Genomic DNA, 112190 nt, shown 5'->3' with positions numbered 1-112190 from the left:
TAGGAAAGACTGAAGGCGGGAGAAGAAGGGGATGACAGGATGAGATTGTTGGATAGCATCAGCAACTCAATGGACATGAGTTTGGGTAAACTCCGGGAGTTGGTGATGGATAGGGAGGCCTGGCGTGCTGCAGTCCATGGGGTTGCAAAGAGTTGGACACCACTGAGCGACTGAACTGCACTAAACTGGACAGCAAGGAGATCCAACCAGCCAATCCTCAAGGAAATTAACCCTGAATATTAATTGGAAGGACTGATGCTGAAGCTGATATTCTAATACTTTGGCCACCTGATGCAAAGAGCTGATTCATCTGAAAAGACCCTGATACTGGGAAAGATTGAGGGCAAGAGGAGAAGGGGGCGACAGAGGATGAGATGGTTGAATGCCACCACGACTCAATGGACGTGAGTTTGCGCAAACTCCAGGAGATGGTGAAGGACAGGAAAGCCTGGTGTGTTGCAGTCCATGGGGTGGCAAAGAGTTGGACATAACTTAGTGGCTGAACAACAACAGACTTTCTGATATTCCCCAAACATGTTCAGAGATTCCTTACCTTCTTGCCTTCCTTGGGCTATTTGTTCAGTCTGGTGTGCTGGCCCATCTCTGCCCATTCAAATCCTACCCTTCCCTTAGGGTGTATGGGTCCCTTCAACTTCCAGAGGTCCTGACCTCTTTTGGCCTTGGGGCAGTGGTCAGTACACACCTGGCACTAAAGAGACTTGGTCTCACTCATGGCCCCACCCGTGTGAGACAAGCAAGGAAATTAAGATGCAGCCTGGGTGAGATTCCCCAGAGTAACTCCTTATGGGGGAAGGGATTCAGTAAACCCTAACTGAAAGAAGCTAATTTTAAGATCTTTCAATAAGTGGGCACTGAAGTGGACTGACTTGTTGATTATAAGGGTTGATTTTTAAGTAAGACTGGGCGCTGTCCTCTACTTCCTCCCCTGTGCCAGGCAAATAAGACCATTTATATTTGATAACATTATTTTCAAATTTCTATGGAACAAATACAAAGGTTGACCAAATATTAGGCCCTAAAGTAAACCACAATTCCAGAAAGTAGAAACTATCCAGTTAAATTTTCTGAACACAATGTAATAAAACAAAAATTTAACAAAAGATTAACTGATAATTTTTGAAATGAAAAAAGTCCCTCCTAGAGGACTGAAAGGCAAAGTCAAAAGAAGTGTTCAGAGATGAATGGCAATTAAGAATGCTTGGTTAAGAGCCTGGGGCATGGCCTTGAAGTCACGTGGCCCATGTCCGTGTTCCAGCTCTGCTGCCCACTGACTGGGATTCTCATCCAGGTGCTTGAAATAACAGTAATACCTAATTCAGAGTTTTTTTTTTTTTTTTTTTAATTAAATAAGATGATAACTAAAGCATCCTTTAAACATCACTTATTTGTGTGTGGGTAATATTTCACAGTCACAATTTAGATATGTAAAACGGTCACTGTATAGATCTAGTCGAAATTCCGCTGATGGTAGAAAACTTAAACTTGCAAATTGACGGAAACTGTCACATCTACTTTAGTCTCTTGGGGATAAATATTCAAGCAATCCAGAATCTTCCCTGGTCCCTCGCTATGCCTCTGGGTCAACTCTTCTAGACTCAGATTCTTGGGCAGCAGCACCTGTTTGGCTGAACCGGGGTCACATGACTTCCCACGAGCTTTCAGAAAGAGAACAGAGGAATGTCTGCCCCGCTTCAGCTTCCATAGTTAGATACAGGATCTTGTACTCTCAAATAGAGACCTCGCCACATGCTGAGCAGCCAGAACCCAGCAGATGTCTACCTTATCTTCCCTTCAACAAAAGGAAATTTTGTTTCTGTCCTAAATGTTTCCCCAGAATGTGCTGCACTCCATGATTCAGTCCTTCTTAGTGTCTAAAGTCTTATATTATTATAAATTCTTCCCTAAACTATGGTTTAAGATACATATAACGCTTTAAGCCCTTCAGCCTTTGGGTCTTGATCTGCAGTTCTGGGGAATAAAAAATTCATTGTAATAGTTTGATGGGTAGAGATCATGGCAGCTAGAAAAGTGGAGGAAAGTAAAACCTTGGCAGAAAGTCTCATTTTATTGAGTTGTGCTCTCTTTATTACTGTTGGTAGAAAATATACGGGGGGGACTTTCCTGTTGGCCCAGGGGTCAAGACTTTGCCTTCCAATGCAAGGGGTATGGGTTTGATCCCTGGTTGGGGAGCTAGGACCTCCCATGCCTTGGGGTCAAAAAAGAAAACCCCCAAAACATAGGACAGAAGCAATATTGTAACAAATTCAATATAGATTTTAAAAATAGTTCACATCAAAAAAAATAAAAGATTAGAAAAAAGGAAATCTATGGGATTGAGAGTTGTTTAAAAAGAGAAAATAAATAATGCTGGGCCAAAGGAGTTAGACAAGTTATAAAAAATAAAGAATCATAAAAAAATATTGAATTCTAATTAATGAATAAATGCTGAAGTGTTTAGGGGTAAAAATATATTAATGTTTGTAACTTACTTTGAAATGCATAAAGTATAAGATGTATGGATAGAAGACGAGATGGATAAATAGTGATAAAGCAATTAGCAAAATGTTCATTATAGAATCTGGACAGTGGTATATGGATTTTCACTTTCACATTGTCTGCCAGTTTGAAATTTTCCATAATAAAGTGTTCAAATTAACTGAATAAAGAATTAATATAGATAAAACAGAAAAGTAGCAGAAGTGAAAAAATATATCCTAGAGCTGGAAGATATCAAATAGATAAATTTCTACAAAATCAAATCACTAAAAAAAAGTCTAAAAAGAGAAAATTCAAATGTACTACATTAATAAAAAAAGAGGAGGTAACCTCTTTTTAGAAAAATAGTATCTACTCTCCACTAGTAGATTTTCTGAATTGGGCAATTTTCTAGGGAAAAAAAAAAGTATTTAAGAAGAGAAAAAAATAAAAGTGAACCAATATGGTCATTAAAAAAATGAAAATATGACTGCTTACCCAAATAAGAGCTGGACCCAGATAAGCCCACAGGTAAATTCTATCAAAGCTTTGATAGACAGATGATTCTGGTACTATTTACATGTTCTAAAGCATAGAAAACCTTCCCCTCTCATTTAATGAAGCTAAAATGATCCTGATTCCACAACCTGAAAAATACAACAAATACAAAAAAACACTATGAATATAAATATCAATGTCCTAAATAAAATGTCAGCAAGCTGAACCTAGAAGCATATTATTAGAGTAAAATTTATTTCAAGGCTATTAAGAAATATATTCATAAGTCAAAGGAAAAATGTCATTTAAATGGATGCAGAAAATACCTTTGATACAATTCAATATCCACTAAGGAGTTTAAAAAAATCTGTTTTCCCTTAGCAGAATCAAGAGAAACCTCCAGAACAAATAGTAAAACATCATACTTAAAACATCATGCTTAACAGTGAAACAATGGGACACTGCCATTAAAATAAAGAACATAATAAGGTTTCTTGCTATCACCACTGTTATCCAACACTGTCTGAGGAGTTCTAGCCCATACTAGGGCAACAAAATGATGTAAGAGGTATAAATATTGGTAAAGGAAGAGTGAAGTTTTAATTATGGCTTCTTCCTAGAAAAACCTAAGAAAATTCATTAAATTAATATAAAAACCTTCAAATGATAGCCAGGTCCAAGAATAATATTTTTAAGAATCAACTTTTTCACATGGCATCAATACCTAGTTAGAATGTTGTTGTTGAGTCACTAAGTCATGTCCGATTCTTTGCAACCCCATAGACTGCAGCATACCAGGCTTCCCTGTCCTTTATCTCCCAGAGTTGCTCAAATTTATGTCCATTGAGTTGGTGATGTTATCTAACCATCTCATCCTCTGTCACCCTCTTCTCATTTTGCCTTCAATCTTTCCCAGCATCAGGGTCTTTTCCAATGAAATGGCTCTTCGCATCAGGTGGCCAAAGTATTGAAGCTTCAGCTTCAGCATCAGTCCTTCCAATGAATATTCAGGGTTGATTTCCTTTGGGATTGACTGGTTTGATCCCCTTGCAGTCCAAAGGACTCTCAAGAGTCTTCTCCAGCACAATTTGAAAGCGTCACTTCTATGGGGCTCAGCCTTCTTTATGGTCCAAATCTCACATCAGTAAATGACTACTAGAAAAATGATAGCTTTGACTAGATGGACCTTTGTTGGCCACGTGATGTCTCTGCTTTTTAATACGCTGTCTAGGGTTTTCCTTCCAAGGAGTAAGAGTCTCTTAATTTTATGGCTGCAGTCACCATTCGCAGTGATTTTGGAGCCCAAGAAGAAAGAAAATCTGTCACTGCTTCCACTTTTTCCGCATCTATTTGTCATGAAGTGATGGGACCAGATGCCATGATATTCATTATTTGAATGTTGAATTCAAAAAAGCCAACTTCTCTTTCACCCTTAAGAGGCTTTTTAGCTCCTCTTCACTTTCTGCCATTAGAGTGGTATTGTCTACACATCTGAAGTTGCTGATATTTTTCCTGGCAATCTTGATTCCAGCTTGTGAATTATCCAGTGCAGTATTTCACATGATGTACTTGGCATAGAAGTTAAATAAATAGGGTGATACATACAACCTTGTACTCCTTTCCCAATTCTGAACCAGTTGTTCCATGCACGGTTCTAATTGTTGCCTCTGATCCACATACAGGTTTCTCAGGAGACAGGCAAGGTGGTCTGGTAGTCTCATCTCTTTAAGAATTTTCCACAGTTTGCTGTGATCCACACAGTCAAAGGCTTTTGCGTAGTCAGTGAAGCAGCAGATGTTTTTCTGGAATTCTCATGCTTTCTCTGTGATCCAACAGATGTTGGCAATTTGATCTCTGGTTTCTCTGCCTTTTCTAAAACCAGCTTGTATATCTGGAAATTCTCTGTTCATGTACTGCTGAAGCCTAGCTTGAAGATTTTGAGCATAACCTTACTAGAATATATCATGGGCGAAACCTTGATTAACAGCAGTAATAGCAACTTACTTTTTTTAAGATTTTTTTTTTTTTGATGTGGACTAGTTTTTAAAGTCTTTATTGAATTTGTTACCATATTGCTTCTGTTATGTTTTGGTTTTTTGGCCTTGAGGTATGCGGGATCTTAGATTCCTGATCAGGAACTGAACCTGCACTCCCTGGGCTGGAAGGTGAAGTCTTAACCACTGGACTGTCGAGGAAGTCCTGACATCAACCCATTTTAAAAGTACCCAAGTATGGACTTGTTTCACTAGACACATGATCAAATTCATTTTATTACGAGGATTACGTCGCTTCCTTACATGTGACAGCCTTGTCTGCTTTAGGAAGAAAATGAATACGTTGAGGAGGGTGCTTGCTCTTGGGCAGCTCCATGCTGACAGGGAAGGCGAGCTGGATCCTGAGCCAGATGACCTTTCTGGGTCATTCTTGGGGAGTTGGGAAGAGACTCTGGGAAATGTGGCATGAAGAACGGCCACAAGAGGAGGGTGGAGAGGAACTGTGGAGGCTGCACTCAGAGGGACCCTTCCAAAAGTTTAAACCAAGAGGCCTTGCCATCTTGGGGTGTGCTGGAATGAGGGGGCAGATACTGTCACATCTCCCCTCCTCTTACAAGGTACTGCCCTGATCTGTTGTGCTGGTGTCTTCTTCTGCTCCACTTCCTTCCCTAAATCACTCTGTGCCCTGCGGGGAAGGTTGACTTGCATAGTTGCAACAGAATCCCTTGTCCTCTGGCTTCTGATGGGGTTCAGCAATGGGCGGACACCCGAGGGAGGGGGAGGAAATGCCTGCTCCATCCAGCAGTGCCCTTGGCTTCTGGAAATCACCTCACCACTTTGTGCCAAGAGGTGTTAACATACCTGTGTTAACAGCTCGTGCCCTGTACTCTTCCTCTGGTTTCTTACATACTGCTCACATCTTTATAAATAGTTCCTTTATGAAGCCTTCCTCAAATTATCCTGATTTGGGTGGGCCACCTGTTTTCCTGCTGGGTCTTGACCAACATGAATGCCTCCATGACTCCTCCCTAAAACTGTGGCTCATATCTCCAGTCAAGGTCAGCGGGAGATTGTCCAGGGAAGACAGCCCTCAGGAAGGGGACCCGGAGAGGTTCTGGCTGAGTGAGGCTTCCACCTGTGAACCATCAGGCAGGGAAGTGTCAATCAGGAGGCAACATCCTCAATATGAAACCAATGTTCTGAGTTAACCACCTGTGCCCCCAAGCACAAGGAGAAAGGACCCTGACCCAACTGGGTACAGAGATGGCGGTAGAAAGAGTCCACTCTCTCTAGTAGGGGCAGGGGGAAGACGGTGCACTGAGGGTAACTTTTTCCTGTGTATATTTCCAGGTTTGGGGGGAATACACAAAGTTATTTTTCACAATAAGAAAACAATAAATTTCATTTAGGAAAAATGAAAGAGTGGGTGGAGCTGGGGGCAGGGGTGTTAGGAAGCTTCCCCATGTGAAGGCTCCTGCCTTACCCTTGCCTTACCCTTACCAGCCTCACTTCCTGAGAACCTAACCTGACCTTGGACTCGGTATATGCCCTCTCTGTGCACCCTTTTGCTGTGGGCCAGTGAGAGAAGCAGGTGGAGGGCACTGTGCAGACTGTCACACAAAGGGCAGGAGGGCTGTGTCCATTACTTTTATAATCCCTGTTGCTCCTTGGACCTGTCAGACCCCACCCAGGTGCTTGCCTTGTCAGTCTGACACTGAACCTAGTTCACTTGGGCCACTCACAGTGTCCACCTTCACGGAGCGCTCCTGCATGGTTGGCTCCATCCCTCAGGAGCACAAATCCTGCCCAGCTGCCTTGTGCCAGGGAAAGCCCAGACCTGGCCTCTGGTTTGGCTCTGACCTGACTTGCCGTGTGACCCTGGGCTTATATTGCTTTCCGGGCCCACTGCCCTCTGTGTACAAAATGAAAGTCTGCTGGACTGGGGAAAGGAATTTCCCTAGGAATGATTCTGCAGCTTTCCCTTTCCCTCGCCTGGCAAAGCTCACAATGCAGCTGGGAGAAAGGGAGAGAGGACCAGGGCCTCTGGTCCCTTTGAGAAATACAGTGGGAATGTGTGGGTTTGACTCCCGCCAGCCAGGGTTAAAGGAAAACCATTCAATCAAATGAAAGAAAATGAAATGTCTTCTATGGATTTTGTGTGAAGGCCATCAGTGTTGCTGGCGGGTTTAACTTTCTTCCCAAGGTGCAGCTGAAACAGACCCAGGCTGAACCCTGAAGGAGGGGGCAAGTTCCAGGGAAAGCTGGCACCCAGCCTGGCTCAATTAATGTTTCCTCAGTAGAGTCCAGGATGTTCACAGGACAGAAGAAGGGAGCATGAGATAACGAGATCAGTGGGTGACCTTGAAGGTGTCTCCAGTCACTGAGGTTGGGTGGCCACGGTTCTATGCCTGGGAACTATCCCAGGCAGTATAGCTGGGAGGGCAAGGCCAACAGCTCTGGGTGCCATTCCAGCCTGGCAGCCTAGGCTCCAAACCTGACCTGCCTTATGCTTCCTCTCACCACCCCTTCCCACGTCATTAACTCCACTGTACTACCACTGGGACAGACCCAGTGCTAATGAAGCCCTGCACAGCTTTCTGTCTGCTCCTTATTAGATTTTCTCTCCCACTCCTCACACTTCCCATGGCACACTGCCTTGTACAATTAGGTGACCTACATCTGTTTTGTACAGGCTAACCACAGCTGAGGGCAACACCACTCACCTCTTGGTTGACAAACTTTCTTACTAGAAATGAATGTTCCAGAGTTTGTACTGAAGACACCCTAATGTCTGTGACTAATGCCACTAGACAAGCTCACAGACTCTGAGATGTGAGCCTTGCATATGTTTGTGGCAAAAAGACCATCCCTTCTAACCACCCTATTCTTGAGCAAACATCTAGTCTAGGCTGGAGGAGGTGAAGAGGCCTTTGCATTGGATATGGGATGGAAGTTTTAAAATAACCAGGTCAGAGGCCTGAGGAATGAAGCAGGGCTGTTTAAGTAACTGGAGGAAAGCACTAAAGTTATGAAATCAGACACTTGTTGTTATGGGGTTTCACTACCTTATTAGTGAACTAGCTGCAGTTCATGGGATCACGAGTCAGATACGACTTAGCAACTGAACAATCACCTAGTTAGAAACACCTATCACAGCTGGAGGTAGTTAAACAAAACTTTTCATATCTATACTCTAACAAGTTGAGACTACCCAAAACTGACTTTATCTTAGGGTAAATGCTCTTGGCGGCCTTGGCCAACTTACTCTTGCCCTCTTGCACCTCAGATTGGTTGGGGTAGCAGTGTGTTGCCTCTGACTAGCCAACCAGCTACGGCCATCCTGCTCCCCTTGGCCAACTGTCTAGTGTTGGCAAATACTACCCAGTCCTGGGCAAGGAGATACCCGGGACAACTGTTGAGGGATTCCTGAGAAACATTTTTTTATTCATAAGATACGATGGCAGCAAAGAAGGTACTCTAGTGCTCTTTCTTCCTACTCAGAATGCTGTGCTTGAAGCTGGGCTTGTCGCCACCACCAGGAGACTATGATGGAACTGTGATCTCTTTACCATGGACATCCAATGAGGATTTGGTCACATGAATGACACACATTTGCTGTCCCTGGTTTACAGTAAATGATGACTTATGAGAGACCAACAATTTAGTGTCACCCTGTGACAATCGAGCCTTAAGCCTGGATCCTCTGTCCTGGAGCCCTTGGGAAGACCCCTGACAGAGCTGGTTGTGGAGTGAGGATTCCAGGAGATAAGAAGAATCTTTCCCAAGTTCTCCTACTTCTTTTTGCCCTGATTAAAAATGTTTACATTCATCACAGTCTCTCCTCTTCATTGCCATTTTTGCTCTGAAGATGATTTACTTTATTACCAGTCACTTTGGATAACTCCCTTGTTTAATAGGTCTCTCATACAAAGCACCCTGTTGGCTGTCCCTGGGCTCTGGTGGCTGATGGTTTGACAGTTCCAGGTGGGCACCTGGCCTGAAGGTGAGGCACTGTTGTGTGCTCCCAGACTGACTAACGGCCAGTTAGAGAGACGTATACTCCCCAGAGGATATATCTAGCAGCCACCTTCTTCTAGGAACTGAGTCATTTCCTGTGAGAAATCCATTCTGTCTGGTTTAAGTGGGGCTGAAGCTCCCCTGACTTTCCTTCTCTGCCAGAGGTGGGCATATGACCCAGGCCAGGCCTATGACCCTCTTAGGGTCCACTCCTGCCCAATTACTTCCCGTAGGCCAGACAGGAGGTTATTTCCTATGTTTTCCTAGTGTCTTAGTTTCATTACCCATGACCTTATGGGAGCCTCTGAACCTTTCTCTGGAGTCCACTTTTCACGCAGTTATCTCATCTGCTAAGTTGCCTCCCGCAGAACCGCTTTCTCCGGACTTCCAGGTCCTCCCTGCCTCTAGCTCCTGGCAGAATTACAGAAGGGCAGGGCCCACATTTCTCTCTTTCGCCTGTGCCCCCTGTCTCCCGCAGAGCCTCTACTAGCCTAATACACTTGGACAGAGCTAACCAACAGGGGCTGTGTCCTGCTCTGAGGCCACTGACAGCTGGTCCCCAAGGCAGCCTGGCTGTGCTCACCACAGCCACTGGCTAGTGAGGAATGCCATCTCCTGAACTGACTGGACCTGGGCTTGTTTCGCCTGTGACTACCTATGGTCAGAGTTCTCAAGACTGTGATTCTGTCCTTGGGGCAGGACCAACCTTTAGATCTTTTCCTCCCTTGATATTGCCCCCTCCATCAAACCCAAGCACCTCTCTTATTTCTCATTTCCTTCCCAGACCAAAAACTTCTACTGCTTTTTTAATAAGAAATTTAGTCATTCCTGGCTATTGCCCTATCCTGATGAGAAAGGGCCTCTGCAGTAGACTGTATCATTGTTCAAAATACTCATGGTCTGCCCCAGCTTCTTCCCTTCTTCCCCGCAAGACACAGATACACACACATACACAAGAGGACGGTATGTTCCTCGCTACCTTTTGGAGTCAGGGGCGGCCATGTGACTTGCTTGGACGTTAGCCGTAGGCAGAAATGACAGCGTCATTTCTGAGCAGAGACCTAACCACCAGTTGTGGTTTCCTTCATCTGAGCAGAGACCTAACCACCAGTTGTGGTTTCCTTCATCTCCTTCTTCCCTTTGTGAGGACACTGCATGGGTCCTGGAGTGAGGACAACAATGAGAAGAAGCACAGCAGACGTGTGACGGGAGCAAGATGGAGGTTTGGGGCCTTAGCCTCTATCAGCCGACTGATAGAACCTCTCAGGCCCTGACCAGCTGGTCCTCTGTCTTCACAGTGCAAAGTTCTTTCTGTTCTAGGATATACCATAGGGCTGAAGTATCGGGATGAACCAGTGGGGAGAAGAACTGCCTAACCTACTCCTGGTCTTGGAGTGCCTGAAGCTCTCAGTCCTGAAGAAGCCGGGGTCTTTGTCCTTGACCCTTCTGCCGAGAACATGCCAGGGTCTGTTCTGACCAGCTCTGTCCCAGCTGCTCTGTTTTCCCATTTTTGAAGTAATCACACTCCCATAACTTCTTAGTCAGAGCAAAGGACATGGCTTGCTGAAGAGTGATCAGTGGTTTCATTCTAAACGTGCACTTTGCTTAGAAATACACATAATCATATAAAATTATTTTATTAAAATAGAAAAGCTTTCCAGTATATTGCATTGAAGAGATTTATAGCAATTGCAACAAACATGCTACATCAGCACTGAGAAATTCTGAAAGCTTTAAGTGCCCACTTTTAAACAACATTTTGGTATAATAAGCATAACCCTATATCTTTCAGAGGGTACATATATATAACACTGAGAAAAACACTTCATGTAAATTCTAAGTTTAGGTGCATATAAACAAGAAGTATTACACTGAATAGCTTATTTAAAACTGTGAAACACATTCAAAGTATTCAATTTCTTAGACAACATGCAAACATTTTAATACTTAGATTGACACTTTTAAATATATAAACCACACTTCTTTATAAATCTGTATCAAAAAAGAAAAACAGAACACTTACCTACATTGTGCATATCACAAAAAACAAATGTGTCTTCATGAACGGAAAGTACTGGGTTAACACACATGATTGTCATTTTACAAATATGGCTATTCACCTTCTTCATAATAAAATAGAAAAATCATGTATTATTTACATGAACTACTAATTATTTCACTTTTTGGCAATTACATAAGTAGCAGCAATTGGTTTAAAGGTTAATGTTTAAAAACTCAACATTTAACTTGGATGATACCAAAAGATATACATCTGTTAATATAAAAAATGCATAATACAAGATGCTTTGATGCAATATAACTTCTCCCTTTCACAGAAGTCACAGACACACTTTAAGAACCACTGAGACTATCACTTAGGTACAATATATCATGTGAGTGCCATTTACTTAGCCTGCTTTTGCTTACTTAACACATTAAATGGATTCTGAATTAGATTTCTATAAATTAAATTTGCCTGATGACTTATATGAATTCCAAAGACGCCTTATCTTTTTCTCATACTCTAATAACAGTGGCTCTTCACTGTGACTCCTCACTTCTAGACAGAGTAGGGAATTATCTGTAAACAAACACACACGCACTAGGGGCACCCTAATACTGAAAGAACTCTGAAATGAAGTTTCTGTGATACGAAGTCCATAGTTAAAGTGAGCTGTCTTTCTAAAAAGTGATCATCTCATTTATCAATGATATATAATTTGTTTTGGGTGGGGGACCCATCTAACGAGCAAAATGTAAATTGTAAGGCAGTCAGTGATCCACCAGAAGGAAACATCCTCTTTTCCTTAGTATTTGGAAGAATATATTGTAACACTTGTAGAAACAAGGAAAAACCCTTACTAATACTGGTAATTAAGAAAAATACTGTATGGTGAACAGGTTAGAGGTGACAAGTGCTTTGCCTTGGCCACTATTCAACTACAAACCAGCAGTCCTATATGTTTTTTCCAAAGTGAGAAAATTAGATCAAGGACTATTTTGCAGTTTTCATGGGCATCAGTTGTGTCTCCAGACCCTGTGGAAGGTGAGGCCCAGGCTGAGGAGGAAGAGGCAGGAGTGATGGGGAGGCCGGGCGCTGGGGGCGGCTGAGGGCATGCTGCTGGAGACCTGCACCTGGGAGATGACCAGGGCAGACAGAGGGACGTGGGCCGCCAGAGTGGGGCTGTCAGAGTTGATGAGAGACTCGATCTTCTCTGCTTCCTTATTGCAGGCCTCAATCTGGGAGAGGATAATCAGATCCTTTTAATATAAGTCACAGAACCCACGAAAAAGTCAAGTCACACAAATTCCACATATATCCCAACACACGGAATATGTCTTCTCTTTATCCTTCTTTTTAGCAAAGTGATATTCTAATAAAGTCTTAATTTATTACACAAATAATAACAGCATCAATGGAAATCAAATGAAAAGAAAAGCCATGACCCACACAGCCACTGCCCTTTCTTTCCCCACAATCCTGTTCACCCCTTCTTCACGTTTAGACATTATCTTTTCACGCTTAGACACAGTCACAGGGATTGGCCTCTCCACGGCCACCTACACATCAGGAGAAGAGGAGAGCGCTGAGACAGAATGAGCTTCCTCACTGTGGCAGCTTAGAAACCACTGTATTCACTTCCGTCACTGGGACCTCCCTATGCTGATGCTGAAATTTGTGCCTCCTGAGTGAGTTTCACCTCTAGATTATGAAGAAGAAAACTCGGGGCCCATCAGATCAGTTCTGGTGGGCTCCTCCTCCCCAGTAGGAGCACAGCCCTTGGGAGACAGGAGTCTGCCTGGCCTTGTCACTGAGTGGCTGGTGTCTGTCCCTGCCCTCCCTGGGCCTCAAGTGCCTCATCTGGAAGATGAGCAGACACCTTTCATGTCTGCACCTTCTGAGTCACAGCACCTGCACCTCACCCCCCCCCCCTCCCCCGCATTCTGTTGGAAGCCACTCCCCTGGAGCAGCTTGTCCTCAGAGCTGCCGTGCTTTCCTCCCTTCCGCCCACCCAATTCAGCGTGACAGGATGGCTGTACGACACGTGCTGACCTCACCTGTAAAGCCTTTGGATAATGGTCCACAGGAATGATAAGGATCACAATTTCTGACTCAATGCTGAAGTACCCAAACACATCACACTGTGGGACAGACACGTGCATGCGGACCTTCTGAAGTATTTCCAGAACTGTGATTGGCTTTTTGTTTGTAACCTAGAAAGAGAAAACAATTCTATTACCTGAAAAAAGAATTCCTTACTACTGCCTAAGCTGCCTTGTTACCTTGCCTAAAACAAGAAGGCTCTTTTAATCCTAAGTGTGGGGCAGGGCCTTGCTGGATGAATTCTAAATATCCACAGAACCCATTCCAGTAGGGTTTTTTCTGACTGCTGAGTTTTCTGGCTGACATAAACACTCTCACCAGGAGCACTTTTTAAGGGACAGTTCTGAGTTGGACACCATGGGGAAATAATTAAAGCCTTCCTGTAAAAATACAGTTGTTTTCATTGAAATGGGTGTAAATTTTTTAGGTGGTGGCAGGTGTTGGTTGCTACACTTCTGCAATCTCATCTTCACAAAAGTGAGCAGCAAAAGTAATGGTACAAAAAAGGAAAAGGGGTAAAACCATCACGGGAAGATGGTTGATTCTGGACATACCCCCAGAGGAATGGGGACCACCTGAGGGCGGGCAACCTTGAAACTATCTGGGAGTCTACCAGCTGCTGGCTGCCTGGCTCTGGCTCCAGCCCTCACTCTGCTCACTATGCTGGCAGGAGACCTTTTTTAAACGAGTGCAGGCTACCTGGTTGCAGAGCAAGGTCACTGCACAGCCAGGCTGTACAGGGAAGGAACACAGGACGGGGAGGCAGATGGCCTGAGCTCAAAGCCTCCTGGTTGGGAGCTACTGTACAGCCTTGGGCAAGACGTTCCCGTGCAAATTAGTTTCTTCATCTATGAAAGGGATGACACGTTCTGTCTGTATGATTACTGACAAGCTTATTAATAAGGTTTCAATAGTACATGGCACATAAAGCAACTTACCTTAGCAATAGTATCCAATTTTTCTTTGTCAAACAAAACTCTTAACATTCCAGCACATAATGGGCAACAAGCACCTGTATAACAGAAACCATTCTGTTTGTGTTCAGAATTAGAAATAAAGAAAATTCAAAACAGTTGGTGAAATTACCAGCCCTTCATTTTGTGCTGGGAAAGTTACCGAAGTCCTTCCTGATGACTGCACTTTCAGATATGTTCCCTGATCAACCTGGAGTCTAATGATCTACACATTTACCAAAATCCTTCCTCCATTCCTGCTTTCCTCCTGTACCACTTCTCAGGTGGGGCAGCTGTGGCTTCATATAGCACAGGGAGAGCTGGCCTTTCCAGAGACACGGGGCCTAGACCCTGCCCTACTCAGAACTGTGTCATCCCAGGCAAGTGTTTCCTGTCGGCAAAACACAGGAGCAAGTGTTTCAGAGATTCCATGGGTGTTTGATTCAAACTGAATTTTAAAAGTTATTTAAACTGTTAAAAAAACAATAATAACATGTCAAACCATGGTCTCCAGGAGGAAGGAGGCTATGTTAGCTCACTGCTGTGCCCCCAGCACCTAGACACTTGTCTAGGACATAGTAGATGCTCAAGAAACATTTGCTAAGTTCCTGGACAAAGGAATGAATTTGTTAGACTCCAGGTAATCTGTTCTGTGCAGACTTGGGATAAAGCCTCTTCTGCTACCTCTGCTTAACTGAAGAGTATGAAACTGAAAGGTAAGCTGTTTGAAAACTGTTACTGCTTATAATAGCCTGTTTGAAACAAGACTTCTTGATTATATGCAACTGAAACAATTAAATTAGACGCTAAGGCCAGTCTAAGGCAACAACTATCTTGTTTTTCTCAATTTAAAATGTTTGTGTACATCAAAAATACTTCAATTGTTCATTAATGTCCAATTCTTTATTCATTAACTTTATAACAGGCAAACATTATGCCTTTGAACTAATAACCATAATTCTAGCAGTTAAATATTGCTGTTTATCTATTGGTGCTTGAGGTAAGACTGAAATAAGTTTTCCATATTGTTTTAAAACCACTAGACTAGATGATGTCTAAGATAGATCCACTATTTTTTAAGGTCTGCCCAGAGAAATGCATCCAATCAGCATTAGGTAGAGTCAAGACTTTCTGAGAAGTTTAAACACACTTAAGTCAGCTTTATTTTTAGTGACTCACTCTCTGAAGACAGATAAGTAAATCCACCCAATCCTGCCCCTACCCCACCCCCAGCACTGCCAGCCTACCAGGTGGGATGATGGGTTTGCACTCAGTCACCGAGAGTGAAGGACACTTCACAGCAGCACACTCAGCCACAGAACTGTACTCGGAGAGGACTCCGACAGCCTGGCAGGGCCCATAGTAATCGATGGCCACCCGGTCCGAGTAGGCAGCACACACGCTGCTATAGGTCTCCCCGTTGTGCCCACAGACGAGCTCCGGGGCCCTGCAAAAAGGCTGAGGGCAAGAAAGCATACTTAGCTGTAAACTTCTATGGCACACTTTTCCTAACCAAGAATAGGTCTCCCTACTTTCAAGAAGGAGAAAAGACAGTATAAATTTTTGGACACTCTAAACAGGGCGTGGGGTTAGGTGCAACAGGACCATCCCAAGACTGACTGAAGAGACTACTTTTCTCAGCCTCTCAGGGACCTGGGTGATCATTCTCTGAGAACGGATATGAGATAAAAAGCCTTCCTTCCTCCCGACTTCCGTTATTCCAGAAGAGCCTGTTAGAAGAGAACAAGACCAATCTTGATGCAAATTCAGAGGCCTTATCATTTCACACTGGTTCATGGGGTTGCAGAGTCAGACACGACTTAGCAACTGAACAACAATAGGATAGAGAGGGAAGACAGGAGAGATGAGGAGAGCAGATGGACTCTGCATCCATGAAGAACATGTAAGAGAAAACCTGAAGCCAGGAAGAGGGACCAACAAGAGGGAATTCAGAGTAAAGGTATCAGTGCACTTAGAACACAAGCTCTGAGGGGAAACAAGCCCAGGGAGACGAGCTGAAGGGACTTTCCTTCAGTGAAAACCAGGAAATGAGAAGCCAGCATGTCAGGTGTCAGCCGGCTGTGGGCAGGGATTGCTGGTCCACGGCTGGGCTTCCTCCAGGCAGACGGCCCAGCACACAGATCACTGGTGTGTATGGAAGGTCTCAGTGGGGTTGTCCTCAAGGTTATTTTTTGACATGAATACCAATTTCACAACCCTCAAAGACTAAAGTAAACTGATGTAAGACATTAAGTTTTAAGATAAAATAAATTATATATATTAGGTGGGAAGGGGTGGGAGGTGAGAGGGAGGTTCAAGAGAGACAGGACATATGTATACCCATGGCTGATTCATGTTGATGTATGGCAGAAACCAATACAATAGTGTAAAGCAATTATCCTTCAATTAAAAATAAACACAGAAAAAATTATAGAAGACAAAGCCTAATTTTGTAAATTATACTAAGTAAATATAAAATTCTAAATAAATCTAAAAAATATGTCCAAAAAAAAAAAAGACACTAAGTTTTAGAGAAGTTTTCAGGACCTTGGGTGGAACTTCAGTGGAAAGAGTGGGGGAAAAGCTCTTTTCTTGGTTGTTTTCCCTCATATCCTTCCTGGGCTGTTTTCTTTCTTTCTTTTTTTTTTATTATTTTTGTTTGTGCGGTTTTCTAACGAAACAGTTCTGGGCCCACAGAACTAGGGGAAGTGAAGATGCTGCTGACTCATGCCAAGGGTGCAAGGCTTTAAATTCTTTTCTAGTGGTTGGTGTCAAGAAGCCTCTCTATTTGCTCTGTACACTAGAGGTGCCAAGGGTCATGAGCAAGGGGGCCCTCCAGTGTTAGGAGGAAAAGCCAGCCTCAGATGGTTCATTTTTGATAGAGGACTGAGTGCTTTAGATTTGATGGGATTCACAGAAGACCCTCAATGGGGGTCTCACTGCTGATTACACGTAAAAGATCATAAGCTGATTTCATGCTCAGTGTACTTGGGCTTGTCAGGCCAACAGTGGTACCTGGCACGGGCCTTTGTATAAGAGGCTTTTCCCTCTCTGGTACAAAGTGCAGAGATTGCTGTGCTCCATGTGGTTTGTATCACAAACAGGATCTCGGACCTGGTCACAGGTGAGCTGTCTTGGCAAACACTCATATTGGCTACATCCAAATTTATCAAATGTCGTCAGGCAGACTTGTGGTTTGGGTATGCATCTGAAAAACACAAATGCAGCACCATGAATCAATGTTGTAAGAGACTATAGTGGGGCTGGCAGGCAGTGGTGGGGCACAGGAGGCTGAAGAGAAAGTAAGAGCGCAATCAGAAACAGTCCCTGTGCCTGAGAGCTTATGGAGACTGGGGAGTCGAGCACGCATGTAACACAGGCCCTCAGGCAGAAAACCACATGCCAAATGCTCATGAGAATGAGTCATTCTGACTGGGGAGCCTGGAGAAAGCGCATGGAGGAGGTGGAGCCTGGAGGATGAAGGCCTGCCAGTCAGAGGGAGTAGCAGAGCAAGCGTGTGATGCCCCAGACCCTGTGGTGCTGGGGGAGAGGGCAGGGGGCCCTGAGGGCAGAAGCGAAGGGTGCTCAGGGTGGAAGAGCATGATACGAGACCACCAGACAGGTCAGGGTCCAATGCTGGAGGCGTTCTTATCAATAATAAATGAAGCATTTCTCAGGGACTTAATTATCAGCTTGGCTAATATGAGTCTATCTTAAGAGAAAACTTCACAGCATACGCTGAAAATTTCAGGCTTCTGTGTTTATAAGGCTGAGGACCTGATGCTGGCTGGTTGTGAATCACTGAGAGAATGCCACACCATGAAGCTGGGTTTTCCTAGTAATACCCGGATCTGGCTTCGTTCTCAATCTCTGAACTTCTTCAGAGGGGTTAGGGAGGATGGTTCTTTTCTTTTTTAGACTATTTTGCCTCTCTCATTTCTATAAAGGGTATTTATAATTTTCTATAAGAAGACAGGACCTAAGAAAATGTTTAACTTTTACTGGGTATTTAAAATAATAGGATACACAGATATTTACCTATAACATAAAAGGAGAAGAATATATTAGCTAACATCATATAATTTCAAAGGAAATTACTTCTTTTTACACAAAATTACCACCACCATCACTACTACTACCTATGGCTACCTTTTCTGATGAGATTTAAAATCAGGATGTATGTAAAGACAAATTAAGAAAACAATCCAATTTACAAGCATAAATAACTAAGGAAAACTATAAGACACTGATAAACTGAAGACAACACAAACAGGTGGAAGGATATACTATGCTCATGGATTAGCAGAACTATTGTTAAAAATGACAGTTACCCAAGGTAACTGTCCAATGCACTCCCTATCAAATACAAATAGCATTTTTCATAGAACTAGAACAAATAATTATAAAATTTGTATGGAAACACAAAAGTTCCTGAATAGCCAAAACAATCTTGAGAAAGAAGAACAGAGCCCTTCCTGATTTCAAACTATACTACATAGCTATAGCCATCAAACCATATGGTACTAGCACAAAAACAGACACATAGATCAATGAACAAAACAGAGAGTCCACAAATAAACCCACATTTATATGGGCAAATAATCTATGACAAAGGAGGCAAGAATATACAATGGGTAAGAGATAGTCTGTTCAATAAATCGTGTTGGGAAAACTGGACAACTACATGTAAAAGAACCAAACTGGACCACTTTCTCACACCATCAGTTCAGTTCAGTTCAGTTCAGTTCAGTCGCTCAGTCGTGTCCGACTCTTTGCAACCCCATGAATCGCAGCACACCAGGCCTCCCTGTCCTTCACCAACTCCCAGAGTTCACCCAAACTCATGTCCATTGAGTTGGTGACGCCATCCAACCATCTCATCCTCTGTCGTCCCCTTGTCCTCCTGCCCCCAATCCCTCCCAGCATCAGAGTCTTTTCCAATGAGTCAACTCTTCACGTGAGGTGGCCAAAGTACTGGAGTTTCACCTTTAGCATCATCTCATACCATACACAAATATAAATTCAAAATGGATCGATGACTTAAATGTAAAACCTGAAACCATAAAACTTCTAGAAGAAAACACAGGCAGTATGCTCCCTGACATTAGTCTTAGTAATATTTTTTAGGTATGTCTCCTCAAGCAAGGGAAACAAGAGCAAATATAAACAAACGTTGACTACATCAAACTAAAAAGCTTTTGCACAGCAGAGAAAACCATCAACAAAATGAAAAGGCTGCCTACTGAATGGGAGAATATATTTGCAAAAGATATATGTGATAAGGGGTTAATATCCTAAATATGCAAAGAACTCAAAATCAAAACAAACAAGCAAACAAATAAACAAAAAAAACCCTAACCCTTACAATCCAATCAAACAATGGGCAGAGGATGTGAAGAGACATTTTCCCAAAGAAGACATACAGGCTAAAAGGCACAAGAAAAGATGCTCAACATCCTCAGTAACCAGGGAAATGCAAATCAGAATCACAATGAGATATCACCTCATACCTGTCAGAATGACTATTATCTAAAAGACAACAAATAAGTCTTGATGAAGAGGTGGAGAAAAGGAAACCCTTCTGTGTGCATGTGATGTATGCCACCCATGTGAACACACAGGATGGAATATTACTCAGTTATAGAAAAGAATGAAACCTTGTTACAGCATGGATGGACCTAGAGAGCGCTATGCTAAAGTGAAATAAGACAGAAAGAGAAAGGCAGATTTCAGTTACGTGTGGACTGTAAAAAATGAAACAAATGAACGAATAGCAAAGGACTGCATCTATGTGTATCTGTATCTATGTGTAGGTACAGAGACAAACAGGTGATTGCCAGAGGGGAGGAGAGTGGGGAGAGGACAGAAATTGGTGTGGAAGACCAAGAGGTACAAAATTCCAGTTGCACAATAAATGAATCATAGATATGAAATGTACAGTATGGAGAAGAGTTGATAATTATGTAATATCTTTATATGGTGAAAGATAGTAACTAAACTTACTTCAAAATGTATAGAAATACTGAATCACTATGTTTACACCAGGAACTAACACAGAGTTGTAGGTCAATTATACTTTAAAACAGACAAACTCATAGGAAAAGATCAGATATGTGGTTGCCAGAGGCAAAAGGTGAGGGGAGGGAGACTTAGATGAAGGTAGTCAGAACCAGACATGGAACGACAGACTGGTTCCAAATTGGGAAAGGAGTATGTCAAGGCTGTATATTGTCACCCTGTGTATTTAACTTAAATGCAGAGTACATCATGTGAAATGCCGGACTGTATGAAGCACAATCTGGAATCAAGACTGTGGGGAGAAATACCAATAACCTCAGATATACAGATGAAATCACCCTTAGGGAAGAAAGTAAAGAAGAACTAAAGAGCCTCTTGATGAAAGTGAAAGAGGAGTGGAAAAAGTTGGCTTAAAACTCAAAAAACAAAGATCATGGCAACTGGCCCCATCACTTCATGGCAAATAGATGGGGAAACAACGGAAACAGTGACAGACTTTATTTTTTTGGCTCCAAAATCACTGCAGATGGTGACTGCAGCCATGAAATTAAAAGATGCTTGCTCCTTGGAAGAAAATCTATGACCAACCACAGTATATTAAGCAGAGATATTACTTTGCCAACAAAAATCCATCTAATCAAAGCTATGGTTTTTCTAGTAGTCATGTATGGATGTGGGATTTGGACCATAAAGAAAGCTAAGTGCTGAAGAATTGATGCTTTTGAACTGTGGTGTTGGAGGAGACTCTTGAGAGTCCCTTGGACTGCAAGGAGATCCAACCAGTCAATCCTAAAGGAAATCAGTCCTTAATATTCATTGAAATAACTGATGTGATGAAATGACTCATTGGAAAAGACCCTGATGCAGGGAAAGATTTAAGACAGGAGGAGAAGGGGACCACAGAGGATGAGATGGTTGTATGGCATCACCGACTCAATGGACATGAGTTTGAGCAAGCTCTGGGAGTTGGTGACGAACGGACAGGGAAGCCTGGCATGTTGGCAGTCCATGGGGTGGCAAAGAGTCGGACACGACTGAGTGACTGAACTGAATGGAACTGAGTCAAAAGATAACAAACTTCTAGTTATAACATAGTGATGTAATGTATAACATGATAAATATAATTAACACTGCTGAGAGTTATATATGGAAGTTATTGAGACTAAATCCCAAGAGCTCTTAGCGTCAAGAAGAAATTTTTTTTCAATTTCTTCAAGATGATAGATGTTCACTAAACTTACTATGGTAGTTATTTCATGATGCATGTAAATCAAATCATTGTGCTGTACACCTTAAACTTATACAGGGCCACATGTCAAGTCTATCTCAAAAAAACTAGAAGAAAGAAATTGGAATGCATTAAGTTACAATTTTATAGAAATTTAAGACATTTGAAGAGAAATGAAAAAGAAGACTATTTAGAACTTCACTATCTATTAACATGAAGGAATGAGGACAAAGAATATCACGAGAAATTTGGTAATTTTGGAAGAAAAAACATTACTAATTTGAATACACAGAAATAAGAGGATCAACAGGAAAGGCTGAGAATCAAGGAGAGGGCAACAAATTACAAAAAACACTATCAGGGCAGGGACTTGGTCTTGTTGACTACTGTGTCTTAGTGATTAGAAAGATCAGTACAACAGGAGATACTTGATGAATGAATACAGCTTCATTTATTTTCCAATTTCTATTTTTTAAACAACTATTTTTTGAACAGATAATATAAGCCCATGGAGAAAATGAAAAGACAAAATTGTATATAATGAAAAGTAAGTCTCCTGCCTATTCTTTGTATCCCAGCCACCTTCCCTGGAGGTAATCACTTATTACCAACTTCTTATTTATTCTTCCAGAGATATTTTATATAAGAACAAGCATTTTTACATGCTGATTCAAAGAGCATGTGCACTTAAAATTTTGATATGCTTGGCCAAACTGCCCTCCGTACAGGAGGTACCAATCTTTGCCCCAATCCTCTTCTGTATGGGAGTGCCTATTTCTCTGTATTTTGCTATCAAACTTTTTTATCTTTACCAATCTGGTAGATGGAAAATGGTACACAACTGTAGTTTTAATTTATATTTCTCTTAATATGAGAGAGGTTAAGCATTGTGGTAGATTGGCTAGAGCTCATTCATCAAATTCATTTAATTTTCTTCCTGGGCATACATCTAGATTATATTTCCCAGCCTCCCTGGAAGTATTGGTCAAATGAAAAAGTTCTAGACAATGGAATGTGGCTAGAAGTAGAGATGAATTTTAACTTGGCTTATAAAAGCTTTTCAGGAGCAACCTCCATCATGTCCCTTCTCTTATTTGCCTGACAGAGGAGGACTAGAGGCTGTAGGAGCTGGCTGAGTTGCTAGATGGAAAGATCCTAAGTTTCTGAATCACATGTGGAAAGCCACCTGCTGACCACCCAAATGGACTGTAGTTGAACTTCCACTATGTAGAAGTACTGATATTTGGGGGTTTGTATACAGTAGCTAGAGTTGCTCCCCCCAAGTAATAAAAGCATCTTTTTAAGTGTTTAAGAAGAATTTGTATTTCTTTTCCTATGTTTATGTCCTTGGTCCATTTTCCACTGGTTATAGATCTTTGCCTATTTTTATTAATATATTAAGTTGTTCATCTTTTTCATATTGATTTGTAGGGGTTCTTTATATTATCAGAGATTGTACTGAAATCCCTTTCTCTTAAGATTTCTCTTAGTTTGTCATTTGTTACCATGCAGCAAAACTTCATTTTCATGTAGTTGTATTTTTCAAACTGTTCTTTTATATTGATTTTGTATTATACCCAGCCAGGCCTTCCCATTTTTGAGATTTGTGGTTTTATTATAAAAGCAAGCCAATCTTATTCAGAAAGGTTACCAAACAGAAGGAAACAAACAGATAAACATATACCAAAACAACTCTCAATTCTATGTCCCGACACAACTATATTATCCTTTTGACTTATTTCTTTATCATGTTTTCTTATGCATAACACCCTATCTTCTTTGCAGAACAACTCTTTGGGCTTAGTTTTCATGATGTAAACTTTGCTAGACAGGGACCAATTCTCTTTGGTAAAAGAGAATTTGTTAAAATAAATTTAACACAAGAGAAAATTTTCCTTCTCTCCCTTCATACTGCACCAAGGTTTTCGGGATGGAGAAGCAATTGCTTATTCTCCACAAAACCTTCAAAAGGCAAGGACTGTGGTGCTGGGACATGTCTTACTCAGCTGTCTGAGGCAGTCAGTGAAAACTTCAATTCCAGAAGCTTGAAACCTAAGAGAATCAGCAGTACCCTTCACCTGCGACCACAAGCAGAAATCCATCATTAAGGTGACGTCAACTGCACTCTGAGCTCCTGAGGAAACCACAGAGAGAGGAGTCCCTAAACAAATATCTTCATAAAATACTGAAAGTGCACTTCCAGAGATTTCTCATGTTCAATCCGTACAGTGGAGGCAGGTTTTAAGTAGACTATTTTCTATTACTACCAGGCATCAGTAACTAATAATAAGAATGCATCCATTTCTCTTGTCTTAGCTGCCGCTTCTCCTTGCCTCACACTTTGTTTCTGTCTTACAGAACTGGTCTAGCTTCCGGCATACACCACGCTCTCTCATTAGCAGCCAAGAGATTTGCTCTGGTTACTCTCTCTGCCTTCATGAACACCACTTCTCCTCTACCGTAAACCTTGCTGGCAGTCTCCTCCTCGTTTTCCCAGCTAATTACCACATGCTCTAGAGGCTTTCCCAGGTTCCTCCAGGCTGTGTCAACTGCTTGACCTCTGGGCCCCCAATCACAGCATATTACCAAGCAGCTTTACCTGGATCTTTCCCTCGAGACTCTAACTTCTCAGGGGAGAGAGCATCTTAATTCATCTTTGTATTTTCACTGTCTGGTATAGAGTAAGTGGTGACCTTCAGTTGAAAAAGACAAGGAGGCATTTGACTTACCTTTGGTTTTTTGGGCAGGGATTAGGAGTACATGGATCCTTTGAGATGCATGATCCAAACTCAAACTGATGGTCCTGGAGGCCCACACAGCGAGCAATGCAGGCGCTGGGGTAAGTGCGTCCATTCTGCCCACAAACGGGGACAAACTGATCTGCACAGTTGCAGGGCAGACCTGCAGGGGGACAGCACCTCAGCAACTGCTCTTGTATGGCCCCTTCCTCTGTTTCCTCATTAAGGTAAACCACTGACAAGCAGCCAGAGGTCTCAGGTTAAAACAGAATTTAACATTAGGTCAGGGGGGTGGGGGAGGATGGGGAGCTGAATGGAAGGGGGCATATCCTCCCATCTCAGTGTTTTTAAAGGTGGCAAGGTTCTGAAAAGCCATTTGTCTGCACAATGACTTTCCTTTGTTCCACTTATTGCCTGCTAACTGAGGGTTTCCAGATCTTGATCCCAGGGGTAGAGATCCTTGCAAACTAAACTACGGGTAGGAGAATGTTTCTCCCAATTTGATATATAGAATCTGGAATTTAGATGTTTGATTCTGGTTTAAGGGATTTCCAGAATGTTCAAGGATAATACCAAAAAACAAGACAAAGAATGAAGGTTGTAAACGCCTCACATAGGTTCTTTCTACCTCCTTAGGGAGGAGAAAGAACAAGAAGTTAGTAACTTGGGAAGATATTGTAACTTAAAACTTAAAATTTTTATGAACATCTCCTTCTGAGTCCTGTGTAGACTGTGGCCCTATTTGAGTCCCCCAGATGTGTATACTTTGTTGCCAGTAAAATCTCCTTAGAGTCTGCTAGCTAAATACTCTTTATTTTTTTATTTTTTTGTCTGTACCACATGCCTTATGGGATTTTAGTTCCTTGACCAGGGATCCACTGGACTACCAGGGAAATCCCATTAAATAGTCATTGATGTAACTTATCCCAGGACATGAGGGGCTACACACTACAGGGAAAAAGGGTCCTACTAGTTGTAAACTTTAACTTCTAAAAACATTGTGATGTATGTAAATAAGTAAAAGTCTTCCTTGTAAATCTTTAGCTCATTTCTCATCCCACATCATTTTTCGGTTTCTCTAGGCAGAATGAACTGTCCTCATCAGAGCACAGCAGATAAAGGATAAAAATAAAGGACAACAACAACAAGACAATAAAGTAGCAAACCCTGGTACTCATTAGGGTGGATAGAGGATGGGGTGGAGCTGGTCCTGCCTCTACTTCCCCATCAGTCTGCATTCACTTCTTGTTTCTGATCTCCCTTTTATTTCCAATGTGCTGGAGATACAAGGTTGGTAAACCCTATTCTGTTCTCTTCCTACCCTATTCCATGTGTAATACCAACTCAGAGTCAAGCTGCTGCTGCAACAGGAAGAAATGGTTTAAGGGCAACTACCTAACTCCTCTTTGCCCAGAACCAGATTTGGGAAAAAAGTAGATACCAGCAAATACTGGCAACTATGCTGTTGCTGTTGACAACTGGAGTTTCTTCTCAAGAAAAGAGCATCTCATCTCACTAACCTTGTCACTTACTGTGGCTGATGTGAGCATAATACCAGCAGCATAAAGCCTAGGAAAGTCAAGAAAGTAACATTCTTGATGGACTGTTCATAAAAATTAAGTTTCAAAATTACAATAATTTCCCAAGTTACTTTCCTGTTTTCCCCCTCCCTAAGGAGATATGAATGGAAGGAATCTATATAAGGTGTTTACAACCTCTGTCTTTGTCTTGCTATTGTTATCACCCTTCAACATTCCAGAAAACTCCCAGACTTGACATACCTAAATTCTAGATTTTATATCTAGATTGAGAGAAATATTCTTTACTTTTTCTTCCAGTAGCTTTGTTTATAGGGGTCCCTGCCTATATGAATCCAGAAAGCCAAGGTAGGACAAGAAGAACATGGTTAAAGAAAACAAACACAGAAGCAAATTTACAAAATACAGGGACACTTTGGACTATAGTGGTAGGGGCAAATGGGTATTTCAGCAGGTAGAAAAACTCCATGTAACTAAAACTATACCAATCACTGGCCCTGTTCTTTTTGACTTACGGAATTCCAAAAGGACCTTAAGAAACCACTTACTTTAATGCCTTCAATTTATAGAGGAGGAAGCAATCCAGAGAGCAAAGTACCTTGCTCTCAGGTTATGTATTTACTTTACTGTGAACATTTGCAGTTAATGAGATGCTGCCTTCAAGGGAAAATGGGTACAGAGGATGAGGAAAGCTGCTGGATGACCACGGTTACCTGTGAAGGTACGACGGTCATCTTCTGAGCTGTGCTCGCTGAGACACAGGCGGGTAGAACACACCAAATTGCCAGCAAAACAAGAACAGATATTGCAGTCGACATTAAAGGAAGTTCCATGACCTGAGAGAAAGAGAAATAAAATGCTAATTTATGTCATGAATTTATAAATAAATCACAAATTAAAAATTACATAGTTTAAAAAGTTTTAAAATAGAAATTCTTGAAAGATAACTTCTGAATATATAAAAGGGAATTAAACTTGTAATACTGGTATTTTCATATTGACCTCCCACCATATCCCCTCCAAACCCCTAATATGCTCATCTCACTAGACTGCTCCAAATTCTCTCCTATCTTATCATGTAAAGCATGACTTCAATTCCTCATCCGAGGTTCTTTTGTACAGAAAAGGTATTTACTCAGTGAAAGTTTATGGAAAGAATGAGTTTATCTTCTGATGTTTTCTGTGATTCAAGGTACCTATGTTACATTTTAGCTAATTAGAATATGGACTAAGCAATGAATACCTGACTTGCTGGTCTAAGCAGAAATTTGCAAGCTCTTTTTAGTCAAAAGTACTCTTCTTAAAGTAAGATCTCACACAGAAGAGTATTACAAGAGTCATATAAAAGCTGAACTACTCTAGTTGATGGGTAGGGGGATGGATGTAGAGGTAGCAGAATGAGCAGGTGGGGTGGGGAGCACATTCTCAAAAGTGGTATTTTTTTTTCACAGTTTTTGAGGTTATATATTGATATGAAGAGTTACTAAGGGCTATAAGCAAAAGATGGTTTAAAGAAGCACTGAGAAAGCAAGATCCTCAGACTTTTAGAGAAGGTGATCAAACGAGGAGGTACTCTTAATGTGCTCTCTCCCAACCCCTAACCAACAGTGTAGTTCCCATCCCTTTGGTTTCCATGATGTCACACAGTAAAGAGTTCAGTAAGTGTTAGTTACTATCAGCTGTTAGTAGTCCCTTCTTGATGAGGCTTCTAAGAAGGTTCCTTAGAAGTCCTTGTGTTCCATAGAGTTTGAAAAATACTTCCCTAGAATATCTGATTTGTAGACTTTTACTCTCTGGTGAGAACCCATCCAATGTTCTCCCTACCAAGTTAATACAACTAATCTTGTGTTAAAAACAAAACAAAACAAAAAAACAAAAACAATTCAAGACTCACTTTTTCTTTTTCCTCCAACAATACAAGACTTCTGAAGGTCTATACAGTGCATCTCTATACAGTTTTCTAAGAGTCCACTTTGCCCACACGAGCAAATTTTATAACAACCAACTTCCCCTGCAGATGATGGCACCTGGATCAGTGTCCCTTGACGGACAATAAAATCAGATGCTTCTCCCAATTTGCAGCCTGTAGGGACAAAAATGAGCTGAGAGAGCTGGTACTGTTCCCTGATATTGTTTTGTGATATCAGATACACTTCACATAAGTTTTATAGATATTGTGTGGCCACTAAAGATTACGTAATAGAACTTTCACTAAACTAGGGAATTGCTTTGGTTCAACTGGCCACAAACAAACAAAAATTCCACGTTCAGTCTGTGAAGTGGTGGTGATTAAAGGACACATACCCCAAAGTTAGAAATAGTTCTTACAAAAATGCTGTAAGATAAGTAGTTCTTAAAATTTTTTAAGGCTTATCAAATATATTTTAAAAACACAGGTATTTTTTTAAATGTAACATGGCAACTGAGAGTAATTTTAGAATAATCTGGTCAGAAAACTTTTAGTGATAGAATAAAGACACATCTTAAATTCAAAGAAAAGTGAATACTTGATTGGACTTAGGGAAAACCCGTTTATTTTCAATTTTAACAAGATTTATTATGATGCTATAGCTTATGTAGTATTATACAAATATTATAAGTGGCCCTTTGAGATATGCTTATTTAATATTTTTTTTTTCCTTTTTACTTCCCATGTTTAAAAACTAGCCCAAGGTTCTTTTTTCCTTTGGTTGTCAAGAACCTTATGACTCATTATGAGAATCTGGTTTTGAAAGTGAAATAAGTTTACAATCTAAATGACTACTGAAAATTATTTTTTTGTCTTCCTCTGCTTACATAAATAATACACGTTTATTTGAAAAACATAATTTAGAAAATAATCTTATTCCAAAGATAACTGCTATAAAGAAACAACAGCAGCACATACCCTTGCCCATCCCACACCCCACCCCACCTCTTACCCTGAACACAAGAGTATGGAAGACAGGGATCACCAGATGGACACCCTTTCCGGTTTACCTCACAGAGTTCATTAGCAGGGCAAGGGTTTGGGTTACAAGGATGAGTCACCTCTTCTACAATGTTACCTAAAGAACTTGGCCCTGAAAATACAAAAACAGATCAGTTTAAACACCCAAAAGAGTAGAAGAGGTCTGTAAATTGTCTGAATTAATGACATCTGAAACAAATGGACAGCTCATGAGGTCTGTATAGTCAAAGCTATGGTTCTTCTACTAGTCATGTATTGATGTGACAGTTGGACCATAAAGAAGGCTGAGCACCAAAGAATTGATGCTTTCAAACTGTGGTGCTGGACGAGACTCTTGAGGGTCCCTTGATCAACAAGGAAATCCAATCAGTCAATCCTAAAGGAAATCAACCCTGAATATTCATTGGAAGGACTGATGCTGAAGCTGAAGCTCCAATGCTTTGGTCATCTGATGTGAAGAGCTGACTCAACAGAAAAGACACTGATGCTGGGAACGTTGAGGGCAGGAGCAGAAGGGGGTGGCAGAGGATGAGATGGTTGGTTGGCATCATCAACTCAATAAACATGAGTTTAAGCAAACTCTGAGAGATAGTGAAGGACAAGGGAAACCTGGCATGCTGCAGTCCATGGGGTGGCAAAGGACTGGACATGACTGAGGGACTGAACAACAACATGAGGTATGATTCAAGTGAGTTATTGAAATGGATTTCCTGATCAACTGTGCATTTCCATAAACAAACATTCATTCATTTGTTTATTTATTGGGTGCCTAAGATAATGCCCATGAATCAAGGCAAATTGGAAGTGGTCAAACAAGAGATGCCAAGAGTGAACGTCGACATTCTAGAAATCAGCTAACTAAAAGGGACTGGAATGGGTGAATTTAACTCAGATGACCATCATATCTACTACTGTGGGCAAGAATCCCTTAGAAGAAATGGAGTAGCCATCATGGGCAACAAAAGAGTCCGAAATGCAGTACTTGGATGCAATCTCAAAAACGACAGAATGATCTCTGTTCGTTTCCAAGGCAAACCATTCAATATCACAGTGATCTAAGTCTATGCCCCAACCAGTAATGCTGAAGAAGCTGAAGTTGAATGGTTCTATGAAGACCTACAAGACCTTTTAGAACTAACACCCAAAAAAGATGTTCTTTTCATTATAGGGGACTGGAATGCAAAAGTAGGAAGTCAAGAAACACCTGGAGTAACAGGCAAATTTGGCCTTGGAATACGGAATGAAGCAGGGCAAAGGCTAATAGAGTTTTGCCAAGAAAATGCACTGGTCATAGCAAACACCCTCTTCCAACAACACAAGAAAGACTCTACACATGGACATCACCAGATGGTCAACACCGAGATCAGATTGATTATATTCTTTGCAGCCAAAGATGGAGAAGCTCTATACAGTCAGCAAAAACAAGACCAGGAGCTGACTGTGGCTCAGATCATGAACTCCTTATTGCCAAATTCAGACTTAAATTGAAGAAAGTAGGGAAAACCACTAGACCATTCAGGTATGACCTAAATCAAATCCCTTATGAGTATATAGTGGAAGTGAGAAATACATTTAAGGGACTAGATCTGATAGATAGGACGGAGCTTCATGACATTGTACAGGAGACAGGGATCAAGACCATCCCCATGGAAAAGAAATGCAAAAAAGCAAAATGGCTGTCTGAGGAGGCTTTACAAAAAGCTGTGAAAAGAAGAGAAGCGAAAAGCAAAGGAGAAAAGGAAAGATATAAGCATCTGAATGCAGAGTTCCAAAGAATAGCAAGAAGAGATAAGAAAGCCTTCCTCAGTGATCAGTGCAAAGAAATAGAGGAAAACAACAGAATGGGAAAGACTAGAGATCTCTTCAAGAAAATTAGAGATACCAAGGCAACATTTCATGCAAAGATGGGCTCAATAAAGGACAGAAATGGTATGGACCTAACAGAAGCAGAAGATATTAAGAAGAGGCGGCAGGAATACACAGAAGAACTGTACAAAAAAGATCTTCATGACCCAGATAATCACAATGGTGTGATCACTGACCTAGAGCCAGACATCCTGGAATGTGAAGTCAAGTGGGCCTTAGAAAGCATCACTACGAACAAAGCTAGTGGAGGTGATGGAATTCCAGTTGAGCTATTTCAATCCTGAAAGATGATGCTGTGAAAGTGCTGCACTCAATATGCCAGCAAATTTGGAAAACTCAGCAGTGGACACAGGACTGGAAAAAGGTCAGTTTTCATTCCAATGCCAAAGAAAGGCAATGCCAAAGAATGCTCAAACTACCGCACAATTGCACTCATCTCACACGCTAGTAAAGTAATGCTCAAAATTCTCCAAGCCAGGCTTCAGCAATATGTGAACCGTGAACTTCCAGATGTTCAAGCTGGTTTTAGAAAAGGCAGAGGAACCAGAGATCAAATTGCCAACATCTGCTGGATCATCAAAAAAGCAAGAGAGTTCCAGAAAAACATCTATTTCTGCTTTATTGACTATCCCAAAGCCTTTGACTGTGTGGATCACAATAAACTGTGGAAAATTCTGAAAGAGATGGGAATCCCAGACCACCTGACCTGCCTCTTGAGAAACCTATATGCAGGTCAGGAAGCAACAGTTAGAACTGGACATGGAACAACAGACTGGTTCCAAATAGGAAAAGGAGTACATCAAAGCTGTACCTTGTCACCCTGCTTCTTTAACTTATATGCAGAGTACATCATGAGAAACGCTGGGCTGGAAGAAGCACAAGCTGGAATCAAGATTGCTAGGAGAAATATCAATAACTTCAGATATGCAGATGACACCACTCTTATGGCAGAAAGTGAAGAGGAACTAAAAAGCCTCTTGATGAAAGTGAAAGTGGATAGTGAAAAAGTTGGCTTAAAACTCAACATTCAGAAAACGATGATCATGGCATCTGGTCCCATCACTTCATGGGAAATAGATGGGAAAACAGTGGAAACAGTGTCAGACTTTATTTTTTGGGGCTCCAAAATCACTGCAGATGGTGACTGCAGCCATGAAATTAAAAGACACTTACTCCTTGGAAGGAAAGTTATGACCAACCTAGATAGCATATTGAAAAGCAGAGACATCACTCTGCCAACAAAGGTCCGTCTAGTCAAGGCTATGGTTTTTCCAGTGGTCATGTATGGATGTGAGAGTTGGACTGTAAAGAAAGCTGAGTGCCGAAGAATTGATGCTTTTGAACTGTGGTGTTGGAGAAGACTCTTGAGAGCCCCTTGGACTGCAAGGAGATCCAACCAGTCCATTCTGAAGGAGATCAGCCCTGGGATTTCTTTGGAAGGAATGATGTTGAGGCTGAAACTCCAATACTTTGGCTGCCTCATGTGAAGAGTTGACTCATTGGAAAAGACTCTGATGCTGGGAGGGATTGGGGGCAGGAGGAGAAGGGAGGACAAAGGATGAGATGGCTGGATGGCATCACTGACTCGATGGACGTGAGTCTGAGTGAACTCCAGGAGTTGGTGATGGACAGGGAGGCCTGGCGTGCTATGATTCATGGGGTCGCAAAGAGTCAGACCCTACTGAGCGACTGAACAAAAGATAATGCCTGGCAAGGTCCTAGGTTCTGGAGATACAGAAGTGAATAAAAAAGGCAAATCTCCATAGAGTTTACATTTTGGTCAGGAAATAGACAATAAATAGACTCTGAGCGTGTGTGTGTATGAATGTAAGTAAAAAGTCAGATAACAATAAGCAGTATAAAGGGATGGAATGTAACATATATTTTGAATAAGGTGGTCAAATAGATGCTTATGTCTAAAAGGGATAATTTAGCACATTCACCATAAATAATGATAATTTAATATGGTAAGATGGACCCTATACCATGATCATATTGGTTAACTTATTAAATAATGACCAAGGAAAAATCTCACTTAATATACAGTCATCCCTCAATATCTGTGGGGGGTTGATTCCAACACTCCCATGGATATCAAATTCTGAGAATGTTCAAGTCCTTTATATAAAATGGTGTAGTATTTGCATATAACCTAAGTACACTCTCCTGCATAGTTTAAATTATCTCCAGATTATTTATAATACCTAATACAATGTAAATACTATGTCAGTTCAGTCGCTCAGTCGTGTCCGACTCTTTGCGACCCCATGAATCCCAGCACGCCAGGCCTCCCTGTCCATCACCAACTCCCAGAGTTCACTCAGACTCACGTCCATCGAGTCAGTGATGACATCCAGCCATCTCATCCTCTGTCCTCCCCTTCTCCTCCTGCCCCCAATCCCTCCCAGCATCAGAGTCTTTTCCAATGAGTCAACTCTTCACATGAGGTGGCCAAAGTACTGGAGTTTCAGCTTTAGCATCATTCCTTCCAAAGAAATCCCAGGGCTGATCTCCTTCAGAATGGACTGGTTGGATCTCCTTGCAGTCCAAGGGACTCTTAAGAGTCTTCTCCAACACCACAGTTCAAAAGCATCAATTCTTCGTAAATAGTTATAAATAAAATGTAAATGCTATGTAAATAGTTGCCAGGTATACAACATTCAAATTTTGCTTTTTGGAACTTTCTGGAATTTTTTTTTCCTGAATATTTTCAATTTGCAAATGCAGAACCTGTGGATATGGAGGGCAAACTCTGTGTGACATTTTAAAAGAGTATTGAAATGTAACAAAAGCATTTCTTTAAGTTTCCTCCCACTGAAAACAGTCTCTGTCTACACATATATTTGACTACTCTAATGGCATCCAGGATTATGAATACATTCATTTTGCTTACTTGATTTTAGGCCAGACTTAGACTCTAAGGCTACAGAGAATCAGGGCTTATAGAATTTATCTCATCCAGCCCAATCATTTTATAAATAGGAAAGCTGAGGCTCACAGAAGTCATCTGCTTAAAATCAGAGAGGCCTATGATTCTAGTCAGTCCAATGCTCTCTTTTTTTCTACACTTGTCACTAAGGTTAAGGGACACAGTCTGTTTGTCTTGATTAAAATATAGTGGATATTGTGAGTTGCAAATGTAGTACCCACTTTTTTCTTTTTACTTACTACCAGGTTGGCAATGGGCCCACAGATAAAAAATCTTTCCCAGCTTCCCATACAATGAGGGGTGGTTTTCCCTTACATGAAGTAGCTAGAATTAAAATACTCATGTTGTGATGGTAAAGTACACAAAGTAACCTTGATGATGGAAGCCAAGCACTAAGAATGGTGGAGAAAGAAAAGGGAACCTGGATTCCACTGTAACAGCCCTAGACTATTTACTTCTGGGCTTTCTTTTGCTTCCATCTGTTCTATTATTTGCAGTTGAACTTAATCCTATCTTAACACAGGAAAATAAAGCTAGTTTGAGCCAGCTCACAGCACTAATGCCCCTTAGTGGTAGCCTAAACACTTCTCTTAACTATATGTACTTAGTCTCTCAGTCGTGTCTGACTCTCTGCGACCCCATGGACTTATAGCCCACCAGCCCACAGGGATTCTCCAGGCAAGAATACTGGAGTGGGTTGCCAGGCCCTTCTCCAGGAGATTTTCCCAACCCAGGGATCGAACCCAGGTCTCCAGCATTGCAGGCAGATTTTTCACTGAGCCACCAGGAAAGCCCCTTGACTATATAGTGTCTATGAATTTTATCCCCTGGTTTCTACCACACAGTCACCTCCTGCTGGGAAGCTTAGCTTCAGAATCCATCAAGGAGATACAAACTTATTCTTCTAGCTCTTGGTAGGAGTATTTGGTACAGAGAAAAACTCCATTTTCATGTACTAACCCAGACCATCATTCCTTACTCCCTATTTGGTGGGTAAGTCCAAGCCAACGCCTGGCTCAGTTTCTACTGGTATTAGATGACAAGAAGCTAAAGACTCCCTAGGGGAAATTCTACTTGATCAAATCATGGCAAGGAGACAGCAATGATAAAGAGCTGGTTATCTGAGAATGCGGACACATGACTCATCACTAAGAATTCCTGACTGACAACAGTTCACTACCCACTCAGACTGCTAATGATAGTTGCTTCTGTGTATATATTTTAAGACGACAATTCTTTCCTGGGCTGAAAAGGGCAAGCAAATAAGGTAAGAGTCTGCAGATGAGATATTATCATTAAACCACATGTTCTCAACAGATAGATGCTCATGCAAAGCAAACATCAAGGGCAGAGATAGAAGGGAGAAGCCTTTAAATTAAAAAAAAAAAGTACTTACTGAGGTATGTATCCAAAGGTATGCAATTCTCCAGGTCATCTGTGGGTGACAGAAGCTCACAAATACTTTCAGCTGTGTGGTCTTCAGGGAATTTGTTCTGGTCCCCACATTTCTTGAGAATCTCTACACAATCTGATCTTGAAAAGGAAAATACACACAAATTTAGGATTTGAGGAACCTCCTCACTCCCCAGGTTGCCTAGCCAATATCAATTCTGTTTCAGAAGCTTTTCAGAAAGTGAGTTTTTACAACTCAACAATGTTTCGCACTTTGTTAGGTGCATGATAAAAGAACAGGGCTGACAGCAGACCTTAGGTTGAAGAGTAAGTAATATATTTCACTATCAAAGCAGCCCCAACTTTCTCTGACCTGAGATCAAAAGCCTTGCTCAAATTTTACACTCATACCTACTGCCACTACTATCAATGTGGTTTTCCACTGTCATTGAAAGGAAATTAACCTAGGCTAGTCTGATGTGCTCTTTGTGAAATCATATTCCTTTCTCTCAGGGCTTTCTTTCTTCTTCCCTCACTGCCTTCCTGCCTTTCTCTTTTTAAATATCTGTTTATATCAACATTAAAGTGTTTGGCCTGTAACAACTGGAAAACCCACTACTTTAAAATTTTCTGTCTTCAATAGAAATTTGACCCCTCTATAAAGTTTCATCTTTATTTTATCCAGACCCCCCCTTTTTTTGTCTTCCTATTTTAAATTTTTTTAAAATTTTTTAATTGAAGTATAGTTAATTTATAATGCTGTGTTCATTTCAGATGTACAACAAACTGGTTTAGTTATATATATATACACTGTTTTTCAGATTCTTCTACCTTATAGGTTATTTCAAAATATTGAGTATAGTTCCCTGTGCTATACAATAGGTCCTTAAACTTTATCCTATAATAGATCTTAATAAGTAAACCATTCAGAAATGTTTATTAGGAACAGACCCTATTGACTATATTTACTAAGTCTTTCACTCATCAAACATTTCTGGAATATCTATTGCACTTTAGGATTATGCTCATTCCTGAAGAGAAGAAAAAGGAGAGAGAAAATATAAGAAAAAAAGAGGTTCAAAGAAGAGTATTTATCCTCAAGAAGAGCAAAGCTAACAGGATATAAGACAAATACACATATTAAAGTAAACGAATAGAATAGTGCATTGAAGATACTCACTGTTTCTTGAACTAAGTTCCATGAGAAAAGTACAAATGAAAGTCTACAGAAATTTGTAGTTTGGATAAACTACTATCAGCTGGAGAAATCTGGGAAGATTCCATAGCAATGACTGGAATTTAAGAGGGGCTAAGACGGACAGTCAACGTTCTAGGAATCAGCAAAATAAAATGGACTGGAATGGGTGAATTTAACTCAGATGACCATCATATCTACTACTGTGGGCAAGAATCCCTTAGAAGAAATGGAGTAGCCATTCATGGTCAACAAAAGAGTCCAAAATGCAGTACTTGGATGCAATCTCAAAAATGACAGAATGATCTCTGTTTGTTTCCAAGGCAAACCATTCAATATCACGGTGATCCAAGCCTATGCCCCTACCAGTAACGCTGAAGAAGCTGAGTTGAACGGTTCTATAAAGACTTACAAGACCTTTTAGAACTAACACCCAAAAAAGATGTTCTTTTCATTATAGGGGACTGGAATGCAAAAGTAGGAAGTCAAGAGATACCTGGAGTAATGGGCAAATTTGGCCTTGGAATACGGAATGAAGCAGGGCAAAGGCTAATAGAGTTTTGCCAAGAAAATGCACTGGTAATAGCAAACACCCTCTTCCAACAACACAAGAGAAGACTCTACACATGGACATCACCAGATGGTCAACACCAAAATCAGATTGATTATATTCTTTGCAGCCAAAGATGGAGAAGCTTTATACAGTCAGCAAAAACAAGACCAGGAGCTGACTGTGGCTCAGATCATGAACTCCTTATTGCCAGATTCAGACTTAATTGAAGAAAGTGGGGAAAACCACTAGACCATTCAGGTATGACCTAAATCAAATCCCTTATGATTATACAGTGGAAGTGAGAAATACATTTAAGGGACTAGATCTGACACAGAGTACCTGATGAACTTTGGACTGAGGTTCGTGACAATGTACAGGAGACAGGGATCAAGACCATCCCCATGGAAAAGAAATGCAAAAAAGCAAAATGGCTGTCTGAGGAGGCCTTACAAATAGCTGTGAAAAGAAGAGAAGAGAAAAGGAGAAAAGGAAAGATATAAGCATCTGAATGCAGATTTCCAAAGAATAAAAAGGAGAGATAAGAAAACCTTTCTCAGCGATCAATGCAAAGAAATAGAGGAAAGCAACAGAATGGGAAAGACTAGAGATCTCTTCAAGAAAATTAGAGATACCAAGGCAACATTTCATGCAAAGATGGGCTCAATAAAGGACAGAAATGGTATGGACCTAACAGAAGCAGAAGACATTAAGAAGAGGTGGCAAGAATACACAGGAAAACTGTACAAAAAAAATCTTCACGACCCAGATAATCACGAGGGTGTGATCACTCACCTAGAGCCAGACATCCTGGAATGTGAAGTCAAGTGGGCCTTAGAAAGCATCAATATGAACAAAGCTAGTGGAGGTGATGGAATTCCAGTTGAGCTATTTCAAATCCTGGAAGATGATGCTGTGAAAGTGCTGCACTCAATATGCCAGCAAGTTTGGAAAACTCAGCAGTGGCCACAGGACTGGAAAAGGTCAGTTTTCATTCCAATGCCAAAGAAAGGCAATGCCAAAGAATGCTCAAACTACCGCACAATTGCACTCATCTCACACGCTAGTAAAGTAATGCTCAAAATTCTCCACTCCAGGTTTCAACAGTACGTGAACCGTGAACTTCCAGATGTTCAAGCTGGTTTTAGAAAAGGCAGAGGAACCAGAGATCAAATTGCCAACATCTGCTGGATCATCAAAAAAACAAGAGAGTTCCAGAAAAACATCTATTTCTGCTTTATTGACTATCCCAAAGCCTTTGACTGTGTGGAGCACAATAAACTGTGGAAAATTCTGAAAGAGATGGGAATCCCAGACCACCTGACCTGCCTCTTGAGAAACCTATATGCAGATCAGGAAGCAACAGTTAGAACTGGACATGGAACAACAGACTGGTTCCAAATAGGAAAAGGAGTTCGTCAAGGCTGTGTATTGTCACCCTGCTCATTTAACTTATATGCAGAGTACATCATGAGAAACGCTGGGCTGGAAGAAGCACAAGCTGGAATCAAGATTGCCGGGAGAACTATCAATAACCTCAGATATGCAGATGACACCACTCTTATGGCAGAAAGTGAAGAAGAACTAAGGAGCCTCTTGATGAAAGTGAAAGAGGAGAGTGAAATAGTTGGCTTAAAACTCAACATTCAGAAAACGATGATCATGGCATCTGGTCCCATCACTTCATGGGAAATAGATGGGGAAACAGTGGAAACAGTGTCAGACTTTATTTTTTGGGGCTCCAAAATCACTGCAGATGGTGACTGCAGCCATGAAATTAAAAGACACTTACTCCTTGGAAGGAAAGTTGTGACCGACCTGCACATTAAAGAGCAGAGATATTACTTTGCCAACAAAGGTCCGTTTAGTCAAGGCTATGGTTTTTCCAGTGGTCATGTATGGATGTGAGAGTTGGACTGTGAAGAAAGCTGAGTGCCGAAGAATTGATGCTTTTGAACTGTGGTGTTGGAGAAGACTCTTGAGAGTCCCTTGGACTGTAAGGAGATCCAACCATTCCATCCTAAAGGAGACCAGTCCTGGGTGTTCATTGGAAGGACTGATGCTGAGGCTGAAACTCCAATACTTTGGCCACCTCATGTGAAGAGTTGACTCATTGGAAAAGACTCTGATGCTGGGAGGGATTGGGGGCAGGGAGAGAAGGGGGAGAAGAGGATGAGATGGCTGGATGGCATCACCGACTCGGTGGACATGAGTTTGGGTGAACTCTGGGAGTTGGTGATGGACAGGGAGGCCTGGCGTGCTGCGATTCATTGGGTCGCGAAGAGTCGGACACGACTGAGTGACTGAACTGAACTGAACTGAGGAAGGACAAGCAGTGGGTGAGTACAGATACAGGGTAGGAGGAAGAGTATTTTCAGCAAAGAAGGAAAATTGGGAGAACATCTGACATGTGGGGGTGATGACTAGAGATAGGCTGTGGGTAGAGATCATAGAGGGTCCAAACCAAAACTGGAGAGTCATTATGATGAAAGAAACTTACTTGCAAATAATACTGCCCCGTGATTTACTATGACAAGGCTTAATCTGCAACGAACAAGCTATTGCTTTCCACATTTCTGGTTGGCACTTTTTAATGTCAAGAACAGGTATGCTGATAAATGGCATCTTTATGCTTCCTTTTTCCCACAGCTTCATGTCATTCATGGCTCCTTGATCTGACTGAGCATTGCAACTCCTGAAAAGTTCTGTTGGCCTGAAGAGAAAAAAGGCCAGAAGGAATCAAGAGGCAATTATTTTCTAGAAAGAAGCTACGTGTAAAATCTTGACATGCCAGTGTATCAGGAAAATATATTTTTTTAAAGAAGAAAGTGCATACAACCCATCAAAGAATGTCAGCTTTGAATGTATGAAGATTCAAAGCAGACATCAGCACTAAGACTCTGATTGAAATTTTTCTTTAAAATACAGATTTTTGTGAGGCACTTAAAAACTTCAAAACACTGTAGACTATCATCTCAGACCATACTATTTCTTTCATCTCATAAAATAAATAAGTTCAAGTTTTAAAAACTGAGGTATAATTTATAAAAATAAAATTTATAGATCTTATGGTTAGTTCAATTTGACAAACATATACATTCATATGGGCATATCCAAATCAATGAGCAGCATTTCTATCCTGTTAAAAAGTTCCCTTGTGTCCCCATCTAGTCAATGCCCTTCCCTGCTACTGCACCCCAGAGGCCACCACCACTCATATTCAGATCACCAGAGATTAATTCTCAAATGGAATCATACTGTATGTAGTCTTCTGGGTCTAGTGTCTTGAGCTAAAGAATCTTGAGATGTACTCATATTGTGCATATAAATTGCTTATTCTTTTTATTGTTCAGTCATATTTTATTAATAAATGTATCATAATTTGTTTATCCCAGTGGTTCCCAAACTTTTTGATCTCAGGACCCATTTACACTTTTGAAACTAAAGAGTTCTCAAAAAGCTTTTGTTTATGTAGACTATATACACCAATATCCCATTATCATATTATAAATCAAAACTGAGAGATTTTTAAAGTACTTATTAATCCATTTAAAATGATAAACCCACTTCACGTTAACAAAAGGAAGAGAAGGGTAGGTCTGTTGCAGTTTTGTAAATCTCTTTTAATGTCTGGCTTTAAAAAGACAGCTGCACTTTCATATGTGCCCCTGCATTCAATCTGTTGCTATATCACGCCTTAAAGCAGCTGGAAAACTTCACTATTCACTCTTGTGAGTGAAAAAGGCAAATAATGTCTTGGTATTATTATAAAAATAGTTTTAATCTCATGGGGTTTTGGGAAAACAGAACACACTTTGAGAAATGCTGGTTTATTCATTCATTCACTGGTTTAGCGACATTAAGGTTGCTTCTAGTTTTCATGTCTCTTTCCCCTGGCTATGAATGGCACTGTTGGGTTATAACTTTCTAAGAAACTGTCAAACTGTTTCCAGAAGTAGTTACATCATCTTCTGCTCTCACCAGCCAAGTATGAAAATTCTAGCTGCTTTACATGCTTGTCAGTCTTTGTAGTTAATCACTCAATTGTGTGTAGTGGTATATCACTGGTTTTAATTTGCATTTTGCTGATGACTAATTGCACTGAGCACCTTTTCATGCACTTATTGACCATTTTGATATCTTCATTTGTGAAGCATCTTTCCAGCCTTTTGACTTTTTTTAAAGTTGTCTTTTTACTATTGAGTTGTAAGAATTCTTTATATATTCCAGACATTAAGTTCTTTGTCAGACATATGTATTACAAATATTTTCTGTCAGCTTGTGGTTTGCCTTTTCATTTTCTCAATGGTGTCTTTTGATGAACAAATTTTTTTAACTTTAAAAATTTATTTGAGATACTATATTATTGGGGTATAATTTACATACAATATAATGTGAAGATCTTGAAAGTTCAGTTCAGTAAGTTTTGAAAATTATATTCATCTATATAATCAAGCCCCCAAATAAAATATAGAACATTTCTGTCACTCCATAAAGTTCCCTTATACATTCTTCTAGGCGATTTCCCTTTCTGCCAGAGGCAAGGACTTTCTGATCTTAATCCTTAATGATTACTTTTTTCTATTCTTGAACTCATACATGTGGATGTGTTTTGGGTTGGGCTTCTTTCACTCAGCATAAGATTCATCTGTGTTTTGGGGTTTATCAGTACTTTGGCTTTTTTTTCTCTCCTGCTAGGTACTAGCTATTCTATTGTTTAAATACCACAGTATGTTCTTTCATTCTCTTCTTGATGGATGTTTTATTTATCCACCCCTGCTTCCCATTGGAGAAGGAAATGGCAACCCACTCCAGTGTTCTTGCCTGGAGAATCCCCCAGACGGGGGAGCCTGGTGGGCTGCTGTCTACGGGGTAGCACAGAGTCAGACACGACTGAAGTGACTTAGCAACAGCAGCAGCAGCTCCCCATTTTGGAATTCTTATGAATAAGGGTGCTATGTAAGCCTTTTGGGGGAACATATATTTTCATGTGTCTTGGATAAATGCTTCAGAATGAAATTGCTAGGGTACAGATTTAACTTTTTAAGAAATTGCAAGAAAACTTTCCAAAGTGCTTAAACACATCTTATACTCCCAACAGCAAATTATGAAAATTCCATTTCATGCACATGCTTGGCAGTCTTCTGCTTTTAGCTATTTGGTGTGAGGGAGCATCTCATTGGGGTTTTAATTTGCATTTTTGCATGACTAATGGTAATGAACTTTTTCTATACTAAGTGTTTGTTTTGATGTCTTTTTTTTTTTTTTTGATGTCTTTTTTGATGAAGTGTCCTTGGAAGTTTTTTTGCCCATTTTTCAATTTGACTTTTACTATGCTGTTATAGGAATTATCTATATATCCTGGATATAATACCTTTGTCAAATGCATCTGTGTGTGATTGTGTGTGTGTATGTGTGCATTTGTGAAGTAGGAAATATTTTTTCTCAGACTGTGGCCTCTCTTCTCAAATTTTAAATGGTGGCTTTAAGTCAACAAAAATGTTTACTGTTGAACTCCAGTTCATTATTTTTTTTCTATTATAATTAGTATCTTGTGTCCTGTCTACAAAATCTTTGTCTATATCATGGTTGTTTAGAGATTCTCCTATTTTTTTTTCCCAGAAGCTTTTATTTTTATATCTATGACCCATCTTGAATTAATGTTTATGGTGCGAGATAGAAGTTAAGGTTCTTTTCTATTTTCATACAGATATTCAACTGTCCCACCATTATTTGTCAAAAAGCTGTTACTTTTGCACTGAGTTGCCTTGCTTTGTTGAAAATCAAGTTTCAGCACAGTGTGGGTATACTATTGCTTTTCTATTTTGTCATTGATCTGTTTGTCTAAATTTATGCCAATATCATACTGATTTAATTTCTATTGCTTTATAATAAGTCTTGAAATCATGTACTGTAAGGTCCCCAAATTTAGTCTTTAAAAATACTGTTTTAGGTATTCTAGGTTCTTTGTATTTTCATATGAATTTTAGAATTAGACTGACACTTTCTATTTTAAAAAGTCATTTGGGATTTTGATTGAGGTTGCACTGACTAGAGTTCAGATTGGTTTCAAGAGAATTAACATCTTAACAGTATTAAAATGTTCTAATCTACAATTCTCTCCATGTATTTTCTGTCTTTAATTTCTTTTTGCAAAGTTTTCTGGTTTCTAGAGTAGAGTTTTTGTACATCTTTTGTTGAATTTATCTCTAAGTATTTCATATTTTTTATGCAGTTGTATAGATTTTCTTTATAAATTTCATTTTCTAATTGTTTCTTGCTAATAAACAGAAATACAATTTGCTTTTTTATGTTAACCTTATACCCTATGACTCTGTCAAATTCAAGGATTTAAGGGGAGTTTGTATGCAGATTTTATGTCATCTCCTTTTGCAGTTCCCTCCTTTCTGGGATTTTCTATTTCCACATCCAGCTACTCTGGCAGCCCCAAACTCTGATCTCTTAACTCCTCAGCCCAATACTGCTGCTTTTTGCTTGAAATCTATATGCCATGCCAGGGGACTAAGAGTGCCTATGAAGGAAAAACTAGATAAAAGTGGCCCTCACTCAGTGTGGTCTCTATCTTTCATGAGATGTAGTTCTTCCTGCATTAGGTCACTCTCAAAGGCCTTCAAAACCATTATGTTTTTGTAGTTTATATAGGGCTAATAATTGGTATTTTTTAAATATAAAAATATTTAATTATATCAGTTTCCTATCAACAAACAAGTCATTGAAGGCTGTTTATACTGGCCATTTCCATTGGTTGGCAGGAGGCTCTTTCACTAAAGGATCCCATGGTTTCCACTGAACCGTTTTTCTTGTCAGGCTTAGTTCCTTTTCAGCTTGAAGAATTACCTCTTTTACTTGGCCACCCTGAAGTTGCTCTCCTAGTTTTTTAACATCTGGTTCCGCTTTAACCATACTCAGCTTCTCATTTGTAATCTGTTCTGTATACTTCCTATATGCTGCATTTTTTAGGGATCTGTCCAAGAACATCAAGAAACTTTGTATACAATATTTTTAGCCTCTCATGTGGAGTCTTACATACAGCTAATCCCACAAGGTCAGCGGTCTTCAGCAACCCCGCCATGAGAGCCATAACTGGTATTGACAGGAGTGTTAGTCTGATACAAACTGCTCTACCATTACCATAAGTTAGGAATATATCCAAATTTAACTTTAAACATTTGATAGATCTCAAATTTGCTCAACCTCTAAGCCAGGTCTTTATTGGCTAATATTAGCTGTAAAGATATCTCAATTTTCTTTCTTGAAATAATAATCTGAATACTTTTAAGAGGATAGAACTAGCTTGAGGTAAACTCCTCAAGGTGTGTTAGCTTGAGGTAAACATCCTATGAACTTCCTTCTGGATCAACTGATTGATTCTCTGTCTTTTTGCCCTCCTGATCTTTGGGCTGTGCCTCACAAATCAACTAGCCCCCTTTTCTTTAGAAATTCTCCCTCTCTGGCTTCTCTGATACAGCATTCTGTATGCTTCTGGATGCCCCTTTCCTGGTTTTCTTCATTCCTTCTTCAGCCATTTCTTCAGTTCTTGGCTCTTATTTTTCTTATCATAATGGATATCTCAGGAAAACACCTATTTAATTGCTCCTGTAAAGAATGCTTTTGTATGTCATAGGGGACTCACTGAGTGTGAACTTCAACCAATCTGAAGGTCCTTCACAGCAAGTTGTCATAAGAGGGTATTTGGATGAATAAATTGTTCACATTGCTTTACTCTGCACTGAATTATTTTTTCACTGGTGATGCAGAGGAAGGGAGAGAGGAAGAATGGGAGATTGAAGGCAGAGGGACTCTGCATTCTAGAAGTCTGAAGCATCTTTAGATTAGAAGTGGCTTTGTTATAGTGCTTCCTTTCCCAGTGGTGATTTACCAGGTAGAATACAGCCTTTAAAGATGAAATGATAAAGATATACTACTTCCTTTTAACTTAGCAGGAACAAAATCAGAGTTCTTAAGGAACTCCTGCTAAGGAACATTTTAGCAGAGTTCCTGCTAAAATGATCTTTTTTCACTTATTTAAAAATAAGTCAATTAATGACAAAATACTTCCATTCCATGTATAGTAATTTGCTCTTACCTGTTGTTAAAATTAGTGCAGTAAGTGAGGTTTCTACAGCCCAACTGGCAAGGTTCCCGGACATCTGCTAAACAGGTCAGCATGGACACTTCCACTGGATTATATTCACAAAAGCGATCAAACTCTTGCCAACTCTGTGTATTGCCCCAGCTCATGCTATAGAGTTTAGTACACAGTTCTCTGAAACAAAAGCACAAATACAGAAACATACAAATCAGCCAAATGAATATTTGATTTGCATAAAACTTAAACTCTATGAACTGTGCTTTAGAACATAAATGAAAAAAATATATAAAGATCAAAAGACTAAGACCTATCTTCTAGAATTTAGAGCCCCCAAAAGTAATCTTTTACATGAAAAAGTTAGCTTTCTTTTATTATCGCTCTCTTTTCTTTGCCATGGTTGCTAGAAAGCTTGGTGTTCAATTTAATGTTTAATCATATTTGTACATCCTTATTCTTGGCACCAGTATTCCCCTCTATATTTCTGATCTCTCTTTTACCTTTAAAGAACCTGCCTGCAAATACAGGAGACATAAGAGATGCAGGTTTGATTCCTGGGTCAGGAAGATCCCCTGGAGGAGGGTGTGGCAACCCACTCCAGTATTCTTGCCTGGAGAATCCCATGGACAGAGGAGCCTGGCAGGCTATGGATCATAGGCTTGCAAAAAGTTGGACACGACTGAAGCTACTTTGCAGCAGCAGCAAATGTAAAGCACATGGTTCTGCTTCTACCAAGACATAGTCCACTATATTTATGTTCATCACATGAGGCAAAAATGTAACTTGATCCTCAGACTCCTTTTAAGAAGCATTATAGACTTAAGTTCACTAGCTTCTCCCTGAAAAAGTATCCCAAGCAACTTATAGTCCTTAAGATATACCAAGACAGCCTATATATATAGGCTTTAAGAATTTCAAAGCTGCTATAAACTATTATATATAGCAATATATACTATATATATTATTGTAGTATGCATGTATTCTTATTTCAGTACTCGCTAATTATAAAGCAACTTCGGTGCATATATATATAGCTGAAACAGAATCAGGATCATTTCCAAAGTGATTTCACATTTTATACTCATTAATTTTTAACACTGATAAATGTAATAAAAGTATAAAAAAAGTAATACGTAATATAAAATTTTAATACTACCAGAATGTACAAAGTCACAAGTAAAAATTCTCCACCTCTGTCACATTTTGACTCTCATAATTACCTCTATGAGGAGGGTACTTTTACTTTTATAAGTTTGCTCATTCACTTTACCAACATTTATTGCGTGCCTATTTTATGTGAGGCCCTGTTCAAGGCACTGGCTATGCAGTGGTGAATAAAAGAAACAAAGTCCCTACTCTCAGTGGAGCTTACACATCATGGGGATGAGAAAGCTGAGGTACCTTGAGGTACCAAGATCCAACAGGCACCTGGATCTGGAAAATCAGTACTTTCTCTAGTTCTTACTTTCTGTATGACCTTGGACCTTGTTTAATATCTCAAGTTAGTTTTCTATATATAAACAAGAATTAATACAAATTGACATCAGTCATAAGATGATACCGGCCTTGTCAGATTTCATGAAGATGAACAAGATGAAAGTGAAAGCATTCAGTAAACCATAAAACCTTACATCAAGATAAGAGATGTAGTGTTTTTTACCAAAATTCTTCTTGGATGACACAGCCATTCCAATCTCCAGTTGATTACAGGGCACAACTCTTTAGTAGACACTCAAAGAATTATTCAGGATCCTTCCCAAATATATACATTTATAATTCCTATCAGTAACCCAATTTCCAATTATAGGACCAACTTAACTTCTCTTTTAGCCCTTCTGTTAATTTTCTTTGGATGTTTTCCAAGTTTTTCATATCTTTGGTAAAGTTTAATGAGCTATTCTAGGCACAATTTTTTGGTAAAGTCTATCCAATTTAGGAAACACAGAGGAATTTCCTGTTGGTCCAGTGTTTAGGACTCCATGCTTCCACTGGAGGGGGCCTGGGTTCGATCTATGCTCAGGAACGAAGATTCCCACCCCCCACCCCCCCGCCACCGCCGGCAAAAGACTGCTTCACTGTTTGTATGTCATATTTATTCAGGATATTACAGTAACATGTGGTACATTTTCACCCAAAATATCTCTAATAAAGCAAACTTCTGTGTTCTACCATTACTTTATCTCCATTTATTCTTGTCTCTAGATTGTGTTTCCTCAAGCCTACACAAATAGTATTGTTAGTTTTTTATCCCTAAGTGTATCACCTAAATAAATGCCAATACACTGCTGTCTAACTCCGGATACAAGTGTCAACTCAGGTTACTCACCAATATACACAAAGAGTTGATTAAGTTCAAAGTTTCATAGTTTAACAAAAAATATCTCTTAGCTGTCAGGTCACAACATCTACATTGTAGGCTTACTTGAGGATAACCTCGAGGGTAGAATTCATATTGCATCATCTTTAAATATTTAATGCCCTGCCAATGCTATTGCTCTCACTCTAAAACATAGTGCTTTTAGCTCAATGTACAAAAACAATGTTCTATATATACATGATGCTCAATAAACACCTGCTGGATGAAAGAATGAGGGATTTTATATCTTCTGAACTCTTTACACAGTGCAAGAATATAACACACATTTCCTTAAATTCATTAATTAAAAGCTATTTTCTACTGGTTTTAATAAAGGAAAATGAGATACTGACCTACATGTTGAAGTGTTTGCTTTAGAACAACAATGCAGTTTAGCACCATCAAGGCCTGTAGAGGGAGGAGGATGCAGAGTGACTCCAGGGTGAACAGACTGTGAGCTTTCAAGAAAACACTGCCAAAGTGGATCCTGAGGCAAAGGCTGGGTCTTACAACCCTCGATGAGGCCATCGACAATCTCCATTTCTGTTTTCTTAGACATCAGAATTCTCTTGCAGGCACTTTGGCAAGCATGATCTTCAGCTCTGTCACAGCAATACAAACCTACAGTTTTGGAATAGAAGTGGATTAATTAGCTGGTTTTATAGCATGCACTGCTCAGGCAGAAGAATCAAGTAGTATACTGGAATCCATTACTACTCTGAGTCATGTCAACATCTCCAGGATATTGAGCCTACCAAATTCTCTTTCCATTGCTTTGCAGTGTAGCAAACAAGTGAAAAGCTAAAGGTGGACTAGGTATCTATTATCAGATTCTCCACTGTGCTCATTCATGGGCTCTCCAGCATCATTCCTAGATAAATGAAAGATCCTCTTACACCAAAGAGGTCCTTACCTGCAAGGTGTTTTATGTTCCTGGAAAGGATACAGTAGGTCAAATTGGAATTATTTCATGCTAGAAACAACTACCTAAAAGGATCATGTTCTTGACATAATGAAAAAGATGACTAATTTTAATAGCAATAATCACAAATACTGTATTTCATCACATTCTGGGATAAAAAGATTTATAAATCTGTACAAATTAATCTAAGTAGTAATTTAAATAATACAATAACAAACTCTGACAAGGTATCAGTTTGTTATACTTTTCTATAAAAAACTAGAAAGCATGTGAACACTTTCAACCAGACTATAGAATTCAAAGGGCTTCTTTGAAGTAGTTTTCTTAGGAGTTTGACTTCTTAAGAAGCCTATTCAGGAATATCTGTTTGTAGCTTTCTTTTCCAGTTTTCCTATATATTAGCACAGACATTTGAAATGGTTGTTCTTTTACCCTTAAAACATTTTCTGCCTTTTTTTTTCTTTTGACCTGCTATCAACTTTGCTTCAGCAGCACCTCTCCATAGCCTAAATGTCAGTGAAGACAGATCTCTCTTTAAAATAAATGAATGTTATTTGCAGCAAGTGCTTCACCCTCTGATTTTCCTCACACAATCACAAAATGTCATAAGCCTTAGTTAGAATCTGGCCAAACAAGGCATAGCACTGCTTTTGAGTTTACAAAAACAAGTCTTTGAATATCCCAGTGTAAGTCAAAACACTGGCATCTGGCTTACAAGCCTTTTGCCAGTTTTGCTTAATTAGTCAGTTACTTTAAGTCTGATCACCTCTAAATGAAGAAAATGATTTATAGGCTTTACAAAGCTGAGATTCTGAAGATCCCATAAGGTGCAAGTTCATCAGGAGGCCCTGACTTTTGAAAAGTATGAGAATCTCATTTGTACTGATATTTTTATTATAAAAGTAACAAATGTTCATTGGTAAAATTCAAATATTACACATCTAAACAATGTGGAACAACTAGGTATTAACTAAAAATGAATCTTACTATATACATTTAGTTCTGCAACTTCCTTTCCTTGCTTATTACATCTTGGACTTCTATAATAAATATACATTTTTTTCTGGTATTATAGTAGATTTACAGAATTGTGTTAGGTCCAGGTGTACAGTAGAGTGATTTGGTTATACATATATTTTTAAATTCTCTTCCATGTTAGTACAAGATATTCAATAGAGCTCCCTGTGCTATATAGTAAATCTTTGTTGCTTATCTATTTCATATATGGTAGTGTATATCTGTTAATCTCATACTCCTAATTTATCCTTCCCCACACAACCTTTTCCTTTGATAACCACAATTTTGTTATTGGTCTGTGAGTCTGTTTTATAAAATGTTGATTTGTATTATTTTTTTTTAGCTTCCAGATAAAAGTAATATACTATTTCTCTTTTACTTCAGTTAGTATGAAAATCTCTAGCTCCATGCATGTTGCTGAAAATGGCATTATTTCATTCTCTTTTATGGGTAATATTACATTGTATGTTATCACATTTTCTTTATCCATTCATCTGTTGATGAACACGTGGGTTTTTTCCATGTCTTGGTTATTCTAAATAATGCTGCTTTGGACACTGGCATGCATGTTTCTTTTCTTTTCTTGTTTTATGTCAACATTAAAACAAACAACTAGATCAATACAGGTAATAATTTAAAATCTTAATATATGAGAGCAAAGTATCAGCTCTATAGCCCTGGAAAAAATCTTTACATTCACCAAAAGACACCCATTATATCTGTTTTGTGTATCATGATGCTTCTTATCTGTAACAAATCTCATACAGAACAATGAGTACTGGGTTGCAAAAGAGGATTTATTTTTGCACCTGTCTATATAAGTCTTTGTCTACAAATGAAACACAAGTGCTAGTATGTTTCTTTTCAAATTAGAGCTTTCATTTTTTCCACATATATATCCGGGAGTGGAATTGCTGTTCATATTTTTAGTTTTTAAGGAACCTCCATACTGTTCTAAATAGTGGCTGTACCAATTGAAATTCCCACCAACAGTATAGGTGGGTTCCCTTTTTTTCACACCCTCTTCCGCATGTATTATATATATATATATATTATATTCTGCATGTATTATTTGCAGACTTTTTGATAATGGCCATTCTGACTGGTGTGAAGTGATACCTCACTGTAGGTTTTTTTTCTCTCATTGTAGTTCTGATTTGTTTTTCTCTAATAATTAGCAATGTTGAGCATCTTTGCATGTACCTGTTGACCATCTGTATGTTTTCTTTAGAAAAATGTCTATTTAGGCCTTCTGTATATTTTTTGATTAGTTTATATTTTTTGATATTGAGTTGTATGAGCTGTCTATATATTTTAGAAATTAAACCCTTGTTGTCACATTCTTTTTCAAATGTTTTTCTCCCAGTCTGTAAGTTGTCTTTTTATTTTGTTTATGGTTTTCTTGCAAAAGCTTGTAAGTTTCATTAGGTCCCATTTGTTTATTTTGCTTTTATTTCTTTTGCCTTGGGAAACTTATCTAAGAAAACATTGTTATGATTTATGTCAAAGAATATTTTGCCTATATTCTCTTTTAGTTTTATGTCATGATGTCTTATAATCAAATCTTTAAGCCATTTTGAGTTTATTTTTGTGTATGGTGGGAGGCAGTATTCTAACTTCATGGATTTACATAACATACATCTCCCTTTTCGCAGGTTGTATAATGTTGTTATTATAGAGATATGTAGTTTATTTAATCAATTTTAATCAACACCCTATTGGTGGATGTTTAGGTTATTTCTAGTTTTTCTCTATTAATAGCAATGTTGTAGTAAACATCCTTTATATGAATAGATTTGTTTTTACAAATTTGTGTTTTCTTAAAGGACAAATTCTGAGAAATGGAATTACTAGATTAAAAGGTATGGTTATTTGAAATGCTCATGGTCATAGCCCAAATTCTGGCCCCCTCCCCCAAACACCCATACCAATGAATTCTCCCCCTTCAGGATAGAGAGGGCCTGTTCCTTCATACCTTCAACAGCTCTGTCATTCTTGGCATCTTTTAGCTAAGACAAAAATGACCAATCTGCCAAATCTAAAGACCAAAGGAGATCTGGGTTTCCCAAATGACCCAGACTATAGATATCTTCAAGAATTTATTTCCTTTTTACAAATTATTTACCAAAGATTGAAATGAGAGGAATATATATGGCTTTTACTTACTATCTGTTGGGTTCCTCATTGGATAAGATTGGGTGTAATTGTTCACACAGTGTATTAATCGTGGACTAATAGAGGCACAATAATTTTCCACTGCTTTGATCTGAGAAGGACCAGGAGAAGAATCTGTTCGAAAAATGGCTTGACAGTATTCTCGGCAGTTTGTGTGATGACCTGCATAACTGCAACAAACTGATCCCACTAGAGGAAAAAAAAGATGACAGTGAAATGAAATCAGCCATTCGCTAACATTCAATCATCATAATAATGATGAAACAATTTGTGTCTTTTTGAATTTGAGAAATAAAACCATGCCATGGAAGACATATACTTAAAGTCAGAACTACTGTAAGCATAGCCATGGGGACATTCAGGTGGTCACTGGTCTGAGAAAGTAATTTTTTGTCAACTTATAGTCTATAATGCAGTGGTCCTCAGCAGGAGCAGTACCAGCCCATGGGAGAACTTGAATGCATGTGGAAGTATTTCTGGTTTTCATAATAACTTGAGGATATCTGCTGGCATTTAATACATGGGGGTCTAGGCTGTTAAATGCTCTGCAATGTACAGGACAGTCTCATACAATCAAACTGTCTCCTAAAAGCTAATAGCACCCATGGTGAGAACCACCAGACAGTTTCTTTCCATGTCAGATTAGTAGAGATTCATAAACAAAGCAAAGCAAAGCAAAAAAAAAAAAATTGAACATACCAAAACAACAAAGCTCCAAATAGCTCCTTTATAAAATAGGACCGATAAAAACTAAGAGATATCAGGATCATTTCATAAATTTGCAAATTATATGTGCCTATCTTGAAATAAAATCCCCAAAGTTCTATGCTGTTTAAACATCTCCAAGATTAGGACTAAATTGAAAGTTCTCAACTCATAACTGATATGACCTGCTTCAATACTGAAAAGTAAAACCCACATTTGAAATAAGTGATTCTGGATTTACATATTTTTAAAAATCAAAGTAGACTGTTTAATTTATCTGGGAAGAGCAGGATGAGTGGCTAGGGGTGAAGATGTGGGATTTATAATGAAGAGGAGCAAGAGGCCCTCACAGGAAAGGCTAAGGGATCTGTGGGAGGCCAAAGGGAGCCAAAAAGGTAGAGGGATGGCCATAAAAGGTTAAGAAAAAGGCAGATGGGAAATCTCTGATAATTATTAGGGATGGTTATATAGGAACCAGACTCAGGTTTCAGTGACTTCTATAGAACAGGGAATTCAGGTGGCTTCCAGAAATAATAATAATGATAAAATTATATACAAATGAACTAAACTAGTACTAAACTAACAGCAAGACAAGCCTGTTTTCATTCACAGCTACATTTATCACTGTCAACCTCAATGAGGCTAAAACTGAGGGTAGAGGTGATGGATGCTGAGGACAAAGAGACAAGAGAGAATGGGAAAAGGAGTCCCCCATGAGGCTGGCTTCCCTGCAGTGTGGGAGGACATAAAATTATGTGTCAAAGACTATCTGGGAAATGTTGAACTAAATCCCAATAAAAAAAGGGTAGCAAATAAAGTACAGACAGATAATGTTTCTGGTATTTTAATACACCCACTACCAAGCTCATCTAAACAACTCTTTGTTCCTTGATTGCGTTTCCCCATTTCCAACTGCTCTCATTGTTTCCTTCACCTATAATGTCCTTCCTCCCATCTCTACTGTTCACATCATGTCTGTCCTTCTAGGCCCAGCTCAGATACCAACTCCACAAAGTTACTTCTAAGCACCCTGCAGGAGGTGATCTCTCCTTCCTCTGAACTCCCACAGCACGTTCTCAGTAACTCAAGCCCATACCTACCACGTCCCAGGGTTCTTTGTGTACAGATTATGCCCTCCAAGATGTGTATCTGCCCTGCACAAAGCAGGGCAAGCAGTCAGTGAATATCTGGAAGCAACTGAGAGGTAGCCCTCAGCAACTGCTACATTATTTTACATCATATTATGTGTGCTCAGCTTCTGAAAGTTATCCAAATGGGGCATGATCTTCCTCTAAAACACCCAGCACTATTATCTGCTTTGTAAATCTCCAACTAAGACATGGGAATTGTTAGAATTCATGAATGGCTCGACGCTCCAGAGGAAGCAGCCTATCAGAATCCTGCTGTGCACATTCCTTCAGATGGTTTAGCAACAGTCTGTTATAACAGCAAAGTGTTGGCAATATTTATAATAGCTAAATCATATTCTGTAAGCTGTGTTTTGCTCTTTGGATTGCTGGTATTGCTGATAATATACTTACTTTCATTTCTGCTAATGCAACTGAAAAGAGCATTCTGTAAATTAAAGAAAAACAAATAAAAAATTAACAACCACACAGAATTTCTAATTTTATTCCACTTTATAGTTATACAGAAATCTGGATATCAAACTACTTAATCTTTCTCTAAATCCAAGATTGAGAACAAAGAAACTATGATATAGCATCCTGGTGAAAAGAGAAACCATCTTCAAATACATTAAGAATATAAAAAAGCTTTTAGAAAATAATAAAGGATATTTAGGGAAATACATTAATATATTTCATATAACCACAGTATTTTAAGAGTTGAAAGGACCTTAGAGATCACTTCTAATTATACTCAAACATGGCCATACACTAGACTCACCTGGGCTTCCTAGGCTTTACCCTAGACTACAGAATTGAAATCAGGAACGAAGCACAGAAATCTAAATTTTAAACAAGCCCTCAAAGATGATTCCTCTATAGCCATCCTAAGGACCACAGTTGGGGGATCTCTCTACTACTTTACAGATAAATAAAACATTTCCTCAGCAAGGAAGAGACAGCCCCAAGTCACAGAGCAAGTCAAAACTAGAACCTGAGACTACAATTAACGTAACTAGATCTCTTAGATCATGAAAACATCACCCTGGCTTAAAATCATTGTAAGGAAAATAAGAAACAAGACAAAAAAATTTCTGGTAGAAAGTGAGTCGGATGATCAGGGCTTGTTGGCTAAGATTAATATCACTCACATTTGAAAGAGGATGAATTCTTAAAAAAATATGTTGTTGTTGTTCAGTCCCTAAGTCATGCCTTGACTCTTTGTGATCCCGTGGACTGCAGCACGCCAGGATTCCCTGTCCTTCTCTATCTCCTGAAGTTTTCTCAGACTCACGTGCACCGAGTTGGGGATGCCATTCAACCATTTCATCCTCTATTGCCCCTTCTCCTGCCTTCAATCCTTCCTAGAATCAGGGTCTTTTCCAATGATTTGGCTCTTTGCATCAGGTGGCCCAACTACTGGAGCTTCTGTATCAGTCCTTCCAATGAATATTCAGGGTTGATCTTCTTTAGGATTGACTGGTTTGATCTCTTTGCTGTCCAAGGGACTCTTAAGAGTCTTTTCCAGCACCACAGTTCGAAAGCACATAGGTATAAATAAAAGGTAGATAGAAATCAAGGGTACCCTTATTAATGAATACAGATGATTTTGGCTTTTAATTGTAACTAACTTCCAAGCTGCCTATGTGATCTGGACTTATTAAGGGACCAGCTTTACTGACATTTAAAACTTAGCTTCAAGGATCCATCTATGTAGTTGTATGAAGCTGTGCTGCATTTTCTCTACTATATAATATTCTACTGTAGGAAAAAACCACACTTTGACTTATCCAAAGCAAAACAAAATACTAGGACCCATAGATAAGGGTCAATAATTCACTCAGTATGACTTCTTTCTGCTAGAGGCCTCATCAAACAATATAAAATAGTGAAAAGTAAGTATTTTTGGTATTCTTTAGTAGTGGTCTGTTTTATATTTCTCTTCATCCATGTTTCTGTATTTTAGTTAGCTACCTATTATAGGTAGCCCTCAATTTTGGTTCAATGGTTTTATGAACACTTTCAATAAAATGACCTAAATCAATATTAAAAAGTCATCTGTTACCAACTTTCCAGCCCCTCTTGACTGGGTTAAAATAAAATCAATAAAATTCTCATTGTCTTTCTCCTTCAAATATGCTGGTTGTTCCTTTAGGTTTTAGCTTTTTTGGTCCTGTTCCTAAGGAAGTATGGTTATTATCTTGGTGGCCACCCTAGGTTGCACGGCCTGATTTCCATTTTTGTTCTTCTTCCAGTTATTCTTAAATTCTCTAGAGCTGTAGTTCTGAAGTGGAGGTGATTGTGTTTCCCAGGGAACATCTGACAATGTCTAGAGACATTTTTGGTTGTCATAACTCATGGGGTTGGGGTGCACTACTGAAGTGACATCTAGTAGGTAGAGGAGTCTAGAGATGCTGTGAAACATCCAACAATGTGCAGGGCAGCTCCCCTGCAACAAAGGACAATCCAGCCCCAGATGTCAACTGTGTGAAGGTTGAGAAATCGTGCTCTAGAAACTTACAAACTTTTTCAAGCTTGATTTTTAAAAACCTCAATCTTAAAAATAAAAGAAATACCACTCTGGGTCACTCTTGTGGATCACTTAGCTTCAGCGAGAGGTACTAAAGGACATAAAATCTGAAAAACAGCAGAGATCATCTAATCCAATTCCTTATTTGACAGAAGCCAACGACTGAAGTCCAGAAAGTCTGAACCCTAGCTTTCACCCACAAATGAGTCAGCAAACTATGGCACATGGGCCAAATCTTGATCACTGCCTGTTTTTGTAAATAGTTTTATTAGAACACAGCCACACCCATCATTTACATATTGTATATGGCTACCTCACACAATAATGGCCGAGTTGAATGGACAGTGAGCCTAAAATGGTCTATATGCCTAAAATATTTGCTATCTGACTCTTCACAAAAAGTTCGCTAACCCCTGACATAGAAGGACTCAGATGTCTCTCTTGATGTCACATCCAGAGCTCAGAGATATTCCCTAAGCATTTCTCATTTCTCTTAATGTTCACTGATAGACCTTTCAGGCATACGGTTACTCTAACTTACTGAACTAAAGAAATATGAACTTTCATATTTCTGCAAGGCAGCACCTCTAGTGTTAATAACATGTTTACATCTCTTTCTTTATCAATTTTAAGGTTTCAAAGAATGGTCCTTGCAGAGAATAGACTGGTGGCTGCCAGGAGGGAGAGTGTGGGAGACGGCTGGATTGGGAGTTTGAGATTAGCAGATGCAAATTGGGATATACAGAACTGATAAACAAGGCCCTACTGTATAGCACAGGAAACTATATTCAATATTCAGTGATAAGCCATAATGGGAAAAAGAATGTATATACATGTATAACTGAGTCACTTTTGCTGTATAGCAGTAACACAACACTGTAATTCAACTATACTTCAATAAAAATATAAAATTAAATTTAAAACTTACATTAAAAAATAAAAGAATGGTCCTTCACTCAAGTATACTGGTATTTGATAAATTCATCAATTCTCTGTTGCTTACTTTATATGCATCATGATTTTATCATATCCTTCTCTTTGATAAGATTCCTAACCATATGTAACTACACCTAAAGTATAAACTATAGGTAACTTTTTTTGGCGGGGGGGGGGGGGGGGGCGGGGAAGGGGGGCCACAAAGCATGTGGGATCTTAGTTCCTTGGTCCGGGATCATATCTGTGTTTCCTGCATTATAAGCATAGAGTCTTAACCACTGGACTGCCAGAGAAGTTCTAGTAACTCTGCCTTTTTACTGCTTATTGTTGTTTAGTTGCTAAGTTGTGTCTGACTCTTTGCAACCCCATGGACTGTAGCCTGCCAGGCTTCTTTGTCCTTGAGATTTCCCAGGCAAGAATACTGAAGTGGGTTGCCAGTTCCTTCTCCAGGGGATCTTCCTGACCCAGGGATTGAATCCAGGCCTCCAGCAGTAGCAGGTTGATTCTTTACTGCTGAGCTACCAGGGAAGCCCTTCACTGCTTAAACTACTGCTGGTTAGTTGACAGGGCTCAGGACACACATGAGTTGCAGCACCGGCTTAGTTTCTTCATTTCTTTAAACGGTCAATCTTGTGAGTCTTGGCTAAACTCGTCTTAAGTCTGGCGAAGGGATCAAATATCTTATCGCCATCTAGTGGCAAAAGCAGGCAGTAATTGAGGGTTTATACTTGGGTTTATATGGAGCCTCTTTTGACCTCCTGCCACCAATACTATACTCATATAAACACCTCCCCCACCCGACTCATTTTACTCTAGAAGAGCTCAAAATTACAGGGTAACTGAGGTGAGAACCTACCACAACCTCAGAGACCCAAAGAACAAGCCAGCATGTGGGAGTTGACAGTGTCCCCAAAGATCTTTAAGTCCCAAAGCCTTCACGATATAGGTGGAGAGACAGATATACACAGTAAGCAAAGGGCAGAGCTGGGTGGGGCTAGAACCCAGAGTGCTCTGCTTGTGCTCTCCTATGACACTATCCTGTGAGAAGACTTTGGATTATTATTTTGAAAGTAGCCAATGCAAAGCTGAATTTATGTCCATAGAGTGATCTATCTTAACAGTCTCCTGTTTTTAAAATCAACATCTTAAATTGTAAAAAAAATAATCTTCTTGGTTATTATATCCTTTAAAAAATTTTGAACATGAAGTCTTTCTTCAGGCAGCTGCTTTCATTAACTAGTTCCCTGCCCTACCTTCAATGGTTTTTGAGAACTGCAATAAGCCCTTCCACCTAGTGCTGGGAGCAGGTAACCTGTGGGCAAACCTAGTAGAAAAACTAAGATACAGAGTGAAATCAACAAGAACCCTATGTGATCTTTCATGTCACATCGACCTTCCTTTTGGGGTCCAAGTAGGAGGCACATTCTGCAGCTCCAACTTCTTGTTCATAAGTTAGCTCTGTAGATTTATTTTTGACCTGGTCACCTGCTTTTCCACTTCAGTGACCCCTTCTAACATTTCTCTCCACTTGTCCACTTGTCTCAATCCTGTCTCTGTCCCACTGCCTTTCTACTATAACTGGTCCCTCCAGCTCCCTTTCCCATTCTCACCAATGATGATGATGAAAAAAAAAAACAAGGATCGTATGAATCTTATTAAAAACAAACAAAATCAAGCTTGAATCTTTGATGTTTTAGTCACTTCTGGAGAAAGACCCAAAAGAACACATTCTATGAAATGTTAATGTTTCCTATTCCCAAGGCTACTAGTTAAAAGTAAAAGGGACTGTTTTGTTCTGAAGACCTCAATAAATAAAATCAGTTTGCTTTGCACAGATGGACTGAAATTTCTCCCAGTTTGAAGGTTTGCATGAAAAATCTAGCTTATTAAATGTTAAATCAGAGATTAAATACTTGACCTTTTTTTTGGGTCGCACCACACAGCTTGTGGGATCTTAGTTCTCTGACCAGGGATTGAACCTGGGCCACAGCAGTGAAAGCGCTGAGTCCTAACCATCAGATCGCAGGGAATTCCCCAACAATGGAACTTTAAAAACATGTTTTTTTAAACCTCTACAAGATGTTTTCTCCTTGTTGTGGACACCATGGCTTTTTTAGTGAAAAAAAATCTAAGTGACTAGAACACGTAAAGGAGTTTAATATGACATTGTTGCTGTTTAGTCACTAAGTCATGGCTGACGCTTTTGTGACCTTATGGACTGTAGCCCATCAGGGTCCTCTGACCATGGGATTTCCCAGACAAGAACACTGGAGTGGGTTGCCATTTCCCCCTGCAGGGGATTTTGCTAACCCAGGGATTGGACCTGTCTCTCCTGCATTGGCAGGTGGATTCTTTACTGCTGAGCCACCAGGAAAGTCCCTTAATGCAACATGGACATCACTAAACAAGTGATTCTTCAATTTCTTCAGCATTTCAAATAATGTCATTTCAAAAGTGGGACAAAAATGAGACCCTAAACTAAGATTAACAGGTCTAGACTACTCAGAGAAGTTTGTTCATGATTACCACAGAGTATCCAACCAACTGGAAGCAAATTCACTGGCAAGTACTATAACACCTGCAGAGTAACACAAGGTCTAGAACAGAGCTTACATACAGTATGTGTCTGTGGCAGACTGACTGCAGCAATGGTTTCGATTTTTCACACTTCTCTGTCTATTTCTCTCACACTAACTCTGGACTTGATCGTGTGATTTGCTTTAGTTAAGGGGACAGCACTAAGTGTGAGGAAAGTAGAGGCCTCCCATGTATCAATACTTGCAGGTTTCACTTCCTCTCTTGGGCTTGGGCCGCCACCATGGGAACTTGTCAGACCCAGGCTGTGAGAGCGCTGGGAGAGACTCATGGAATAGAGCTGAGCTGACTTAGCCGAGGGCATCCTAAACCAGCCAGGCCCTGGCTGATTTGCCAGGTAATGGCAGATGGTTAAGTGGGCCCAGCTTGCTCAAATCAGAACTGCCTAAATGCATGAGAAATAATAAATTGTTATAGTTCTCGGCTATGGGGTTTAGGAATGGCTTGCTACACAACATTACTGTGATTACAGATACAGTATTCAGTGCTTTCTCTGCTCATTCAAAGAATGACTAATTCATAGACATTTACACAGGGTTTTCACATAAAACTGCTATTTACTCTGAAACAAAGAACCTTGTGTACTGTCCAGAGTGGGAAAATTTTCTATTAAAAATTCTATCTATAAAAATACTAACTGTAGCACCTATTTACAGGCAACAGATTTCTGTTCATCCTTTAAGTCTTACCTGCTCTGTGAAGACTTCCTCATTACCCTGGGCAGGGTTTTTTTCCTCCAGTCTTCAAGGTGTCTTATATAGACTTCTAGCAATGTACTTGGATTTGTATTATAATGGACTATTTGAATTTCCCTCCTCCCAAGGACTAGGCTATGGACTTCTTACTGTTCTCAGAGTACAAAGATCCTTCCATCTTTGTACTCTGAGAACAGTGCCTGGTACATATTAAATGTATCAACTCAATGAACATTGAAGGAATGAATGAATGACAGATGCAAAGAAAAGTGAGACATGGACTCTGCTGGTAGGAACTCAAGCAATTAGCATTAAAAAGTGATAGGCAAACGAAGAGTTACACTATAAGGTGACAAAATGCTACAATAAAGTATGTAAAGTGTTTATATGTAGCAACTAATATTTTTGAGTGTGGAGGGAAGAGGGCTAAGCAGACAAGATTTTAAAGAGGTACCATCTAAGCCAGAATTTGGATAGGGGTTTTGGTATTCTGCGGTAGGGTGGGATTTCACAGGCGTGTGGGTAAAAGGGGGTTCTGATTTGTAATATTTGCTGATATGTATGGCATAAATACCCCCAACATGGCTGCTTTTCAAGTTAAAAACTGGCTTGCAAAATTCCTGAATATTTAACAACTGACCAGTTCTCCCTAGCAGGTAGGAGTTGGCTCTAGCCTACTACTGGATGGGAACGATAGGATGGATTCAGGGAGCAGGAATTCCAGGACAATGGGTGGTACAGCCACAACTAACTAACAAAACACACAGCCAATCTGGGAAGTATAAGCAGTAACCTGTAGAACTGTCAAGGAGGGAAGAGTTAGGACCAAGAAAAGCTTAAGTACACCAGGCTGAGGAACATGAACTATATCTTACGGGTGAGCCACTGAAGAGTTTCAAGGAAGGGAGTGTTATGACCATACCTGATATTTAAAGAGGTCACCCTAGAAGAAGTGGAGATAGTAAAAAAAAGAGGAGAAAGTAGAGACAGGGAAGCTACCTGGGCAGCTATTGTAGTAGTTCCCCAAAGTGGTATAAAGGCCTGAAACAGGCTATAACTAAGGGTCTGGAAAGTAGGCCCATTTAAGACATATTCCACAGGCAAATCTTTAGGGTTTTATGGCTAGTTGTTCTTTGTTTTTGTGGGAGGTGGTGAGAAAGAAGAAATAGTAGACAATACCTTTTAGGTTTTTAGTTTGTGTATCTGGGAGGCCTGTACTTGAACAACCAAGTGAGGAAGATAAGAAAGATGGTAAGTTTTTGTCTGGGGATGAGTGTATATGTGGCGTTGTGTAGTAGTAGCGTGGAGGGAAGAAGAGGTAGGGAAGATAAGTTAGTTTGGCTGATTTATTGGGGCAATCAAAGCAATCAGGGTAGATGAAATTCACTTCAGTTCAGTTGCTCAGTTGTGTCCAACTCTTTGCAACACCATGGACTGCAGCACGCCAGGCCTCCCTGTCCATCACCAACTCTCGGAGTTTACTCAAACTCATGTCCATTGAGTTGGTGATTCCATCTAACCATCTCATCCTCTGTCGTCCCCTTCTCCTCCTGCTTTCAATCTTTCCCAGCATCAGGGTCTTTTCCAATGAGTCAGTTCTTCACATCAGGTGGCCAAAATATTGAAGTTTCAGCTTCAACATTAGTGCTTCCAAGGAATATTCAGGACTGACTTCCTTTAGGATGGACTGGTTGGATCTCCTTGCAGTCCAAAGGACTCTCAAGAGTCTTCTCCAATACCACAGTTAAAAAGGATCAATTCTTCAGCACTCAGCTTTCTTTATAGTCCAACTCTCAAATCCATACATGACTACTGGAAAAACCATAGCCTTGACCAGACAGACCTTTGTTGGCAAAGTAATGTCTCTGCTTTTTAATACGCTGTGTAGGTTGGTCATAACTTTTCTCCCAAGGAGTGTCTTTTAATTTCATGGCTGCAGTCACCATCTGCAGTGATTTTGGAGCCTCCCAAAATAAAGTTTGCACTGTTCCCACTGTTTCCCCATCTATTTCCCATGAAGTGATGGGACCAGATGCCATGATCTTAGTTTTCTGAATGTTGAGTTTTAAGCCAGCTTTTTTACTTTCCTCTTTCAAGAGGCTCTTTAGTTCTTTGCTTTTTGCCATAAGGGTGGTGTCATCTGCATATCTGAGGTTACTGATATTTCTCCTGGCAATGTTGATTCCAGCTTGTGCTTCATCCAGCCCAGGGTTTCTCATGATGTACTCTGCATATAAGTTAAATAAGGAGGGTGACAGTATACAGCCTTGATGTACTCCTTTCCCGATCTGGAACCAGTCTGTTGTTCCATGTCCAGTTCTAATTGTTGCTTCCTGACCTGCATATAGATTTCTCAAGAGGCAGGTAAGGTGATCTGGTATTCCCATCTCTTTAAGAATTTTCCAGAGTTTGTGGTGATCCACAAAGTCAAAGGCTTTGGCATAGTCAATAAAGCAGAAATAGATGTTTTTCTGGAACTCTCTTGCTCTTTCGATAATCCAGCAGATGTTGGCAATTTGATCTCTGGTTCCTCTGCCTTTTCTAAATCCAGCTTGAACACCTGGAAGTCCACGATTCACGTACTGTTGAAGCCTGGCTTGGAGAATTTTGAGCATTACTTTACTAGCGTGTGAGATGAGTGCAACTGTGCAGTAGTTTGAGCATTCTTTGGCACTGCCTTTCTTTGAGATTGGAATGAAAACTGACTTTTTTCCAGTCCTGTGGCCAATCCTGAGTTTTCCAAATTTGCTGGCATATTGAGTGCAGCACTTTTACAGCAGTAGATGAGACTGCCTAGATAGAAAAACCTGGCCATTTGGATTACATGGGGTCATAATCTAATCAGACTTGATCAGATTTCCCTTTGGGGATGATCTTATTCAGTTCACTTCTGAGAAGAATGGACTAATGAGGAAATACATAAGCTCATCAGACTAAATGGGAGCTATTCCATTTAGCTTCTATTCCATTTAATTCCATTAGCTTCCCCAATACAAAATATGGCAAAACCAAAGAGCATACAAATGGAGAATAATCAAGATTTTATACTATCTTAAGCCAGTACTGCAGGACCTAATAGGTTTCGCTCTTTTTGGAGCTCATCAGCTGCAGGTAACGGCTCAAATCTAGTCCCATACAGCACACCTGTAGAGCATTTTACCATTACAAAGCCTCCCATTCACCATCTTCTATTTATTATATTCTGACAATCCTTGGCGTTTCCTTGGTACTAACTAAAAGAAGCTTTACATTTAGGTGCTAAAGGCTCTGCTGAGGCAAAGTAATCACATGACTCTTGTTGTTAAAATTCCCCAAAGTCAACTGTCCACAGCCTAGGCTGTTATCTGCCATTCAAGAAGGCCTACTGTATTCTTGGAACTACTGCAGCACAGATCCAATCACACCGAGGCATAGAAGGCCTCGAGCTGTCCAGAGAATACTGTTGATCCCTGCCCTCCCAGCTCTAAATTTTGGGAGCTATTTTTTCATCCCTTTTCCTTTATGCTTCTGGTAGTAAATCTAGAATCAAAGTTATTTTGAGAGAAAAGGAACAAAATAAAATTAAAATAGAAATCTTTAAAGCAGAATATTTATTGTGACATTTCCTGATGATACACTACATACCATACAGACACACATAAAAATGCACCAAACAGTGGCATCTGGGGTACCATGAAGTGTGTGGTAAGCTACCATCTGTGCACAGAAGGGTGGAAAAGAACGTGTACATATTTACTTTCATGTGCATAAAGTCTCTCTGGTGACTTTAGGAACTGGGTGGCTGTGGTGTAAGAGGTAGGAAAGAGACTTTATTGTATATGGTTTTGAATTCTGAACATGTGAATACTAAAAAAAAGAAAATGAAATTTAACACATACCTGCACTCTTCTCTTATGCATTTAGCTGTGTGTTCATATGACATTGCTGACACTGCTGTGAGCTTGGAACTCACAAGGCTGACCATCTTTGTTCTTGTGGTTCTGAGAGCCTCTTTTTAACATCCTCAGAGTCTTAACTTTACCTCAGTATTCCCACAGAACCAGAGTCCAGGACATAGCATTATTTTAGTTTTCTTTAGCAACAATTTAGTTTAAAACTTTAAATGGCTTAACTTAAAAAAAAATCCTCACAAAAATATCTTCTTCTGGCTTTCCTTCATAGTTTCTCACCTTCCTTAATGAAATAACAGCAAATAACGAGTGAAGGAAGCTAGGAAGAAAATAGAGAACTGAAAATTGTATTTTTGATAAGGATATAAAGAAAAGCATACAGAAGGATCTGTGAAAGAAGGAATAAACAAGTAAAAGCATAAAAGTCTGATGATAAATTTGCAACACTCTATTTCAGTGGTTCATGCAGCAAATGGAAAGGTATATGTATTTATGGCCATTATGTTAAGAGAATGGCAGGTAAGGTCTGACATAAAGGCATGACACAGGTTTAACAACCTAAAACTAAAATTTGTCTCATCATGTTAGAGACATTGCCAAGTCTCTGGAAATATACCAGCCTCACATCATCTTGATGTTTATTCTGACATTCAAGAAAATAACTACCAACAGCCAATTTTTGTTTTTAACCACCATCTTGGTGGCTAGAAGAAAATGTTTTCAGCTAGCCTGTAGACAAAGACTACGCATAAAGTTTCACACCTTGTGGAAAATATGACTACGTTTTTACTTTAGTTCTAATTAGCCAATTTGCCCTACTGTGGCTAAACTAGTATGGCTCTACTTTATATCCACCATCTGTTCTGATTATTAGTGCTTTCATTCTAGTTGTTAAATATTTTAAATGTCATCCCTGGTCTAATATCACACATGAATAGACGTGGCCTGATCAATACTTCTAGGGTTAAGACCAAGTTTGTGAAAACGTATGGTGAACCTAGAACTGAGCATGCTGGTGACACTTGAACATGTCCATGATAGAGTTATCAAGCTACTGGTTAATCCTGGCAACTCTAACCAAATGTGTGTGATTCTGAAAGAAGTACTCTCAAATACTGAAGGAAGTATTCTTTCTCAGGTATTACTCAGAATAAAAGAACTGCAGAGACAAGTCTCTGTAGACTCTCTAGTCTCCTGTCCCATTGCAGAAATCTCCTCCACAGTGTGTTTATCCAGTAAATCTTTGCTTGAACACTTACAGTAATAAGAATTTCTCTTTTTCTTGGAATATCTCAATCCACTATTTTCAATGAACATAGAAAGGATCCTCCTACTGGAATGTCAGTAGGAGGATTGGCTCCTCCTCTTTCCATTCCCTAAAAATGCAATTTTCAAAATCAGCTCTCACTTTTTTCTACACTTCCTCTTTCACAGAGCTCTCCTTCACTCTTGAGATTCAAGAGTTACTTTATGGTTGACTTTGGGCATGATCTCTCATTTTTAGTCTGGTATTCCTAACTACCTCTGTGTGTGTGAGTGCTCAGTCACTAAGCCGTGTCCAACTCTTTGAGAACCTATGGACTGCAATCCACCAGGCTCCTCTGTCCATGGAATTTCCCAGGCAAGAATACTGGAATGGGTTGCCATTTCTTTCTCCAGGGAATCTTTCCGACTCAAGGAGCGAACCCACATCTCTTGCATTGCTGGCAGATTCTTCACCACTGAGCCACCTGGGAAGTCCAACTTAACCTCTGAGATATGCAATTTTTACATTTAAAAAAGACCTAACACTCAATATACTTCTATTTCTTTAAAATCCCTTCCCATGCTATCTTTGCTGTGTATTTTCTTTTTTAAAAATTCAATATTATTATTGTTTTCATATAACTTGTGTTTTAATTTAGTCCCTTTGTATTTTTATTGTTCTTATTTTCCTTTGCATCTCAAATAATTATAGGTATTTTAGAACTTCCTTTAGAGAAGGTCTTTTAGAAACGGTCCAGTAACAGCAATTCTTTGTTGTCTTTGTTGTCTAGAAACACCTTAATTTTGCCTTCTTTCTAGAAAAATATTTTTGCTGGATATGATAGTTATTTTCTCTCAGAACATTTTAGGTATCATTCTACTGTTCCTGGCTTCCACTGTTGCTTTGAAAAGTCAGCTGTTGAACTCCTTTGAAGACAATGTCTTTTTTTTTTTTTTTTTCTGACTGTTTTTAAGATCTTTGGCTATGAAGTATGTCTGCAATGTATGGATTAAAAAAAAAAAAATCCTGCCAGATCCTTCTTGGGCCTGTGTTTTTTCTCCTTCCTCTAGTATTCCAATTAGAACACTCATATCCTCTATGTCCCTTAAGTCTCTTTCAGCCTATCCCACTGTGCTGCTTTTTCACATAGCTTCTTTAGTTCTATCTTCCAATTCATTAATTGTTTCTTATACTTCCCTGAACATCATCTCCTATACTCAGTTCATCATAACAAATCCTGAATGATGGACTCTTATCTTCAAATCTCTGATTTATTCCCAAATATTTGACTCCATTGCTATCATCCTAGTTGTGGGCCATATTTGTTTTTAGCTAAGTTAGAGAAATTTGGGGGATCTAAAACTTAGCTTGCACCCAAGACTTAAAGCTTTCTAAAATATTGACTTATTTGTTATGCTGATCTCTTATCACAGAATCTTTATTATCTCCTTCCACTTAATAATGACTGACCCCCAAAATATAATTTTTCCAGGATCTGGTCCAACTTTACCTATCCAAGCAGAATTCTCAGCCCTAAATAGGCCTGCCTTCTTTTTACCCCCCTGTACAAGCCATGTGCACGTTTGCTAACATGCTTTTGATACAGTCTCCTAACCCAAATTATATAAATCCTTTCAGGCCTCTCTTTTGCAGTTTCTCCTGATAACTCCCAGCATGCTCAGTCTGCTTTCTCATTTGCTTGAGCCCTTGTGTGTTCAGTACATATTTTAATTATCTTGACTCAATTAGATATAATTCTTTAGTATTTGAAGTTGAGCTGTATGTAGCTTAACCATAATTCTAACCTAGATCTGATCCAAAGTTTTTATATAATTTTACTTATTTTTGGCCAAGCCATGTGGCTATGTGGGATCTTAGTTCCCCAACTAGGGATGAAACCCATGGTCCCTGCAGGGGAAGCATGGAGTCCTAATCACTGGATGGCCAGGGAATTCCCAAAAGTTTGCTTTCTAATATAATAAAATTGCCTCTCACTATTCAATAAATATTTGTTGACTTGTGTAAAAAAGAAACTAGATGTTGCAAAATCATATATGAAAATGCTTTACATTTAACTAGTTTATCTTAGCTTAGCTGGAACAAAGTAATCTTAAATGGCATTAAAATTTTTAAACTTTATTCAATTAAATACATTTCTCAGGAAATCTCCTCAAAGGGGATTCTGCAGCAGTTTATCAGTAAAGATAAACATTAGCTCCTTCGAAAATGACCACTCATTCTCTGACTCTCTAGTCAAATTACGCAACTCCATCCTTTAGAGTAAATGTTAACCCCTAAAATTGTAAACCTAAAGTAATAGCTTACATATTTGGAAGTTCACTTCCAGGGGCCACTCCAGTGTTAAGGAAAAGGTACTAAAAACCTAGTTTTATGTTTTATAAACTATTCTCAGGTTGATAAACAACTGATCCAGTTAAAATAGGTTGCACTACACCAAAGTTACCCACTTCACTTTATAACAAATGGCCATTACGTCTACACTAGAGTTTAACAATCTAATGAGAGTGACTGTTATTTGGGGTTTATAATGCAGAACCTTCTTTCCATGTTTAAGTGCTCTTGCTCTCTTTTTATTTCTAAATAGCATATAAAATATAAAATAGAATCTCAAATTATCTTGATAATGTATACAGTTTTTTACGTATGTAAACATAATATTATATATATAACATATATATTTTACATATATATATTACATATATATTTTATTTTTATATATATGTGAAAAAACCATCTTGACATGTACATTTTTGGAAAATATTAATAGTTGCTTAATTCTAGGCCAAATAAGGGAGGAGAGACTGAAAAAGAGAAACTACTCTTAGTATTTCTCTCATAGGACAGTGATTATCTCTCTTACCTTTCCTGTCCCGTCCTTCATCAACACATACTGGCAGACTTCCTAGGTCAATGCAGAAATCCAGACAAGAGAAGGAAGCACACTAAAATAGTGGAGGACAGGCTACAGGAGATGGACAGTGTCAGTGTCATGGACATCATGTGGGAGAAAAGAAGGAATCGTCACAGTTAGTCTCTTTGTTTAAGAGAAACTAAAACAGTTACTTCAGTGGTAGAGAGAAAAGAAAAAAAAGATCTTTCTACTTCTTTGTAGAAAGTCTCTTTTCAATAAGAACAGAGAAGAACTGCAGTTAATTTGGAAATTCGTCTTCAGAGAAACAGATAAAACTTAGCAATAGTATAAAGGAACAAAAGATAAATAAGACTTTTTTTCAATTCTAAAATATTGAGAGATTATTTATAGGCTTTGAGAAAAGAAAAAAAAATCAGAACTATAATCTAGAAGCAGTGAAGAGGCTGTTCTATTTTTCTTCTCCAAGAGAATACAGACTATTAAAAGCAATAGGAATCCCAATGTTTATATATAAAAATGATGAATGAGTATACAGCTTTATACTATGAAAAAACACATTGTCACATTTAACAATGAAGTTCTAGAAACTGACCAAATTTTAGTATCAGTGAGGAGCTTTTATTTCACATCAGGGACAATCTTTTGTACATACTTACATGATATGAAATACTTCCTATACCTCTGCCCCTCCTCAACCTGTGTCCCCATGCCCCACCCAATCTATCAGTAAGTACTACAGTGCTTGAAATACCACTGCTAGGAAGAGTCCCTCGAGATTTAAACAGCCTTTGAAATTTAGTATGTACCTCTCCCCTCCAATGTACGATGCTAGGAAAGTACGAAGTTACTCACGCTAGCAATGTGATTGTTTCTTCCAATTAGTAGTAGTTCATAAAGGTGGATACCTGGATGAATCAAGGTATAGGAAAAGGGGCAAAAGAAGATATGGAACCTAAGGAAAACTATTTTACAGCCTAGGATACAACCAGTAGCTATATTATGAAAACACAGGTTAAAGCTTCTACATGTGTGATTTAGGCATTTCTTTCAAATTAATGCTTAACTGCAACAAGTTAAAGTCATAACATTTCTAAACAAAGTAAATGACATTTTTCTCAAGATTATCTTTTCTATAAACTAAAAGGTAATTTATTTAACAATGAATTCATTTTTAAAACTTGATTCTATCAATTCTGATAACATCTGATTCGTTTATCCACATTTGTGAAAATGCATACCTCATATTCTTTTCTGCAAACTCTGGAAATATCATTTTTTGATGATGCCTAAAAGATAACAAATTCCTCAATTAATTTATTACACATGCTCTTCAGTATGAAACCAAAAAGAATACAAACATAAGTATATGTAATTGCTGGCACAGCAGTCTTTACTTCATCAAGGAAAACCTCATGCTCAAATATTATCCAAACAAATCTCATATAATTTTTTAAACAAGCATTAGCTCCAGATATGCTAGAATTTCATTCTTCTATGGCTTTAATCTCACATAATAACACAGTCCTTTTGTTATTTCAGAAACTAGATAAGTTTGAAGGAAATGTAAATCAGAGGACTTTTTTTAAAAAGTCTAAATTCCATTCTGTAACAAATTTTCTTGTGAAGCTCTGCTGCAGTGAATTTTCTTATGAAGTTCTGCCAGGGCATTTATAGTTTGCTTTTTCTTTAACCCTTCATATTCTAAGTTCCCATATGAACCCATATCCTCAGAAAAAATCCGTACCTAACAGAGGAGACAACTAAAGAAGGAAAGGCAATGCCAGGCAATTAATTAATAAAAGTTATTTTTATGTAATTTTCTTAACAAGTTTATGAAGAAGAAATTAACCTTTCTACAGATGAGGAAACGGACACACAGAGAAACAACGTGATTTACTGAAGTATATACTTTCCATAAAAAACAAGCCAAAACACATCTGCTGAGGGGTGGCTGTTCTTCTACATGATAACAGTCTCCACTCAGAAATACAGTCCCAGAGCCATGGGCTCTGGTTCCTTTTTCTATTTCCTCCTCTTCTATCACCTAGGCTCATGCAGTTCTTAATAGATCAGCTGACGAGGACAGGGAAAGCAAGCAGCAGAATGGACTGGCAACTATTCTGTGTCTCACGAGATACACTACAGTTCAAATCCTCTTACAACTCAGTTTCACCTCAATGCCTGCAGGAGAACAGCAGATAGTTAGGCTGTGTGCTGCCCAAAGAGTGTGGTTTGGTAGTCTGTATGAAAGTGAAGGTGTCTCATATACTCCTGTTCAAAGACCAGTCACTAGAAGAAGAAAATAAGACAAGGCTTTGCAGCTGCAGTTTCAGGGCCACTTAAGTTTCCCAGTTAAGAGTGCTCCCACCACTTGGAGTTAGAGGAGCCTGGAGACCAGTTTTACCACAGCACTCTGACGAATCACCATGAGCATATAGTGAGGAAGAGTTCAGGGGTCTAACTTGATTCAGACTTGAGATACATCAAATCAGAGAGGAGTCATAATTCACTGTAGGAGTCATGCTCACCTGAGGAGCAGAGAAGGAATAAAGAACACAGAGTAAATCCATGATGAAAGACAGAGGGAAGATAAAAGCAAAATAAGCCAACTGTGTCAACTGCTTTCATCCAAGCACGCCTGAAATTTATACCACTATTTGGAGTTGTTTAGCACTGATTAAGCATGACCATAGGCAGAGTACAAAAGTCCTTGATTTCAATAACATTTTTTCTTTGTGTGGCAGAGAGAAGTTAAAGCACAAGAGAAGGCTGAGTGTCTTACATGCAGCAGACATAACTGAAAAAGCAGCATGTCTAAAAGGAAATATTCTATGCAAGGAATGCTAAATTTGCAGCTGCTACGGGTCACCTCTCCAGAAATAGGCAAGATCCAGGACACAGCTAAAATGCAAACTATACTGCACTCTGCTTAAGAGCCTCATTGCTAAGTGTTACCTGCTTGCATGCCTGTCGACATTCCAAGGTAATAGCCAGTTCACAGCAGCCTAAGCCAACCCAGCCATCAGACTTCTTAAACACACCTTAAAAACAAAATGTTCAAATGTTTTGGTCATAAGAAGTGACAAAACAAACTGGTTCAAGGATACCACTCAAGTCAAAGCAAGTTTCCGTAAGAAAACTAGCTTAGATAGCAGGGTCTCAAAAGTATGAAGCCCCTCCTCCCACCCTGACTCTCAATGCTATCTAGTCTTCTCAGGGTCTCTTCTCCCTGCTCACCTTAAATTCTCTTTAGCTCATTCTCACTCTAAGGTGGACAAAATCTCCAGAGGACATACAGGTTAAGGAAAGCAATGACTTCTTTCACCTCTGGACTGTGAACCAGAGGCAGGACTCCTATTAATAACTTAATAAGCAAGCAAACAAAATAGGGCATGAGTATTATTGTATTCAAAATACCTAGAATAGCATAAAACCCATGATGCTGTTTAACAACTGATACTTAGTAAACAGACAGGAACATCTCTTGTGAGCCATGAACATCTCTTGTGAGCCATGACTGAATTTGATAGGTACACTTTACTGTGGGGCAAAATGACTATACTGATGCAATTTATGCACAGTAGCTATTTCTCCAACCAAATTACAGTGATACCAAAAGGTGGTAAAATTATAAAGAGTTCTAATGCAATTTTAAGATCCCTTTTTGCAATTATAAATGTCAATGAATAACTCCTAGATGAAATTAGGAGATACAAATAATGATTATGATAAAAGAAAAAATTTACTTGTAGGAATGCTGTAAATTCCTTATCTCTTTTAAGAAATGCTTTATGCTGCTTCCATGTAATACACAGATCTGCAAATTCACATGTACATTAAATTATTTCCATTTGAAAAAAATGTCAGGGATTCAAGGCAATAGGTAACATAGTTCTCTATACGAAACCAAGACCTAATATAAAAAACAGAAGCATTCCACTAAAAAAACAAACAAAAGCAAACAAATGGCCCATGGACAGACAAAGCTCTCAAAATATAATCATAAACCATTCCAACTGTTCAAACTGGCTAAGAATACCGCATATCATAAGATTCTATATCCCTATATGTTTAAATGGTATTAAAGGGCAGCAGACTCCCATCTAGTCCCACTGCCCAGCATAGATTCCTCTTGATCTTTGCTGCTTGCTACTCAGAATTGCACATATTCTATAAAGAATTTTGAATGGAACCAATGTAGGTCATATCTGTGAGCTTTTACACCATAATTCAGTATACTGCTATTTTCACATATCCAGTACCTTCTGTGTGTTAGTTGCTTAGTTATGTCTGACTCTTTGCAACTCCATGGACTGAAGCCCTCTAGGCTCCTCTGTCCATGGAATTCTCCAGGCATGAGTACTGGAGTGGGTTGCCATTCCCTTCTCGAGGGGAGCTTCCCAATCCAGAGATCGAACCTGGGTCTTCCATATTGCAGGCAGATTCTTTACCATCTGAGCCACAAAAGGAGCTCTTACCTCTTAGAAAATATTAAATTATTCAACAAGCAACTACATTCACTGAACCCTTACTATATACAAAGCCCTTTATCAGGTATTTTGTGGGCTAACAAATAGATAAAAATATATGATTTATCCCTTTATGGAGATTACAGTTTGGTAGGAACAATACACACACATATATAATTATAGACACTAGGTAGAGGGATAATTAGGAAAACAAGCAAGGATGTGAGCAATTCCAAGACGAAAATAGTTCAATTAGTTTGAAATGAAAACTTTCAACAGTGTGAAAACCTTTAGAATTCAGAGAAATGTAAGCTATACTCCCTTTTTTCAAGGCACTGGCTTTAACCAGGACTGGAAAACGAGCTCTAATCCTAGGAGATTGGGAATGCCAGACAGGGAGTTTGGGCTTTATTCCGACTGAAGTGGATAGCCCCTGAGGGAGTTTTTTTGAAGAGGGTGGGGAAGACAGCTATGGTGTGTTGAAACATGAGTTATGAAGTTACTCCAAAAATCCACCCCAAAAGTGTAATAATAAAGGCTTGATCTAGGAATAGCAAGGATGGATGCAAGATTTTACAAGAGGGTGAACGAAGCTAAAAAGAAAAAACATTCAGAGATAATGACTTGAGGATTTCCAGTCTAGTGGCATTCATAACAAAAAGCAATTATAAGATGAGTTTGGTTTTGAGTCATGCTACCTGGATGCAGAGATCCAAGTAGAGAAGACTCGAAGTCATGAATAATAACTTGTATTTGAAAATTATCTTCTCAGAGCTGATTAGATAACAGTTCTGGGAAGCAATGTGATACCAGGGTGAGTGTGGAGAAAGAAGGGAAGAGGACCACACACAGGAATAGCCATGGTAGTTACAGGGGTGATGGTGTGTGTGTGTGGAGGTTGGGGGTGGTGCGTGGGGATAAGAGAGGACAAAGTCACAAGGCCAAGGTGAAGTCACAAGGAGGTAGTGGTCAATGTATCAACTATTACATGGAAGTCAAAAAGAACAAGTACTGAGAAAAAGCTGTAAGATCTAGGAACCAAGAGATCTTGGTGATCTTTCAAAGCCTAGTTTCAACAGAACAATTGAAGTGGAAACAAGAATACCATAAAGGACTGAGTGAATGAGAATAAATTATACATTTGAAAATTTGGATGCCTCCAAGAAGGAGAGGATAGAAATCCAAGGGTATATATTAGGTTACAGGACTATGACACAGATTTTACAATCACAAAATAAGTTTTAATGTTATACTATTGCTTACCTGGCAAAGATGAATTCATACAACTCCAAATGTCAACCTAAAATTATAATCACCAAAAGATTTTAATGTAGAAAACAAAATACAATTTCTACAGAAATTACGTATAGCTAATTTGATTATGTGTGTCTCTATACAATCAATGATCTAGAAGCATCAACCAGCTATTTGGGGAAGAAAAAATAGAAATGAGATGTAAAAATACTGCTTGTTGTTGTCTCAACTTCCCATCTGGGATACAAAGGACAAGTATGGTTACTCAGGATGTTTACTGGAATAACTGTTTCCAAGCACAGAGATAAAAGTGCCTGTTGAGTGACTGAAGTAAAATATGTCAGTCAGAACTGTTTGATCATCAACTTTCCCATTTAACCCAACCTACCTTATCTAAACAGGCTTTCTCATGCCAGTTCAGACTTTTTTAGCTTGGCCATGAGCATCCCAAACATGGGATGGTCCATGCATTAGAGACATTTTAAGTTACATGATTCAGACAGGCATGCAATGTATTTTTAGTATACCAGAAAATGAGAAGACAGAAGTAATGAGAAATTACACATTTTCCCTTACCCTAAATCTGACTTCTTAAAAATTAAAATAAATATAAGATTTAGTTATAGTTTTCATAAAATTGTCAAAATAATAAGTAAAATTCTCAATTTCAGAGAAACTATTATTATGAAATTTAAAGACTAGAACATATTTTTATATAATACTCTTTTTATACCTACATCATAAACAATAAAAGATGAAAGACAATATTCCATCCAGCAATTTGTATGAAGATCTTTTTAAAGTATCCAGTTAAATCTAACATTTTACTTTGACCACAAACCCCAATCACACTGAAAAATTTGTTAAAGCAAAAGTAACTCAATAGAGTGCTTCATTAGACAAAAACTTCCATAGTTAAGTCAAACAATACCTACCATTGTTTCAGGGCAATAATCTGGGGCTCGCTGCAACAGATGTTTTAGTCGCGATTCACTTTTTGAGGAAAATATCTACTTGACAAAAAAAAAATTTTACGGCATTTTTTCAATAAGAAAATGGAAGAGGTAAATTTTTTTATCCTCTAGGTTTATCAGTTGTCTAGAATATTTTCCAATTTCCCTTCATAAATGTGCTTTATTGTAAAACATCAGTCCTGACTTCTTATATAAATACAAATTCTAAAAGTTTTAATTCCAAATCTTTAACTGCCTTCACACAGTGGTTTTCACTGACAATTCAGCAACTTACCCCACTATCATCTTCCTAACTTTCTACAGCCATCAAGTGCATTAGTATTCACTCCAAATCAAAACCTAAATATCAGTAGAATACCCTTTCTCTATTCCTTGCTGGTTGAAGAATTAAAGATTCCTTATTCCTGGCAATTCTTCTGTCAGTGAGCTCTGCCAGTTTTAGCATCCTAGCCTCTCACTCCTCCAGTGATTGGGATGACTGACTTACCTGATTGTTGAGTCTGAGCAGGGAAAGTGAATCCAATTCTTACCTCTCTTCCTCTGCAAGTAAGTAGTCTATCTGGAGTTTAGTGCATACTTAGAGATAAATGCTATCTACATTCAGCATTTGTGTAACCAGAAATAAAGTAATTTGGTCAGGGAAGAACTTGGTCAGGGAAGAATTTTTTTTATTAGGATGACTATAGTATTCACTTACTTTGCTACATTATAGAATTTCAAACACTTTAGATTTTAAGAAATTAGTCCTTGCCTGTTGCAAGTATCTCATAAAAATAATTTACCCTATGGAACATTAGTGGAAAAAACAAGAGGAAACAAGGCAAAAAGTCAGGAAAGGAGTGCTTCCAAAAGTAGGAGAGTTACTTTAAAAGCTCTCTTATGCTGACACCATCAAGAGGACATTTTTGCTTTTAAAAAGCTATTGTTCTGGCAGTAAATTTGCAGAAAACTTAATCTGCTATAGTGTTTTGACATGAATTCTCTAGCAGCTATTTAGGTAAGACATCTTGTTATACTTAGAGTATCTTGAAAAATCTTTTTAATCTATGTTAGGTAGTGCTCGCATTTTTAGGAAGTAATAAAATCCAGGTTATTACTTGAAAACTCCTCAAAAGATGATTGAGGTCATTAATTCTCAACTAGTAAGGCTACAACTACACTATCAAGATGATGAAAGAAAGGTAAGACATTATGAACAGCTATTGTCTCAGTGGAACTTGCCTTAGAAAGGTTCAAGCAGAACTACAGAAAAGTTTCAAAGGTAGGAAATCAGTCCTGAATATTCATTGGAAGGACTGATGCTGAAGCTGAAACTCCAATACTTTGGCCACCTGATGCAAAGAACTGACTCATCTGAAAAGACCCTGATGCTGGAAAAGACTGATGGCAGGAGGAGAAGGGGACAACAGAGGATAAGATGGTTGGATGGCATCACCGACTCAATGGACGTGAGTTTGAGTAAACTCCGGGAGTTGGTGATGGACAGGGAGGCCTGGTGTGCTGCAGTCCACGGGCTCCCAAAGAGTCGGACACGACTGAGCAACTGAACTGAACTGAGTACAATGAACACCCACATAAGCCTTCATCTAAATTCACCCATTATTAACATTTGCTTTAACTTTCTCTACATATGCATGTTATTTTTATTACTTTGATGAAACATTTAGAATTCATTACAGACATGATCATTCATTCCTAAATTCCAGCATGTATCTTCTAAGAATAAGGACACCATCCTAACTAACCACAGTACAATCATCAGATTCAGTTCACAGCACTGGTAGGTACAATATCATTATAGCTCATATTTAAATTTCACCAATTTATCTCAATCACATCCTCTATAGCAGTCTTTTTTTTTTTTTTTTTAAATTCCAGGACCCAGTACAGAATTATACACTGCATTTAGTTGTCATCTCTTTAGTTTCCTTTAATCTGGAAGTTTCTTGTGTGTTCTTTGAAGCCTCAGGAACTGCAGCCTGCCAGGCTCCTCCGTCCACGGCATCTTCCGGGCAAGAATACTGGAGTGCACTGCCTTTTCCTACTCCAGGGGATCTTCCCAATCCAGGAATCAAATCCGTCTCTCTTGTGTCTCCTGTATTAGCAGGCGGGTTCTTTACCACTAGCACTACCTAGGAATTCCTGGGACATTTCTTGACCTTTGTTTTATAACACTGATATCTCTGAGGGGTACAGGCAGTTGTTTTGAGGAACATCCCTCAATCTGGGTTTGCCATATTGTTTCCTCAGGATTCAGGTTATGTATTTTGGGTAGGAATCCCATGTCAGATACTGTGCTCCACCACGTTTGCAGATTCATGTTAACTTGTTCCATTACTGCTGATGTGAACTGACCATTTAAGTGCTGTCCAACAGATTTCTCTGAAACAATTACACTAAATGATATCCTCTATAATTATCATGCAAGCTTACCTGTTCACAAACATCACGGCACATCTGGTTATCCTTTGAATGATTACAACACAGAGCACCTAGGGAGAAAAAATAAACACCTAATATTGCCTACTGTTAAAACACAATGATTAAGCTAAGTCAGATGGTTACACAAACCACTTATCGACAGATTATTACTATTATTATCCATTTTAACTCAACAAACCTTTGTTGTGTACCTATTTCAAGTCAAAGATGGTGCTATTTGAGGACACAATTTTTGCCTTTAAGAAGCTTGCAATCTAACAGGGGAGACTGTCATTTAATAATAATTGCTAGTGTGTACTGTGTACTACTTATGTGTCAGAATTTTACTACTTGTTTTAAGATCATCTCATTCAATCCTCAACAATTATTCTATGGACTATATTCTATTATTATTCCTATAAAGGAAGGTTAAATGATTAAAAGATAATGAATTTTGTTTTGGACATGTTAAATGTAAGTCTCCATTATCTCAGTGAAATAAATAGAGATTAGGTTTGAAAACAAAAAGAGTTGAGGGCTTGAGGTGAGATTGTATATGTCTCTGAATAGTCACTGTGGAGAACAAAGGAAGCAACTATAAATGTTTCTCAAACTTTTTTCTGTGAAACACTGTTTCATGATGTGTTAATATCTATTCCTCAAGAGAAAATGTTTCATGTTTAAATAAATTAGGAAACAAAGGATTAAAAAGTTAAAGAGAATTTTTTTTAATTATTTTATTTTTATCCCCTGGAGAAGGGAATGGCAACCCACTCCAGTATTCTTGTCTGGAGAATTCCATGGACAGAGGAGCCTGGCAGGGCTAGTCTATGGGGGTCGCAAAGAGTCAGAAAGGACTGAGTGACTACACTTTAATGCCATTTTTAATTTATTTTTTTAACACCAAAAACATTTTGCATTGGAGTATAGCCTATCTTAAATTCTTAAGAATTTGAGAAATTTCTTTCTCAAATCTGAGAAAATTCTTAGAGATGGGAATACCTGACCTGACTCCTAAGAAATCGGTATGCAGGTCAAGAAGCAACAGTTAGAACTGAACATGGAACAACAGACTGGTTCCAAATTGAGAAAGGAGTATGTCAAGGCTGTATACTGTCACCCTGCTTATTTAACTTACATGCAGAGTACATCATGCAAAATGCTGGGCTGGATGAAGCACAAGCTGGAATCAAGATTGCTGGGAGAAATATCAATAATTTTAGATATACAGATGACACCACCCTTATGGCGGAAAGCAAAGAAGAACTAAACAGCCTCTTGATGAAAGTGAAAGAGGAGAGTGAAAAAGTTGGCTGAAAACTCAACATTCAGAAAACTAAGATCATGGCATCCGGTCCCATCTATTCATGGCAAATAGATGGGGACAATGGAAACAGTGATAGACTTTATTTTTGGGGGTTCCAAAATCACTGCAGATGGTGACTGAAGCCATGTAATTAAAAGACACTCCTTGGAAGAAAAGCTATGACCAACCTAGGCAGCACATTAAAAAGCAGAGACATTACTTTGCCAACAAAGGTCTGTCTAGTCAAAGCTATGGTTTTTCCAGTAGTCACGTATGGATTTGAGAGTTGGACTATAAAGAAAGCTGAGTGCTGAAGAATTGATGCTTTTGAACTGTGGTGTTGGAGAAGACTGAGAGTCCCTTGGACTGCAAGGAGATTAAACCAGTCAATTCTAAAAGAAATCAACCCTGAATATTCATTGGAAGGACTAATGCTGAAGCTGAAACTCCAATACTTTGGCCACCTGATGCAAAGAACTGACTCATTGGAAAAGACTCTGATGCTGGGAAAGACTGAAGGCAGGAGGAGAAAGGGACAACAGAGGATGAGATGGTTGGATGGCATCACTGACTCAATGGACATGAGTCTGAGTAAGTTCTGGGAGTTGGTGATGGACAGGAAAGCCTGGCATGCTACAGTCCATGGAGTATGGAGTACAGTCCAAAGAGTCGGACATGACTGAGCAACTGAACTGAATAGCCAATCAATAATGTTGTGACAGTTTCAGGTAAACAGTGAAGGGACTCAGTCATATACATACATGTATCCATTCTCTCCCAAACCCTGTTCCCATCCAGGGTGGCACATAACACTGGGCAGAGTTCCACGTGCTATGCAATTGATTTTTGTTGGTTATCCATTTTAAATATAGCAGGGTGTACATAACTTCCCAAAGTCCTTAACTATCCTTTCACACAACCCCCAACCATAAGTTCATTTTCTAAGTCTGTGAGTCTCTGTTTTGTAAGTAAATTCATTTGTATCATTTCTTTTTAGACTCCACATATAAGGGATGTCATATATTTTTCCTTCTCTGATTTATGAGAGTCTCTAGGTCCACCCATGTTGCTGCAAATGGCCTTATTTCACTCTTTTTAATGGCCAAGTAATATTCCAATGTATACATATATGCATGTGTGCGTGTGTGTATATAGATATATTCATATATACACCACATCTTCTTTATCCAGTCCTCTGTCAATATTTAAGTTCTTTCCATGCCTTGGCTATTGGAAACAGTGCTGCCTTGAACACTGGGGTGCATGTATCTTTTCAGGCCATGTTTTTCTCTGGATATATGTCCCTGAGTGGGATTGCAGAGTGATATGATAGCTCTAGTTTAGTTTTTTAAGATACTCCCATACTGTTCTCCATAGTGGCTGTACCAACTTACATTCCCACCAACAAGAGCAAAAGGGTTCCCTTTAAAGAGAATTCTTTACTGGACTTTATGAAACCTTTAATATATTAATATGCATCATTAATCTCCTAAAAAGGATTTAAGTAGACAGATTTCTCAGAGCACAAGATATTTTTCTCATGCCACTTATTTTACATCTCAGCATGCCAATTTGAGAAACATCACAGAAAAGGAAAATGTTGCCAAGCAGCATTATGGGCCCAGAAAAATTAATAAATCAGTGATATAGATAATCAGCAGGGGCATGTCATTATTCTAGAATGAAGCTAACTGGGAAAAAAGATAAAGCTGAATTGGTCAGGGGCTGTTTATAGAGTGCTAAATCAAAAGTGACAAGGACATGAAAATATCTCATTTCAGGCAGCTAGATCCAATACAATGCCTATATATGTGTATCAATCTCTTTAAATGAAATCTATATAATCTCAGTATATAAAACAGATGACAGCAGAGCTTTTTTGATTGAAGGTAAGATTGGTATTGGGAAGAAATGAATGAATAAAAAAGGTTCTTTTTAGCTCTTACCAACATCCTTTTAAGCTCAAAATTGATATTGTTACTCCATAAAACAATAACAGGGCATATGATATTACTAACATATTGCTACAGTTTAGTTTCATAAAACACTATCGTGGGGCAGGCTTTCTAATGCTATATGGAAAAAGGTGTCTTAAGCTTTTAACATTTGACTTAAAAATTCTTAAAAAATGAAAGTGAAGTTGCTCAGTCATATCTGACTCTTTGCAACCCTATGGACTGTAGCCTGTCAGGCTCCTCCATCCATGGGATTTTCTAGGCAAGAATACTGGAGTGAGTTGCCATTTTCAGTATGTAGAAATTCCATTAAGTTTCAGAAATGAAAAAAATTCCTTGTTTACAGGCTATAGCTACCTTCTTAGAAACACTGTATTCAAGGATGGGCCCAATCACTAATGAGACTTTCTCACAACACCCCTCTCTTCTCTGCCATGCCACATCATGTTGAACCCCTGCCCTTTTAAGATCCTGTTATGTCCTCAGCCTCATTAGAATGAAGAAGACAGGCAAGAAAAGAAAGGTGGGGCCGGGGATCTTCTGTGTGACATCAATGTGATCTTTTGAAGTGCTCAAGTTGTTGCCACTTTCTACTATCTTCTAACACAAAGGTCACAGGATGGCAGAAAATCCAGCTGATGGAAAGCAAAGATAACTCAGGATAATACATGATCCCCATAAGCACAGGCTTAGCAAAAAGTAAATAGGCAGGCAAGAGTCTGACTTGGGCCTAGGGATTTTTGGAAAAAAAAGTTTCTTGGAGCAAAGGTCTATTTAGAACAGAAACATGAAATATGTCACAATTAAAACTAACTCCAATAACAATAAAAGATTTGTTAAAAATATAAAGGTTTATTTTTTCCTATTTAACGGTGAAGGTCAAATTTATAGTGGGGTGACCCCCAAAGTTAAATTTTTTAAATGATTCACTTTTTCATTAAGAAATCCCAAAACCTGGAAAAGAAGAAAAATGATCTAATATTCCCACTGTCCTGTCAGAACATGTACTGACATTTTTGACATATTTCTTTCTAGTCTTTCCAAAAGCCTTCTGAAATTTCTGACAAAATGGGATTAGAGAGCAGCCTGAAGTCTTCTAGTAGTAATGCCCTTCCCCCTCCTAACCAAGCATTCCTCTGTAATAATACATTTCCTCTCTCGAGAGGAACTGCCACCCTCCTAGAACAGGCTAGGGGACCTATGCTATATCACGTTTTCCAAACTTCATTTTTAACCTTAGTCATCATTATATTTGTATACATTTTTATTTCTTTGAAACAACAAAAACTTACTAGACTCTTAAACACTGCATACTTTTAGAGAAATGTCTACAAATAGACATTAAGTCATATGCCTTCATTAAGAATGAGGGCAAAGGATTCAAATGCAATTAATGTGGCAATTAAAGGTCTTTGTCTTTTCAGAGCTTTTAAAATGGATTAATTGGGTCATTCAACTATTAGAGTACAAAAAACTCTCCAAGGCCTAATGTTTTACACAAAAGAAGACAGTGAATTTTAGAAATGCTTTGTTTTTATAATTTGATTCTAACCTAATTTCTGGTTCTTCAAGAATAGTTTAAAACTCTGGTTATTTTCATAAAATGGAATTGAACAGATAAAGGAAAATTAGTTCAAAATAACACTTGATATTGACAGGATGAAAATAAATAGCACAGATATCATCCTTATTAAAGACATAAGGATGAGTGTCATATTTTGCATTCTTATTTCTAAACTCTGAAAATATAAAATTAATAAAAACCCAAAACTGATTACTAAAAGCCACGTATATTGGGTTTAAGAGGGTATTAGTGCAACCTAGAAATATTCAAGCAGAATTACCCAGTAATTAGAAACATCAAGGGTTGGCTGCTGGTTTGGGCCACGTGCCTACTAAAGACAGGCAAGTAAGTGGGAAGCACATGCTCCAGCCACAAGGGAAAAATGCAACTTCTGAGACCAACTAGCATTTAAAAAAACAATTACACACACTAATCTAAAACTAAAATATTCATAGAATTATAGGATATTTGAAGTTAAAAGAGAATTTGCTACAGAAGCCTCCCCAAACCTCAATTTGGTTAATGAAAAGCCAGTATTGTTTTCTTTTCTAAAGAAAATAAAGATTCTTTCTAATTAATGTATTTTTAGAGAATTACTAAAACAGAATATATATATCCTGCACTACTGAAAGGGAATAAACTAAATCTGAGCTGATACTGCAAAAAGATCATTCCAAATAAAAAAGGTATGTTAATTTAAAAAATCTTATTTTCAAATTTTTATTTCCAAAACAGCCTGGAAATTGACCATCCCTTAAAAACATTTAAATGACAACTGCAACTTTAACTTATAAATGCATTCTTACCATTGTCACATTTATCCCTTGGAAGATGGATATGTGCCTATGTATACAGATAAAATATATCATCAGCCAAGTAAGAGCCAAAGAGTAAAATGATTATTTATATATCTACTACCTGGATTCAACACTGCACCTTTTTCTTGACTCATTTACAAGTTACAGATATCCTCCACTGCTTGCCTCAAACTGTAATGCTACAACTGCCAATTAGGTTCATTCTCTTCTGTTATCAATAGGACTGCCAGGTTAATTTTTTAAATTACTTTTCATGATGTCACTCTTTTAATCAAGGGTCCACAATGGCGTCCTGCTATTTCAGTTCTAAATTTTCTTAAGTCTTCTTACCTCCCCCTCCCTGATCCTCTATTATTTTTAACAAGGAAAGCCTGTATTTATATAATAATACCTTGAACACAGCCTCTGACTGTCATGCTTAGTGCCCTCTTTCCAGCTGACATAAATCTCAAACATCTTTCCAGGCTTAAAATTAAGCCCCATCTCAACTCTAAGTAAGCCTTTCTTCTCTAACAACTCCAGGCCATGTTGTTTTTTTGGTTAATGTCCTACTATTCCAGTCAGAACTGAAAACTTTATCACTTAACTCTAATAATTTCATGTGTGTACTAATGGTATTTCCAGACTGAATGGGGACTTCTTGTACACAATTTAGCAAAGCGCTCAGCTCAAAAAATTTTCTTATTCACTGGTTAATAAGTAATAATTTCCTACTTATGCAATGTATTTTTAATCAGAAAAAAATGTACGAGAAGTTTATTTCTCCCACGTACCACTGTCATACCACATTTCCCATGGTGACCAAGCCATAATTTAGCAAACATCGTCAAAAGATAGGCTGGACCCAATCATATGCACAGGCACAGAGGTACGTACCCAGAGGGTGGTGGGCTCTACAGCTATCAGGTCAAGATGAGCTGGAGCTGAGGAAGTTTTATGGTGTAGAGAAACCATGAGTAAGAAGAGGAAGCTAGTGGTGGAGAATGGGAAAGGCAAGAGATGTACAGAGTCAAGCTATGAGAGACAGAGGGAGACTGTCTCTAAAAGTAGTCTTGGCCAGTCAGAATGGCTGCTATCCAAAAGTCTACAAGCAATAAATGCTGGAGAGGGTGTGGATAAAAGGGAACCCTCTTACATTGTTGGTAGGAATGCAAACTAGTACAGCCACTATGGAGAACAGTGTGGAGATCCCTTAAAAAACTGGAAATAGAACTGCCATACGACCCAGTAATCCCACTGAGGAAACCAGAATTGAAAGAGACACGTGTACCCCAATATTCATCACATGACCTGTTTATAATAGCAAGGACATGGAAGCAACCTAGATGTCCATCAGCAGACGAATGGATAAGAAAGCTGTGGCACATATACACAATGGAATATTACTCAGCTATTAAAAAGAATACATTAGAATCAGTTCTAATGAGGTGGATGAAACTGGAGCCTATCATATAGAGTGAAGTAAGCCAGAAAGAAAAACACCAATACAGTATACTAATGCATATATATGGAATTTAGAAAGATGGTAACGATAACCCTGTATGTGAGACAGCAAAAGAGACACAGATGTATAGAACAGTCTTTTGGACTCTGTGGGAGAGGGCGACAGTGGGATGATTTGGGAGAATGGCATTGAAACGTGTATAATATCACATGTGAAATGAATCGTCAGTCCAGGTTCGATGCAGGATACAGGATGCTCGGGGCTGGTGCACTGGGATGACCCAGAGGGATGGTATGGGGAGGGAGGTGGGAGGGAGGTTCAGGATGGGGAACACGTGTACACTCATGGCGGATTCATGTTGATGTGTGGCAGAACCAATACAATATTGTAAAGTAAGTAAAAAAAAAAACCTGAAATTAAAAAAAAAAAAGTAGCCTTGGTTCCTGGCAGCTTTCCAGTTCCCACAGCAGTCCCTGAGGTTGTGCTCAATTTCCTATCCTTGGATTTCCATGTTCCCTGTTAGATGCTATCTAGCTAGCTCCCTACTCCTGAGCTACCTTAGTTTCTGTTCTTTGGCGGGGGTCCAAAGACCCTAAACACATTATCATACGTTATTATGAAACAACTAAGCAAATGACTCCTCAGATGTGCCCCCACTCCATAGACGCTAATAGCCAGTATTCTCAGATAATTCCCTCTCCATTCTATGCCATCTACTCCCATCTATCAGATGAGGGATCTCAAAGTATTTGTGTCTGGCTCCCAATGATATATTCCATGGTGAAAATGTTTCTCTTAATACTTATTACACTTTTCTTGAAGTTTTCTTGATGTAAGTTATGTGCTCTACATTATGTACTACAAATTTGACTAAATTGTATGATTTTTCCTCAAATATATTCAGATTTAGAATATAAATGGATATGTACAAATATAACTACATAATACTAGTAATGCAGATATACACATTTTTTGGTGATATTTAATGTCTGACATTCTCACTAAACCATAAACCCCATGAAAGCAGAGACCACGTCTGTTTTTGTTTACCACATTATGTACCTAATGCTTGTCACAGTGTCTGGCACTATTAACCCCTCAATGAATATTTGCTGAATGGAATACTTACAGGTATGACATTTAATTTAGTAAGCAATGGACCAAGGGGAGTTATTCCTAATATCTACCTTAAACATATATGAAAACAGAAAATTTGATTCTCTTCCTGACTCACCTGCCAAACCTCCAACTTACTTCTCCCCATCATCCTGACCTCAGTAAATAGCAACATTTTCCACTAAGTTGCTCAAGGTGAAAATCTAGAAATAATCTCTAATTCTTGCTTCCCTCACTTTCCACATCCAATCCATTAGTAATATATTCTGAATTTGTCCTCTTTAATCTCCATCATCACTCTAAGAATTATCTCCTATTTTGACTACTACAGTGGCCTATTAGCTCTGCTTTTATTCCTACCCTCTTACAATAACTTTTTTAAATTCAGCAGTCAGTGTGATCTAAAACAGAAATGAAAGCATACATCTCTTAAAGGTCCATTGGTTTCTATTTGCACATACAATAATATCCACAATCCTTACGTGGGTTTTTGCACAGCTCAGTACTATCTGCATGCGTGTGTGCTAAATCGCTTCAGCTGTGTCCGACTCTCTTGAGTTCAGTTTAGTTCAGTTGCTGCTCAGTTGTGTCAGACTCTTTGAGACCCCATGGACTGCAGCATGCCAGGCCTCCCTGTCCATCACCAACTCTTGGAGCTTGCTCAGACTTGTGTCCATCAAGTTGGTGATGCCATCTAACCATCTCATCTCCTGTCATCCCCTTCCCCTCCTGCCTTCAATCTTTTCCAGCATCAGGGTCTTTTCCAATGAGTCAGTTCTTCGCATCAGCTGGCCAAAGTATTGGAGCTTCAGCTTCAGCATCAGTCCTTCCAATGAACATTCAGGACTGATTTCCTTTAGGACTGACTGGTTGGATCTCCTTGCTGTCCAAGGGACTCTCAAGAGTCTTCTCCAACACCACAGTTCAAAAGCATCAATTCTTCAGCACTCAGACTTCTTTATAGTTCAACTCTCAAATCCACACATGACCAAGGAAAAAACCATAGCTTTGACTAGATGGACCTTTGTCAGCAAAGTAACATCTCTGCTTTTTAATGTGCTGTCTAGGTTGGTCATAGCTTTTCTTCCAAGGAGCAAGCATCTTTTAATTTCATGGCTGTGGTCACCATCTGCAGTGATTTTGGAGCCCCCCAAAACAAAGTCTGTCACTGTTTCCATTGTTTCCCCATCTATTTACCATGAATTGATGGGGTCAGATGCCATGATCTTAGTTTTCTGAATGTTGAGTTTTAAGCCAACTACTACACTCTCTTTCACTTTCAACAAGAGGCTCTTTTGTTCTTATTCACTTTCTGCCATAAGGGTGGTGTTGTCCGAGTATCTAAGATTATTGATATTTCTCCCAGCAATCTTGTACTTGTACTTGTACTTGAAATACTTGGTATTTCACATGATGTACTCTGCATATAAGTTAAATAAGCAGGGTGACAGTATACAGCCTTGACGTACTCCTTTCCTGATTTGGAACCAGTCTGTTGTTCTGTGTCCAGTTCTAACTGTTGCTTCTTGACCTGCATACAGATTTCTCAGGAGGCAGGTCAGTTGGTCTGGTATTCCCATCTCTTTAAGAATTTTCCACAGTTTGTTGTGATCCACACAGTCAAAGGCTTTGGCACAGTCAATAAAGCAGAAGTAGATGTTTTTCTGGAACTCTCTTGCTTTTTTGATGATCCAGCGGATGTTGGCAATTTGATCTCTGTTTCCTCTACCTTTTCTAAAACCAGCTTGAATATCTAAAAGTTCATGGTTCTTGTACTATTGAAGGCTGGCTTGGAGAATTTTGAATATTACTTTGCAAGCGTGTGAGATGAGTTCAATTGTGTGGTAGTTTGAGCATTCTTTGGCATTGCCTTTCTTTGGGATTGGAATGAAAACTGACATTTTCCAGTCCTGTGGCCACTGCTGAGTTTCCCAAATTCACTGGCATATTGAGTGCAGCACCTTCACAGCATCATCTTTTAGGATTTGAAATAGCTCTGTCACCTCTACTAGTTTTTTTTGAAGTGATGCTTCCTAAGACCCACTTGACTTCACATTCCAGGATGTGGCTCTAGTCCAGTGATCACACCATTGTGGTTATCTAGGTCATGAAAATCTTTCTGTATAGTTCTGTGTATTCTTGCTACCTCTTCTTAATATCTTCTGCTTCTATTAGGTCCATACCATTTCTGTCCTTTATTGTGCTCATCTTTACATGAAATGTTCCCTTGGTATCTCTAATTTTCTTGAAGAGATTTCTAGTCTTTCCCATTCTATTGCTTTCTGACTCTCCTGCTGCTGCTGCTGCTGGTAAGTCGCTTCAGTCGAGTCCGACTCTGTGCGACCCCAAAGACGGCAGCCCACCAGGCTTCCCCGTCCCTGGGATTCTCCTAGCCCTGGCAAATTCACCTGCTCAGGATGTTGGAACCATACTGACCTTCAGTTTCTTCTTGCTTCAGGGCCTGTGCACTTTCTGGTCCCCACCCTGATCTTTCCTAAGGACAGCACCTTTGGTCTTCACATTTCAGTTCAGAACTTAACCCTCTCAAAGCTTTTCTTGACATCATTATGGAAAGAACCAGTCCTCACTACTCACACAATTCTTTATGCTACCCTCTAGTTTCCTTCACAGCATATTTATCACTACTAGAAATCATTTTATTTATCTGTTTATTGTCTATCACTGACTCAATCAACATGAATCTGAGCAATCTCCAGGAGATGGTGAAAGACAGGGAAGCTCCAGTCCATGGGGTCGCAAAGAGTTGGACATGACTTAGTTACTGAACAACAGTCTATTCCCCCTCTACTAGAAATCTAAGCCCCTTGAAAGCAGTAACCCTGAACCTAAAACAGTGCCTGACATATAGTAAGCATGCAAATTTTTTGGAATAACCTCTTGCAGTATCTATTTTGCTCTTTAAAAAAAACCACATTTATAATATATAAAAACCATCTGTTTGACATCATTCTACTTTCTTCAAAAAGTGGCAAAGGATGAAAGGTATGATTAATGAAAGACTGTTTAAATCTACGACTGTAAGACAGGAACTTTTAGTAGCATACTAGAATAAACTGTTATATCTGGTTTCTCACTCCTTTTACAGTGTGGGCCAAGACAGTACTGTTTGAAAGGAAAGAGAATCTGTTTCTTATTACATTCCTCCAGATAGGCGGTCACTTTTTCTAACTTAAAATTCATTACATTCTTTTTCAGGATCCTAGGCTATTACATAATTCCTTAAATGTCAACTTATTGAAACCTAGACCTTAAATGTTACATCTTTCTCTCTTTAGTACAATTAGAAAATATCTTAGATGGAAACAGAGCTAGTATCAGGTGCCATGACACACAGATTCTCAGACTGTAACACAGGGTTCCAGCCCATCCTTCAAAGGAAACACTAGAGGTGCTGGGGAGCAGAGCCGGGGGTCAAGGAGACCAGAAAGTACACTGTGGAAGTGTGGCGTTACTCCAGTGTACAGGGTGTGGCCAAACTTCACAAGAGATCATAACTAGCAAGTCAAATCACTCCTTCCCTCTCCAACAGGAATGAAATCTCCAAGTCAGAACAAATAAGACTTGTAAAATGCTTTATACCAGAGGAGACAGGATAACCCAACCTTGGATGGGGTAAGGAGATGAGAATGAAGACTGAGCAGGAATACAAGTCAGGCCTTCATTGAAACACATTTAATATTGTTTTCTTAATTTTGTCTAGGATTGAGGAACATTTTCCACACTTTATACAAATCCACAGTGGAAGCCTTTGTTCATTATATTACTCAATGTCTTTTATGTAAGGAAGCAGGCAATATATGCCTAAGAATTTAGTGCAAGAGACAATTCTCACTTTTACATCAAACTTGGGGGTTTTCCTTTTTTACCAAACAATGCAAGTTCTGTGTTGTCATGGACGTTTTGAACTGGTAGGGCCTTTAGAAATCTGCTAGCCTAGAATTTCCTAAATTGGGATTGAGGTGCTATGAAGAAAAAAACAGTTCTTTAAGCAAAAAAGTTTCTTTCTTTCTTTGCATAACAATTTTACTGAAATAAAAGTCACGTTAAATTAATAAAACAAGGAGACCACTAGACTGAGTTGGCGTCAGTTCCCTAGTAGCATACCTAAGTAATCCTAAACTTAAGCCTATAATCCCCCAAGGTTAAGAGATCAGAATCCTAAGGACAATCAATCAGCAACAATCACCTGGGCTTTCCCAAATAAGACACCTGCTCAAACTATAGCCAATCAAATATTGCCTTGCTTCGTCTCCACCTTTTCTATAAAAGTCCTTCCTGAGCTCCTGTTACTTCCCATTTGACACTGTCCAAATTCAAATCAATTTTTGCTCAAATAAACTTGCAATTTTAATATGACCCCATCTATCTTTTAACAGTAACACATTATAAAATTCATCCTTTTAAAGTGTACCATTCAGTTATTTTTAGTGTATTCACAGAATTGTGCTATTTTTCAATTTCAAACATTTTCATCATCCTGAAAAGAAACCTCATATTCATCAGCAGTCATTTCCCCATTTCTCCATTCTCCCAGCAACAAGTTTCTTAACCACAGGAATCTTTGCAAATTATTGTGAACCTAACCTGTTTGTGAATTTATAAGAGAGGGGTACAGTGTACAGTGTTTCCCAAACTTATTTAATAGCTAATATGCATGTATTACCTCAATTATCACAATAAAAATCTATGAGAATCTTTATATACAATAAATGTGGATATTAAAGCACAAAGAATAAAGCTAACTAAATTTGTTCAAATATTCTTAACTATATTCTACTCTACTATTTCCCACAGAACTAACCAGCTGTGGGATAATAGGCAACTAGTTTTCCAATGCGGAGAAGGCAATGGCACCCCACTCCAGTACTCTTGCCTGGAAAATCCCATGGACAGAGGAGCCTGGTGCGCTGCAATCCATGGGGTCGAGAAGAGTCCGACACGACTGAGCGCCTTCACTTTCACTTTTTACTTTTATGCACTGGAGAAGGAAATGGCAACCCACTCCAGTGTTCTTGCCTGGAGAATCCCAGGGACGGGGGAGCCTGGTGGGCTGCTGTCTATGGGGTCGCACAGAGTCGGACACGACTGAAGTGACTTAGCAGTAGTAGTAGCAGTTTTCTAATGAATCAAAACTTTGAAAGTGCTTTAATTCAATTTCTTTAACTTGAGAAAAATAGGGTCCAGGAAAGTAAGCTGATTTAGCCCCAAATATACAACATTCTTTATTTCTCCTTTGATTTGTCTAATTGACAGCTTTGTTAGAACTCAATTATAATTAACTGTATAACCCCAGGCTCCTGACAATTCTCTCCCTTCTTTAAATACTCTTGACTTAAACAAAATCCTTTAACTCTGTAAGCTACCTTGAAACCTGTTGAGGCTGATTTTGCTCTTTCTAGGTGTGTCTCCCTGTGAGCAATGCACTTCTCCTCCACTTTCGCATGTATAAATCCCAGCCATCTTTCAATATCTAGCGAAGCTGGGGCATCACTCAATTATATCTTCCCAACCTGAGTGGACATCATCATCTCTCTCCCTGTGTGCACTCACAGCCCTCATCGCTTCATGTGGATACTTTTGCCTGGAATTGGAGCCGCTCCTGTCTTGTGGCACCCCACCCTCTAGCTAAAGCTGGTGGAGGGCAGGAGTTGGCAACAACTCCTAAAACCCAGCACGTGGGAGACACTCATTAAGCACTGAACAGCTTCCTATCCACTCGTGGTCTAATTTCTCCAGAGCAAGAACAAAACTCTCCTCAAGTCAGCCCCCACAGAGAGAATTCCCTGATTTCTAATCTCTCTCCTGGCATAGCCCAGCGCTGTCTTGGACACACTGCATACCCACAGCGAAGAGCAGCAGAATCGGGTTTAGGAGACTTGGACCTAGTCTCTGCCTGAGACTTCAGAAGTCAGTCAGGGTGTAGAGCACATAAGTGCTCGCTGTCCGAGGTCGGCCTTTCAGAACCGAGGGTCAAGTAACAAGCAACAGTAACTGGCCAGGGTGGCGGTAAGGCGGCGGCTCCTCCAAAATCCCGTCCCACCCTCGCGACGGTCCTGGACGAAGGCATTTCGCGCTCTTCGGACAGAGACCCGAGCCGGATGAGGAGCTGAGGGCTCCTGCTCGGTGGGTGACAGAGGAAGGCCTCGAACCCAGGTCACGGCTCCCAGTTCAGGGGATCTGGGCGGAAAGAGAGAGGGTGGAGAGGGGTCCTGCTCGTCCAGCCTCAGTCCCTCCTGCCGCCTGCTGGGACCTCCCGACCCTGGGTCATCAGACTTGGACTGGGTCTGGGGGTCGCCGGCACCCCCGCCCCCTGCTCCGCGCCATCTTGGAGCGCTGAGGCGACCGCTCTGGACCTCCCCGAACCCCTGCTCCAGAAGTTACTCACCCGCACTGCCCGGGGCCAGGCCCCCTGCCACCTCCGCGACCCTAGCCACCGTCAGGAGAAGCAGCAGCGCGCCTCGCGGGGAGGCCCGGACGGTCGCCATGTCCAGGCCTGGGGCTCCAGGGCAGCTTGATGCTCGGACCCAGCCTGCCCGCCGCGGCAACTCGCGGAGGCCCCGCCCCGGTGGCCCGGGCCCTTGGTGATTGGCTGCGGCGCGAAACTCCGCCCGTCGGCCGCAAGGATTTTCCAAAACCTGCTGGGGGCGGGAACCTGCCCGAGACCCCGCTCTTTGTTAAGGCCCAGCTAGCTATCTGTCCGCTTCTGCGGCGGAATCTGGCAGCCGGCGTTCTCCAAGAGGCGAGTCAGAGGATGTCAGGGTTGGGAGGGTCCTAAGAACGCCTCGGCCTCCCGAGGTTTGCAGATGCGGTCACTGAGGCTCAGCGAAGAGACCATCAGCCCAAGGTCACACCGCAAGTTCTCCTGAGAACTGGGGCACAGGCCAAAGCTGAACCAAAGGGACTTGTCCCTTTCACGTACTTCGATGATCTTAATATCCTTTCTGCCCGACGCTGCCCCACACCCCAGGAGGGCGTGTCATCTGGGACAACTCCGCCTCCCCTGAAATCGGAGGGGCTCTGCCTCTGACAATCTCCTGACAAGAGCCCGAGGCAAGAATTCGCCACCAACCGTCTTCTGCACGTGTAGCCTCACTGTATCTTTGATGTTCTAAGGACACCTGATGTTGCCATCAGGAGAATGTGGAGAGGAGAATGCTTGTTTATCTAAATATGGAGAGCCTCGAAGGCCAGGCTGGGTTTAGACTTAAAGAGACAATTTGGAGGTGGGTACGCTTATTATCAAAGCGTTCTCCAACCCCCACCCCGTTCCTGTGTCCCTCCTTCTCTCCCTCTCCTTTCCTTTTGTCAATTATGTAATACATTTTTTCCTTTCCTCTTCCTTAAAAAAGCAAAAAGCAAACATAACCACAGTTACATTTTTAAATATGGAATATCATTAAATATCCAGTGTTTACATTTTCCTTATTGTCTCATAATTTCCTTTTACAGTTTTCAAGTGCCAACCAAAGTCCATGTATAGGAGTTAGTTTGTATGTCCTTTAGGTCTCTATATATTCTCTCCTTTAGGAAAATGTGAATAAGTTACAATAATCTTTCTAAAACGTTTGCTCTGGCAACAACCCTCTTGCTTCTCTGAGAGACCACCTCTTTATTTACAGGATGGAATGATGTACAGTTATTCACCATGATATCAGAGGCTCTCAGCATTTAAACACAATCACCTTTACCAGTTTCATCTCGCCTTACATCCCACTCCTCTCTAGGAGAGAAGAGTCAAAAAACCTAGAGTCGCGCTGATACGGTAGCCACTAGCCACATGTGGCTGTTGAATACTTGAAACATAGCAATTCCAAACTGAAATATGATGGAACCAGATTTGGAAGACTTAATATGAAAACAAGAACCTTGCTTATTTAACTTATATGCAGAGTACATCATGCGAAATGCCGGACTGTACAAAGCACAAGCTGGAATCAAGATTGCAGGGAGAAATATCAATAACCTCAGATATGCAGATGACACCACCCTTATGGCAGAAAGTGAAGAGGAACTAAAAAGCCTCTTGATGAAAGTGAAAAAGAGTGAAAAAGCTGACTTAAAACTCAACATTCAAAAAACAAATATCATGGCATCTGGTCCCATCACTTCATGGCAGATAGATGGGGAAACAATGGAAACAGTGACAGACTATTTTATTGGGCTCCAAAATCACTGCAGACAGTGACTGCAGCAATGAAATTAAAAGATGCTTGCTCCTTGGAAGAAAAGCTATGACAAACCTAGCGTATTAAAAAGCAGAGACATTACTTTACCGACAAAGGTCCATCTAGTCAAAGCTATGGTTTTTCCAGTAGTCACGTATGGATATGAGAGTTGGACCATAAAGAAAGCTGAGCACCGAAGAATTGATGCTTTTGAGCTGTGGTGTTGACGAAGACTCTTGAGAGTCCCTTGGACAGCAAGAAGATCAAACAAGTCAATCCTAAAGGAAATCAGTCCTGAATATTCATTGGAAGGACTGATGCTGATGCTGAAACTCCAACACTTTGGCCACCTGATGCGAAGAACTGATGCACTGGAAAAGACCCTGATGCTGGAAAAGATTGAAGGCAAGAGGAGAAGGGGATGACAGAGGATGAGATGGTTGGATGGCATCACCGACTCGATGGACATGAGTTTGAGCAAGCTCTGGGAGTTGGTGATGGACAGGGAAGCCTGGTGTGCTGTAGTCCATGGGGTCACAAAGAGTTGGACACGACTGAGCGACTGAACTGAAAATGTTATTAAAACTAATTTCACCTTTTTTTAAAAACTTGTTTTTGTTTTAAAATGACTTTATTTTTTAGAGTGGTTTTCAGCTCACAGAAAAACTAAGCAGAAGTTACAGAGATTTTTCATAAACCCCATGCTTCAACATACGATATACTCACAGACCCCTCCACTATCAACATCCCACACCTCAGTGGTGCATTTGTTACAGCTGATGAAGCTGCACTGACACATCATTATCACCCGAAGTCCCCAGTTTACCTTAGAGTTCATTCTTGGCTTTACACATTCTGTGGGTTTTGACAAATGTATAATGACATGTAGCCACCATTATTCTTTTTACTTTTTTTAATGTGACTATTAGAAAACTTAAAATCATGTATATGGTTCACTTTGGAGTTCATATAGTTCTATTGTACAGTGCTGGTGTAATTACTTTTCATTCTAAACAAAGGTTAATGCTCAGAGAGCATCTTTAAAGTGGCACTTTTAAAAAATGTTACTCATCAATGATTTTGTCCTGAGCTCAAAACATCTTTCTATATTTCAGATAAATAAAACCCATCAAATCTTTTGATTCATCTTTGTGTACTATGATTTCACCATCATTTTACTTTTGTTTCTTTATAAAGTATTTCAAGTAAGCTTCCTGCAGAAATCATATAGTTGGTTGCTTTTTTAAAAAAAATTTAATATGATAATATTTGCCTTTTAATGCGAGTGTTTGGATTTAATGTAACTATTGATATATGGTTGAGTTTAAATATATCTTGCAATTTGTTTTCTATTTACTCCAGTTGTTCTTTTTTCCTTTTTCCTACTTTTCCTACCTTCTCTCAGAATAATAAAGTGTTTGGAGTATTGTTTTTATTATTTCATTATATCTCTTCTATTGGCTTATCAGCTCTACTTCTTTGTTTTATTTTTCAGTAGGTGCACTAGAGTTTAGTATACAGTTTAACTTATTACAGTCCACCTTCAAATAATAATTATCACTTCATGTCAAATGTAAGATGTGACACCAATATACTTCCACTTTCTCCTCCCATCTTTTGTGCTAACGTTATCATACATTTTGCTTCCACGCTCTGTTATTATTTGCTTTAAGTAGTCAATTATTTACGAGATTATAAAATGAGAAACTGGGTTTTATATTTACCCATATGTCAAGCATTTCTGATGCTCTTCATTTCTTTATGTAACTCCAGATTTCTCTTTGGTATCTAGAGGAAGATAAATATTTTGATTAAGAACATGGCAGATTTTGCTGATTTTAATTAACTAGGACCCCAGACATTGGTTTTAGGGGTTTATGCATACTATTAATTAATTTCTGAAGTTAATTTTTAATGGAAATTATTTTTCTAGGTTTATTTAGCTTAAACACATTTTCTTATCAATCAGAGACAGTCCCTCCACTCCCATCAGTCCCCAGCAACTTGACTCACTGGGATGGGGAAGGAGGCAAGCCCCTGGAAAAGGGAGGCTGTAGTGGGCTGGGACACGGAACCCCAGAGGGGCTTGAAAATATGAGATAAGAGGGGATCTGAGCCTTGTCTCATGGAGCTCAGAGAAGAGAGACACCTCATAATGTTCCCCTGCCCTTTGGTGGCAAATGTGTCCTGTTCCTTGCTCCCCACCGAGAATGACACAGAAGAGGAGCTAAATGTTTTCTGTCTCTGGTGGCTCAGATGGTAAAAAATCTGCCCAACAATGTAGGAGACTGGCGTTCGATACCTGTGTCAGGAAGATCCTCTGGAGAAGAGAACGGCAACGAGTATTCTTGCCTGGAGAATTCCATGGACAGAGGAGCCTGGCGGGCTATAGTCCATATGGTTACGAAGAGCTGGACACGACTGAGTGACTAAAACAGGAGCTGAGAGAGCTGAGACCCCAAAGAGGCCTCCAGATCAGAACAAGGAGGCTGTAACTGGTATCTGCATGGTCTGTACAACTGGATGCCAGATGAGAATGCAGGTACCAATGGGGATTGATTATGACAACTGAGGACCAGATGTCCTGCCTTCTTTCCCAGTCCCAGCTGGTGGGTTTGACTCTATGTATTTTCCTCTCAAAACTATGGAGAGGGTTGGGGAGAGGCCTTGACTCAGCTGAGATCCTACTGAATTGACTGAGATTAAGTTTCAGTTGTTCGGCAGGAAGGGGACTTGCAGAGACAAGTAGCTGTTGATCAAGATTTGTGCAGCCCTGCTAGAAACTGTGGCTTAGAAGCAACTGCCCAGCCAGAGCAAACATTTTCTGAGTGCTATCATGTTCTCTGTTCATTTACTGCCTGTGACTATAACCTTGGAGAACAAAGGATCCCATGCCTTGGAGCAGAATCGGTGTATTTGACAGTCCCATTGCCCCTATATTGAGATCTCACAGGACAGAGAGAAGCCCTAACGCAAAGTCATTCAATAAGAACACATTATAAAACTTAACATTGTGACCTCAGTCTGTGATGTTGGTACAATATCTTGCCAGCGTCCAGTAAGCCCTCTAAACATATGAGCCTGTGAGTATGAAATTGTCCCCATTCTCTACTTTCCTTGCTTGCTTACTTCAGCAATTTTCAAATTTAAAAAATGTTATTTTTATTTTTTAGCAATGGAACCCTTTTCCCAACAAAATCTTACAGAGTCCTACCATATAAAATAGAATTTAAAAAGCTATATTTCAATGCTACATTTATTTTCTCAGTTCAAATATATAATTAATAATAATTGGTTCAAAGACAATAAATGAGAATTCAGATAATAAATAAAATTTTGATGAACACAAAAACTTGCAATTGGGAATTATGTATGATAATTGTGGGCTTCCCTGGTAGCTCAGCTGGTAAAGAATCTGCCTGCAATGCAGGAGACCCCGGTTCAATTCCTGGCTCAGGAAGATTCCCTGGAGAAGGAATAGGCCATCCAGTATCCTTGGGCTTCCCTGGTAGCTCAAATTGTAAAGAATCCACCTGCGATGTGGGACGCCTGGGTTCGATCCCTGGGTTGGGAAGATCCCCTGGAGGAGGGCATGGCAACCCACTCCAGTATTGTTGCCTGGAGAATCCCCATGGACAGAGGAGCCTGGCAGGCTATATTATAGTCCATGGGGTCCCAAAGAATTGGACACGACTGAATGACTAAGCACAGCACAACATGATAATTGCAGTCATACCAGTTTTGGCTTCCATTTCTGTACTTTGTTTTGGTTGCCTGTTGTAGAGAAAATCCTGCTTCATACAGATGAATAGTTTGCAAAGGGTCTTGGTTTTTGAATTAGCCCACCTTGCATTCTCTGACTACTCTTTGTTCAAATTAACATGGTACCTTGGAAAAGAAATATTGAGAGATTTTTGTTTCAATACTGATTCAGTAACACTTATGTCCATACCAAAATCTGCACATGGATATTTATAGCAGCTTTGTTCATAACTGCTAAAACTTGGAAGCAACCAAGATGTTTTTTAGTAGGTAAGTGGTTAAATTAACTGTGATACCTCCATACAATGGAAGATTGTTGAGCAATAAAAAGAAATGAGCTAGTCAAACCACAGAGTGTTGTATGGAAGGAGAGAAGGTTAGCACCCACCTTTACAAGGATGGAAGAGGCCCTTGGGCCTGACAACACACAGATGGTTAAGGCATTGATACCTACTTTGTGGCGTCTAACCACTATTTTTAAAAGGGGATGGTGGCAGCCGAGGATGAGATGGTTAGACAGCATCACCAACTCAATGGACATGAGTCTGAGCAAACTCTGGGAGACAGTGAAGGACAGTGAAGCTTGGCATGCTGCAGTCCATGGGGCCACAAAAAGTCAGGCACAACTTAGCAACTGAACAGAACAGAACAGAATAATAATCACAATGTTAGAAAAAAAAAAAGAAAACCAATACCAATAGCAAAAAACACCCCACAAAAAGACAGGGATGAAACTTAAAAAGGCATATTTCTGAGTGAAAGAAGCCAATCTGAAAAGGTTACATACCTTCAGATTCCAACTCGATAACATTCTGGAAAAGGCAAAATTATGGAGACAATAAAAAGATTAGGGATTGTCAGGGGCTAAAGGGGGAGGGCAGGGTGAAGAGGCAGAGCACAGAGGATTTTCAGGTCAGTTAAAGTGCTCTGTTTAAAACTATAATGCTCAGATCAGATCAGATCAGATCAGGTCAGTCGCTCAGTCGTGTCCGACTCTTTGCGACCCCATGAATCGCAGCACACCAGGCCTCCCTGTCCATCGCCAGCTCCCAGAGTTCACTGAGACTCACGTCCATCGAGTCAGTGATGCCATCCAGCCATCTCATCCTCTGTCGTCCCCTTCTCCTTCTGCCCCCAATCCCTCCCAGCATCAGAGTCTTTTCCAATGGGTGCTGGATACATGTTAATAGACACATTTGTCCAAACCCACACACCAGGAGTGAACTCTAAACTATGAACTCTGGGTGATGATGTGTCAATATAGATTCACTGATACCATTGTAACAGAGATACCATTCTGCTGGTGGATGTTGACAGTCCGAGAGGATGTGGGCCGAGGGGGACCTGGCATATGGGAACTCTCAGTACCTCCTGCCCAGTTTTGCTGTGAAGCTAAAATTGCTCTAAAAAACAAACTGTATTGATTTTTAAAATGCCAGTTCGACATTAAAAATTAAAAAATATTGATTCACTAATAAAGTTTGGATAATTGCTCAAATTCCTTATCATAAATGTAGTCAGAGAAGTAACACCCCCAAATGTCTAGTTAACTCCAATGCTATATATAATGTGACATTATTACTGTGTGACCGCTTACATGTTCCTTTGTCATTGTGCAATTGGCCATGACACTATGATGAGAACATGCACCAGGCAGATGATTCTGAGCTTTGACCAATGCTTAATTGGAAACAGTGCACATTTGTATTCCTTGGTACCACTGTACGTAAGCAGTTGAGCGTAGGCTTGGATTTGAGAAATGATCAGTGCAGATTTACACTTTTTCTAATCAAGGACACATCCAAAGAAGATAAAAGAAATATGCAGAGACGGTAGGAAAAGATTTATTCTGAGGTCTATGTAAAGGAATCAACTCAACAACACACATACTTGTGATAGTGGTTTCTTGTGTGTCAAAAATCAAAATGCAAGTTTGTGTGTGTCCATGGTCTTACTTAAAAGTTATTTAGTTATTTAGTTTATACATTAAAGAAGCTCAAATCAAATATTTGTAGAGCCCAACAAACTTCCATTTGGGAGCAGCTTGATTCTTGCTTGGTTAGACTATATTATTCAAGAGTTTTATACAAGAGTTTTGTATATTGGAACATGTCTGTTTTAATTCTGATACCCTCTTTCCCTTCCAAAATAATGAATCATGCTCTCTTCCACAGCTGGAATAAATATGTCATTCGGTTGTCTTTTTTTTGCTTTGTATAATCATGATGGTGTTTACGTTTAATTCTAATCCATCCTGTTTCTGGCAGTTTCTGTGGTGTGATGTATGGATCAAAGGAAAAACCTTCATTCAGTTGAATGTCGCTGTTGTCCCACTGTTTATTAAAAACTGGTTCCTCTTCATGCTATTAATTTTGACCTGATGTGTATATGTATTAAATTCTTGTAGTTGGAATTAATTTTCTGGTATCTCATAACCATTGATTTTACACACAAAAAAATAACAACACTTAAAAAAAAAGCCAATGGTCTATTGTTCAGTAATTGTTATATTTTAGTAAGTTCAAATCTGGCAGGAAGACTCCAACATCATTACCTTCAAAAGATCCTTGTTCAGTTATACTTTATAAGCTCAGTAGAACCTTCTGGGGAATTAAAAACACTAAACAACTTTGTTTCTAAGCCCAATTTTCCTATTGGTCTTACCACAGAAACAGTGAAATTTGAATTGTTGTAGGGTAGAGACTAGGAGATGGAGAAGGCAATGGCAACCCACTCCAGCCTGGCAAATCCCATGTATGGAGGAGCCTGGTAGGCTGCAGTCCATGGGGTCTCTAGGAGTCAGACACGACTGAGCGACTTCACTTTCACTTTTCACTTTCATGCATTGGAGAAGGAAATGGCAACCTACTCCAGTGTTCTTACCTGGAGAATCCCAGGGAAGGTGGAGCCTGGTGGACTGCCATCTATGGGGTCGCACAGAGTCGAACACAACTGAAGCGACTTAGCAGCCAGCAGCAGCAGCAGCAGAGACCAGGAATGTGAATATTAAAGAAGTTCTTCCATCTGTTACAATTTGAGAGCTTCCAACTTAAAAATTAAGGTTATTGTCTTATATTTATACTCTCAAGCCCCTGGTCCATCACTCTGCCTTCCTTTATACTCCCAAAACACTCATCATTTTTTCCTTGACACAGTCTGTCATGTCTAGAATTATTTTTGTTCCCAATTATTTGGTACTTTTACTAGTGTAAATAAGATATTATTTCTGTTTTTATTTTTGCTCTATATTAATGGAATGTAGGAATACAATTGACATTTGAGAAGTTATTTCTATATCCTTAACTTTCCTGAACTCTTAGTACTGATAATATTTTTCTAGTTAATACTTAGAAATACAATCATTATGTTTTCTGTAGAAATTGACATCTGTTTCTTCCTCTGCTATGTTAATGCCTCTTATTTTGTACTTGACAACATTTTTATATCTATCTGCACTCGGACACGACTGAAGTGACTTAGCAGCAGCAGCAGCACTTGGCTGCACTTTAGTGCTATTTGAAATGGGAATGGCTGGTTTCTGGTCTAGCATGGAAGAAGCTTGGGAGATGCCATACTGTACTAACAAGCAAAAATCTGAACAGACTTATTGATAAACCAATAATTCTTCTTAGACCTGTAAGAGAAATGAGGTCACAGGGCAAACTGCTACCCCCACATTGGAGAGAGCAGTCTGGGTTGCTGATGCTGGAGGACTTGGTACCTGCAGGAGTTGCTTCCTTGCCTCTCTCCTCAGTCCCTCGTCCCTAGTCCCCAGTCTTGCAGGGCCTACTACTCAGAGGTGCAGTGTCACCTAGGAACTGGGCAGAGATCCAGAATCTCCAGCCTCACCTCCGACTCAATGAATCTTAATCAGCATTTTCACAACCTCCCCAGGTGACTCAGGAACCTTTTCAGGTTTCACAAGTACTGACCTCAGGAGCTTGCAGAAATGTCCACCAGATGGCAGGTTTGCAGTAGGCACAGGTATCCAGAGACACCTCCAGCCACCCAAGTTCATTGGCATAAAGCAGCTGTGATGTGATGTCACTGTGGTTATGCACAAAGTCAACAATTTCTAGCCAGCACTTCTAGAAATTCAAAGCTCTTTCCTTCTAGGTTCTTAAATAGGAGCTTCCATTGCCTATGAAACAAAGGCATAATGGTCAGTCTACTTTTTAGTTTTAGTCACATGGTCTACAATGTGAACCTTGGGAGACTCCCTTCTGTTTGCTGGGTTCTCACTTCTCTACCAGGACAATGGGGGGTTTGGAGACCATGTGTTCTGGAGTCTGAAAATCTATGACAGTCACTCAGTTAGGTGTTTCTGACTCACCAGGTTTCTCACAGCAGCCTTCGTGTCCTTGTTCCTGAGGCTGTAGATGATGGGGTTGAGCATGGGGGTCACCACCCCATAGAAGAGGGAGGTGAGCTTGTCTGCAAGGTCCTCTTTGTCTGCCCCCAGGGGGTCCTTGTTTTTGGGCTTCCCATACATGAAGAGGATGGTCCCGTAGAAGATGACCACAACTGTGAGGTGGGCAGAGCAGGTGGAGACCTTTTTCTTCCCTACTGCTGAAGGGATCCTCAGGATGGTAGCAATGATGAACACATGGTAGAAAAAGATGAACAGAACTGAGATGCCCATGAAAATAACAGTTGTTATCCCCATGCTGATCACATTGATGGAGATGTTAGCACAAGCCATGGCACTTCAGGACAGCCAGGATCTCACAGGTGAAGAGGTTGATGACGTTGTCCCCATGGAAGGGCAGCCTCACAGCCTGGGATGTCTGAACTACAGAGTTGGTGATACCAGCTGCTCAGGAGCCAATAGCCATGGGCATGTAGGCAGCCTTGCTCATGATGACGGAGTACCTTAGGGAGTTGCAGATGGCTACATAGCGGTAAAGTGCCATCATGCTCAGGACCACATACTCTGTTCCCACCATGGTGAAGGAGAGGACCATCTGCATGGCACAGGCTGAGAATGGGATGGTTTTCCTGGGAGTCAGGAAGCTGTCAAGGATGAGGGGGACTGAGGAGGTTGTGTAGCAGATGTCCAGGAAGGAGAGGTTCCCCAGGAAGAAGTACATGGGTGTGTGCAGACGGGAGTCAAGGATGGTCACCAGGATGAGAACCCCATTGCCCAGCAGGATCACCCTGTACAAGAGCAGGATGAGCACAAAGAGCTTTCTCCAGCTTTGGGGGGGCTGACAGGCCCAGGCAAATGAACTCCACCAGTGGGGAGGTCTGATCGGACCCGTCCACAGCGCCTCTGCTCTGTCACCTGCAGGAACTCAGAAGCTCAACCTCAGCACTCTCTCATTGAAGTGCTGGCTTGCTAGTGAGGAATGCCCTCTCTGCTGAGCAAGAGGAAAACAACTTTAACAATGATGGTTTCTCTGCGGTTCTCAGTAAGATTCTGGGGACTAGAAGGAATCTAGTTTGTCATCTTAAGCCACCCTCTGTGCAAGAGACATCTGAGATGCCCCTGTGGTGATTTAACTTACCTGATCAGACATACTCATTTCTACTAAAATATCCTAGATGGTGGACTTCTCTTGTTAAATCTTGGTCAGAGAGAGTAGCATTGAAACATAAATTGTTGTTCAGTCACCCAGTTGAGTCTAACTCTTCGCGACCCCATGAACTGCAGTGTGCTAGGCCTCCCTATCCCTCACCATCTCCTGAAGTTTGCCCAAGTTCGTGTTCATTGTACTGGTGATGCCATCCAGCCGTCTCATGCTCTTACACCTTCTTCTCCTTCTGCCCTCCATCATTCCCAGAATCGGGGACTTTTGCAATGAGTCATCTGTTCGCATTAGGAGACAAAAATACTGGAGCTTCAGTTTCAGCATCAGGCCTTCCAATGAGTATTCAGGGTTGATTTCTCTAAAGATTGACTGGCTTGATCTCCTTGCTGTCCAAGGAACTCTCAAGAGTCTTCTCCAGCACCACAGTTCAAAGGGGCATCAATTCTTTGGTGCTCTACTAACTCTCACAACCATACGTGACCACTGGGAAGACCATAGCCTTGACTCTATGGACCTTTGTTGGCAGAGTAATGTCTCTGCTTTTCAACACACTGTCTAGGTTTGTCATAGCTTTCCTGCCAAGAAGCAATCGTCTTCTGACTTCATGGCTACAGTCATCATCTGAAGTGATTTTAGAGCCCAAGAAGAGGAAATCTGTCACTACTTACACCTCTTCCCCTTCTATTTGCTATTAAGTAATGGGGCCGGATGCCATGATCTTAGTTTTTTTTTTAATATTTAGTTTTAAGCTGGCTTTTTCACTCTCCTCGTTCACTCTCATCAAGAGGTTCTTTAGTTGCTCTTTGCTTTCTGCCATTAAAGTGGTAACATCCACATATCTGAGGTTGTTGATGTTTCTCCCACCTATCTTGATTCCAGCTTTTAACTCATCCAGGCTGGCATTTCTCATTATATGCTCAGCATATAGGTTAAATAAACAGGGTGACAACAGACAGCCCTGCCATACTCCTTTCTCAATCCCGAACCAATCAGTTGTTCCATACAGGGTTCTAACTGTTGCTTCTTGACCCACAGGAGACAGGTAAGATGGTCTGTATTTCCATCTCTTTAAGAGCTTTCCACAGTTTGCTTCCACATGTACATTACCACATGTAAAATAGACAGCCAGTGGGAATCTGCTGTATGATGCAGGGAGCTCAATCTGGTGCTCTGTGACAACCTAGAGGGGTAAGATGGGGTGGCAGGTGGGAGTTGGAAGGGAGTTTCAAGAGGGAGGGGATATATGTATACCTATGGCTGATTCATGTTGATGTATGGCAGAAACCAACACAACATTGTAAAGCAATTATTCTCCAGTTAAAAATAAATTAAAAAAAAAATCTTTGTCAGAAAAGTGAGACCAGGTTCACTTCATGCTTTTCTCCCTTGGTGTCCAAGGCTGGTGAAATGATCAGCCCTGAAGCCACGGCTCTTGGCAGGCTTTCTTTGCTTCATGGTATCCTCACAGAAATATCTTTTGACCTTCCCCTTTCCTCCTGTAATAGACAACCAGGCCCCAGGCCATCTCTCATCTGTCCCTTCACCCTAAACCTGTCTTCCTCTCTCCATTCATCAGCCAACATGACTCACTCACACTTGACTCTGAAACCCCACAGCCTTTCAGGAATGATGCACTGGCTCCAAAAGAGACAACAGTTCCAGGGAGAGGATACTGATGGGTCACTTTGAAAGGGCAGGCTGGACAGAAAGGTCACCTGGGGAAGGTAAGGAGGGTGAGGGCTGGATTTGGGCAGCTGTGTTGTGGAGTATGGATGCATTCTAAGGTGTTAATCATCCCCCTGGCTGCAGTGCCATCCTGGCCAGTTTGAACTGATGCTCCGGGAAACCAGGCTGCATTTAACAGCCACCATCTCAGCCTCTGGAGAGCCCCAGTTCCCCGATTGATTTCTCAGTCCATTGCCACTGAAGTCAGGCTAATGCCTCATCCCTGACTCTGAAGACCTCAACCTTAGAAAAGAGAATTCTAAACATCTAGTCTCACTGATTTTTTCATTGTACATCCAAGCTACATCCAATAATCCAACAGGATTATTAAGCAATATTCCTGTCCACCAATGAAGATCTCATTACCTTTTTAGGAAGCCCATTCAAGCTTTATAAATCTTGTATCATCTGAAAATTTTGTCTCTTGGGTCAAATCTCTTAATATCTTCCTAATTCTAATTCTAGTTCTGCTCTCTGGGGACACATACAGCATGTCACCCCTTTCTGCCCCATAATAGCTCATCAGAGATCTAAAGATAAAGATGATTCTCTTAATTCTCCTCTTTTCCTGGGTCATACCCTGCGCCAGGAAAATCCAAATGTCTATGATAGAATCCAGGCATCAGGTCTTGTTAAAACTCCCCAGATGGCTTCAATGTTTGGCCAAAGTTGAGAACACAATCCTAACTTTGTATCCCAGGTATTCCATTCTGCCCTTAGGACTTTTAAAAAACAGACACCAACAGACAAACAAATCAAAGTCTTTAGAGACTTTCATGATTTCTTGCCGGACATTTGCTTGATCAAAAGACTTTCCTGGAATAAGCAATATTCAGTGATAGGTTCTGAAGACAAGCCATCTTCACCTTCCTTGGGCTTTTCTGAGGCCCTATTACCAGTCACATTATACCCTCTGCCCCTAAATGCAAAGGTCAGAATGACTTAAATGACATAAATGACTGACTGCCTGTCTCCCCTGACCTCTTCCCCACACAGGTGGGGTCTGCAGGAACTCTGTCAGGGGCCCTGTACCTCTGAGGTCAGAGTCCCTCTCTGACCCAGGGGCTGGATGTTATGAATCCCCTTGAACAGCTCCTCTTCCACTGGAGGAAGGAAGACATATGGCTTATTCATGAGTGGAAGCACGGTTCCAACCTCCTCCTTCCTGTCATAAGAATAAAGATGAGGAATGTTTCCCTTTGGCATCACTTAAGCCCAATAAATTTGATTTGGAAGTAATTCATGTTTGAAAAGATTTTCCAAAATACTTTCTTCCAGTGCAGTTCAGTTTAGTCGCTCAGTCATGTCTGACTCATTGTGACCCCATGGGCTGCAGCACGCCAGGCCTCCCTGTCCATCACCAACTCCCGGAGTTTACTCAAATTCACATCCTTTGAGTCGGTGATGCCATCCAACCATCTCATCCTCTGTCATTCCCTTCTCCTGCTTTCAATCTTTCCCAGCATCAGGGTCTTCTCAAATGAGTCAGTTCTTCGCATCAGGTGGCCAAAGCATTGAAGTTTCAGCTTCAACATCAGTCCTTCCAATGAATATTCAGGGCTGATTTCCTTTAGGATGGACTGATTTGATCTCCTTGCACTCCAAGGGACTTACAGGAATCTTCTTCAACACCACAGTTCAAAAGCATCAATTCTTTGGTGCTCAGCTTTCTTTATAGTCCAACTCTCAAATCCATACATACTACTGGAAAAACCATAGCCTTGACTAGATGGACCTTTGTTGGCAAAGTAATGTCATAACTTTGGTTGGTCATAACTTTTCTTCCAAGGAGTAAACGTCTTTTAAATAGATGCACAAAAATAGTTGTAGAAACAATTATGGGGTGGAAGCTACCTGCTTATTCAGGGCTTCCTAAAACACACCATACTGGCCATCCTTCAATTCTGGCTTTCATTATTTTGACAGACAACTGTAGACCCAGGTGCGGCAGGGTCCTAAGGGTCTAAATAAACCAACCTCCCCATCCCACTCTCAAAGAATGCAGGTCCACTACTTCTTTGATTATGGTGCTCTGGCCTCAGCTGGAATACTTGAGTGAAGCAGGCTCTCTGCTTGCTGAGGTTTATTTCATTTTAAAGTAGTTCCCATAGACAGACAGTTCTGCCTCCCTACAAATTCCATCTGGTTCTACCCTTTGCAGCCTTCAAACAAAGTTGGTTCTTTCCCCATGCCCTCTAAATATTTAGAAATAGGTTGGTTTTGGCAATAAGATGATATAGAACCAATCTTGTTACTCTTACAGCATCCAAAAAAATGTCATATAGTTTAGAGGAACTGTCCACAGTTCCTGAATAATTATGAGATATCTTTCTGGATATTATGTCCCACCAGGTTGGATTGTGCTGCATCCAGCACTTGCCATACCACTGAAATCATCTCTTTCCCCCCATTTTGAGACCTATTCCACTGAACAATCATCTATTCTTAGGGCTTCCCTAGTGGCTCAGTGGTAAAGAATCCTGCCAATGCAGGACACACAGGTTGATCTGGGAAGATCCCACATGCCACAAAGCAACTAATCTCATGCTCAACAACTATTGAGCCTGTGATCTAGGGCTTGGGAGCCACAGCTACTGAGCCTACTACATGCTGCAGTTACTTAAGCTCACTCTCCCTAGAGCCCATGCTCTGCAACAAGAGAAGCCACACAATGAGAAGTCTATGCACTGCGACTAGAGAGTAGCCCCTACTTGCTGCAACTAGAGAAAAGCCCAGGCAGCAACGAAGACCCAGCACAGAAAAAAAAAATACATAAAATATTTTTTAAAGGTACAAGGAGAAAAAACAACCCCAAAAGATTTTTTAAAAACAATCTATTCTTAGAAATGAGTTTGTGCTAATGAGAATCTGAGTCCTTTTATCAAAACCTTCACTTACCTTTATCAGAAACATGGTGTGAAAGAGTGATCACTCTCCTAAGGGTTGGGGACAGGCCAGTTGTCAGAAATAGCCACACTGGATCCAAGGCACCCAGTGCAGGAAGACTGGGAATGTGTCAGGCCCTGCAATTGGTGAAAGTCCAGGCCTCCCCAGTCCTCCTGCCTTGGTGCTCCAGGAACAATCTCCAAAGAATTGGCCATTGCCTATAGAAAGGAAATTGAGTCTCAGTTTCCTTTTGGGGACCAGTTTAGTCCCGAAAGTCATTTACAGTTTGGAAAGTGAGTTGTACTCAGTTTAGAAACTTTGTATTCTTCTGGGATAAAACCCCAAAGATCCAGTTACACTGAAGGCCCTGAAGAAGGTTTTTTGCTTGCTGCCTTCCTCCCTCCTTTTCATGTCTTCTTCTCCTTTCTTTGGTCAACATATTCTGATAAAGACATCAGCCTTAGCCTGGAGCCTGATGGCAAATCATCCTGCAGCTCACTCAGCCCCCAGGTCCTTTCCCCTGAAAGGAGGGTGACAGAATTGCTTCTGTCACCCTCAGCCTGGACTTGCAGCAGTTTTGGAAGGAGAGTTAGAGTTTGATTTTAGAATGACTACTCATCCCCAGAGTGGTTAGGCTCCATGAAGCATCATGCTGTGTTCTTTCTGGATCCTTCAGCTTCCTTCCTCTGTGCATCCTCAATTCTTCATCTGAGTCACTGACAGCAGTACAACACAGGCCAGGCATGGATACAGAGCCCTGAGGCTCCATGAGAGACCATTACTATGGACACTGTTATTCAAGGTGGAGTGGGAGGCAGCCACATGTAGAGGAGTAACACACTGGCTCAGTCTTCAGAGCATTCACCCTCTGTATTGAGAAAAATGAGTTAAAAGTTAATTATGGCTCTTCTTGAGCTGGAATGTCATCTTCTTCCCTCAGACATTGGAGCTCCTGATTCTTGGGTCTTCAGATTCTCATTGAATCATACCTTGGTTTTTCTGGTGCTCTAGCATGTAGATGGCAGACCATGGGACTTCTCAGTCTCGATATCTTTTATCAATACAATACTTCTACCTAAAAGTAGCAGAATATATGTTTTTTTTCAGGTATAACTGGAACTTTCTCCAGGATAGATCATATCTTAGGTCACAAAACAAGTCTTAACAAACTTAACAATGAAATTATGCCAAGTATCTTTTCTGATCACAATCAAATGAAACTAAAATCAATAGCAGAAGTAAAACTGGAAAATTCAAATGTGTGGAAATTAAACAACACACTTGTAAGCAACCATTGGGTCAAAAAAGAAATAAAAAAAGGAAATTAGAAAATATCTCAAGACAAACAAAAATAAAATACAATATGCCAAGACTTACAGAGTGCAACAAAAACAGTACCAAGAGATGTGGGAAAATACTGGGCAACAACTGATCTCCAATGACACTAGAACCAAGTATTTCAGTTAACTCAAGAATAGCATAAGGAACTTGAATGCTTTTTCCAGCACATACTTCTAAAACTTCATCATATAAGTGATAAATTTAGACAAAGTGGTACAAGAGGAGAATTTACTGTATGGGAAAGACCAAAGGAAAATATGGATGAACCCATGACTGTGATGTGAATTTTGCAGATTCTTCATTGAATGTAGAACCCAGGTACAGGAATCACATTCATCACTATGAAGTAGAGCCAAAGAAAAGATATATCTGGGATTGTGAGTGCAAACTGATTACAAATCCATAACGAAGGATGGAGTATGACAGTTGGCCTTTTTATAACAATGTTTATGTAAGTGGAAGGAGGTTGGCGTTGGCTGGGTGAGAACAAAGGGTGACGACAACGGCCTCTCATCAGAGACATCTTATTCTGACAGCTAAAACCGATGTGCTCATAATAGTAGCCTTATTGTAATCTTTGGCAAATTGGAGCTGGATTAAAATGCTCTCAGATTACTCAGCCAAGGGATGTACAAATGTACTTTTTTTTTTTTAAGGGCAATTTACTGAATTGTAGATTTGCCTCGGGTAGTATTATTTATTTCCTCAGATTTTTTTTCATGTCAATCTGTCATGAGTTTACTCCAATAAAGGGGAAAAAAATGATCAACACAGATTTTCTTTTAGCAGGATAATATCAGTAGTATGGTTATTTTAACACAATCAATTCTTCCAATCAAGGAACACAGTATATCTTCCCATCTGTTTAATGTCATCTTCAATTTCTTTCAACTATGTCTTATAGTTTTCTGACTATACAGGTCTTTTACCTCCTTAGGCAAGCCTATTCCTAGGTATTTTATTCTTTTTGATGTGATTATAAGTGGACTGTTTCCTTAATTTTTCTTTCTGATAGTTCATTGTTAGTGTGTAGAAATGCAACAGATTTCTGTACAGTAATTTTGTATTATGCAACTTTACTGGATTCATTGATAAGCTCTAGTAGTTTTTTGGCAGTGTCTTTGTTTTTATGTATAATATCATGTCATCTGCAAACAGTGGCAGCTGTATTCTTCCCTTCCAATTTGGATTTCTTTTATTTCTTCTTCTTGTCTGGTTGCCATGACTAGGTTTTCCAATACTGTGTTGAATAAAAATGGCAAGAGTGAGAACCCTTGTCTTGTTCCTGATACCAGAGGAAATGTTTTGAATTGAATCTACAGATTTAAAGCAATCTTTTAAAAAGATGCACATGGCATTCTTCAAGAACAAAAATAAATAATTTTAAAATTTTTATTGAAGTACAGAAGACCCTGAAGAGCCAAAACAATCTTGTGAAAGAACAGAATTGGAAGTATCACATTCCTTGACTCAGACTATACTACAAAGCTACAGTAATCAAAATAGTATGGTACTGGAACAAAAACAGATACATAGATTAATGGAACAGAATAGAGAGCCTAGAAATAAACCCATGCACTTTTGGTCAATCTATGACAAAGGAGGCAAGAATATCCAATGGAGAAAAGATAGTCTCTTTAATAGTGGTGCTGGGAAAACAGGACAGCTACATATAAAATAACAAAATTAGAACATTTTCTCACACTATATACAAAAATAAACTCAAAATGGATTAAAAACCTAAATGTAATACTGAAACCATAAAAGTCTTAGAAGAAAACACAAACAGAACAACCTCTGACATAAATCATAGCAATACATTCATGAGGCAAGTATATTATGCTAGAGGCAGAACTAAAAGGCACTGGTGCTCTTGTTTGTATAGTTTGGGATATGACTTCCTCTACTGGAACAAAGAAGGGCAAGTGAATCAGTCTGGTCTATGATGGTTTCTGTTGTCTGATAGACACCAAACCTATCTCATGTCTACCTTCCTGAACAGCCACCTGCCAATTTGAGGGGGCGGGGATAGAAGTAGCTGTTGTAGTAATTTACTTGGGGATGGTTAATGGACCTCCCATTCTCTTCTCCTCTTCCTTGTAATACTTAGAGTCTCCTCCTCATAATATTCAGGGTCCTCTAAATTAATTCTCAAGGGAATACTGAACCAGCATTAACTGCAACCAAGCAGATCAGCCTGAGTATCCCTATTGGGAGCCAGAATTGGTTGTGAGCAGCTGGGTTCTTAATAACTCTTATCCTGACCTAGTTTTGCTCTTTTGGTTATGAGAAACTAAGATCCACTCAGGCTATCTCAGGGAAAGTTCTATTGTGGTGGTGGTTCTAAGAAAAGATGCATTTGGGGGCAATTATGGAATTTTATATAAATCAAAGAACAAGATTCTTAACAGGGAAAAGTGAAAGGATTGAGAAATGGAAAATGTTCTTTTTAAAAATTTTATGTATTTATTTTTGGCTGCACTGAGACTTCGTTGCTTTTCACAGGCTTTCTCTAGCAGAGACAAGCAGGGGCTACTCTTCAATATGGTCCAGAGGCTTCTCATCATGGTAGCTTCTCCTGTTGCAGCAAACAGGATCTAGGTCACCTGGGCTTCAGTAGCTGTGGCTTGTGGACTCAGCAGTTGTGGCTTGGAGGCTCTAGAACGTGGACTCAGTAGTTGTGGTGCACAGGCTTAGTTGCTCCATGTCGTGTGGAATCTCCCCAGACCAAGAATTAAATCCATGTTCCCTGCATTGGCAGGTAGATTCTTATCCATTGCGCCGCCAGGAAAGTTCAAGAATGTTCTTGATAGCAAGAAGCTCCAGGAAACCCAGAAACAGAATTCATGGGTTCACCTTTTGAATCTCCTCTACTAATGAGACAGACACTTTCTACATTTTTTTTTCTCTTTTGTTTTTCTTTTCTTTTTTCTAATGGGCTTCATCTGCTGACTGATAGCTTTTGCTTCCCACCCTACCACCATAATATCAACCCTACCTCATGGAATCTTTGGTGGGTCCTTTCTGATTTGGGTCTCATTAAACTGATTTTGGGAGAAGGCAATGGCAACCCACTCTAGTACTCTCGCCTGGAAAATCCCATGGATGAAGGAGTCTGGTAGGCTGCAGTCCATGGGGTCGCTAAGAGTCAGACATGACTGAGTGACTTCACTTTCACTTTTCCTCTCATGCATTGGAGAAGGAAATGGCAACCCACTCCAGTGTTTTGCCTGGAGAATCCCAGGGACGGGGGAGCCTGGTGGGCTGCCATCTATGGGGTCGCACAGAGTTGGACGTGCCTGAAGTGACTTAGCAGCAGCAGCAAATTGATTTTGTCTCCCTGTTTCTTAATTCCAAGTTCCGAAAAGATCACACTAACTAGCCCAATTCACCCTTTTGCTTCAGTCGATATGTGAGTGCATGCATGCTTAGTCACTTCAGTCATGTCTGACTCTTTGTGACCCTGTGGACTGCAGCCTGCCAGGCTCCTCTGTCCATGGGATCCTCCAGGCAAGAATATTGGAGTGGGTTGCCATGCCCTCCTCCGGGGATCTTCCTAACCCAGGGATCGAACCCATTTCTCTTATGTCTCCTGGATTGGCAGGCAGGTTCTTTACCACCAGCACCATCTGGGAAGCCCTCAGTCGGATATATTACTCTCAAATCTATAGATAACCTCATCTGGGGTCACAGTTGCTCCGGTCCAGTGAACTATGGCTACAGGAAAACTGCAAGTGTCACTGGGTTGAAGATGGAATAGATCCCTTTGGAAGC

General features: G+C 39.8%; 1 protein-coding gene, 2 non-coding genes and 2 pseudogenes across 3 annotated transcripts; 1 reads left to right on the top strand and 4 right to left on the bottom strand.

The window, feature by feature from the left end:
• Positions 1-11466: 11466 nt before the first annotated feature.
• Positions 11467-91521, bottom strand: RECK (reversion inducing cysteine rich protein with kazal motifs). Its single transcript, NM_001192465.3, has 21 exons — positions 91392-91521; positions 76795-76853; positions 74323-74397; positions 73397-73433; positions 70620-70705; positions 68903-68950; positions 53294-53327; positions 51039-51236; positions 47287-47554; positions 44575-44754; positions 38968-39180; positions 34727-34863; positions 28507-28647; positions 27480-27668; positions 26299-26421; positions 24039-24210; positions 17079-17271; positions 15311-15521; positions 14049-14122; positions 13065-13220; positions 11467-12245 (listed from the first exon to the last, which is right to left on the bottom strand). The coding sequence occupies exons 1-21, from the start codon at positions 91489-91491 to the stop codon at positions 12024-12026; spliced, it is 2916 nt and encodes a 971-aa protein (NP_001179394.1). The 5' UTR covers positions 91492-91521; the 3' UTR covers positions 11467-12023.
• Positions 42611-44412, bottom strand: LOC132345961 (NADH dehydrogenase [ubiquinone] 1 alpha subcomplex subunit 5-like; annotated as a pseudogene).
• LOC112447928 (small nucleolar RNA SNORA40) lies at positions 49605-49723 on the bottom strand. The gene has a single exon (XR_003036192.1). It is a non-coding gene; the product is annotated as a small nucleolar RNA SNORA40 (small nucleolar RNA).
• A 5766-nt stretch (positions 91522-97287) lies between the features above and the next one.
• On the top strand, positions 97288-97413 carry LOC112447930 (U6atac minor spliceosomal RNA). The gene has a single exon (XR_003036195.1). It is a non-coding gene; the product is annotated as a U6atac minor spliceosomal RNA (small nuclear RNA).
• Positions 101240-102153, bottom strand: OR13C7KP (olfactory receptor family 13 subfamily C member 7K, pseudogene; annotated as a pseudogene).

The sequence above is a fragment of the Bos taurus genome, chromosome 8 (genome assembly GCF_002263795.3).
Source record: "Bos taurus isolate L1 Dominette 01449 registration number 42190680 breed Hereford chromosome 8, ARS-UCD2.0, whole genome shotgun sequence".
In the NCBI taxonomy this organism is placed as follows: domain Eukaryota; kingdom Metazoa; phylum Chordata; class Mammalia; order Artiodactyla; family Bovidae; genus Bos; species Bos taurus.
The sequence above is the reverse complement of the archived record's forward strand: the minus strand, read 5'-3'. Positions and strand labels throughout refer to the sequence as shown.

Bases quoted from the DNA above. Each gene is read 5' to 3' on its own strand.
- RECK (NM_001192465.3), bottom strand. From the start codon at position 91,491: ATGGCGACCGTCCGGGCCTCCCCGCGAGGCGCGCTGCTGCTTCTCCTG. The intron at 28,648-34,726 runs GTAAGTACTTTT...TTGTATTTTCAG, and splicing joins ACCTTTGGATACATACCTCA to GGCCAAGTTCTTTAGGTAAC. The intron at 15,522-17,078 runs GTACCACTGTTG...TCTTGCCCTCAG, and splicing joins TATACAAAGGCCCGTGCCAG to CCTTTTTGCAGGGCCCCGGA.